General features: G+C 37.0%; 1 protein-coding gene across 9 annotated transcripts; it reads left to right on the top strand.

Moving 5' to 3' along the window:
• Positions 1-60,140: 60,140 nt before the first annotated feature.
• Positions 60,141-133,731, top strand: SiaT (beta-galactoside-a-2,6-sialyltransferase). 9 transcript variants are annotated; one of them, XM_073956796.1, is made up of 7 exons: positions 60,141-60,217; positions 109,251-109,832; positions 123,725-124,246; positions 124,753-124,850; positions 125,402-125,681; positions 132,989-133,086; positions 133,297-133,731. In XM_073956796.1, exons 2-7 carry the CDS (start codon positions 109,439-109,441, stop codon positions 133,459-133,461), a joined length of 1,557 nt encoding a protein of 518 aa, XP_073812897.1. In that variant the 5' UTR covers positions 60,141-60,217; positions 109,251-109,438; the 3' UTR covers positions 133,462-133,731. The 9 variants fall into 9 exon arrangements, with proteins under 9 accessions (XP_073812897.1, XP_073812891.1, XP_073812892.1 ...); XM_073956790.1 differs by having other exon boundaries at positions 109,201-109,832; XM_073956791.1 differs by having other exon boundaries at positions 60,141-60,465; positions 109,201-109,832.
• The last annotated feature ends 10,448 nt before the right edge of the window (positions 133,732-144,179 follow it).

Genomic DNA, 144,179 nt, shown 5'->3' with positions numbered 1-144,179 from the left:
TTGAACTTGCCGCCAAAAATGTGGATTAGGATTAAAGAAATGTACCGATATAGTCCACAGTGGATCTTACTTTGGGAGTCACATCGTTTTGATAGATATCGCGCCCACTAGTCATTTCAGTGGTCATCGTATAAATTTTGGACCAGTATTCAAGGAACAATGGTCCACGCAAAACATAATATCGCATTTCCAAAGGATCTTCGAACAGACCATAAACTGCACTTAGACACAAATGTTGAACTTTTGTGGGGGTACCCTAAGGAGAGGACCGATATGTTCCATTTTAGAAGTTAAACTAAATTTGGACAAAATATTAGGAGATTCGACTGAACTGAACTGAAACTAAGTTTGGAAAAAAATATGACGAAGGCCAAATTTTGGACTAAATCGGTTGATCAGTTCCAGATTTATCGTGCTCTCCAGCCATTACATATGGTGCCATAGGGGTTTTTTACACCTTTCGGTGTTTTCTCAAGAAGTATGGAATTGCCAATAAAAAACTTTTGCCGTCGTAATTGAGACACCGAATGTAAGTTGCTTCAACAAAAACCTGAAGGAGTGGACCGATATGGCTTATCATCGAACTTAAACTAAGTTTGCACAAAATATTACGAAGGCCACATTTTGGACGAAACGGCAGATCCGTTCGAGAGTTTTTTGTGCACCTTTCAGGCTATTTTCTCAGGAAGTATGGACATGCACCTCTTGAAACTTGTACCGTCGTATGGGGGGCAGTGAATATAAGCTGCTACAACAAAAATCAAAGCGATTCTAGAGCCGGTCCTAAACCGAAGTTTTCCGAAATTTTGTGTGGGAGGTACCGGAAGAAGTGGACCGATTGAGTCCATATTGGAACCTCATTTAAGCCTAGTAGAAATTTCACGATGTGCGAAGAACGGACCAAATCGGTTACTCCTTTCAAGGGTTATTGTGAGCACAAATTTTCCGAACATTTAGGAACTTTTAAGGGGGAGGTACCCGAAGGCGTGGACCGATATAACCCATCTTCGAACTTAAACTAACTTTGGACAAAATATTACGAAAGCCACATTTTGGACCGAATCGGTTGATCCGTTTGAGAGTTATCGTGCGCACCAGCCAGACAGACGGACGGACATGGCTAAATCGACTCCAAATTGTCTGAAACACATTTCGTCCAAACATACTTGGGGTCTGAAACCATTATTTCGATGAGGCACATTTTGCCCGTATGAAAGTGTATATACCTTTTCTAGCCAAAAGGCTGAGGGTATAAAAAAGGGTACCCAACTCTCTCCGAAATTCAACAAAATATGTAGCCTATTTTCACCGGGACTCATTCCTCTACATTCCCGGGTAATTTCAGGAAAATCGGTTCTGTAGTTTTTGTAGAAAAAATTGAAATTATACAAAAATGGGCGCGGTTAAATGTTCTTTCCATGAAAACCTAAATTGGGTTATCACAAACATTTCAAAAGATTTACTTTTTATTGTTCTTTAACAAGTAAAAAAGTATCAAGCCGACTGATATACCCTCAGCCTGTGCAAATTGAAACACTTTTTTCACAAGAAACTTATGTATTTAAGGGGTTTCAAAATTTTGGTCTCGTATGAACCGACAAAAATGTTGATTAGGATTAAAGTTCAAAAATGTTGCTTAAAGGAATGAACCGACATAGACCATGGGGCACCCCCCACAGGGGGTTTTCACACCCTTCGGGCTGTTTTCTCAAGAAGTACGGACTTGCCCCTGAAACAACTTTTACCATCGTAATTGAGGCAGCGAATGTAAGTTGCTTCAACAAAAATCAAAGTGATTCAATAGCAGGTCTTAAAATGAACTTATCCAAAATTTTGTGTGGGAGGTACGGGATGGAGTGGACAAATATAGTCCATATTCGAACCTGATCTATATCTGGTAGATATTATGAGAATGTGTAAAGTATGGACCAAATCGGTCACTCCCATCAAGAGTTATCGTGCCCACAATTTTTCCGAATATTTTTGAACTTTTGTGGGGTAGGTACCTGAAGGAGTGGACCGATATGGCTTATCTACGAACTTAAACTAAGTTTGGAAACAATATTACGAAGGCCAAATTTTGACCGGAACCGGCATTTCCGTTCGAGAATTATCTTGCGCTTCCACCCATAAACATGGTGTCATAGGGTTTGTTTTTCACCTTTCAGGCTATTTTTTTAGGAAGTATGGATTTGCCCCTGAGGAAACTTGTACCTTCATTTAGGGGACAGTGAATACAAGATGGTACAACAAAAACCAAGGCGATTCGAGAGCAGGTCCTAAACTGAACTTTTCCGAAATTTTGTGTGGGAGGTACCCGAAGGAGTGGACCGATTGAGTCCATATTGGAACCTAATCTAAGTTTGGTAGAAATTACACGATGTTCAAAGTATGGACCAAATCGGTTATTCCCTACAAGAGTTATCGAGCGCAGAAGTTTTGCGACAATTTTTGAACATTTGTGGGGGAGGTACCTGAAGGAGTGGACCTATATGGCCCATCTTCGAACTTAAATCGAATCTGGAAAAAATATTTCGATACCCAAAATTTGAACCGAATCGATTGATCCGTTCGAGAGTTATCGTACGCACCAGCCAGACAGACAGACCGACAGACAGACAGACGGACGGACATTGCTAGATCTACTCAAAATTGTCTGAAACGGATATCGTACAAACATACTTGGGGTCTAAAACCATTATTTCGATGAGGCACATTGTTGGTCGTATCAAAGTGTAAATACCCTCTTTAGCCTAAAGGCTGAGGGTATAAAAAAGTTTCTCACAAAATCGAAATATCCTTTTAATGGATCTCTTAAAAAATCTACATCACTACATGCATTTATATTTATATTTTGAGAAAAATGATATGTCACCTACAAAAACGATTTGCTCACTCACATATGATATTTCATTTTCACCTGCTGGCAAAAAAAAATTCAAGTCAGTATTCTTCTGTGCAAATATCACTTACAGAAATACATGCATCCAATTACCGTTTATCACAATTTTCCCATGACAAGTAGAGAATAAAATGAAAATTTATCTTTAAATTGGCCGTTGTAATATCATAAGCACATATCGTACACAATAGTGAATAGTGCTCATCGGCTTGGAAATCTAAGTTTCAATTAATAGTTTTCCTTCATTTTCCAGAATCCAGGAAAACATTGTTTAATACTGCCAATTAAAAAAACTGTACGTGAAAACATCAAATATGGTTGTTGGCATTGATTTGGTGCCAAACTCCATTGCAAAGAGAATTGTTAAAATTGCAAATTAGTCACCTTCATACACTTTTATCGAAACTTGACTTCGCCAACATGTGGCAATATTCTTGGTAGTCAATCACAACATCAACGTTCCTCTTATTATTAATTGTAGATTTGTAAATATTATTGTAAAACTGAAATCATAAATCACGAAATCTGACAATTCTTTTAAACTTCTTGTTAATTTCCCACTTTTGACATCCACTTTTCACCATGTTGTCACAATGCATTTCCATCGATATTTTGTAATTTTAATGAAATCGGTCATGCCGAAGAAATTTGTTAATGTGCCATGGAAACGACGATGCCATCAGTCGCTGCAGAGATTTCAATGAATTCATCGAACAAGAAATCAACAGACCACAAAAACACAAATTTTGAGTTGCAACTTTTACATGTCAGCATGATGTATCCTTTGTGTAGTGGCAAAAGTTATGTAAATGTTAAGAGTGTGTGGGTGTTTATGTGAAAGTTGGTGTTTTATTGCAGTTGAAAAATTTCACTTTTAATAGCAGCAGCTAACGAAATACACATGTCAATACATATGTAATTGTGGTATATTTTTATTACAAAATGGGGAAATCGAAATGTTAAGATGCCTTAGAGGGCCTTAACCCGGAAGATGATACTAAAACATTCTAGAAGGGAAAAGTGTGTAGAGTTCCTTCTATAACGAGTGGTTTTGCCAAAGGCTTACTCAAGGACCCACAAACCTTAAGTTAGATGAGACACGATGGAACTGTGCTTCAGAGTTTTATTTATATAATTTCGTAAACATAAATTTTAGATAGTATGGAGATTAGTTGATGTTGTAGTATATTAGTTGATGTCGAATTGGTCGGTATAAAGTAGGTGGTAATCGGCGGAAACAAGATGGGGTAGGTCATTGACAGTCGGTCGATAACACTCGGCTCGGCAATAGTGAAATCGACAATCTTCTGATCGTCAGCCCTCGCTCGGCAATACTCGGATTGGCAATGGGTCTGTAGTTCCCGTTGTTGGGGTATCGCACGGCTCGGCGTTATTCGGATTGCTGTCGGATCGGTAGTCTTCGGGTGTTGGATTCGGCTCGGTAGTTTTCGGGTGTTGTGTTCGGCTCGGTAGCCTTCGGGTGTTGAGTTCGGCTCGGTAGTCTTCGGGTGTTGAGTTCGGTTCGTTAGTCTTCGGGTGTTGAGTTCGGCTCGGTAGTCTTCGGGTGTTGAGTTCGGTTCGTTAGTCTTCGGGTGTTGAGTTCGGATCGGTAGTCTTCGGGTGTTGAGTTCGGCTCGGTAGTGTTCGGGTGTTGAGTTCGGTTCGTTCCTATTCGGATTGCTGTTCTGTAAAGAAAGGAGTCGGATATAGTTAGACAACGGAGCGAACGAATCGCAGAGAGCGAACGAGTCGCAAGGAGCGAACGGATCGGCAGGAGCGAAGGAATCGGCAGGAGCGAACGAATCGGCAGAAGCGAACGAATCTACAGGAGCGAACGAATCGGCAGGAGCGATCGAAGGAGCGAACGAATCGGCAGTAGTCTTCGGTTGAATCGAATAGGACTGCGGACAATGCCACACGTCTTCTCTTTCACGCCAGTTAACGCCAGCACTCGACAAATTCAGCGACGAAAACTAAACATCTGATCCACCTGGGATTACGGAGTGAATGAGAATTATTTGTAAGGCGAGACAACCAGGAAATACACTGAATTTTAAATAATGTATGAGTGGAGTTGTAATTATGCATGAAGTTGGGATTATGCACGCACTGATAAGGTAGTTTTGTATTGATACTGGATGTAATATCAGAGGGGCGGTTTGCAATGTAGCGGTCACGTTACACTTCTTATCAAACTGTGAAGCCGGATACTATCAAAAAAATTCGGTATTATTTATAGAGATTCTATTGTTGAATCAATGCAAAGATGGGTGACGTAGGAGATGAAAGATACCAAGCAACGGCCCTGACTTGCTTTAACATGAGAAAGCCCAGAATTTATATTGGACCCTCTTTCATCTCAAGTGGACACTGACCTCCCCGAGGTGTTACCTGGGAAGCTGCTTTTAACACTCGTTAAAGGTAGTGAGCTAACATGTGCAGCACCCATAAAAAACTCAAAAATTTGGGTTAGGCATAGGCTAGTAACCCATCCATCTGAAAAGCAAAAAAAAAAAGAAAAACAAAACAAAAAATCGGAAAAAAGTGAAATATTTCAACATTAACTTTATTTGTGCTCATGCTCCAACCGAAGACAAGAAAGAACAGACCAAAGATATATTTTACGAGCGCATGGAAGAAACGTATGTCCGTTGACCCATAACATTAAAATTATAAATAGGCGATTTTAATGCCTAATTTGGAAAAGAGAATATCTTTGGCCCAACAGTCGGGAAATTCAGTCTCCACAGTGAAACATCTGACAATGGAATGAGGACGATAGACTTCGCAGTGGCTATAAACATGGTAGTTATGAACACCAGATTTAAGCATCTCGATATTCATAAGGGCACCTGACTGTTTCCAGATCAGAAAACAACAATCGATTTGATCACTTTGTGATATATGGAAGACTTTCATCAAGCGTGTTGGATGTGCGATCGTTCCGAGGAACCAACATGGACTCGGACCACCATCTTGTTGCAGCAAAGGTGCGTGCCAGATTAAACGTAGCAAATAGGGCACGAACAGACATAACGCGTAAGTTGGACATCGGTAAGTTTCAAACACATTAGATAGCCACAGCATATTCCACTCAACTAGCCCAATTGCTTAATGAAAGCACTCCTCGCCCCGATAACATATCAGCACAATGGCTAAATATTGCCCAATCCATGCAAACTGCCGAACAATCTATACTTGGATACCAGAGACCTCCACTAAGTAACCCATGGTATGACCAGGAGTATCGTGCTGCTACCCCAATAACAATTGCGGTATATAGGGCTACTTTACAATCAGTAGCAACGCGTAGCACACGAGAGATTTATCTGTCGAAAAGGAGAAACGTCTTTGCCGAAAGAAAAACTGAGAAATGAAAAAGCCGAACTGTAAAAAAATCGGGATGTACAGGAGCCAGACTGAAGTCCGAAAATTCTACCAAAGAGTGATACATCAAACATGTGGCTTGGGTACAGGTACATCCTCTTGTAGATACAAGCAAGGTAATTTGGCAACTGATACAGACAGTGTGCTCGGGATATGAAAAGAGAATTTTTCCAATCTGTTGGTATCTAATGCTAACGAAGATTAGGTAAACATTGCAATAAACCGGCTGAATAACACTGTGCCAAATTTTTAAGGTAATCTTGTGCAACAATTTGAGCTGAGGGTTTTTTGAAAGTACAGACCCAAATGACAAATACTCTAGTTGGGTTTTGTTATGTCAGACCTAGCTTCGATTTTATGGCCCAATCTAAACATGGTTAAATATTGACTTTTTAAAGCAATTCTGGGCTATATCTCTGAAGCCTATGTGAATCTTCATCTGACCTCTGAAAAAAATGTAGATAAGGGAAAAAATAAAATAATTGGAGAAATAATTAACTCGAAATATAACATTTATTGTTTAAAATTTTATAAAATATAGAAAATTTCCGTAATTTTTATACATTATGGTCCAAAATCTCCAAAACAGAACATTTCTGAACATTTTCTTTTTGAAAAATATTCACTTGAAATACGTGTTGTAAAAGATATGATGCAAAATACCGCTGAAACAATATGAAGTAAGCATTTTAGAGTTTTAGAATGTTCTGAAGAATTGCTGAGAACTTTATTTGGAAGATTTTTGCAAAAGGTTACTTGGTTCAACTCCCAATAGTTTAGCCGATACTGACCACAATTTCAGCAATTATGTACAATTTTCTATATTTTATCGATTTGATGTCCTAAATGGAGTTTTTCTTATGTGGTCTTTTCAAAAGACAAGTTCTACTAGTTTAGGGCTATAATATCGTAAAAGAAAGCAAGGCCAAATTACTAATCGTTTCTGAGATAAAGGCCCGATAAATGCAAAAAAATGTAGTTTTAGCCCGGTTTAGATGAGGACATAAAATTCGAACTGGATCTGACATGACAAAACCCTACTAGGGGTTTTGTAGTCTCAATATGGTCGATGTCCTACTAGCCTAGCTTTTCAAAACCGTAGGCGACACGCTGATAAGATGTATGCATCAGCTAGTTAGCACCATCTGCCAGGAAGAACACGTACCCGAAGATTGGAACGTGAGCATCCTATGTCCAGCCCACAAGAAAATATATAAGACTGTGTGCTTAAATTACAGGGGCATAAGTCTGCTCCATATTGCATATAAGATAGTATCTGGCATATTGTGTGAGTAATTAAAGCCAATGGGTAATGAAATAATTGAGCGGCTTTAGACAGGGCAAATCCACCATTGACCAGATATTTACCTTGAGACAACCTATCAACCTTTTTTCAAATATAAAACAGCATTTGAAAGACCTATACGTTCAAAGGTATTCCAAGCCATGTCTGATTTTTGGTATCCCCGCAAAGCTCATTCGGCGGTGCCGAGTTAAACGAATTCTTTTACTACTTCAAAATTACAGGAACTAACTTCAACAGTTGGTTCGAGCTCTATGGACGCATTGCGCATCGACACCATCAATTGATTTTTTGCCGTTTACCGCCAGACCCACTTTAGCATATTCTTCTTAGACTTTCTTAAAGTTATCAGTTACTTCGCTTACTGATCGTCCCATGATGTCTATATCAGCAGCATAAGCAAGCAACATGTGGCTATTGATGTAGATTGTGTCATTTCTTTTGACGTTTCCATCCCGTATAACCTTTTCCAGCACGACGTTGAAGAGATTTCCTTGTACTCGTATGAAACAACTTTTGGTAAAATATTCGGGGAGGTTCTTTCATATTCAACTGAGGACCGGTTATCAGTTAAAGTCATTTTACAAAGCCGAATGGGCCGGGAATACCAAATTCAGACATGGTTTGGAATACCTTTGAACGTAGTGGGCTGTCGAAGGCTTCTTTATAATCGCTACTATTGGATGCCAACTGTTTGGGAAATTGCTCTTTCCATATCCCGCAAATTATCAGTATCAGTTACCAAATGACCTTGCTGTTCTCTACAAGAGGATCTCCCTATACCAAAGCCATCAATCTGATGTTTCACTCTTTGGACTTCATTCTGGCTCCTGTACATCCCGATTTTTCACACTCCCGCTTTTACATTTCTCCGGAAAAGGCGTTTCATCTATCTCCTTTTCTGCCGATACCTCTCTCGTGCGCTACGTCGCTACTGATTGTAGAGTAGCCCTATATGCCGCATTTTGCTCTTGGTGGAGGTCTCTGGTATACAGGAATGGATTTTGCGGCAGTATGCATGGAGTAGGAGTATATTTCGCCTTTGTGCTGATACGTTATCGGGGCGAGTGGTGTTTTGATTAAGCAATTCAGCTAGTTGAGTGGAATATGCGGTGGCTATCTGTTGTGATTGCTGCTTACCGATATCCAACTTCCGTGTTGTGTCTGTTCATACTTTATTTGCTACTTTTAATCTGGTACGTACTTTTACTGCAAACAGCAAGGTGGTGGTCCGAGTCTATGTTTTCTCCAACACGCACGATGAATATCTTCCATCTTTCACAAAGTGATCAATTTGATTTCTTGTTCTTTGATCTGGAGACAGCCAGGTGCCCCCTTGAATATCGTGAGCAGGACAACGGTCATATGTTTCTTCTAAACGCTCATAAAATATATCTTTCGTCAGTTCGTCCTTGTCTTCAGTGGGATCATGAGCACAAATAAAGCTGATGTTGAAGATTTTTGCTTTTAATCGAATTGCAGCGAGTCTTTCATTCACTGGTGTGAAGCTGGAGACCAGGTGTTTTAACCTCCGACCAACTACAAATCCGCAACCAAACACATGATCTTTGTCAAGACAGATATAATAGAGTGTGCCACCTTTAGGTGTTGCTGTGACGCCTTTCCGATTTCCTGTATGACAGTTATATCGGCCTTGTACTTTTCAAGAACATCTGCCAGTGTGTAAACTGCACCTCCTCTATAAAGAGTGTGAACATTCCAGGTGCAGATTTGCAGGTCATGGTCCTTAACAAGTTTGCGGTGGTCGTCAACTTTTGAGGGGTTTGTTTTTTCGTTGCTTTATACCCTTAGCATTGCATTTATGCTAACTAGGATACATATATACACTTTCATACGGGCAAAATGTGGTTCATCGAAATATTGGTTTTAGACCCCAAGCATGTTTGGACGAAATCCGTTGCAGACAATTTGGAGTTGATTTAGCCATGTCCGTCCGTCTATCTGGCTGGCCCTGCACGATAACTCTGGAACGGATCAATCGATTTGGTCCAAAACTTGGCTTCCGTAATATTTGCCCAAACTTAGTTTAAGTTCGAAGATGGGTTATATCGATACACTCCTTCCGGTACCACCCACACAAAAGTTCGAAAATGTTCGGTAAATTTGTGCACACGATAACTCCATACTTTGCACATCGTGAAATTTCTACCAGACTTAGATGAGTTTCTAATATGGACTCAATCGGTCCACTCCTTCGGGTACCTCCCACACAAAATTTCGGAAAAAAATCACTTTAGGACCGGCTTTCGAATCGCTTTCATTTTTGTTGTCACAGCTTGTATTCACTACGACGGTAGAGGTTTCATCAGGGGCAAGCCCATACTTCCTGAGAAAATAGCCTGAAAGTTTGCAAAAGACCCCCATGACACGGTGTGTAGTGGTTGGAGCGCAAGATAGCTCTCAAACGGATCTGCCGCTTGCGTCCAAAATTTGGTCTTCGTAATTTTTTATCCAAACTTAGTTTAAGTTCGAAGATAAACCATATCGGTCCACTTTTTCAGGTACCTCCCTCACAAAAGTTCAAAAATGTTCGGAAAAATTGTGCACACGATAACTCTTGAAGGGAGTGACCAATGTAATCCATACTCTGCACATCATAATATATCTTCCAGATATAGATCAGGTAAAAGTTTTTTCAGCGGCAAGTCCATATTTCTTGGGAAAAAAGCCCGAAAGGTGTAAAAAAAATCCCTATGTCACCATATGTGGCGACCACGATAACTCTCGAACTGTTCTACCGATTTGGTCCAACATTTGGTATTCGTCATATTTTATCCAAACTTAGTTTAATGGGGCAATACCGGTCCACAATTTCCGGTAATTCTCCCCAATATTTAAAAAATGTCACTAAAATACTATGACGATATCACTTGAATGGGGCAACCAATTTGGTTCGAACTTTGGATCTCCAAATAGTTTGCCAAAATTTAGTTTAACTCCTAAAATGGCCCCTATCAGCCCTCCCTAAGGGTAATTCCCCCACAAAAGTTCAACATTTGTGTCTTAGTGCTGTTAATTCCTAATCCACATTTTTGTCGGCAAGTTCAAATGTTCAAAAGGGCCACAAAATTCTGAAGAGACCCTAAATACATTCGATCTGTCCGTAGATGAAAGTTTCACTTCACATTGGCTGAGGGTATATCTCTGTCGGCAAAGCCGACTGACACTTTACTTTACTTGTTGTTTATCCAAACTTAGTGTAAGTTCGAAGATAAGCCATACCGGTCCACTCCTTCAGGTACCTCCCCCACAAAAGTGTAAAAATGTTCGGAAAAACTGTGCGCACGACAACCCTTGAAGAGAGTGACCAATTTGGTCCATACTTTACACATCAGGTCAAATACTTGCTCTCGAATCACTTTGATTTTTATTGAAGCGACTTGCATTCGCTGCCTCCATTACGATGGTAAGTGCAACTTCTTGAGAAAACAGCCCCAAAAGATGTAAAAACCCCCTATGGCACCGTATGTAGTGGCTGGAGAGCACGTTAACTCTCGAATTAGTTAGTTAGATTTAGTTTCAGTTCGAAGATGGGCAGCACAGATCGACAACTTTCGGTACTGCATTAAAATTATATGCACGATATCTCTTGAACGGGGCAAACAATTTGGTCCAAACTTTGGATCTTCTAATATTTTGTCCAAATTTAGTTTAACTCTCCTTAGGGTACCTCTCCCACAAGTGCAGTTTAGGGTCTGTTCGAAGATCTTTTAGAAATGTATACCGATGCTGTTCGTTTTGGTCATATTTACAGCGATATTATGTTTTCCGTGGACAAGTCCATGCTTTCTGGCATACTTGTCAAAAAGTAAGGTCACTACCCTTAACGGGTATTAAAGGCAGGTCCCCAGGTGACAACACGTTGAGGTCAGTGGCCACTTGAGATGAAAGAGGAACCAAGATTAATACTGGGCTTTGCCATGTTAAAGCAGGTCAAGACAGTTACTTGATATCTTTTATTCCTTTATATCACCCATTTTACTTGTAGCTAAAAAATAAGGCCCTGTGTTAAAAAGGCCTTAGTCGGTAAATTGCCGAATGGCATACATGAATGCTTTCCTCAAACATTATGTTTGGTTTGTTTTACCGTTCAATCTGTCAATTTCGATAGTTATGCAAACTATTGAAGTGTTAAACTTCGGTTAATAATTGCTGTTAAATAAGATGTGTGTTAACCGCTATTGGATGTCGAATGTGGTATTCTCGGGAAGGCGTACAAGCAATGGTTATTATTAATTAACATTTCTGTGGTACAAGGATGGTGGTCCGCCCTTCTGACTGAAGTATTTTTCTCTGATATGTTGTTCTTTACTACTATTTTCGGTTAATCCATTAGAATACATTTGTGTTGATAAGCTTCGATGATTATGTTACCTCGCATCATTTCTCAACAATTTGTTATGTGTGGCAATATGCATTTCCATTGAAGTTTCCATTGTCTTCACAATGAATGTACTGTTGTTCTCCACTTATTGTATTTATTGCTGTATTGATTCACGTGCACATATTGGAATCTTTTGAACTTTGTACACATGCCAATACATTTTCAAACCCATTTTCATTGGAATGTCTCTCGGAAGTATTCTTTGTTATCGGTAATAACTGTTTTTCAGGAACATATTTCCTTCCTGTGACATTTAAGAATCATTAAGAGTAATTATATTTTCGAATTTAAATAATGTTTTTGTTCTTCTTCTATTTGAGTTTTCTTAATTAAAGAACAACAGGTGGTAGTGTCGATATAATATGTCATTGAAGCAGTTATTTATCGAGTAATCGTACTAATGGAAATATTTGTATACAGAAGTGACTCAAAATATTTGGTAAAAAATTGGAAGCCACATTAGTCGTATTACTCATTCGTTTCGAAAATAATGAGTTATTTACAAGGGAAAACTATTTATTTTACTCATTACAAAGTAATATGTAACGATGACACAGAGTGTGCGTATTGGAGTACAAAGACATGAGTTGTGTGTTAAAAGCGTTAGCGTCGACAAAAAAATTGTTAGTAAAAACACGACAATTTTTTTTTTATTTTCTCTTTCGATTTGAGCTGAATGAAGTTTTGCAAATGATTTATTTATGCGAAAGGTTTCGCTGTTAGTTACGCAGCTCATCAGGCATATCGTATGTGCAAGTGGCTATCAGGTTCTGGTTCCTCTGTATTCGGACTCAAGAATTCTGCAATCTGTACTGGTTGCGTCCATAAAGAATAAGGAGACAGGTTAGTGGGGTTAGCTGAGCAGCTAAACAAATGTAGTGTGTCGTGTGGTTCCAATCAGCAATTCGGGCGCAATACGAAACCACTCGTATTTGCCTTAGCAGTTGGCGTTCTTCTTCTGCGATGGATGTGGGTGGCATTTAGACTCAGTATCACTGTGAATGTATCCAAGCTGGCCTGATATGCTCGGTGGTCTACAGGTTTTATTTTATACCTCTGGACCTCTCTCTCTAGTTCATGAAGATCTCTCCTGACGTGCTTGGGTGGGGGAAGCCTGTCCATTAAATATTGACAAGAATTCTCACGGCGATAACACCCAATCAGGTACTGCATCGACAACATCCTATTACGCTGATGTACCGGTAAAACCTTCGTCTCCTCAAGAAGATGTACTTTCCATTTTCCGAAATCTATGTTGATGTTGGGCAAGTGGAAAATAACTTCTCATCGTGGGAAGGTGTAGTGCCTCCAGGATCTTTGTTACAGGCGACAGGAGTGAAATCGGCCTGTACGATTCACCCACCTGATGGTATCCTCTTCGTGCCAGTTACTGTCACGCCGTTGAAAGAAATAGATGTTCTGTCTTCCGTCTTTCGCGGATCCGAGAGTGATTTAACCTTTACCCACAATTTACTTAATCCTGTACCAATGTTGCATTGCTTCATGTTGTCTAGCCACGTTTTCCGCTTATGTTCGCCTACTAGCCTGTTGACTTCAAGGGTAAGCTCTCTAACTTTTAGATCTTCAGTATTCGTACGACGAAGCTCATCACGATAATTTGATCTGTTTTTTTGGTAATCGACCCGGAAAGTTCTCTCAGCTACCCGAGGATCGGAGGGAATGTGCAGCTCTGAAGCGGTGATTGGTAAAATCTCCGAACCATTGCCAGTCAGCATTCCCATGGTTCAAGAAAGTTTGGCGTTCAGACGTTATGAAGAAGGGTGGTCTTTTTACGGAGACGATGATCGGAAGGTGGTCTGAGCCAAGGAAATGACGGGCAATCCCACGGCGGCCGGTTCTTTGCAACGGATTTACTCGGAGGAATCTTCTACCAGGGGCAGTCATCTCAACAAGTATGTCTTTGCTTTCAATGTTCTTGTTGCTATAATATAACTGCGAAATATGATGCGAGGGCTGAACGATAACTATCTGGCCTAACAATGAAAATGCGAATATTTACCATCAAAAAATAGTTTTATTGTTTTCTTAAGTAGTCTCCAGCATGATTAATACGCTTTTTATGCTCTCAAACCAATTGCTGAATAACTTTTTCTACCCCGATTGAGACACTTCCAAAATATAGTTTTTGAACGCTTTTACAGCAACTTCTGGCCAATGAAGGCATTGGATCCCCAGTCAAAGCTGTACGGCGGATGACCCATCAATTCCACCTTTTGTTCGGTCAAACAGGCGCTGGTTTGAATCGATGTGTGAGAGCCCACATTGTCATGTTGCAGAATGATTTGTCCTCTCTTGTTCGTTTTTCGAATTTCTCAGGACACTTTAGGCAAACAAATTATAGTGTACCAATCAGAATTAACCGTCCTATATTTCCAAGCTGTATAGTCGCCACACGGTCAGTTTTTCTGAACAAACAGGCAATGTTGTGCTTCGAAGTGCTTCTTACATAAACAACTTTTGTTTGATTTGGCTCACTTTTGAAGACTCAAACGGCCGACTACTACTTTGTTTCACCCACCAAAGAATAGATGCTAGATTCGTCGTCTGTGACGGTCTTATAAACGTCGTTTGAAGCACCACGATCGATTTTATGCACAACATCTTTGAACCAATTCACAGGAGCCTTTTTTTTTGAGCGATTGTCCTATTTTGCTGGATCTAACAAGAAAAATCAATTTTTGCGGCCATGTGTTTATGCAATATCAAATGTTATTTGGTGGAAGAAATGCCCAAGTATGCCTCTATCTCACGGTATTTAACATGGCGATCTTGCATTATCCGTTCATGCACGGCATATTTTTTTTCTGGCAAAATGACCGATTTTGGGCGACCCTCACGACCTTTGTTTTTTGGCGAGTGTCGACCACGGTTGAATTCATTATACCAGTTTTTCATGGTCCTATAGGATGGTCCTTTGTCGACATACAAATATTTAATTTGATCGATACACTCTTGCCGTGATTATCCACGTCGAAAATTGTGAAATATTGATAGACGAAAATGTTCACAAGTAAATTCCTTTTTTTTGTGCAAAGTAATTTTTTCTAGTCACTGTAAACAACACATAACATGGTCCAACGACAAACTGTCCTGAGTGAGTCTAGGCTTAAAACTATCAAACTTTCAAAAAAAAAATCAAATGGCGCCTGACAATACGCGGTGTTGCCAAGGCCAGGTGGTTTTCATGCAGCCCTCGTAATTGACAGAACAAGCTTTGATTTTTCAAATTCAGGGTTCTTTGTCTGCATCTTAAAGCTGGGTAGGTTCAGCTGAGGTAAGGGGCTTCACAAGAATGTATCTTGTTCAGAGACATGAAAGAAAGAAACGCACTACATCGGTTGTCCGATGAACTGTTAAGCATGTATCGGAGTCAACAATATGACAATAGCAATACATTGAATTTAAGCGGCACGTAGACTGGTGGCGGCCACTGCAGCGGTCCGATGAACGACGACGACACGTAGGCAGTAGCGTGGCATAGCAGCGGTCTGATGAACGGCAACAAAACGCAGGTCGGCGGCAAAATGATACTGCAGCGACCCGATAGCACAACACATAGGCACTTAGGTTTTTCTTAAAGCTAAAAACAGCTTTTCCATGCTTCCTGACACATAGCTCAGAAAGCCCTAAAAAATCCACGGTGTGGTAATGTACGTTCATGTATCGGTCAGGTGCACGCTCATGTCTCGCATTGAAGCCAAGGGCTCGTTTTACAACCACAGTTGACTCAGACGACAAAACAAGCAGCAAATGCAGTGACAGTAAAGTGTGCACTGATGCATCGTCTTGAAGCCAAGGTCATGTTTTACAAAGCCCATTTGACTAAATCGCCAAGACAACCAGATACGTCAGTGACAGACAGATGCACGCTGATGTCTCGTCTTGAAGTCAAGGCCTCAGACGCCAAGACAGCCCACCACGTCAGATCCAATGACACGACTTACAACCTCACTAGATCCAGACGACAACAAAACCAGGTACAACAGTGGCGGGCAAATGTACACTGATGTTTCGTCGTGAAGCCAAGGTCGCGTTTCCCAACCTTACTTGACTAGACAGCAATTACAGCTAATCGATTTCCACATGTAGCCGAAGGCAAGTTTCACGACCAGAAACTACAACTAATCTGCTTCTACACAAGCCAAGGGCACGCCGCTTAACTAAACAACCGTCCACTCCGAAGTCACCCTAACAGCAACAAACGTAGTATCTTACACCCTATTTTTTGCTCCGCGCCCAGGAATGCATCATTCCTGCAATGCAATGGTCTTCGCAAAAAAGTCAGCGAAATTAAAGGCTTTATGAGTCGGAGGAACATCATCGGTACTGCTATTTAGGATGCAAAGCTCACAGTCACTTGTATCTTGCAACGTTGCGATGGTTGTAACGTTTTGTGGAAGGATCATACAAGAAGCGGAGATTCATCAGGACTTTCCTTCCTTATACACCAATCTACCGAGTAAATACCTATCTCGCTTGAGCGTGACTCTAGTGACACATACATGGAATGTATGAAGGTAGCAGTGTGGGACTGCCGAGTTTGAGTTGCTTAATGTGTACATTCGCCAATAAATAGTTTTTCCCTGCGTTATATGCCTCATATTAGTTCGCTTTTGGGGGCCTCGGGAATTTCAATGCTCGTCACGAGCTTTGGCATACCGCCATAAGCATTAGTCAGAGGGATACAGCGATTACGATCAATTTCATAGCTTTAAATTTTACACGGTGGGCAAAGAGGCTCATACGAGGATAAGAAAAGTTTGCACAGCTCGCAAGACAACGCCAGTGTGGCACCTGCAGTCAGATAAATGACGTTTCCTGACAACCCGCCATTGCCCTGGGCTGAGGTCATCTTGACACTGGCTGGCAACACTTGGTGTTCTGAAAAAGAAAACTTGCTGACCTCTTATAAAGGAATAATATAGTCGGTGGTAAACTATGTGGCGCCATGCAGTGGAGGAATATTCGAACCTGCCAAAATAACGTACTACTAACTGCAACAGGTGATGAAAACAGTAGACCGTCCTCACAAGGAGACGAAGATTTTAAAGGTGCATCAGCACTACAAGATGTTGTAGGTGCAGGATCTGCTTGAGTCTTAACGCCGCCAGCATCCCTATCATAACTTTGCGGACAGGCTTGAGACGTTAGGAGAGATCTTCATTATCTAGAGAGACAGGTACAAGGGAACGAAGGGGAACATCGTGATCAACGAGGATATCAGGCAGGCACAGGCAGTTCAAATGTATAGTATGAACGCTGAACTAGGAGACTAACGCCTATCCCTCGCAGCAGAAGAACACGATCCGAAAAGACAAACACGAGTAGATTTAGCCCAATATAGATACGGACAGTGCAGCCGCATCAATATTAAGCTCAAATTGGTGGTGGGGAAGGGGCAAGTAACCCCCTCAATTTGCTATAATTCGAGAAGAGTTTCACTCGCGTGTCGAATTCGAGCAAATTCGAGCGAGTATTCGGAGCTCTGCCCTCAGGACGCTGTCAGTTCAGATTGTAGATTGTTTTAATCTAAACACGGAAGAATAACTGAAATTATATAGGAACGGACACATTTGCGTTGTTACAACAACAAAAACCACAAAGTTCTATATGAACCCAATATTTGATAATAGGAGTTTTTTCTGGGATGTTGCATCAGATGCCATAAAATTAATCCAAATATAGAATCGGGGGTCACATATCATTCAGCTTAAAATAGTGCCATTGGGAAGTCACTACGTGTCCCTTTTTGGGATGTTCGTGGGAAATAATTTTAGGAGAAAACAGACTTCATCTAGAAAATAATCAAGTTTTACATCCTGTTTTAAAGATTCACGTGGTGCGATTGTATGCACACCCGCCTTGCACCCTGAGTGCCTGGGTTCGGATCGCAGGACTGCCAACAAAGGAGGCAAAATACATCTCAGTGTAATGTTGGCGACATTTCCTGAGTACTTCATCCATGTTAAACCATCTTTACAAGTGACACGCCGTTCGGACTCGGCGATAAAAGTAGGTCCCATATATTTCAACCAACTCGAATCGGGATTCACTCATTGAAAGAAGTCCCTATGTCCCTTCTGGAATGTTTGTGGAACAGTTATTACATTCCGTTGTAAAATAATCTTAACATTATGTAACTACATTTCACAGATTTCGCAATAAATCAACAATTTGATAAAAAAATCCCATAAATTACTAAACGCATTAGATTAGTTTACAGCATCTGACCTCTAGCGTTTTTAGGGTGTTGTTTTTTGTATTTGAACAAATATTTAATTCAAAACCAAATAGCACAAACAAAATATCATTGCTAATACTTGTTTGATATGCAATTCCCATGACAACTTCATACAGCGTCAATGTGAAGGTTGTCCTTCTCTCTAACAAAGACAACAACAAGCAAACCCCAATTCTGGCCGATTTTATTGAAAATTCCAAATGTATGGCATGGTGATATCAGAAAACCAGTCACTGCAAACACTCAGCGAGGAGAATTTGCCCAGTAAAACATCAATTATTGCACAAAGTTCTCAATTGTTCGGCATTCGGCGGATGAGTGTGAGCCAACGATTTGTGCATCAAACTCTCGATTTTAATTGGTCCCATGGATATTGGACCACAATTAAAAACGGCAACTGGTCGACGTGGAACGGATGCCAATGAAGAATTTTTGACTGTCACAAAATATCAAAGAGGTGGCTAGACAAGGTGGAGAGTTGCAGGAAATATTAAATAATATTGAAAGATTCAATGCCAATAGTATATGCATATTAAACAATATATTGAATATTGGTTTGTTCGAAAATATTTTTCATTTAATAGATGTACACAAATATAAAATTAATCGAAATAACAACATGGTCACCTTAATTTATGATGCATATTTTCACCCTCATGGTATGCACAGATACAAATACGTATGTAAGTATGTATTCACCCAGCAAACCAATCGTACCGACATCGTAACAAACACATGTACGCCGCACATTCGTCAATCATGGGTAAGTTGATTGGCCGAGTTTGAGAGAGTTCACCAATCGCCGCTTCGCTCCTGATGTTCGGGTAGCGGAAAGGACGTTCCGAGACATCATCAATGCTGCAGCCGCTTGCCATACACCTGCTGGTCGAATACCCGAAGTGAGACTAAATTTCCCAGCAGAGGCGACGGGATTAGCAAATGAGCGTGATGAGCTTCGTCGAACCAACCCTGACGACCCCAGAGTCAGGGAGCTGACACCGGAAGTTAACAGGCTGGTCGCCGAGCATAAGCGGAACAAGTGGTTAAATCAACTGAAGAGTTGCAACATTGGAACAGGTATATGTGAATTGTGGGTTAAGTCACTCTCGAACCCCGGAAGGAGGGATGACAGGACCTCAGTCACGTTGGGCGACGTTACGTTGACTGACCCGAAGAGGTGTGCAAGTTACTTCAATCGACAGTTTGTCGAGCACCCCGAGAGTGACAGGGCGAAGAGAAGAGTGTTAAATCGCATTAGATCTCTTCCTGCCGAGGATGAACCACCATAGTTTACAATGGATGATGTTGCGAATGCCATTAGGAACGCTAAATCATCCAAAGCGTTGGGCCCTGAGGGAATTTTCATGGTAATGTTAGCGAAATCGAATCGATTTCGGTCAGAATTCGGAACGAAATCGGAAGAAAATCCTTGGGAAATTCGGAAGGCGATTTTTTTCTTCCGAATTTTCGTACAGATTTCTGAACGATTTCGGAATAATGTCGTATGAAAATCGTATGTACCTTCCGAATCTTCGTAAAGATTTCTGAACGATTTTGGAATAATGTCGTAGGAATATCGAATGACAAAAAAATTAGACGCCTTTTGTTAATTTGATTCCGACATTTTGCTCCGAATTGGCATCGAAAGCGGAAGAAAAACAATGGTATGTTCGGTGGGAAATTTACTTTCGATATTCTTTCCGAAATCGGAATGAATTCCCCTACGAAAAATCGTATAGAAATCGGAACGAAATCTGAACGATGTTGCTTGCGAAATTGTTTAAATGTGTCGGACACCCGACATATGGTTTGCTGGGTATGTATGCTTCCAATAAAACCTGTAACATTCAACTACTAAAGTGAAACATATCCATGGCAATTGGAGGAATTATTTAACTCAGGCTCGTGTTGTTGCCTTTGTGAACATTGAAATTTTCTTTCTTTGAGAGTTTTTCAAAAAATGATTACCACTACCAATGCATCACAACACAAATTAGTGTTCAAATGTTACATCATTGATAGGAAATACAATAACTGAGTAAATCTTCATTGGTATTCCATTGCTTTTATGATATACGAGTATGTATGATTTATTTCACCTTATTTGTTTAATGCAGGTAAGTATATGCAATAACTTTTATGTGGCAGTTAAACACGTGCAATGGTATAACTGTTTATATCAACAAAACAGATATATCATATACATAACAGATATAATATGATATAAATGTGGGAATGAGTGTAACAGTTATGATATTGTTTGGGTTGTGTATACTCACAATAACATAACTGTTAGAAACAGTTCTGTGTTGTATATGAACGAGTGAGAACTTTATTTGTTTTTTCGTTCTCAAGTATCTGTTGTACAACAGATATTTTTCAAATACTACAGATACCAACAGATACTATAGGTGTAACAGCCTTGTGTGAATAACTTCTAAGGAAAATTTCATAAAAAATAACATTTTTGAACATTTTTATTATTTAGGGGATAAATAAATATTAAAGACATGAACTATTATAACTGAACGCATCAATTCGAATGTTTTTCTGGGTTCAGTGAGTGGAATGTACGAGGGCTACTAGAAAAGTGTCCGACCTAATAATGAAAACGCGAATATTTATCAAAAATAGTTTTATTATATTTATTGCAAATAGTTTTGTTATATTGAAGCGTTTTTTGTGGTTATTTCAAAACTAGGTTTAAGCACCTTCAAACCAATTTATTTCCCGCAGGCAAGTGTTAGCTTGTTACATTTTTAACACGTTCGCGGACGCAAAAAAACTCAGAGAGGTGCAAAAAATGACACCCAATTTTTTCGGAATTAGTTTTTGTTTTTTCAAAATAGTCTGGCTTAATCCCATTGTTGTTGTTTTAATATTTTAAAACAACTATTTTATTAGTGGAAAAGATTTGGCATTGTTCGCCAAGGGGTAAGGCAGGGAATACTATAGTTTCGATCCACGCCACTGGATCTCATCAGTTCCCTTGTTTCTTGTTTGCGGATATTCTCCACCGAAGTTATTTTTCAATAACTTCTTCAACAAGAAACTTTTTATACCCAAACATCAATCGTCAGCTCGAAGTATAAAGGTAAGCAAAGGTGGGATATATCTAAGTCCTTAAAACAAAAAGATGTTAAAGTAAAGTGTAATATTGACGCTGATGATTTTAAAATATACTTCAGGAATCTTTTGAGTAATGCTGATGTTACCCATGATATAAGTTGGTGTATGCCATTTTTTCTTGACCCATTTTTGGATTCGCCATTCGAATACCGTGAATTGTATAGTGTCGTACGTAAGCTGAAATCAAATAAATCCCCAGGTCAGGATGGCATTCCATATGAATTCTATAGACATGCCCCTAGAAATTTTTTACTAAATCTGCTACGTGTTTTCAATAGCATATTTCTAAAAGAAGACATACCGTCCTCTTTTACGGAATCTATTTTAATCCCACTGCATAAAAAAGGCGATGTTGACGTTCCTAGTAACTATAGAGGATTATCTTTAATTGATTCAATTTGTAAAATATTCAATATGGTACTTTTAAACAGAATCTCTGACTGGCTTACAACAAATAACATCTTAAATGAATTCCAAGCTGGGTTCAGGAAAGACTATTCTACTGTTGACAATATTTTCAACTTGGTCAGTATAGTCAGTTTAAACCAAGTCAACAATAAAGTCACATATGCATTTTTCGTTGACTTTTCTTCAGCCTTCGATTTGATTCCAAGGAATAGTTTATTTTATAAACTCACCGCTTTAGGGCTGTCTACAAAGATGGTATCGATTATAAAACTACTATACAAGAATACCAAAACCAGAGTATGGGATGGCAATACATACTCTGATTACTTTTCAGTGCAGTCTGGTGTAAAACAGGGCTGTATCCTCAGTCCGATTCTTTTTTCTCTATATGTAAATGATCTTCCAAATGTTCTCCCCGGTGGTGTGAATGTTGCAAATTGTTGTATCAAAATATTGTTATATGCCGACGATATAGTCCTTTTAGCTGACTCTCCCAAAGAATTACAAAAGATGATTAATGCTTTAGAACAGTATTGCTTTCAATGGAGTTTAAAGGTTAATCTTGCCAAATCAAAAATAATGGTTTTTAGAAAAGGCACGAGAGTTCCAGCGAATTTAAATTTCTACTACAATAGTCAAGTTATTGAAATTGTAAACAATTATAAATATCTTGGAGTAGATGTCGCTTATAACCTCTCCTTTAAAAAACATCTTAGAAACAAATTATCAGCATCTAAAATTGCCATTAACTCGTCTTGGTCCAATTACATAAAAAATCCTAAAATTTCACATTTAAATAAACTTAAAATATTCGAATCCTGCTCCAAATCAATTATGTGCTACGCTGATCAGATATGGGGATATGAAAGATACGATGATGTTGAAAAGTTGTTTAGATTTTTCATTAAAAGAATGTTATACCTGCCCAACAACACCCCTAATTACATGTTACATCTGGAAACCGGTCTACATTCGCTATTCTCATCTACACTTAAAAGTCATCTTATATACATCAATAAAATACTTAAACTAAGTTCTCATCGTCTTCCTAAAATATTGGCTCTTGAAATCTTGGAAAAAAATATTTCTTGGGCTAAGGTATGGTCAGAACTATGTCAAGATTTAAATCTCCATCCAACCAATAACGGGCTACCTTTGTGTATTTACTGGAAAGAAATTATTGTAGCTTTAAATAGAAAAGAAAATCTTGATTTTACATCTGCAGCTAAAAATTCTCAATTCCATGATTTATACTCTCAACTTAATTATGACGTGATACCAAAACTCTTATCTAATTTTTCGGGTCGTGCTTCCAGTCTAATAATTAAGGCTAGAGGTGGATTACTCGATTTAAATTCTAAAGCATTTAGAAATAGTTATGGTGATATTTGTTCTATCTGCAACACAAATGAAAAAGAAAACACATTTCATTTCATCGGCTGTTGCCCTATCTTCAATGAGTTTAGAAAAATATACTTTAATAAAATTACTCTCAACATAAATGAAACATTAAATGTACTAAATGGCACGAATCTTTCCTCTCTCTATTTATATCTTGAACGCTGTATTAATTACAGAAAACTAATAATAAATAACTTTAATGAATAATGAATTGTATAAACGGTTATATCTTATAAATTGGCAAACAGCATTCCTGCTACGCCAAATATAGATGGTAGTCTACTATGTATATATATAGTTAATTCGTAATATGGTAATCCTATCAATCTATTAATAAATAATAATAATAATAAAGGTAAGCAAAGAAAAAAGTTCAATGAGAAGTTTTTCCTTGGCAACCTCATACAACTCCGACGAAAGTGTCTGCGAAAACAATTTAAACCTCTTCCACTTGTATGTGTCGTCGAATTTCGACGAATGCACACACCAAAATTTGGTTGGTCTGCTTTACAGCAAAAACAACACACGTCGTGCCAGTGCACGATGGGGCCAATAGCAGGTTTTCGAGGCAAAAAGTCAATTTTTGAAGTGAACAATTTGAAAAAAATAATAACGGATTTCGATTGCCAACACTCTGAATCACTAAAAATAAAAAAATAAATCTGGTAACATCACATAGCGACATACTGATCTGGCAATGGTGACATATTTTCTTATGCATCATTTTCCGACATTCATTATAAATAAATAGTGAAAGCATTTTAGGCGCAAAAAGAACATTTCAACATTTTTATTTTTTTTAAACATGGAAAGCTCTTCAATGGGTATGTAAAATAAGATAGTGTTAACAAATAATAAAAATGTTATATGTGGTAAATGTATTTTTGAGTTAAGATGTGATGTCTTTTTTTGGAGTATTTTGCTTTGTTATCCATGTGTTCTCTGGAGTATAACTTTTGAGATCTAGGTAGATCTAGGATATTATATATATGTGGTGAAAGGTATTAATGTGTACTATCATTTTGTGAAAAAATTAGCTGCGCCCAGCTGCGCCTTTTCATAAAAATCTGATTTCAGATGTCGTAATAGTTAAAAATATGGACATTTTTATGTTTTGGTTGGAGAATAATCGGAAACCCATTTATGTTATCAATTGGATTTCGGAAAAATTTAATAGATGTATATAATAATAATATATAATTTCCAAGATATCGCAGACAAACTTTGGCTTTTGTGGCGGAATCTTAGCCGATTTTTACTAAATTTGGAACCTTGTTTTATTATCTTATAACAAACCACAGACAAAACCATGAAATTTGAACATATGTATATAGGGGAGCTATTTCTATATTTGAACCGATTTCAATATAACTTGAAAAACTTATTTGTAGTCCGAATTCTGTAACATTTTCCAAATTTTGTTGTAATTTGATGGAATTTGCATGCTTGGTCAATCGGAAATCGAAATGAAATCGGGCGAACATATATATGGGAGCTATATCCAATTCTGAACCGATTTCAATATGATTTGCCAAAAATGTTTCTATACCAAAATCCGTCACACATTTCAAATTTCATCAAGATTGGACATACATAGCGGGATTGGTGACCAAATACCTAAAATCGGGCGAAAATATATATGGGAGTAATATCAAAATCTGAACCGATTTCAATATAACTTGGCAAACTTATTTGTAGTCCTAATTCCGTGGTATTTCCCAAATCGCATAAAAATTGGGCAGAATTTGCGTTTTTGGTCCATCAATTGCTTGAAATCGGACGAACATATATACGGGAGCTATATGTATATATGAACCGATATGAACCAAATTTGGCATATTAGTTTCTAAGCCCATTATAAACATTTGTACAAAATTTGGAAGGTCTAGCCTGCGCCAGTGATTTGTTGCCTCGAAAACCTGTCATTGGCCCCATCGTGCAGTGTCTTCAATTTGAAGCATTGTGGCGTTTTTTTTATTGTCGTCGAATTTCGACGAATGCACACACCAAAATTTGGTTGGTCTTCTTTACAGCAAAAACAACACACGTCGTGCCAGTGTCTTCAATTTGAAGCATTGTGGCGTTTTTTTATTGGGATAGCGTTTGCAATTTTGTTTTTTCAAAATAGTCTGGGTTAATTCAAATTGAAGACACTGGCACGACGTGTGTTGTTTTTGGTGTAAAGCAGACCAACCAAATTTTGGTGTGTGCATTCGTCGAAATTCGACGACAATAAAAAAAACGCCACAATGCTTCAAATGGAATTAGTTTTTTTGTATTTATTAATTAACTATTGATATTATTATAATTTTTTATTTATTGTACTATGGATATTTATGAAATTAGTCGTATTATGTACATTAATCACAAAAACATTCGATTGTATACAAGTAAATGATTTAAAATAGACTTTGGAAGTGAATGCTATAGCATTCACGTCCGCGAACGGATTAAATTGGTGTGGTACTGATTAAAAAGAGAGGGAGATAGAGAGAGTAACATATTTGCTTTCCTATGGTTAGTTTAAACTAATACTTACATATTATATGTTCCTACAACATCCCGGAAGGGAGAAGGCATAGTTCTTCCATATCAATGAGTGCACAGCGATTCATATTGGCACAATGATATGGGACCTACTTTTATCGCAGAGTCCGAACGGAGTATCTTACGACACAACTTGTAAATAAGTTTTCATGGAAGGGAAAAGGGATACTTCTTCCATATCAAGTCCGAGCCCGAAGGGAGTATCTTACGACACAACTTGTAAATAAGTTTTCATGGCTGAAATACTCAGGCCACTACCGCCGAAAATGTTGTTCTTCTGGTCGGGGATTGGCCTTAAGAGAATAATACCTTCAAAAGCCCTTAAAACGACGCGTCACTTTGTAAGGTAGGGGTTGTTCCAAGCTGAATAGACCTACAATACATTTACCGAAGTATTATCCACCTACTTACTTCGGACATTAAAGTCATTTCCACAGAAGTACAGTCATGGGGCTTTATCGGTGTAGAAGCAGGCTGATAAAGAACATATACAATTTATATTATCTTAAATTATTATTTCGAGGTGTTACAAACAGAATGACAAACATAATATAGCCTCCATAACAAATTAAACGATTTTGTTATTCACAGTTTTTGAGATATATAAAAAAAAAGACCCAAAAATATGACCTATGACCATGAATAAGTTTCTTTGCACGCATGGGATCAACAGAGATTTTTAAGACCTCATTTGTAATGACAAATCCTACATTTCCACCAAATTCAGCTCTGTGAGAATTTTTCTATTTCAATTCCTATTTTGTTTGGGCTACATACAATAAATACTTATTGTATCACACCAATATCCATTTATATCAGTTTGTACAAACCAGATATAAACAAATATGTTCCTTTTTTTCTGTCTATACCAACTCATATCATACCTGTTTGAAAAAGTATCAGTATCAACTTGTAACTGAAACTACATTCTACATATCCATACTCACTCAATGTTGAAAAATGTCGGAACTGATATATTCAGTTGTATCCATGCAGGTGTTTAGTGGCAGTCTATGTGATATATAGAGACATAGGAGAAAAATTTTTTGTGTCAATGGTTCTAATTTTATTTCTCATTCATTTAAAGATGTTGGCGAGTAGACCTTGTAGTCATCTGGGGATATATACCAGCTTTTGGTTAGGTAATTGAAATAAAAAAAATTCAATGAAGTCGTGTTAACCCAATAACGCCGAAATTTTTTTTGCGAGAAAACTTAACATTTTGTGTGAAATTGATATTTTTGAGACTTTTTAAGCACTTTTTAACAAATAACTTTTTTTCCTTCAATCGGTCCTTCTTTTAAAAGTGCCGAAAACTTTGAAGCGTAATACAGGTGTATTCTTACATGTCAATCCCTTGGTTGTTGGTTGAGAAAATACTCTTATTACATTCCTAACAGAACCTAACTTTATATGAATACTAGCTGACTCGGGTCCGCGTTGCGAAAATTCCTTTATACCTTCCGCTATAAGATGGAGGATATAATTAACTTTGTGCATCCTTTTGTAATACATCGGAATATTCGCCAGAGACCCTATAAGCATAAAAATAAGTCGATATCACGATGTCCGTCTGTTGAAATCGCAATATTTAACATGGAGCTTTATAACTTGGCGCAGAAGTGTATATTGCTCGTAGGATTTTTGTTATTTAAAATGGGTTATATCGGTCCACATTTTTATATAGGCTTCATAAAAATGTACTCTAGCCGCATTATCCTACCAAAATAGGTCCAGGTTTTTAGAATCTTCTTTATACAACGGTACCGGTACTCGCAAGGTTTTTAGCTAACGGCTATAATTTGGTATTTAGTCTCCATTGGAAACATAAAACATTTCTGCAGAGAATTATTGGTATATGCAGGTGCAAGTTCAGATGTAGCTACCATAGCTACCTCCCGATGATTGTAAACATTAGTAATTAGTTTTCGTTGTGGGTGTTCCCGCATAGAATATTCGGAAAAGGTTCAGGTTTCTTATTAAGGCTTCATAGAACGGTATCTCCAGATTTTCGGTATTGTAGTCTTCCTTGGTGGTACCAAATATTTTGGGAGATAATTGTCGGTATAGGTACACGTTTTGATATATCCCCCATAAACCATACCTCCCGATTTTTTGGGGAATTTGATTGTTTTAATATAATTTATGGTGAAATGTATAAAAGTTCGGCCCGGTCGAACTTAACGCCGTTTTACTTCTTGTTAACAAAGGGCTAATTGTGAAACATTGGGCAGACCGCGATATTCTACATCCGAGAAGACCATTCAGGATCAAGACAGTTATTACGATAGTATCGCAGGCAATTTTTAAACAATACGGTCAAAAATATTTCTGATTTCGCGTTTTCTTAAAATTGTTTGTGGGGAAGGTATACATACAAGCCCCTCCACCTAGACCTATAAAAAATAGATTACGACCTATTCTCAGACCTAAAAACTCCACATACAAAATTTCAACAAATTCGGAGGAGTTTAATGTCAAACACCGTGACAGGAGAATTTTATACATATATATAGAAGAAGATAACATTTATAGCTCTGTTGCTTTACGTGAAAGTACTTGAAAAGCGTTCCTTTACTTCAGACACTATACAATTCAAATGGGAGCAGTTTTCAAGTTTTACTACTTTAGCCGGTTTTACCATTTTCAAAAGTAAAGGAACATACCATATGATTAAAATTTTATCGCATATCTACGTTTTTCATCAAAAGTCGAAAATTACAAAAAAGTCGATTTTTTGCTTGCGTTTTAGGCCCACAAGAAATTGCGAAAATATCTGAGTTTTACATAAATTTTTGCAACCATTTTTTGTGGCGTTTAAACGGCCTGTGGATTTATGTGGGTTAAGGGTTACCACGTCGGGATACTCAGTATTGTTTATAAAACTAATCCTTACTACGCACAATAATAAGAAAAAAATTACATTCATGATATTATCGTAGGTTTTACATCTTTTGAGATATAGAAGTTGAAATTGGGACAATTCAAATTCAATTCAATTCTGTATCGCCCCCTTAAAAACAAAGTCATGACTGCAAATTCCCAACTTAAACTTATATATCTAAAAAATATTACAACCTAGGAAAGTTACATAAGCCAGTCTTGTAGATAATTTCCACAGCTTTAAGATTTTCTCAGGTCCCACATCGATAAGACTTGCCCCATTCAATCAAAATCGCAAAACTCTAACAAAAAAACCTAAAAATGTAACCTGAGCTTCTTTATCTCAAAAATGGTATAACCTGGGAACAATTCATAAAGGTCATTCCTCTAGAGAATTTTCACAGCTACAACATTTTCTTTAGCACCATTTGTGGTTTCCAAGCAAAATCGTGAAAACCTGTTTTTGGATTTTTCTCATCTATGAACATTGCTGTTTCAGAATTCACAAAAACTTTCCCTGTGTAAGCGGTTTTCTTTAAAAGTTAGTTAAGGCGCACCCTTCATGACATTGTTTTATAAGGGGGCGATACAGTCAGTGCATTGTCCCAATTTGAACTTCTATATTTCAATAATGGTAAAACCTACGAAAATACCATAAAGGTCGATCTTGTAGGGAATTTTGATAGCTACAACAGTTTTGCTATTATCAATCTAATAGGACTTGCGGTTTCCAAGAAAAATCGTGAAAACATAAAGAACCCCTAAAAATGCGCCTTATCTAACTTTAAATAAAAACCGATTAAACCTCGAAAGTTTTTGAGGATTCTGAAACAGCAATGTTCATAGGTGAGAAAAATCTCTCTCTTCTCTCATCTATGAACATTGCTGTTTCAGAATTCACAAAAACTTTCCCTGTGTAAGCGGTTTTCTTTAAAAGTTAGTTAAGGCGCACCCTTCATGACATTGTTTTATAAGGGGGCGATACAGTCAGTGCATTGTCCCAATTTGAACTTCTATATTTCAATAATGGTAAAACCTACGAAAATACCATAAAGGTCGATCTTGTAGGGAATTTTGATAGCTACAACAGTTTTGCTATTATCAATCTAATAGGACTTGCGGTTTCCAAGAAAAATCGTGAAAACATAAAGAACCCCTAAAAATGCGCCTTATCTAACTTTAAATAAAAACCGATTAAACCTCGAAAGTTTTTGAGGATTCTGAAACAGCAATGTTCATAGGTGAGAAAAATCGAAAAACAAGAAAAAACCCTGGAGGGATTTTTAAATAAATCGCGGTCAAAATTCACATTTTTATGTTTATTTTAGGTTTTTGCGATTTTGCTTAGAAACCTCAAGTCCTATCTAAATGGGGCTAAAGAAAATGTTGTAGCTGTAAAAATTCTCTAGAGGATTGACCGTTATGATTTGTTCGTAGGTTTTACCATTTTGAGATATAGAAGTTCAGGTCACATTTTTTAGGTTTTTTTTTAAGTATTCACGATTTTCCTTGAAAACGGCAAGTCTTATCGAAATAGGAAATCTTATAACTGTGAAAATTCTCTACAAGATAGGCTTTCGTAATTTTTTCCTAGGCGTATGCAGAGTATCCCAGTGCCCATGTAAAAGTATCCAGGTATTACAAAAATCCCGGCAGCCCAAAGGGTGGACACCCAACGGTTACGAGAACTGCTCTAGGTCTCACGTTGTCGGCTCCGAGGATAGACGATAGGCAGCCGTATTGAGTAGCGCACCCGTAATTTTAACTCCCGGACACAGCCCCGAGCATCTTGTTTAATATCCAATAAAAACAAAAGCTACTCCCAACACCCACAACAACCTTTTCTTACTCTCCGTCACTAGAATCAATAAATTTCTGGGACGTGCCCTGGCCACCGCGAGCTGCCTCAGCAAACGGAGTCACAGGTGTCGTTACAACTTCTATATATAAAAATGGTAAAACCTACGAAAATATCAAAAAGGACAATCTTGTAGAAAATTTTCACTGCTACAACATTTTCTTTAGTTTCATTTTGATAGGGATTCCCAACAAAATCGTGAAAACCTAAAAAAACCCTAAAAATGTGAATTTTGACCGCGATTTATTTAAAAAAACGCTCCGGCGATTTTTCTGGTTTCTTAATTTTTCTCATCTATGAACATTGTAGTTTCATAATCCATAAAAACTTCCCAGGTGTAAGTTCCTTTCATTTAAAGTTGGTTCAAGAGCATCGTGCAATACATTTAAAAATTTTTAAATATGTATTGAAAAAATTATAAGCGTATTGGTGAAAGTGGTTTATAAATTAGCTATTGTCTGCTCAAAATTTTTTGTGTGTAAACGCCAGGTAAGGCTGATGATATAAAAAATAACAATTCCTGAAGCCTTTACCTAATTAACTGCGTGTTGCGTGTGCGTTCAAAAATACAAATACAATGTATTTGTTTTTGTTTTCAATTTGAAATACATGTATTTTGTTTTTGTATTTTTGAACGCACACGCAACACGCAGTTAATTAGGTAAAGGCTTGAAAGTACAAAAATAATAAAAGTTTGTGTGTGTGTCCCTTAACGCAAAGGCTTATAAAACATTTCATATTTGATGAAGAAAAAAGTTGTAAAACTTGCAAATTCTTACAGTTGCTGTCAAGGCCTACACAAGGTCGGCCAAAAAGCACACCAGATTATTATGTTTGTTGCCAAAAACATTATTGTGATTTAAAATGCAAAGAAATTCAAATCACAATAATGAAGAATATATCATGTTTGTTGTCAAAAGTTGTTAACAGAACGCTGAATGGCCGACTATCTGTAGTTCTTGGTTGCTGGTTTTATGGCGAAAGCTTTCTAAACGTTCAATGTTAACTTAAAAATACTAACATGAAGGTTTTTGCTTAGCTATTATAACAACCCACAGAGCTTTTGAAGCTTTTAGTAGCTCAGTGCATATAATATAAAGATAATGATTTTCTATTGTATCTATTGTAGATGGCGTTATTTTGTGCTGAGATATTTAAATGATTTATTTAAATAAATATTTGTATTTGAAATAAATACAATACATTCAAATTTTAGCCCTTGCCAGATTACTTCTTTTACTGAAGAGAAACATGGAGTTGGAGCTTTCGAATAATTCACATTGGTTTTTTTCTATGTGGCCTTAAGGTAAATACGACCACCACACTTTTAGGTAGGAATTATAATTCGAAACACAAATAATTCAAATGACTGTCCATTCGCCTGATTTAAGGGAATTTATACGGCTGTTTCGCTTGATATAACTGGAATAACTTATCGGTTGGAGACATGTGGAATCCTTTTTATCGTAAACAAACAAACGAGATCCATAACAATATAAAATCACATTTAATAATATGACACTGTGCAACATTTTTAGGGTAATTTTGTGCAAACAACTTCTAGTGGGGTTTTTATGACAGTAGACAAAAACCCTCTTTGGGTCTTGATTTGTTAGATCGGGTTCGGATTTTATGGCCCTATCTAAACTTGGTTAAATATTGACTTTTTAGAGCAAATCGGGGCTATATCTTTGAAACCCTTACGAATCTTTCTATGAAATCCGCAGCAAACGTGCAGATAAGAACAAGAAGAAAGTATTTGGAAAAAATTCCGTAATTTGTATAAATTTAGCAACGTATCTCCAAAACGGTTAAATGTTTCTAAATGTTATCTTTGGAAAAATATTCGCTGGAAATGTAATAATGTCTCCATCACATTGTTTTTAGCATATTTTTCAACGAAAATGCTGTATTTAAATATGATTTTCATGACTTTCTTATTTATTCAAAGTAATTTATGAAATAACTATAATTTAAATAAAATTGCGTGGAGTGCTTGACAGTATCAAAGGGTTACTATCACTGTTCTATCACACGGCTTACTTTGGTTGAGTCCTCGACTAATATGTGTAGAGATGGCGTGTAGCGCAGTTATTGTGCTGCTTGCGGATCGCATGTTATTGATAGGCAACTAGACAGTTTATTCTGATGCCGGGGTCTTTTTTACGGGCGACTAACGCGAAATTGGCCTGCACGATTCACCTTTGCTGGCATCCTTGCTAGGCTTCAGTAGCTGGTATATTTTCCAGACTTCGGGAACAATGTGTGTGTGGCTAGCGACAGGTTGAGAACTTTATTGAGATACTTGACATTCGGCCGTCAGCTGTTGCAGTTTAAGAACCACCGCTACTCGCAACATAGTTTAATTCCTCCGCAACTGATTGATTGATTTATCTTACAAAAGGTTTTTCAGTTCCCATCACCAGTACAGATTTCGACATGGACTTTAACTGCAAATTACTATTTCGTGAATTTTATTTTACGAACAGTTTGGAAATGTAGGGATCTACAAATCGACTTGTAGAGCAGGGCTCTCTAGAGCAGACAAAGAAACTTTTATAATTGCTTAAAGATTGGGACTTCCTAGCGTAATAAATCTTAAATAAGCAAAAGAAAAATTATATACATGCGTATAAATAAAAACACAAAATTCATCTCTATTGGATCGATGGAATGGGTTCAAATGCTGATGAAAAGATCGGATCTTTCACGACTTCTTTTGAATGGGTTCAAATGCTGATGAAAAGATCGGATCTTTCACTACTTCATTTGAACCAATGCAAAAGATCCAGTGAAACATTGGCATCTCATGGAACCACTTCCATAAAATTTTGCTGGGATGCTACGCACACGAACATTAAGGGTTGCTTAAGAACTTAAATGTGCAGTGCACATGTGCAACACGAACTGTTATTTTTTAATTTAAGAAAACTCGCGTGACGACTGTGAGCGTTGAACACACAACCCTAGGATTTATAGTCGGATACACATTCACTGTGCCACCGTACTCATTACTTAGTGAGGAGCAAAGTAAGTAGGTTTGCCTTGTAATTTTTTTAAGAAGTATCCCATTACTTTTCAGATTACTTGTAATGGGAAAAGAAGCTTGTTTACATTACTTTGTAATGGGTTACGTAATGATTAATGGATCCAAATTTTTGCTGGGAAATGGCTAGAAGACAAAGGCTGATTTTGATAGCTTCTATTTATACAAACATTTTTATGAAGTATTTATTGAAGTCATTTTTTTTTATCAAGTCACCCTGTATTTAGATGCTATTCCACAACATGGATTTATGTCCGCAATTTTTGGTGGAGAAGTTTTTAACCCTAAATGCCAAATGACATCCAAAATACCTTAAATCGGGCGGTACGGTTTTATGCCGGCTATTCGAAGAAGTGCAACTTTTCCACAACTTTTGCCGGAGACCCACAATGCCTAATTTAGGCCGAAAATGTAGATAGTAACTTCCAAATACATGCTATTTGGCTCTAACGGTATATTTGGGACTATATCACAACGGGTGTCGTAATGGATAAAATATACCATGCAACGGACTTGACCGGCTTTAACACGGCACAGGATTTATCTTGGTCCCTCTGTCATCTCAAGTGGACACAGTCATCACCGTGGTGTCAGCTGGGGAGCTGCATTTAACACCCTTTAAAGGTAGTGAGCTAACTTGTTCCGCTCGTTCACCCATAACGTTAAATACTTGGGTTGGGCGTTGGGCTAGTAATCCATCTCTCCAAAAAACAACATGCTATGGAACCACAAAGGGAAAAAACAAACTTCTCTAAAGTTAACGACCACCACAAACGTTTTAATCTGCAAGTGTAATATTTAAACTCTTAATAGAAAAGGTGCAGTTTACGCACTGGTAGATGTACTTGAAAAGTACAAGGTCGACATAACAGCCATACAGTTAATACGATGGATTGGGAAAGGCGTCATTGCAACACCTAAAGGTGACACACTCTATTATAGGTGACATGGCACAAAGTATGAGTTTGGTTGGGGATTTGTAGTTTGTCGGAGGTTAAAACATTTGGTCTCCAGCTTCACCCCAGCGTGTGGGACGTACGATTTTTCGAGGAGCAAACATAGATTCTGACCACCACCTTGTTGCAGCAAAGGTATGTTACAGATAAAATGCAGCAAATAAAGTACGAACAGACACAACACCGAAGTTGGACATTGGTAAGCTGCAATCACAACAGATAGCCGCCACAGCATATTCCACTCACTTGGCTCAATTGCTTAATGAAAGCGCACCTAGTCCCACTCCATGTAAACAGCCACATAATACATACTTGGATACCAGAGACCTCCTCCAAGGACTACATGGTATGATCAGGAGTGTCGTGTTGCTACCGTCAGTAGCAACTCGTAGCGCGCGATAGAGGTATAGAGAAAAAAGAAAAGAGGAAAAGCAGGAGTGTTAAAAATTCGAGATGTACAGGAGCCAAAATGAAGTCCGAAAATTGTGCCAAAGAGTGCACTATTAAACTGATGGCTTTGGTACATTCAGATCCTCCTGTAGAGACCAGCAAATTAATTTGGTAACTAATAAAGATAGTGTGCTCGGGATATGGAAAGGGCATTTTTTTCAAACTATTGGTACTAGCGAAGACGATGATGATACCACAGATTCAATCCCAGAAGGTGATATTGAATGTATACCACCCGCCCAAGGTGAGATAAAGACATCACTAAATCGGCTGAAGAATAATAAGGAGCCGATGACTTACTAACCGAGCTGTTGAAGAGCGGAGGCGACATGCTGATATGGTGTATGCATCAGTTAGTTAACACAATCTGGCAGGAAGAGCGCGTACCGGGCGATTGGAATCTGAGAATTCTGTGTCCCGTCCACAAGAAAGGATATAAGACTGTATGCTCTCACAAAAGGGGAATCAGCGTCAAGCGTCAAGGATATTGTGCGAACGACTAAAGCCAATAGTGAAATAATTGGGCCATACCAATGCGACTTTAGACCTGACAAATCCACAATGTACCGGATATTTACCTTGAGACAATTCCTGGAAAAGACCCGAGGGATGCAGATCGGCACCTACCACCTTTTTGTCAATTATAAAGCAGCCTTCGACACTTCCCTACGCACAAAAGTATTCCAAGCCATGCCTGCAGTTGCTATACAGATTCCAAAACGTGGACATATGTCCACAATTTTTTAAATGTCAAATTAAAGCCATTTCATTCTGAAAATGTAAACGTCAAAATACCTGAAATCGGTTTGTACTGTTATATGGGGTTATATTGTACCAAACCATGGACCTATGTCCACAATTTTTGGTAGATAAGTTTTTTTAGCCACTAGAAACCCTAAATACCGAATTATAGCCAATTCTGTCTGAAAAAAATTGGCTAAAAACATCAAAATAGCTGAAATAGGGTGGTACTGTTATATCGTGGATATTCTATAACGTGGACCTATGTCCAAAATTTTTAAAGGAGACGTTTTTGGACCACTTTGAGCATTAAATGTCTTAAATGTTGGAACTACAATAATTTTCTCGATTAGTTACAAACGAAATGACAAATTGACAATCTTATGGTGGAGGCTCTAAAAATATGTACTTTTCATTATTTTCATGAAATTTTCGGACATGTCTTGATCTCTACAACATTTAATTAAAACGGCTCTTCTTTAACATTCCACACATGATATGTACATAACTTGTGACTGTGTTAGTGCTCGCTACAGCATTAATTAAAGATTGTATCTGACTCATATTATCTCAATTATGTCTGTGACATTGTCATGTGACATGTGTGTAAGTGTGTGCTATGTTACTGTGACTAGTCACAAGTCAGGGCAAAAAACCCAGAAACATTTAATGCTCTTACTAAGTTATAAAAATTACCGGCATATTAACCCAAAAATATTTAACAAGTCTGACAGTTACAATAGCCGGGCAAAACAGAAAAAAAAACAACCACAACTGTTTGAAAGGCTAAAGTAAAATGAAAAACTAAAGAGGCAGTTACAAGGCAAAGATAAATTTTGTCGCTTGTTAAATTAAGAAGACATTCTTTTACATTTCCCCCCTCAAAAGCTGATAAGGAGTACGGGAAATTGCAACAAGCTGACAGTAAACACAGAGTGGTTATATGTGTGTGGTTGAGGTGAGGAGGTTTTTGATATGTACGTAAAAGGAATGTGAGAATATATATATACGACTGTTAATATACTCTATGTGATGCAAAAAAAGTTTTGGATAAGCATCCGAAGACCAAGGTGAAACCATGGGTCAACAACCTGATAATTAGATCATTTGTAATCTTTCTTGGCCTATTTTTTGTTCCATTTTATTAATCATTCGCCCGTTATTCCAAATTCGTCTTTAAGTCAGGCATGACCAAAAAGAGAACGGAGAAAATGTGAATGTATTCAAAATATTGGAAACTTATAACAGTGTGTTAGTAAGTTTGTATTCACGCAAGCTATAAAAAATAACAAATCAAAACATTTGTTCTCTTTTGTACGCTCTTTCTGAGCATTCGGGTCGTGTTCGTGTAAATTGCCGAAAATCATCGGCACCGCCGTGCCAAATGTGACCATGCTTGCTTTAAGTATTGGTTTAGTGAGCAAATTAACAAATTTGAAAATTTAAAAAAAACATAAAGTCCACAATGAAATAAGATGACCTATTCTTTTAACTAAGAGATCACTCTTAAATTGAGCATATTGTGATGAGTATGAATTTATTGTTAAAATTCAACCAATAATCACTGCTGAAGTCTTCTATTGACTACTCACAATCTATTATGTAGGTCTTGAGTAATTTTTCTCTTTGTTAACCGTAAGTCTTCCACTAGTCCCAAACAACTTCCCAAAGAAAATGCAACCAACAACTACCATTTTATTCCTAACTCTACTAACGCAAATAAAATACTCCTTTAGAACATCTTGTAAATACATATGTATATCTTTATTTATGCTTTCTGTAGGTAAGATCGTCAAAGTATAAATATGTACATGTGTATGTAGAAAGAAATAAGTATGCATAAAATGAGCACACATTATAATTAAGTAGAAGAAAGTAGACATAAATGCAGAAATCAAGAAGACCAGTAACAAAATAAACCTAATTTTGCAAGTAAATATGTAAAGACACACACACATGCACATCATCCCATTTAATAGTACTACTACAACAGCAACTACTACAACTACTGCTATGGTTGTTGACACAAATACGACTGGGTATGTTAAAGTGTAGCACGTAGCCCCGCAAACATATCTTCATAATATTAAATTGATACACAAACATGCATACATACTACGTATGTTTGTACGACTTTATGTCTAGGTGGATAAAAGGTAAGTCAATATTGGTCCATATAAACAAATATGTAAGGTATGTGCGTATATTAGAAGGGGTAACAGGAAATTTTGCACAGGATTGAACGTAGCCAATAACAATCATAGCCTCATAAGTTGTTATCCGGGGTCAAAGGTCAAATTTTATGGGTTTTTTAGGTTTTCCGTTTTATTCCGTTTTATTTTGAAAACGGTTGATCCAATCAAAAAGTGACTAAAGTAAATATTGTAGACAGGAAAATTATCTACAAGTTTGACTTTTATAATTTTTGGTTTGGTGTTTGGTAGAGTTATTCAATGTTAGAGTCATTTTATGCGAAAATAGCCCATTTAACCCACGTGTATAATCGAAAGCCTAACGGGAACGACCCCAACGAAAACTCTCCGATTTTTTTCAAGTTTTGTTCGAAGGTAGAGTTTGTTGCGCTGATTGCGGAAATGTATAATTTTCAACGGTTGCGGATCCGGTTCGCCGGTTATTCGACCCGAAAGGCCAAATTTAAAAACCGGGTTAGACCCGGTTCTACTGAACCGATTACTGCAAAGTGGATATCGTTTGAAAGCTTACGGAAGTATCTAAAACATAGTGTCGTTACTTTAACCGGTTCGCCTCATAATGTACTTACGCGGCTAATTCTTTATTTGACCTTTAGATCGCGATATCTCGAAAATGGTAAGTCTTTTTTAAGAATTATAAAGACCATTCTTGTAGATAATTATTAAATCTACAACTTTTACTTTAGCCGGCTTTTGCTAAGTCTTACCGTTTTTGAGAAAAATTAAAAAAACTGAATAATGGCTCCAAAAATGACCTTTGACCCCGAATAACTTGTTTTGCACACATGGGATCGATGGGGGCTTTTAGGACATTGCTTCTAATGGCTAACCCTAGCTCTCCACCAAAATTCAGCTTTGTGGGAATTTTTGCTATTTCCCCCTTATACGCATGTCTATTTTGACCGGACTAACCCATACCAACGCACATTGCGTTGTTTGCATTAGTATTGCATACACAAAAAACAAAAAAAAGAGACGCACAACCTTCTTCATTGCCTGCTCAGCTGAGACTAAATTGTTTTGTTCTCTCCACATGTAGTATACGTGAATGGTACAAAGCACTGTCACTGTGGTAACACTACTAACCGCCAGATGTCGTTGTCCTTCATTCAAGCGTTGATGCTGACGATATTCGCTAAGTAGATCGTTCGACAGTTACTATTTAAACAATTCATTATTTAAAAAATTATATTAAATGAAATCAACATAAACAAACAAATTCATATTTATAAGTATTTAAGGATGTATAAATAAAATGCAATACTAAATAAAAATAATAATATTATAATGAACCCCAAAAACAAGGGATGCGACTTTTGGGCATTACAAAACCGAAGATCGGTGGATGATTTTTGTGGTCACTGGGAACCTCAAATACCAAATTACAGATAGTTCGGCCAACAAACGTATCTAAACTGATACAAAATATCGAAAATTTGGAGGTACCATTATATGGTGGCTATACCAAAACATGGACCTATGTTGACAATTTTTGGTGAAGAAGTTTTGTGACCACTGGGAACCTCACATGTCAAATTACAATTGTTTCGACTAAAAATTGTAGCTAAAATCCTCAAAACACCGAAAATCCGGAGGTACCGTTTATGGGGGTTATACCAAAATATGGACCTATGCTTAAGAATTTTTGGTGGAGAAATTTCGTGACCACTGGGAATATCAAATCTTATATTACAGGTAATTTGATCAACAAATGTAGCTAAAATCCTGAAAGCAACGAAAATCGGGAGGTACCGTTATATGGGGCTATACCAAAACATGGACCTGTGTTGAAAATGTTTGGAGTAGAAATTTTGCGATCGCAGGAAACTCCAAATGTCAAATTACAACTAGTTCCATCAACAACTGTAGCTAAACTCCTCAATTTTTGGTGGAGCCCTGTTGCAACCACTGAGAATCTCAAATATTAAATTACAGGTAGTTTCATCAAAAATGTGACTAAAATCCTGAAAATACCCAAAATCGGAAGGTACCGTTATATGGGGACTATACAAAGACGTGGGCTAATATAGTACATATTCCAACTTGAACTGCCTATGGAAAAAATACACTCAGGTGCAAAAATATAGCGTTGTAGCTCAACTATTGCGGATGGCAAATCGAGTTGAGTCGGCTGCATAGTCTGTATCATAACTGCGCTAAATCCACTTGTGTTTGCCTTGGCAGCTGACATGTTATTTAAGCCCGGCTGATAGGCTTGTATCTTTGGACCTCTCTCTCTATCCCCTGATAAGAATATCTCTCCTAACGTGCCTGGATTGGGGAAGCCTATCGCCTAAATCGTAGCAGAGATGATCATGGCGGCAACATCCAAGCCGATAATACATCGACAGCATCTCATTGTGCTGATGTACCGATAAAATCATCATATTCTCATGGAGATTGTCAACTGGTGTCACCAGGAGGCACTCCCTTGCAGTCCTCAGGACAGAACTCCGACAATTTCGAATATTCTTCAACTGCGTAGCGCTTACATTTGCATACCACACTGGCGCCGCATATCTTACAACAGACCAGTATATTTCTATGTATGACGTCAAAAATCTTTCTTTGTCAGCACTCCAACTTCTGAAAGCCAGTGATTTGAAAATCTTATTCCTACTTCTTATTTTGTCGCAAATAGATGTGGCTTGCTCGGACGACCTAATATCATGGGGTAGTTAGTGGTCGGAATCAGGAAACCATCGACCAATATGTTCATGGGGAGTCTCTTTTCAGCCGTCCAGGTGAATATATCGACGAATATTTTCATATTCATCAGATAGAAGAACTGTACTAAATCAGTTATGTAGATATTTAATCTATCACATTTAGAACCCGACGCCAAGATCGTACAGTCATCCGCATATATTACGATGATAGGACCCGCGCCATATTCCGCATATCTTACGTTCTCTATACCGTCTGAAGAGTGTGGAATTTAAGAAAGGTAGAAGATAAACAGTTCCGGAGATATCACTCCACCTTTGGGAACTCCTTGTTTACCTCAACGGATGTTTGACTTCATATTTCTGAATTCCACAAACGACTGGCGCCAACACATATATTTGATTGTCCAACGTTTCTTACACGGCTGGAGGAATATCTTCTCTATATCAGCTTGGCATGATTGACGGTAGGTCCAAAGTAACAATCACTGTTCGGTCGCACATCCTGTTCTGGTTCAGTCCTTGAGTGATATGTGTGGATATGGCATGTAATGCTGTTGTGATAATATGCACTCTCCGGAATGTATGCTAATGTTGGGCAACTGGAAAACAGCTTCTCATCATGGGGAGAATTAGTACCTCTAGAATTTTTGCTACTACCTGTACGATTCGCCACTGCTGGCATCTTTGTCTGGCTCCAGAAGCGGGATCATCTGTCAACATTCCAGGCATCTCGTACAATATGGATAACTAACTATAGATTGAGGACATGTGTTAAATACTCAACGCCGGGTTAATCCAATTGCTTAAGTATTGACTTTGAGATTGCGTGTTGGCCCACCGTTTTGGTGATTTTGCGTTTTGAAAGACATCTGCAAAATCGATCATTGTAAACTGTGGTATTACCTACTCGGCTGAGAAGCGTAGCACGCTCGCCTTCGCCTTATCTCGGGGAGCTCTATAAACTGCCTCTTCGGATCTATCACTAATGCACCACTCTATCATCCTTTTTTCCGGATTTGAGAGTAATTTAACCGTTGCCCACTATTCACTTAATCCTGTACTACTGTTACATTGCTTGGGGTTGCTATCACGAAGCTCATTTGCTAGTTCCTTCTTCTCTTCCGGGAAGCGGCTGCAGCTGTGATGATGTGCCAAAAACTTCTCTCAGGACCTGAGGGAATGAACAGCTCTCTTAAGCGGCGATTGGTAAATTCTATGAAATCCTTGCCAATCATATTTTCCATGGTTCAGAGGTTCAATGGTTATGAAGTAGGGGGGTCTGTTAATGGAAACGATGATAATTATGTGGCCCAAGGCACACGTCATTTAGCCAACTGTGTGCCACAATGGCGATATCTGGCGATCTGTGGCAATCCCATCATTTCCTCGTAGGGGCGTGCAAAATATGGAGCTATCAATTTGTTCGGCCAGCTCTGTACCCTTCTGGTCATTGCCAAAGGCGGAATGCCAAAGCTCATGATTATCATTGAAGTCCACTAGCACCAGACGGTTACTGCCTTGAAAAAGCGAACTAATATCGAGTCAAAATCAATCAAGATAGATCTATACTAGACAGAATGAAGAATAAGGGCAGGTAAGTCCTCTTCCTTCGCTTCTTGTTCGATTTTCCGCAAAACGCTGTAACCAGCGTTGCCAGCTAAAGGTGACGTTGATCTTTGTTTTCTGGTTGGCGGCAACCATGGTTGTTCTTTCGACTCATAAATCTACAATTTCTCTGACTTTGTTACGAAGACCATTGCAATTGAATTGCAGGAACGTTGCTTTTCGAGGCACTGAACAACAACACGTGGCGTTAGAAACTGTTTTCTTTGTTGGGGAGACTATGGGAATGTCTCATATTCCGACGTCAAAGTTAGAAACATGCTGGGATATAATCTGGCGCAGTTAGCAGCAGCATAACTCCAATAGCAGTATTTCTGAAGCCGGCTAAAACCAGAGCAGCCTCGAAAGTGCACATCTCGCCGATGTTGACATATGGCAAATGTTACAGATCAATGGTCCTCTCATAGTGGAAAAATATGCTGACAGAAACAAATAATTGTTGAGGTGTCGTAACCTGCTCGAAGATTGCTCCAAGTCAATTCGGTACATAGTACCGGCAGCCATGGACTTTCTGGCTATTACTGAGTATCAATCTTGCTTGGTCAGCAATATTCAGCAAAAAAACCTTATAGAAGCTGTCGCCAAATCATTGAAAACAAAGGCGATCGGATGAGTAAATATCGATTATCACGATATGTATCCGAGGCATGTGAACTTACGCAGAGAAATAAGTCCGTACTAGGTGTGTAATTCGTGTGTTTGAGAGAAAAATTATGCAAAATATCTAATTATTCGAATGAGCGTGAGTCTAGGCATAATTAAGCGTATCTGTTGGTGTTCTTGGAAGTATATTCTAAACTTATGTTGTCATCTGAGCATTTTAATCAGAATGACTGTTGTCACTGCTAAACAACTGCCGCTAAATATCAGCTAATAAATTAATGATTAACGGAATGTTCAATATAGTCTCGACCCCATTTAATGTATCGCCACATAAATGTGTGGCTTAAACTTGTACTACATATTTTCTGTTGTATTTTTTTCTCTCTCTTCCACAAGTTGATGTTGAGTTGAGTTCGTTCATGAACGTGAAGTTCACATTCATGAGAACTTTAAGTTGTTTCGTGCTTCACCAAATAATAATAGAATCTGAAACTGAAATGTAATACAAGAAAATATGTAATGAAGGCAAATGGCAGAACAAATGGCAAGTGAGAGGAAAAAAGAGTAATTACAAAGAAAAAATAAAACGAACATAAATTGTTTAATATATGTTTACGGCGAGGTTCAATGATTGGGTATAAGCATATCATATGCTGAACTATCAAAAATTCACTAGGATAGTGAATCTTTATGAATCTCTATTTTTTCATTTCAAGTCAATTTCAAAAACTTTGTTATTTCAACCCAAGTCAACCTTAGTTATCCTGCAAAGTGTGAATTTGGTAATTCATATTCAGTAAAAGGTTTTTATAACGTTTTTAACATAATTGGTTGTAATTAGGTACACGTTTAAACATTTCAGGAGTTTTAACTACATTTTCCATTTTTAAGTAAATTCATTTTGGAGGAAATCACTTTAAAAACCACCCAGATATTCTTCAAGGCGAGTGAAAGTTGGAAAGAAAAAATCTATTTTAATACATTTCAATGAACGGAATGTACTCACATTGGAGCCTGTTTGTCGATCTCAGCTCCAAACAAGGAAAAAAGTATCAGTCGGCTTTGCCGACAGAGATATACCCTCGGCCTGTGTATATTGACACAATTTTTCCCAAAAAACGCATGTATTTAGGGGTTTTTAAAAATGTTGGGCGTTTGAACCGACAAAAATGTTGATTAGGATTAAAGATCAAAAGTTCTGCGGAGGAGATACTAAAAAGAATAGATTTCCAGACACTACATATCGCACCTGTTCAACAAAAGGGTAGTAACTCAAAATTATCTACTTTTCAGTATAGACAATAAACGATTTATGTTTATGTTAAATGTATAATACACAAAAAAAACTATGCCATCCTTAAGATGTCTTTTTTACTACACTACAGCACTGGATTTCTTTTTATTTCATTAAGTATTTTAACCATTTCTCGAGTTACTACCATTTTGTTGAAACAAATGTTTTTTTAGTAGAGAAATTATTTCGACTTGTGCCCCTTTAACTGAAAAAATAGGCGGCGATTGATAACATAAAGAGGGAACAATTCGAAATACTACTCTTTTGCTGAAAAAATCGCGACGTAAATGCCTGAAACATGTGGGCGCAACTTGAAATAAGTCTCTTTTGTCGATACAGAGTAGTAATTCTGAAGAGATGACAATTGACTTATCGGTATTTTTGATGAAAGAGTAGACAAAACAATGGGAGTTTTTTACAGTAGGTGGCGTTGATTATTATGTATCGTTTTTTGATAAAAAGTGAAAATTTCAAAATTTTGAGTTACTACCCTTTTGTTGAACAGGTGCGATATGGTACCATAGGGGGTTTTTACACCCTTCGGGCTGTTTGCTCAAGAAGTATGGACTTGCCCCTGAAAAAACTTTTACCATCGCAATTGAGGCAGCGAATGCAAGTTGCTTCAACGAAAGTCAAAGTGATTCCATATCAGGTCTTAAAGTGAACTTATCCGAAATTTTGTGTGGGAGGTACCGGATGGAGTGAACAAATATAGTCCATATTTGAACTTGGTCTATATCTGGTAGATATATTAGGATGTGTAAGGCATGGACCAATTCTGCCACTCCCTTCAAGAGTTACCGTACGAACAATTTACCGAACATTTTTGAACTTTTGTGGGGAAGGCACCTGAAGGAAAGCGCCGATATGGCTTATCTTTGAACTAAAGCTATGATTGGACAAAATATTACTAAGGACAAATTTTGGACCGAATCGGCAGACCCGTTCGAGAGTTATCTTGCGCTCCAACCACCTCATACGGTGACATAGAGTTTTTTGCAACTTTCAGGCAATTTTCTCAGGAAGTATGGACTTGCCCCTGATGAAATTTATACCGTCGTATGGGGGACAGTGAATACAATTGCTAAAGCAAAAATCAAAGCGATTCGAGAGATGGCCCTAAACTGAACTTTTCCGAAATTTTTGAGTCCATATTGAAACCTTATCTAAGTCTGGTACACATTTTAAGATGGGCAAAGTATGGACCAAATCGGTTACTCCCTTCAAGAGTTATTGTGCGCACAAATTTTCCGAACATTTTCGAACTTTTGTGGGGGAGGTACCGGAAGGAGTGGACCGATATAGCCCATCTTCGAACTTAAACTAAGTTTGGGCAAAATATTACGAAAGCCAAAATTTGAACCGTATCGGTTCATCCGTTCGAGAGTTATCGTGCGCTCCAGCCAGACAGACAGACGGATTATTGCTCAATCGACTCCAAATTGTCTGAAACACATTTCGCCCAAACATACTTTGGGTTCAAAACCATTTTTCGATGAGGCACATTTTGCCCGTATGAAAGAGTACATACCCTCGTTAGCATAAATGCTGAGGGTATAAAAAAGCAGATGTCACAACGTTGCGGAGAAGATACCTGAAGGATTGAATCGACGGGTATCTAAGTGTGGGAGCTATAGTGGCAACGAGCCGGTTGATTTTTGTAGAGCTTTTTATGACGGAAAATATTTTTCGGGAGCAAGTCCATTCTTTCTGAAATAACGACACAAAAGAAAGTCCCCTTCCGAAACTAACTAAAATGAAAACAACACATAATTGTTGTCTACCCGAAGTACTTTTTTTAAATCGGTTCAGAGAAATTGCCAATCACAAACCATTGCCCATTCTCTCAGATCTTCGGGTATCTGAAGGAATATTTCGGGACATCATCACAGCTACAGCCGTTCGCTACATACCTGGTTGCCGAATTCCCGAAATTAGAACTAATTTCCCAGTAGGCGACGGACGGTACTAGCAAATGAACTTGAGAAGCTTCGTCGTACGAATACTGAAGAACCAAGAGTTAGGGAACTTGCTCTTGGAGAACACCTGAGACAATGCTACATTGGTACAGGATTAATGGAATTGTAGGCAATGGTTAAATCACTGACGAATCCAGTAAGGAAGGATGATAGAGGTGTTGGTGTTCCTTTAATCAGCAGTTATAGAACACTCCGAGGGAGATAGTGCGAATAGGAATGTGCTACGCCGTATAAGAGCATTCCCTGCCGAGTATGTACCACCGTAATTTACGATAAGGGGTGTTTCAGATGTCATTCGAAACGCGAAATCATACAAAGCGTTGGGCCACCGCGGAATCTCTATGGTAATGCTTAAGCAACTGGATGAACCCGGGGTTGAGAATTTGCCAGCAGATGCGAATCGTACAAGCTTATCTTCCTCTTGTTGCTAGTAACAAATATTCTGGAGGCACTACTCCTCTTCATGATGAAAATCAGTTTCACAGTTGCCCAACATAAGGATTCCGGAAAAAGCACAACAGCATTACAATCCATATCCACACCTATTAGTCGATGACTGAACTGCATAGAACAGGCCATGCGACCGAACAGTTATGATGACTCTTGACCTATCAAACGCCTTTGTCAACCATATCAAGCTGTACGAGGATATAGAGAAAACTTCCTCCAGCCGTGTTTGAAACGTTAGATAATCAACTATATATGTGTGTGTAGGAATCCAGATATAAGTTGTCTATAACCCGTAGAGTGAAACAAGGTTTTCCGCAACAGTTTAACCTTTTCTTTTCCTGAAATTCAAGAGGGCGGTCTTTGGCGTAAATTGTGCGGATGAATGTACGATATTGGCGCTTAGTCCTATCATCGGCGACACATGTGACAGGTCAAATATCTACAAAGCTGACTTAGTACAATTCTTCCATATGAAGAATATGAAAATATCCGCCGCTATATCCATCTGAACGGTTGAAATGAGGCTAACCCGGAAAATGTTCGTTGATGGTGTCCTAATTCCGACCACCAACTACTCAAAGAATTTGGATGTAACATTCGTCCAATCCACATCTATTTGTGACAAGTTTAGAATTAGGAACAAAGTCTTAAAAGGTGTAAAGAAACCTTGTTGACCTCTTACAAAGTAATGGGCCTATCTGTGGTAAGATATGTGGTGCCAGTGTGGTATGCAAATGTAAGTATTACGCAGTGGAAGAATTTTCAAACCTGTCAGAATGCCTCCCTGAGACAGCGTGTCTCGTCTTGACACCAGTGTACCATCTGCATAAAGAGACAATGATTTTACCGGTTCATCAAAAGATGTTGGGCGTTATCAACGTGAGAAACCCTGCCACAATATAGTGGAGAAGCTTCCAACGTCCAGGCACCTCAGGAGAAATCTTCATAATCTAGAGAGATAGGTCTATAGATACAAACAGGGAGCCTCTACATTAACGAGCCTATCGGGAAGGCTTGGATAGCACTTACACTGATATAGTTGCCGAGCCACCACAAAGATACAGAGTGAATGCAGTACTCGAAGATCACCCACAAGCAAGAGTGCTTTTATCTCAATTAACATGCAGCCGCCACACTTCGTGTTGGGCCTAAATTGATAGCACGATACCAAACACATATCTTGCATGTGGATTGGGACCGCACTATACGCTGCATTTGATTGACTACCCAGGTAAACCCACACACTTGTCTCCTAATTATATATGGATGTAGGAGAGGACCCAGAACCAGAAAACTGAAAGATGTACGAACGAACATATATTTACAGTGACCAACTAGAATGACTGGTGGGCACGATAACTCTCGAAAGAAGTGACTGGCATTGGTCCTACCTTTGGATATTATAATATTTCTCTCACACAAAAATCATGATTTGTCCACCTCCGACACAAATTTAAATAAAAACTAATTTAAAAAAATTAAGTTTCAGTGTTTTATTTAGAAATGCACTTAAAACTAAAAAATAATTTGTCGCTTAGACTCAATATATATATATTCTTTCTCATGATAGAATCTCTCAAATAAAACGCTTGCATTTAAATTATGAATGGTGGCAAAATTAAACGGCAAGCGTTTTATTTGAGAGATTCTATCATGAGAAAGAATATATATATATTGAGTCTAAGCGACAAATTATTTTTTAGTTTTAAGTGCATTTCTAAATAAAACACTGAAACTTAATTTTTTTAAATTAGTTTTTATTTTTAACTTTTTAGTAAATACATTTTTTGACCACTGAGATCCCCAAATGCCGAATTACAGTCCATTTGAGCAGAAAATGTAAATTAAAATGCTTGAAATTGGGTGGTACAGTTATATGGATGCTATATTAAACCTTGACCTACATCCACAATTTTTAGTGGGGAAGTTCCTGGACTATTGAGAACTCCAAATTCCAAGTTACAGCAAATTCGGGCTAAAAATGAAGACAAAATCCTCAAAATACCAGAAGTCGGGTGGTACCGTTATATGGAGGCTATAGGAAAAAATGGACCCATATTGGTTTTGGTTTCATATTCATGTGTTGTCATCTAAATCTGAAAAATGTGCAAAGTGTTAGTTCGAATGGTCAACTGCAACCGTGCTAAAAATCAGTTACCAGATTTTAAAAGGGGTCAAGTTAGACACCGTAAAAACACTGTAAGAATGGACCAATATTAGATTTGATTTCATATTCATGTATTGTCATCCAAATCTGAAAAGTGTGCAAAGTTTAAGTACGATTGGTCACCTGCAACTGCGTGAAAGACGAGTTACCAGATTTGAAAAGCAAAATACCAGAAATCGGGTGGTACCGTTATATGGGGGCTATAGGAAACAATGGACCCATATTTGTTTTGGTTTCATATTCATGTATTGTCATCTAAATCTGAAAAGTGTGCAAAGTTTTAGTTCGATTGGTCAAGTGCAACCGTGTTAAAAATCAGTTACCAGATTTGAAAAGGGGGTCAAGTTAGACACCATAAAAACACTGTAAGAATGGACCAATATTAGTTTTGATTTCATATTCATGTATTGTCATCCAAATCTAAAAAGTGTGCAAATTTTAAGTTAGATTGGTCAACTGCAACTATGTGAAAAATGAGTTACCAGATTTGAAAAGCAAATTAGATAAAACACTGTAAAACAGTGTAAAAATGTACCAATATTGGTTTCGATTTCATATTCGTGTATTGTCATCCAAATCTGAGAAGTGTGCAAAGTTTTAGTTCGATTGGTCAACTGCAACCGTGTTAAAAATGAGTTACCAGATTTGAACTAAACACACACCAAGGCAAGTTAAATAAAACACTGTAAAAAGGGTGTTTAATGTCAAGTTTCGGATAGCTTTGAAATTTTACATATGGATTCGCCTACGAAACAAATGATGTCAGTGTAATCAGCCTCACAAGAACTACCCTTGGTAAAAATTTTAATGAGAAAGAACTGCCTTTAAACTGCACTTAAGCGAAAGTTAGTGACATTTGTGTGGGAGTTACCCGAAATATCGATATAGATCATGGTGTAACTTGATCTAAACTTGAATGAAATATTACGGTTGGGCATTCAGACGTTCGAACGAACACAGCTAGATCGATTCCAAATACAATGAAGTGGTTTTAGGTACGTTTGTATATCCTCCACCATACAACACATCATTTGCGACCATATAAAGGACTGATCAGGATAAAATTTTAAGACGATCTAGCCATGTCTGTTTGTCCGTCCGCCTGTCCATCTGTTGTAATCACTTTAGCCTCTGCAATAACTGAGATAGAACGCTAAAATTTTGCACCCGAGTGTCTTTTTCCATAAGCAGGTCAGGTGCGAAGATAGGTTATATAGTTCCACGTTTTGGTATAGCCCCCATATAACGGTACCTCCCGATTTAAAGAATTTTGTGGCTTTTATCTACATTTTATGACCGAATCAGCTGAAAATTTACATTTAAGGTTATCAAAAAACTTCTCCTCTAAAAATTGTCAAGATAGGTCCACGTTTTGGTATAGACCCCATATAACGGTACCTCCCGATTTAAGGTATTTTGAGGACTTTAGACACATTTTCTGACCGAATTAGCTGAAATTTGACATTTGAGGTTCTCAGTGGTGGCGAAATCTCTCCACTAATAACCGTCCACATAGGTCCATGGTTTGGAATAGCACCCATATGTATAACGGTACCCCCGATTTTCGGTATTTTGATGATTTTAGCTACAATTTTTAGTAAAACTAGTTAAAATTTTACATTTGATGCTCTCTGTGATCCCGAAATTTGGAATAGTCCAATATAACGCCACCCTCGACGTTCTGTATTTTGAGGATTTTAGCTACAATTTTTAGGCAAACTATCTGAAATTTGACACTTGCGGTCCCGAAACATCTCCACCAAAAATCGTCAACATAGACCTATTTTTTGGTATATCCCCATATAGAACGATAACTCGCAATTTTTGGTATTTTGATTTTAGCTACATTCTTGACCGAACTAGCTGTAATTTGACATTTGATTCTCAGCGGTCCCAAAACGTCTCCAACAATAATCGTCAATATATGTAGGTACATATAACGGTACCACCCGATTTTCGGTTTTTTTGAGAATTTAGTTACAATTTTTAACCGAACTAGCTGTAATTTAATTCTTGAGGTTTCCAGTGGTCACGAAACTTCTCCATCCATAATTTTCGGTATCTTGAAGATTTTAGCTACAATTTTGACCGAACTAGCTGCATTTTAACACTTGAGGTCTTCGGCGTTCACGAAACTTATCCACCAAAAACATAGGTCAATTTTTTGGTGTAGCCCCCAATAACAATTTTCGGTATTTTGAGTATTTTCGCTACAACTTAACTGAACTTTCTGTAATTTCACATTTGAAGTTCTCAGAGGTCCGGAAACTCTTTCACCAAAACTTGTTTACATAGGTACATGTTTTGGTATATCCCCCCTATAAAAGTATCAACAGATTGAGGAAATTTTTGGATACATTTTTTGTCCTACTTTAAGCTTCCGTCTATCCGTGGTCGAATAATTTCTATACCTAACAGGAAGATAATTATTCCATTTTAATTCATAATATTTTATTGTGGAGGGTATAAAACTGAGAGCGTAAAAATTAATCTTATAACCCTCGACCGCTACAGAACCACGCGCAAAAGTAAGCATAGCAGAAAGCCAAACCACTCAACTTGTTGCAGCTTCAGTCCAAGTCTTTCTAGAGGAAGGTCAGCCAAGACAAGGCCGCCATAAAGCTTGACCTAACCAAAGATGCTACAATGAGGAGAGAATCGGAGAAAATCGTTGGCTGCTGTTCGATAATCATCTCTTAGGCACAGTTTTTGGAGCAATTAACACACAACACCACGATCGTAGCATTTCACGAGGGCCTCAAGAGGATCTACTGTGAAAGTAAGGCGTCGTTAAACTTTCTTGTCAACATATTAGGGATCTATGGTAACCCTGTGGAAAACATGCGATCCGTTCAAGTAAATTAAATCCCCTGAAGATAGCTTTATATCACAGAGGGAATCCTGGTCAAGTCATCAAAGTGCACTTTTAATAGATATTATTCAGATTCCACTCCATTTCAAGACATAATATAACTTAGGCAACAATCAATCGACGTCACTTCAAAGTAGCTTCTGGTCCTACAAAGTCGGAAATCAACATCATCTTTGTTCAAGAAAACCGTTTATATATTTATATACAGGCGTTTTGTAGCGTACCTTTTTATAAACAATTTTGCCCACACCGTAGTTATACTTTGATATACTCCAAACTGTATATAAAATACCAATAAAACTTTTATACGACATTTAATATTATTTGAGAATAATATAAAATTGTTTCTCTCAAAATGTCTCCCACTAAAACTAAAACATAAGTTTTCAACGACAACTCGAAACATTTAAATAGAACTTTTCAACTAATTTACTTAGCGTGGACAGAAAAAATAATTTCATTCTTCCTACCATTAAATACCAACACGCACCCGCACATTTTGTGGTGCGTTTTAGTAAATCCCACGAAACTATTAAATCACCCAACTTTTACTTTCCCTTTTTATGGGACAGCTTTACGGGTCTAGGTAGTTGCTTGACGTAGTGGTGTTGGATGCATGTAGTAGGTCGGCTATTTGTGTGGGTGTGTTAAGAATAAAACTTGTAATTATTATTTAGTTAAGTGGAGTGAGTTGAGATTTTTCTTTTAACTAAATTAAGTCAAGCTGTTTATAAATACAAAAATACAGCCAACATTTATTCATAATAAGAATGGGATTATTTTTGATGATGCAGAAAATTTCTTTGGTTTGGGAAAATTTGTAATTAATTTGTTGTAGAAGCTAGTGGCTTTAGTTCTGTTGCGGATACTTTAAGAAAGTCGTAAAAAAAACAAAGTAATTAAAATATTGTAATATTTTAATGTGAATTTTTAAGTATAAAATGCATACATTCCAAACTGCTGAGATAAGGAACTACAACTAGCTAATTTGGTAGGAAATTGTACGAGGTGAACAGTTTGAAAAAGAAATGGTTTATTCGTTCAAGAGTTATAGTTCGCACCAACAAGCCAAACGTATAGACGGACAGGCCTAAATCGACCCCACAATAACAAGCAAAGGTCCTGCCATGTTTTAACATGTATTTTATCTCAAGTGGACACTGACCTCCACGGGAGCATGGTCCATCAGACCATAAACTGGATTTTTAAGGAATATTTTTTCATGGTCCATTAGACCAATAAACGTGGATTTTTCACAGAATATTTTTTCATGGTCCATTAGACCAATAAACGCGGATTTTTTAACGAATATTTTTTATAGTCCATTATACAAATAAACGCGGATGGTCCATCATAAACGTGGATTTTTTAAAGAATATTTTTTATGGTCCATCATAAACGTGGATTTTTTAAAGAATATTTTTTCATGATCCATCATAAACGTCGATTTTTTAAAGAATATTTTTTCATGGTCCATCATAAACGTGGATTTTTTAAAGAATATTTTTTCATGATCCATCATAAACGTGGATTTTTTAAAGAATATTTTTTCATGGTCCATCATAAACGTGGATTTTTTAAAGAATATTTTTCATTGACCATCATAAACGTGGATTTTTTAAAGAATACTTTTCATTGACCATCATAAACGTGGATTTTTTAAAGAATATTTTTCATTGACCATCATAAACGTGGATTTTTTAAAGAATATTTTTCATTGACCATCATAAACGTGGATTTTTTAAAGAATATTTTTCATTGACCATCATAAACGTGGATTTTTTAAAGAATATTTTTCATTGACCATCATAAACGTGGATTTTTTAAAGAATATTTTTCATTGACCATCATAAACGTGGATTTTTTAAAGAATATTTTTCATTGACCATCATAAACGTGGATTTTTTAAAGAATATTTTTCATTGACCATCATAAACGTGGATTTTTTAAAGAATATTTTTCATTGACCATCATAAACGTGGATTTTTTAAAGAATATTTTTCATTGACCATCATAAACGTGGATTTTTTAAAGAATATTTTTCATTGACCATCATAAACGTGGATTTTTTAAAGAATATTTTTCATTGACCATCATAAACGTGGATTTTTTAAAGAATATTTTTCATTGACCATCATAAACGTGGATTTTTTAAAGAATATTTTTCATTGACCATCATAAACGTGGATTTTTTAAAGAATATTTTTCATTGACCATCATAAACGTGGATTTTTTTAAAGAATATTTTTCATTGACCATCATAAACGTGGATTTTTTAAAGAATATTTTTCATTGACCATCATAAACGTGGATTTTTTAAAGAATATTTTTCATTGACCATCATAAACGTGGATTTTTTAAAGAATATTTTTCATTGACCATCATAAACGTGGATTTTTTAAAGAATATTTTTCATTGACCATCATAAACGTGGATTTTTTAAAGAATATTTTTCATTGACCATCATAAACGTGGATTTTTTAAAGAATATTTTTCATTGACCATCATAAACGTGGATTTTTTAAAGAATATTTTTCATTGACCATCATAAACGTGGATTTTTTAAAGAATATTTTTCATTGACCATCATAAACGTGGATTTTTTAAAGAATATTTTTCATTGACCATCATAAACGTGGATTTTTTAAAGAATATTTTTCATTGACCATCATAAACGTGGATGTTTTAAAGAATATTTTTCATTGACCATCATAAACGTGGATTTTTTAAAGAATATTTTTCATTGACCATCATAAACGTGGATTTTTTAAAGAATATTTTTCATTGACCATCATAAACGTGGATTTTTTAAAGAATATTTTTCATTGACCATCATAAACGTGGATTTTTTAAAGAATATTTTTCATTGACCATCATAAACGTGGATTTTTTAAAGAATATTTTTCATTGACCATCATAAACGTGGATTTTTTAAAGAATATTTTTTCATGCTTCATTTGCAAAATATAACATGCCCAATATATGCGTCATCTATCCCCATCTACATAGTTGGTAGCCCTTGCTCCATTTAATGCATTAATATAAACGTTTTGTGTCCAATTTCATTAGCTCAGATGTAAAGAAGTTTAGAAAAATTCACCTTGTCACAGCAGCTCTGCACGTAATTACATAAAAAGTATAAGAAGACGCTAACCAAACTTGAGGATGATATAAGAATGTTCATACGTAACTCATAATTTGTAAATAATGAACATGTAAAATGTCTTAACTTGTGTAAAGAAGCTTAAAAAACCAGCACCAGTAGAAACACAAAAACCATGAGGAAATTTTTGCCGCATGTTGGTTGCATGATGTTACTTTTTAAGTTTTGCAGCAAACCATCATAGAAGCCCTAATGGCGTTTATGCTACCGCATAAACCAATTGTAGGCCAAAGGAAAAAGAGCTGTAAAAATGATGTTACTTCTTGTTATTCTCCACAAATTGCTTACAACAGTATAAGAATGCAAACATCATGGTTTTGAACTTCTTTACATTCTGTTATGGGTTATTATAATTGTCTTTTGTTGGTGATTTTTCCGTTTAACATTTGGAAAGCGGAAATGTTAAAATAACAGCAGGATGTGGTGCAACTGGTTTTCAACTTCTTTGTTTAATGGTAGTTTGGTACTTAGCAACTCAGCAAAACAACGCGGGAACGCTGTTGACTATGTAATACCCTACACCACTACTCCTGTACATAAGTTATTCACCGATCATCATTTCATTTGGGAAGATAATAAAATTATTTGCCACCCTGGCTTTTATACCGAATGACTTAAGGCTAACTGATTACATTAAGGAATTTACATCGCACAGTGGTTTAGAAATTGATTTTCTTGGCCAAAGCCAAAAATTTTAAGGAAACCAAAAAAATAGGTCAAAATATTGGAAGATGTGGGCGTAGCGTGCTCCTAAATACGAAAAATTGTCCCCCTTTTGGAAAATATATAATGTTTGCACATTTCTGGAGAGAGAAATATCTATTTCTCAGAATTCTTTTTTTAAGAATGTAGGATTGTTATAGTTAAGAATCGTTTTAAAAAGTTTATTATTATTTATTTTGCCCAGGGTACTACATTTTTGTGAAATTCCAATTTTAGTGGACTAGAACTTTTAGGGAACAACATGGAACAACGTTTTATTTTAGCAAAACGATTCTTGAGGGTGTCTTTGTTGAGGCCACATATTTTAGTACCTGTACGTTTAACACTTTCTTAAATTTATTAAAATTACATGGGTAAAAATGTGTTTTGTTTTTTACCGTTTTCCCATATGAATTACAAATGACCATTTAGTGAAATAAATAATTTTTTTTATGAAAGAAAAATTTTATGTTTTATTTTTATATTTTTATTTATTGGTGTTTGATATCACTGTGCAGCAGCATTTTTGGGAGGTGGAAAATTTTTTTGGAAATGAAAGCCCTTGATGAGTATACTAAGAAGCCAAAAGGAAATTTTCGCCATAGGCCAAGTTTCTGAAATATCGCACGATGAAGTTTTTTTATTTTTTTCCCTACAGTACTTGGGAAAATAGCTCCATATCTCTGTTTGGCGTTGTTGTAGCTTCGTTTTGGGGTGACATTCTTCAGTCAAATCGATTGGCGAATCTTTTTGTAGAACATTTCATTCTTCTAACTCAATGCCTTTCATGTCTTTTTCGTCCTTTATTTCTTGAACCGTAGTGAAAGTACCACAAGATGAGATTTTTCAGCATCCAAATATTCTACAAAAATTTTGCTCAGAAGATTTTAGGTACGGTTCTCTTCGACAACTAATCGATTTTGTCCCGTTTTCATTGTCATTTTTGACATTTATTCATACTTGGTTCAGAATTAAACTATGTTTTGTTTTTCTGTATATTCGTTATTGGTTATGTATAGGTATGTAGACATAACAATTGGTTATTGCTTATGTAGACATCTGGGGTGCTTCTGAAAAATTTACCACAAATAGCTCTTGTAATGATGAACACGTTAATAACTAATTTTCTTTTGAACCGGATATTCCGACATTAAAATCGATTTTAAGTAACCATCCACTTTAAAATGTAGTTAAAATTGATTTAATTTCGGGAAAGGCAAAGAATACTAGTTTCGTCCAACGCCACTTGGACTCATCAGTTCTCTTAGTTCTTTGTATTGAAACTACATCCCACTTTAAATAAAACTTGTTGTTTTAAAATTTAAAAACAACAAAACCCGAGATTTAGCTGAATTATTTGACAACAATAAAATAATACACATCTCAACAAAACTGCCAAAAGTGAATCTAAAAATAGACACACAACACAGCACGGTGACGATAGTTTGTTGTTGTTTACAACAAACCATCAAAATTTGTTATGCGTTTCTTTGCAATGCAAAGACCATAACAGTGGGAAGTAGTTATTTGGTTTACATATGCGGCTACGAGATTTTTTAAATGTTTCTGATGAATTCGCGTTAAAACGAATACATCGGTTACGTTTATTCTTGAGCTCTGGTCGTCATAAAATTGGGGAAGAGTTCTTTGTTTCAATACAAAGAACTAAGAGAACTGATGAGTCCAAGTGGCGTTGGACGAAACTAGTATTCTTTGCCTTTCCCGAAATTAAATCAATTTTAAAATATATATATATATATATAAAAATATCAATATCCATTCAAAACTTACAGAGAACCCAGGACTCTGTAAGAGAGAGACAACCGAAGTCTCTGTGGTAATGCATTGATGTAGCTGCCACATTGGATAGCCTTTCCCATATTTTTAAACACAATGTCGGATCTAAGAGTACCTTGAAGGATAGTCCCCTGTAATAGCAAGCTTCCCTTCAGTATTAGAAACCAAATTAGTTAAATGTCAGCTATTACGACGTGAATGAGAATTACATCAATGTTTCGGCGATAATGAAAGGCTAAAAAGCGGTAGCCTAATCGGTGTGGCTGTTTTAATGTTACACGCAGAATTATGTTTGGATTCAATCAAATATATGTTTGCAACTTTTTGTAATATATCTCAGTTTTCTTTATTTAAGTACCAACATATTTCTTATGTTAGAACATATTTTTTAATATGTTGAGAGAGTATTTTTGTCATTTTTGCCTCGCTTTATATTCTAAAGAGCGGTGTGTATGGTGCAAGAGAAGACGCTGAAACGACAACGAGAGAGTGAAAAAGTTTGTTTCGTGTGTGTGTTTCGTTCTTTGTAGTTGTTGATGCGATTTAATTCTTTCACAAATATGCATTTTTTCTGTAACTGTAAAAGAAAAACATGTATGAATTAATTTTGTTCTGTTTGCGAAAATGGCAGAGATAATTTTCTTCTTGCGTTTCTTCAATGTGGTATCCGATGGAATTGCAATTTTCGAATTTCGAAAAAAAAGCTGAGTTGTGCTGAATTGTGCTAGGTTTGTGCCCATTTGCGCCGAAAATTTTTTTCGAAATTCGAAAAAATGGCTGAGATATTCGACAAAACATTTTTTTCGAAAAAATGTTGCCAGAATTGCAATTTTCGAATTTAAGTTGTGCTGAATTGTGCTCAGCTTGTGCTCATTTGTGCCGCAAAAATTTGTTCGATATCTCGTACAATTTTCGAAAAAAAAACGATATTTTCGAATACATGAGAGAATTGCAATTTTCGAATTTCGAAAAGGTTGTGCTGAATTATGCTCAGTTTGTGCTCATTTGCGCCGCAAAAAAATTTTTCGAAAAAACAAAAGTTGTGCTGAATTCTACTAAATTTGTGCCAACTTGTGCTGTTTAAATTTTTTCAATATCTTTTGTTATGAAAAATCACTGTAATATCTGTAATAATGCAAATATCGAAATGATCTTTTTTGTGCTGAGTTGGACTCGCTGATCACAATTTTTCGTTCATACATTGGAAATTTCCAACTTTACTCGTTACTCGCTCAAAATGAAAAAATTCTATTACTTCCGTTTAAAAAGGAATTTTTTAATTCTGTAAATTGCGCTGAATTGTGCTGAATTGTGCTCACCTAGCACACATTTTTCGCCTTACATTGAAAATTTCCATCACTACTCGTTACTCGTTAAAAAAGCAAATAATGTTTTTCGTCCATACATTAGAAATTTCCAACTTTACTCGTTACTCGCTGAAAATGAGAAAACCTTATCATAAAGATGGAAATTTCCAATGTATGGACGAAAAATTGTGCTCGGTTTTTTTCGAAATTCGAAAATTGCAATTCTGTCATGTATTCGAAAATATCGGTTTTTTCGAAAATGGTACGAGATATCGAAAAAAATTTTTAAATCACAATAATGTTTTTGGCAATAAACATAACAATCAGGTAGGCTTAGTGCTAACGAGGGTATATACAATTTCATACGGGCAAAATGTGCCTCATCGAAATAATGGTTTTAGACCCCAAGTATGTTTGGACGAAATGTGTTTCAGACAGTCGATTTAGCCACGTCTGTTCGTCTGACTGGCTGGTGCGCAGGATAACTCTCGAACGAAGCAACCGATCGGGTCCAAAATATGCCAACTCCTTTCGATTCTTCCACCGCAAAAGTTCAAAACTTTTCGCTAAAATGGTGCGCACGATAACTCTCGAAGGCAGTAAATCGATTTGGTCCATACTTTAGACATCGTAATATTTCTACGAGACGTAGATCAGGTTCGAATATGGACTATATATGTCAACTCCTTCGGATACCTCCCACACCAAATTTCGGAAAAGTGCAGGTTGGGACCTCCTCTCTAATCGTTTTGATTTTTCTTTCAATAAGTTTCTCTCAAGTCCATACTTCTTGAAAACTGTTAAAAACCCCTACGGCCAGTATGTGTAGTGGCTGGTGCGCACGACAACTTTCGAACTGAGTGCTGCGTTGGTCCACACTTGACATATCATAATATTTCTTAGAATATTGGATGGTGCTTATAGGGCCACTCCTGCCGATACCTCCCCCACAAAAGTTCGAAAATATTCGCTAAAATATTATGCGCAATATCTCATAAACGGTGCAACCGATTTGGTCCAAAGTTTGGATAAAGAATTATTTTGTCCAAACTTTGTTTATGTTCAAAAGTGCGCCCTGTGGATCCACTCCTTAGGGTACCACCCGCACAAATGATCAACATTTTTGCTTAAGTGCGGTTATGGGTCTTTGCGAGAATCCTTTGACATTTTTACCGAAGGTACTCTTAGTAGCCCTGTTTACAGAGATATGATGTATTTCGCGGGCAAGCCCATGCTTCCTGATATAATGGTCCTATCGAGAGGAATGACTCCCAAAATAAGACATAATTCCACTTTTTAGATTTTTTACTAATCCATATATTTTTCGACAAATTCATACGCCTAAAATTCTGAAGACCCTTCTAAATGCATACGTTTTTCGGGGAAAAGGTGTTTCAATTCACACAGGCTATGGATATACATCTGTCGGCAAAACCGACTTGTTACTTCTTAAAATTATACATATTGGGTTAAACCTTCTACATTAGGCTACTGTAAATGGAAGGATTTAAATATTATGTAATGTTAACAGGAAATGATTTTCAATGTATTTGTGTTCTATGTTAGGTTAACAGAACAACACTTTAGCGCTAAGGATTCCATAACATGCTCAGGACATTACTCGCAGACACGTTTCGACTGGCGAAAGGGAAAGTTGTTGGTTACGCATCCAAGAAAAAATAGAAAAGAAGAAAACGACGGTAAACCAAAAAAAAAAAAAACGCTAACAATGTGACTCGTATGAATGTGATGAGAGTAAAACAAAACGGAAAACCGCATAGAAAGGCAAACACTATTAACGGAAACACGAATCATTTGGAATCCACGTTGTGTTGGTTATTTAATTGAGGCTTGGTCAAGTGCTTGATTGCGCCAAAATAACACACACACATACAAACAAAATTAGTTACTTTTGATAAAAATAATAAAAAAACGAAAACAAAAAACGGTAATATGAAACGGTAACGACTCAACACGCGATGCTAATTATAAAATCAAATTTTATTTCAACACTCAAACAAATGTTTTGAAAGACGAAGAAATATAGAAATGGCGTGTAGTGGAGTGGAGATTTTGCAAATGTGCCTGTGTGCTTAAAATAATTATATTTTATATAGATGTTTATAATAGCAAATAAACATACATACATATGTATGTACGTGTTTAGTACAAATCCACACAAGTACAAGTGATGTTGTGGTTGTTAAAAAGTGTATATGTTTGCCACCTGCCAACTGCATAGAAAAAAGTGAAACGAAAATCCTTAGAAACAAAAAATTAATGAAGCCTTTTTTCTTTTGTTTTTGTTTTTTCTGTGTGTTTTCACGGACTCATCTAAAGTGTTCTTAAAGCTTCATTCAAAACCTACATTTGAAATGTTTTAGCTGTGAAAGTGGAAAGTTTGTGCCCGAGAGGCAAACTAAAAAATGCACAACTCAATTGATGGATGTCCTCTTTGTGCATGAATGGAATTCTATGAAGTATTCTCAGCTTTCAGTTTTCATGAACGTAATTTATTTGTTGTTTGAATAGTTGAAAAGTAAATGGACTGTAAAATAGTGATTTTATTTTGAGAAAACACATTGAGAAAATTACAATTATAAGAAATAGTTTAAGTATTGTTACATATGTATAATACAAAATGCTCTACATTATTCAAAGTTATCAATATAAACAAATATATATGAGGGGATTTCTGAGTGAAATTTGACAATTTTTCAAAGAGTAGTTTTTGATTTCCTTTATTATTTTCCTATGGCGATTCTGCTCCTCAGCAAAATATTTCAGTATGTTTTCAAATTTTTTTTACTAAGGGTTCCAGAGATATCACGTATTGAAAAAGCCGAATTCTGTAAAAACTATAGGCAAAGAAATACACATAATTTTTTATACCCTCAGCCTTTATTTAGGCTAGAAATGGTATATACACTTTGATACGACCAAAAATGTGCCTCATCGAAATAACGGGTTTAGACCCCAAGTATGTTTGGACGAAATCCGTTTCAGCCAATATGGAGTCGATTTAGCCATGTCCGTCCGGCTATCTGTCTGTCGGTCTGTCTGTCTGGATGGTGCGCACGATAACACTCGATCGGATCAACCGATTCGTACCAAATATTGGGTATCCTAATATTTTGTGTAAACTTAGTTTAAGTTCGAAGATGGTCCACTCCTTCGGGTACCTCCCCCACAAAAGTTCAAAATTTTTCTGTAAAATGGTGTGAACGGTAACTCTTGAAGGAGCAATTGTTTTGCTCCACACTTTGCACATCGTATTACTCCTTCGCGATATAGATCGTGTTTAAATGTGGACTATATCGGCCCACTCCTTCAGGTACCTCCCACACAAAATTCCAGTAAAGTGAAGTTTAAGAGCAACTCTCGAATCGTTTTGAAATTCGTTTCAGCAGGTTGTCCTTGCGGCTCCCTTTACAACGGTACAATTTATTTTGGGCGCAAGTCCATAATTCTTGAGATAATGGCCTAAAAGCTCTAAGAAACCTTGACGGCACCAACTAAACTGGCAAATCTGAAATATTACTCTCGCAGGGAGATTCTGATTGGTCCAAACTTTGCACATCGTATTATTTCATCTAGTCATGTATCAGGTCGGAATATGACCTATATCGGTCCCGTCCTTCGGGTACCTCCCACACAAAATTTGGGAAAATTGCATTTTTTGTTGGATTTTTTTTTTTTTTTGCAAAACGTTTGGGTTGGACAATATCGGTTTCTCCCTTGGTGATAAGATAACCCTCCAAGGGAGAAACCGATATTGTGCAAACGTTGAACATCGTATTATTTCCTACAGCCTCGAATTGACTATTGACTACATAGGAGCACTACTTCGGGTACGTCCCACACAAAGTTTGGAAAGAGAGCAGCTAAGGACTCGTCTCGTCGTTTTAATATTTTTGAAAACATGTTCTGTATGCTATTGATTCTTTTCTTTGGATCCAAGGCTGAAGGTATATCTCAGTCAGCACAGTTGACTGATACTTTCTTACTTGTTTAATATTGATCCAATTAGAAAAAATATTTTTTATATACCCTTTCATACGGGCAAAATGTGCCTCATCGAAATAATGGTTTTAGACCCCAAGTATATTTGAACGAAATGTGTTTCAGACAATTTGGAGTCGATTTAGCAATGTCCGTCCGTCTGTCTGTCTGTCTGTCTGACTGGTGCGCACGATAACTCTCGAAGGGACGAACCGATTTGGTCCAAAATTTGGCTTTCGCAATATTTTGTCCAAACTTAGTCTAAGTTCGAAGATGGGTTATATCGGTCCACTACTTCCGGTACCTCCCCCACAAAAGTTTGAAAATGTTCGGAAAATTTGTGCGCATGATAACTCTTGAAGCGAGTAACCGATTTGGTCCATACTTTGCATATCGTGACATTTTTACCAGACTTAGATGAGGTTCCAATATGGACTCACTCGGTAAACTCCTTCGGGTACCTCCCACACAAAATTTGGGATAAGTTCGTTTTGGGACCTTCTCGCCTTCGCTCGTATTCACTGCCCCCCATACGACGGTACAAATTTCATCAGGGGCCCATCGTGAAATGTGTACCAGACTAAGATAAGGTTTCAATATGGACTCAATCGGTACAATCTTTCGGGTACCTCCAACACAAAATTTCGGAAAAGTTCAGTTTAGGGCCATCTCTCGAATCGCTTTAATTTTTGTTTTAGCAACTTGTATTCACTGCCTTCCATACGACGTTATAAGTTTCATCAGGGGCAAGTCCATACTTCCTGAGAAAATACCCTGAAAGTTGCAAAAATAACCCTATGACACCGTGTGAGGTGGTTGGAGCGCAAGATAACTCTCGAACGGATCTGCCGATTCGGTCCAAAATTTGGCCTTATTAATATTTTATCCGAACATAGTTTAAGTTTGAAGATAAGCCACATCGGTCCACTCCTTCAGGTACCTCCCCCACAAAAGTTCAAAAATGTTAGGGAAAATTGTTCGTACGGTAACTCTTGAAGGGAGTGGCCGAATTGGTCTATACTTTACACATCCTAATATATCTACCAGATATAGATCAGGTTCAAATATCGACTATATTTGTCCACTCCATCTGGTACCTCCCACACAAAATTTCGGATAAGTTCACTTTAAGACCTACAATCGAATCACTTTGATTTTTGTTGAAGCAACTTGCATTCGCTGATGTCGAAGGGGTTTTCTTTAACCATGAAAGGACGATCGTAGAATCGGTCCAACAGTAAACTTTTAGAAAAGATATATCAGTTTCAGCTACAATCGATTTATACAGTTCTGAAGCTAAAACTGCACCACATAATCCTAATCGAGACAGTGAAATTGATTTGATTGGTCCTACTTTTGTTTGGTATAGCTATCTTTGATGGCAAGGGGCTTGACACTAAAATAGAACATATCTAGCTGAGCATTCCATCTGATACCCAGCGGCTTAGAGCTACTAGCTTCCACGAAGTTAAGAAGCTTAGAGTCTATTAAATGTTCAACAGGAAGGGGGTCTAGGATGGAGCGATCGTTAGATGTCCATTTTCTCAACTCAAATTTGGCGGAACCTAATGCATTAATAAGTTGGTTCCTAGACCTATGCGCAGTCTCCAAATCATGATATCCCGTTAGGACATCGTCAACGTACATGCACTTACGTAAAAAGTGTGCCGCCAGCGGAAAATCGGATTCAGTATCTTGAATGCATTCGCAAGTCAATACTTCTTGAGCAAACAACACAAAGAGTGTAAAAACCCCCTATGGCACCATATGTTGTGACTGGAGATCCACTTCCATAACGGTCAAAGTCGATCCATTCCTTTTAGTATCTCCTCCGCAAAACTTTTGATCTTTAATCCTAATCAACATTTTTGTCGGTTCAAACGCCCGAAATTTTTAAAACCCCCTAAATACATACGTATTTTGGGAAAAAATTGTTTCAATATATACAGGCTGAGGGTATATCTCTGGTGGCAAAGCCGACTGATACTATTTTACTTGTTAAAGGACAATTAAATGAATTTTCAAAGACCATTTTAAACTGGATTTTTAGGCATAATGTTTAAAATAAGTATTGAGACAAACTGGGTGGATCATTAAGAAAAATATTTTAAGGACTATTAAATTCAATTCTGGGTATAACTTTTAAAGTTCCATAAGGTCAAACTGACTGGCTTTTAAGGTCAATTTTTGGAGGACAGGGAGGATTTTTCAGGATAATTTTTAAAAGGCTATTGAATCAAACAGTGTGTATTTTTAAGGACAATTTTAAAAGACGATCAAGTGCATTCTTATGGATAATTTGAAAGGGGTACTAAGTGGATCATTAGGGATAATTTTTAAAGGAGGCTGGATTTTTAAGGTCAATTTTAAAGGACAGTTAAGTGCATTTTTAACTATAATTTTTATATGGATTTTTAATGACAATATTTAAGGAACTATTAAATGCATTTTAAAGATTACTATTAAAGGACTTTCCGGTCAAACCTCGTGGATTTTTAAGAAAATCTTTAAGGAACTATTAAGTGCAGTTTAAGCACAAATTCTAAATGAGTATTAGGTTAAATATAATAGATTTTTAAGGATAATTTTAAGGGCTATTAACTTCATTTAAAGGTTAGCTTTTAGGGATTATTGGTTCAAACTGCGTGGATTTTTAAGGATAAGTTTTAAAAAGGTACAATGTGGATTTTTGAAGGACAGTCTCTAAAAAACTATTAATTTATGTTTAAGGATAACTTTTAAAGCGCTATCGGATCAAAACGCGTAGATTTTTAAGGACAAGTTTAAAATGACTATTAAGAGGATTTTTAATGACTATTAGTACACTTTTAAGTATAAAATTAAAAGGATTATTGGTTCAAACTGCGTGGTTTACTGCGTTGGGTACTTAGTGGAATTTTAAGGATAATTTTCAAAGGACAATTACGTCAAACATCGTGGATTTTTAAGGATCACGTTTAAAGAATTTCTAAGTGGATTTTTAAGGATCATGTTTAAACGAGTTCTAAGTGGTTTTTAAGGATAAGTTTTAAAGGATAATTTTTAAGAACATTTTAAAAATCTTTAAGGGATTATTAAATTCAGATTAAAGGATAAATTTTACAGCTGTGTGGAATTCTAAATACAATTTTTGAAGGACATTTGTAAAATCGTGGACGGTTGGCCAGGACTGTATACATTTGCGGTGAAATTAGCGGTGGCAACTCCCACGATTGTATCGGCAAATGATAAATAAAAAGGCAATTGTTTTTTGATTCAAATTGAGCGGTGGAGCAAAAGGCTTTATTCCTCGATGTTATAACAATGACTTTCAAAATCCAAGTGAAGTAAATGAAAATGGCTGTGCATCAGACATTTTTTGTGTAAAAGGGAAAAATTTAACAAATAGTATTGAACGACAATAAATGGTAGTTAAAAATATGCAATGAAAGCTCAAATGAGTTTAATGTTGCCAAATGTTGGCGGTTATTTTTTACGTAGATATAAATTCAAGTGGATTACACTGCTCAACACGACTTTTGTTTCAACCGAAGTTGCGGTTGTTTCTAGATGAAATCGGCGAGATATTTTCAAATCCGGTCCCGGTTTTTGTCCATCAGCTCTTGTTTTTGAGATATAGCTCAAAATCGGGTTTTACGAGTTTAACCCAGACTTTCGTTATTTTCGGATACAAACAAATATTTTTTGTGGGTTTTTTGACATTAATCTATTAAGGAGATGTTGTACGCTCGATACAAATCATTTTTGTAATAGTTATGTTGAGTATATATCAAAAAATATAGAAAATATACGACGGACCTTGTAGAAATTGCATATTTTGAGTACTTTAAGCTGTAATTACGTCATCGGGGGAAGTCATAGGATCTTCATATGGCAATGCGGATATGCTTAGGGTGTCTACTATATAGTCCAGTATTCAAATATATAATATAAAGTTCATAGCGCCCATGATTCGGCCATAACCTAAAAATCGCCATGAAGACTTCTAAAGGGAAATCATTTACCAGTGATATCATTACCACATAAGCCATTTACTTTTCAATGGCAGTCTTCATGATGGTTTTTAGGTTATGGCGGAATCATGGGCGCTATGAACTTTATATTATATATTTGAATACTGGACTATATAGTAGACACCCTAAGCATATCCGCATTGCCATATGAAGATCCTATGACTTCCCCCGATGAAGTAATTACAGCTTAAAGTACTCAAAATATGCAATTTCTACAAGGTCCGTCGTATATTTTCTATATTTTTTGATATATACTCACCATAACTTTTTCAAAAATGATTTGTATCGACCGTACAACATCTCCTTAATAGATTAATGTCGAAAAACCCACAAAAAATATTTGTTTGTATCCGAAAATAACGAAAGTCTGGGTTAAACTCGTAAAAACCGATTTTGAGCTATATCTCAAAAACAAGAGCTGATGGACAAAAACCGGGAACGGATTTGAAAATAACTCGCCGATTTCATCTAGAAACAACTGCAACTTCGTCTGAAACATTCAACTTTTTCAATTTTGTTGAGCAGTGTTATGTATTAATTTATATTTATAAAATTCATAGTTTTTAAAGTCTTATGTCTACGTTTTAACAAACAACGTTTTAACAAAAAATTTTAAAGGGTACTAAGTGGATTTTAAAGATAATTTTTAGAGGGGTACTAAGCGGATTAATAGGGACAATTTTTTAAGGACTATTAGGTGCATTTTTAAGGATATTTTAAAGGATTATTATTATTATTTTAAGGATAATTTGAAAGTATTATTGGAGCAAAATGCGGGAATTTTTATAGAAAAATTGGCGGATTTGTAACTGTTTAACTAACTATTAAGTCAAACAGCGTGGATTTTCAAGTTGATCATCAAACTGGGTGGATTTAAAAGACAATTCTTAATAGACTATTGGGTCAAACTGCTTGGATTTTATGAACAATTTTTAAAGGAACCTTCTGAGTTGGTCCTCCTAACATTTCCGTGCTCATAATATTTTATCCTTCCGGTACTTCCTCTGCAAAAGTTCAACATTTTTCGCTCAAGTGATGCGCAAGGTAATTCATGAAGAGAGTAACCAATTTTGCCGAATGATGCTTGTATAACTTGTTTATCACTGAAAGTTGGAACTTTAAGAATTTCTAATGTGAAATATTTAGATCTGCCGACAAAAAACCTAATATATATTTTGAAACAATTAATTCATAAAATGTTCCAAAAGGAAAGGTGCAGTGGTAGTTGCGTATAGTAACGACCATAGTGACATGATAACTTAGTTGGCCTATTACGGTACATTTGTCCTATAAGCCGAACAGGGTTTTTCGATCTCGTCTTCCACTTGTTTGCTCCATCGAAGCCTTGGCCTGCCAGCCCTGCGGGTACCGCAATGTTACCCATATTTATACGTATCTTTAGCGGGTTCATAATCAGTCATTCCGTAAACCTTTCGAAGAATTTTTCTCTCAAACACAATAAACACTGCCCTATCTGCTTGGGCAAGTACATACAGTAGCACGGGTAGTATCAGTGTTTTGTAAAGTGTTACTGTTCTTTGACGAGTTGTGGCTTTACTCTTAAACTGCTTACTTAGCCCAAAATAGCGTCTGTTGGCCAACACTATTCTCCTTCGTAATCCGCAACTATTGTTGTTTGTTGTGTTTATGGCGGTACCGAGGTAGACGAAGTCTTTACTACATCAAAATTATAGGAAACAACTTCCACTGTTGGTCCCAGCTCAATGGAAGCATTGCGCGTTGACACCATCAAATTTGTTTTCGCCGTTTATTGCCAGACCCAATTTTGCTGATTCTCCTTCGACCTTCTTAAAGGTATCAGCTAATTATTTTACTGATCGTCCCATGATGTCAATGTCATCAGCATAAGCAAGTAACATGTGACTATTGGTGTAGATTGTGCCACTTCTTTTGACGTTTGCCTCTCGTATAACCTTTTCCAGCAGGATGTTAAAGAGATCACACGAAAGGCTGTCTCCTTGTCTGAAACCTCTTTTGGTACCAAACTCTTCGGAGAGGTTCTTTTCTATTTTAACTGAGGACCTCGTGTCAGTTAAAGTCATTTTGCAAAGCCGGATGAGCTTTGCGGGGATACCAAATTCAGACATGGCTTGGAATACCTTTGAACGCAGCGGGATGTCGAAGGCTGCTTTATAATCGACAAAAAGGTGGTAGGTGTCGATCTGCATCTCTTGGGTCTTCTCCAGGATTTGCCGCAGGGTAAATATCTGGTCAATGGTGGACTTGCCAGGTCTAAAGCCGCATTGGTATGGTCCAATTATCTCGTTGACCATAGGCTTTAGTCGTTCGCACAATATCCCTGACACGATCTTGTAGGCAATAGGGAGTAGACTTACGCCCCTATAGTTAGAGCATACAGTCTTATCTCCCTTCTTGTGGACGGGGCACAGGATACTCAGGTTCCAATCGTCGGGAACTCGTTCTTCCTGCCAGATGGTGCTAACTAGCTGATGAATACACCTTATCAGCGTGTCGCCTCCGGTTTTGAACAGCTCGGCTGGTAAGCCATCGGCTCCTGCTGCCTTATTATTCTTCAGCCGATTTATTGCTGTCTTTACCTGTCTTCTGGGATTGGGACTGTGGTATCTTCGTCGTCTTCGCTGCTATTGGATACCAACAGTTTTGAAAAATGTTCTGAGTACACTATCTGTATCAGTTACCAAATTACCTTGCTGGTCTCTACAGGAGGATGTGTCTGTACCAAATCCATCAGTTTGATGCTTGACTCTTTGGTAGAATTTTCGGACTTCATTCTGGCTCCTGTACATCTCGATTTTTTCACACTCCCGCTTTTCCATCTCTCTCTTTTTTCTGCGGAAAAGACGTTTCTCCTCTCTCCTTTTCTCCCTGCATCTCTCTCGTGCGCTACGCGTTGCTACGGATTGCCGCATTTTTCTCTTCGGTGGAAGCACGACACTCCTGATCATACCATGGATTCCTTGGTGGAGGCCTCTGGTATCAAAGTATGGATTTTGCGGCTATTTGCATGGAGTGGGCAATGCTTTGCCATTACGCTGGTATGTTATCGTGATGAGGAGTGCTTTGATTAAGCAATTGGGCTAGTTGAGTGGAATATGCTGTGGCTATCTGTTGTGTTGCAGCTTACCGATGTCTAAGTTTCGTGTTGTGTCTGTTCGTACTTTGTTTGCTACGTTTAAGCGGGTGCGTACCTTTGCTGCAACAAGGTAGTGGTCCGAATCAATGTTTGCGCCTCGGAACGATCGTACATCCAACACGCTCGATGAATGTCTTCCATCAATCACAATATGATAAATTTGATTTCTTGTTTTCTGATCTGGAGACAGCCAGGTGCCCTTATGAATATCGAGATGATTAAATCTGGTACTGCTAACTACCATGTTTTTTGCAGCTGCAAAGTCTATCAGCCTCATACCATTGTCAGATGTTTCATTGTGGAGGCTGAATTTCCCGACTGTTGGGCCAAAGATATTCTCCTTTCCAATTTTGGCATTAAAATCGCCTAGAATGATTTTAATGTCATGGGCAGGGCAACTGTCATATGTTTCTTCTAAGCGCTCGTAAAATATATCTTTGGTCTGTTCGTCCTTTTCTTCAGTGGGAGCATGAGCGCAAACAAAGCTGATGTTGAAGAATTTAGCTTTTATTCGAATTGCAGCAAGTCTTTCATTCACTGGAGTGAAGCTGGATACCAGATGTTTTAGTCTCCGACTAACTACAAATCCGCAACCAAACTCATGCTTTACGTCATGGCAGCTATAATACAGTGCGTCACCTTTAGGTGTTGTTGTGACGCTTTTCCCAATCCATCGTATTTCCTGTATGGCAGTAATATCGGCCTTGTACTTTTCAAGTACGTCTGCCAATGCGAAGACTGCACTTTCTCTATAAAGAGTGCGAACATTCCAGGTGCAGATTCGCAGATCATGGTCCTTAAAACGTTTGCGGGGTTCGTCAACTTTAGAGGGGGTTGTTTTTCTTTTCTTTCGTTTTTTCATAGTTACTAACCCGACGCCCAAACCCAAGTTTTTAACGTTCTTATGGGAGAACGCGCGGCACATGTTAGCTCACTACCTTTAACGGGTGTTAAAGGCAGTTCCCCAGGTGACACCACGGGGAGGTCAGTGTCCACTTGAGATGAAAGATGGACCAAGTTAAATCCTGGGCTTTGCCATGTTAAAACCGGTCAGGACCGTTGCTTGGTATCTTCCATCCCCTACATCACCAATTTTTAAAAGGGTACTAATTGGATTTCTATGAATAAATTAAAGGAAACATTTTAAAGGACAATTAAATGAATTTTCAAAGACTATTTTAAACGGGATTTTTAGGCATAATGTTTAATGGACTATTATTTCAACATCGTGGATTTTTAAGGATAATTTTAAAATTAATATTGAGACAAACTGGGTGGATCATTAACAACAACATTTTAAGGACTATTAAATTCAATTTTGGTTATAACTTTTAAAGTTCTATAAGGTCAAACTGAGTGGGGTTTAAGGGCAACTTTTGAAGGACAAGGAGGATTTCTCAGGATAATTTTTAAAAGGTATTGAATCAAACCGTGAGGACTTTTAAGTCCAATTTTAAAGGACTATTAAGTGTATTCTTATAGATAATTTAAAGTTGTTACTACCATTAGGGATAATTTTTAAAAGAGTATTAGGTGTTTTTTTTTTAAGGATAAATTTTAAAGACTCTTGGGTCAAAAGGCTGAATTTTGAGGGACAATTTTATAGGACTGTTAAGTGCATTTTTAAGTATAATTTTAATACGGATTTTTAATGACAATATTTAAGGAACTATTAAGTGAATTTTAAGGATAACCGTTAAAGGACTATCAGGTAAATCTTTGTGGATTTTTAAGGAAAATATTTAAAGAAATTTTAAGCGCAGTTTAAGGACAAATTTTAACATAATATTAGATCAACATCATGGATTTTTAAGGATTGTTTTTAAGGGCTTTTAAGTACTTTTTAAGGATAACTTTTAAAGAATCATTGGTTTAAACTGTGTGGACTTTTAAGGATAATTTTAAGGGGGTACCATGTGAATTTTTATGGGTAGTCTTTAAGGAACTATTAAGCGAAGTTTAAGGTTAACTTTAAAGACTATCGGTTCAAATTGTATGAGTTTTAATGTAATTTTTAACGGACAATTAAGTGGACTAAAGGGATACTAAGTGGATTTTTAAGGATAAGTTCCAAATTACTACATGGTTAAACATCTTTGATTTTTAAGAATAATTTATAAAGGAGTATTGACTGGGTATAACTGCCTGGATCTTTAAGGGACTATTCAGTACATTTTCAAAGATAACTTTTAAAGGACTATCCGATCAAATGGTGTGTATTTTTTCAAGGATTATTAAGTTAAGGATTATTTTTGAAGGGGTACTAAGTGAACAAGTTTTAAAGGTGCATTTTTATGGGTATTTTTAAAAGGGTACCAAGTGGATTTTATGATTAATTTTTAAAGGACGTTTAGGTCAAACTGCGTGGATTTTTAAGGTCAAGTTTTTAAGGACTATGAAATGAATTATCGGAGATCATTCGTTTACGGTACTAAGTGAATTCTTTAGGCATAATTTTTAATGGACTATTATTTCAACATCGTGGATTTTTAAGGATAATTCTTAAAAGAACTATTGGGTCAAACTGCGTGGATCTTTAAAGACAATCTATAAAGGACTATTAAATGCATTTAAGGATAAATTTAAAGGTCTATCGGGTTAAACTGAGTGGGTTTCAAGGGCAATTTTTGAAGGAATATTAAGTGCATTGGTAAGGATAAGTTTAAAGGGGTACAGTGGATCAATTGGTATAATTTTTAAAGGAGTCCTAATTAGTTTTTAAAGTAGTCTTTGGGTCAAAAGGCAGAATTTTAAGGACAACTGAAAAGGACTATTTTGTGAATTTTTAAGGATAAGTTTAAAGTGTATTTTTAAGGACAATCTTGAGGGACACTTAAGTGAATTTTAAGTATAACTGTTAAGGACTATCGGGTCAAATAATGTAGATTTTTAAGGGAAGTACAGTTTAAGGACAAATTTTAAATGTATATTAACTCAAATATCATGGATTTTTAATTTTTAAGGGCTGTTTAGTACATTTTCAAGGATAACTTTTAAAGGACTATTGGTTAAAACTGCGTGGATTTTTAAGGATATTTTTTGAAGGTCTATTACATCAATCGTCGTAGATTTTTAAAGATTTTGTTTTAAGAATTTTTATAAATTAGTTTACAGAATTTTTGGTCCAAACTCTGTGGATTTTTAAGGGTAATTTTTAAAGGGGTACTAAGTAAATAAGGATTATTTTTGAAAACTATTAGGTCAAAGTGGATTTTAAGGAAACATTTTAAAGCATCATTCTTATGAACCTTTTTAAAGGTCTTCAAGGGATTATTAAATTCGTTTTTAAGGATAACTTTTAAAGTAAACGTTCAAACTGCGTGGAATTCTAAGAATAATTTTAAGGATTTTTAAGTACATTTTAAGGAAAATTTTTAAAGGGGTATAAAGTGGATTTTTGAGGGCAATTTTTTAAGAAATAATTGGTCAAACATTGTGGATTTTTAAGGATAAGATTTAAAGGATTATTGATTTAAACAAAACAATTTTAAGGGACTATTTGTTAAGGATAATTTCAGAAGGGCTATTAAGTTGATTTTTAAGGATAATTTTAAAGGATTATTGGATCAAACTGCGTGGAATTTTATGGACGACTTTTCAAAGGACTATTAAGTGGATTTTAAGGATTATTGAGCAAATTTCATGAAATTTTAAGGATAATTTTAAAGTATTATTAGATCAAAATACGTGATTTTTTTTTTGGAAAATCGGCGTATTTTTAGCTTTTTAATTAACTATTAAGTTGAACATAGTGGAATTTCTACAACAATTTTTAAAGAACTGTAAAGTGAATTTTTAAAAAAAAACAAACACTTTGAAAGGACTATCTGATCAAACTGGGTGAATATTTAATGATATATTTTAAAGGGATCCACATCATTGAACAAATGTTATTCTGTATGCACAGTTTTCTGGCACAGCGATAGTTTTTGACGACCTTCACGGCCTTCGTGTTTGATCGAGCGACGGCCATGATTGAATTCATTAAACCAGCCCTTAACGTTAACGTTAACCCGTGCCAGCCGAGGGATCTTTGTTTCCATGCATGAATGCATGAATGCATTGAATATTTTTTGTTATTTCGGTGCACAAGATTACTCTTGAAAGGTGTTACCAATTTGGTCCAAATTTTCACATCGCAATATTTCTTTAAAAAATATATCAGAATGGAATAAGATTTATAGATCCACTCCCTCAGGTACCACCCACACAAAATTTCGACGGTACAGTTTTCGGGGACAAGTTCATACTTCCTGAGGTAATGGAACATTTCGAATAAGTGCGGTTTAAGGTCTGTCTAAAGACCATTTTGAAATTTTTACCGAAGGTATTCCTGCTGGCCCTGTTTTCAGCGATATTATGTTTTTCTAAGGCAACTCCATGCTTCCTGACATATTGGTCCTTTAGCTTTAGATAATAGCGATAAATAAGAAGCTCAAATCAAAATCCAAAATGAACTATGTTGACCTATTCCTTCAGGTACGTACTCTGCAAAGCAAAAGATAACCATTTATTCGGAACGCTCACAATTTTTAACATTTATACTCAAAAAGTTACGATATTTTTGTCGACAAGTTCTTACGTCTCCGAATTATGAAAATCTCTAATTACATAATTTTGGGTAAAAGGTGAAATATTTAGATCTGCCGGCCAAAAATCGTATTTTTAATTGGAAACAATAAATCCATAAAATGTCCTTAAAGGAATTGTACAGTGGTATTGGCGTAGAGTATCGTCCATAATGACATGATAATGGCCTGGATCTAACTTACATATTTGGCAGATTGGCCCGTAGATCTTTCGAAGAATTTTTCTCTGAGACACACAAAACACTGCCTTATCAGCTTGCGGTAGTACCCAGGCTTCGGAAACATACATTAGCACGGGTAGTATCAGTGTTTTGTAAAGTGCTACTTTTCTTTGACAAGATGTAGCTTTGTTTTTAAACTGCTTACTTAAGCCAAAATATCATTGCATTAGCCACAATTCTTCTTCTTATTTCACAACTGATGTTGTTTGTTGTGTTGATGGCGGCGCCGAGATAGACGAAGCCTTTAACTATCTGAAAATTATAGAAACCAAATTCCACAGTTGGTCTGAGTTCTATGGACGCTTTGCGCGTCGACACCATCAACTTGGTCTTATATCCGTTTGCCAATCCACCTTAGAAGATTCTCCTTCGACCTTCATAAAGGTTTCAGTTACTTCTTTTACTGATCGGCTCATGATGCCTATATCGTCAGCATAAGCTAGTAACATGTGGCTATTGGTGTAAATTGTGCATGTCGTATAACATTCTCCAGCAGAATGTTGAATAAGTTACACCAAATGCTGTCTCCTTGCCTGGAACCTCTTTTGGTACTAAAACTCTTCGCAGAGGTTCTTTATTATTTTAACTGAGGACCGAGTATCAGTTAAAATCATTTTACAAAGTCAAATGAGCTTGCGGGGATACCAAATTCAGACATGGCTTGGTATACCTTTGAAGGAATGGGGCTGTCGAATGGTGCTATCTAGCTGATGCATACAACATCAGTTACCAAATTACCCTACTGTTCTCCACAGGAGGATGCACCTGAACCAAAGCCATCAGTGTGATGTTTCCCTCTTTGGTAGTTCGGACTGCATTTTGGGTCTTGTAAATCCCTATTTTTCCATACTCCCATTTTCCATTCCTCTCTTTTTTTCTAGGAAAAAGACGTTTCTTCTCTCTCCTTTTCTCATGAGATCTCTCTCGTGCACTACGTGTTGCTACTGATTGTAAAGTAGCCCTATATGCCGCATTTTTTCTCATCGGTAGCAGCACGACACTCCTGGTCATACCATAGGTTCCTTGGTGGAGGTTTCTGATATCCATGCATGAATTTTCCGGCTGTTTGCATGGAGTGAGCAATGTCTTGCCATTGTGCTGATATGTTATCGGGTCGAGGAGTGCTCTCACTAGGCAATTTGAGCGGAACATGCTGTGGCTATCTGATGTGTTTGCAGCCTACCGATGCCCAACTTCCGCTTTGTATCTGTTCGTGTTTTATATGCAACATTTAGACGTACCTTTGCTGCAACAAGGTAATGGTCCGAGTCTATGTTTGCTCCTCGGAACGATCGTACATCCCACACACTCGATAAATGTATTCCATCACAACGTGATCAATTTAATTTTTTGTTTTCTGATCTGGAGACTGCCAGATGTCCTTGTGAATGTCGAGTTGCTTAAATCTGTCGCTGCTAACTACCATGATGTTGCTGCTGTGAAGTCTATCAGCCTCATCCCGTTGTCAGATGTATCACTGTGTAGACTGAATTACACGACTGTCGGGCTATAGACATTCTCCTTTCCAATTTTGGCATTAAAATCGCCTAGAATAACTTTAACATCATGGCAGGACAAAGATCATATGTTTCTTCTAAGCGCTGGAAAAATATATGTGTGCTTTCTTCGTCCCTGTCTTCCGTGGAAGCATGAGCGCAAAGAAAGCCGATATTTAGGAATTTTGCTTTTATTCGAATTGTTGCAAGTCTTTAATTCACTGCAGTTAAGCTGGAGATCATATGTTTTAACCTCCTACCTCCGACTACAAATCCGCTACCAAACTCATGCTTTGTATCATGGCAGCTATAATACAGTGCGTCACCTTTAGGTATTGTTGTGACGCCTTTCCCGTTCCATCGTATTTCCTGTATGGCAGAAATGTCTACCTTATACTTTTCAACTAATAATTGTTCCACAAACATCCCATAAGGGACAAGGGAGACTTCTCTCATATCAATGAGTGCACCCCGATTCATATTAGCTCAATGATATGGGACCTACAGTTTATCGCCGAGTCCGAACGGCGTGTCTAAGACACCACTTTTGTAGAGAAGTTTTACATGGCTGAAATACTCAGGAAATATCGCCAAAGTTACTGAGGGGTATTTTGCCACCGTTGAAAAGTGTTTTGATGTTGCCTGGGCGGAGAATCGAACCCACGACCTTATGTGTGCAAGGCAGGTGTGCATACCATTGCACCACGGTGGCACCCAACTTTCAAGTACATCTGCCAAAGCGTAGACTGCACTTTCTCTATAAAAAGTGCCAACATTCCAGATGCCGATTTGCTGATCATGGCCCCTAAAACGTTTGCGTGGTCGTCAACTTTGTAGGGGTTTTTTCCCTTTGTTTTTTCATAGTATGTTGCTTTTTGGAGGGATGAGTTACTAGGCCAACGCCCTACCCAAATTTTTAACGTTCTTATGGGTGAACGCGCAGCACATCTTAGCTCAGTACCTTTAACGGGTGTTAAAGGCAGCTTGGGAGAGGTCTGTGTCCACTTGAGATAAAAGAGGGACCAAGATAAATCCTGGGCTTTGCCAAGTTACAGCCGGACAGGACCGTTGCTTGGTATGTTCCATAGCCTGCGTCACCCAACATCACTTTATTTATTTCTCTTTAAATGAATTTTTCATCGTCTAAGTCCTACTATTGTATTTTCTACTAGAGGAGTTTGAACGTCCATCGTGAGTTTGACTATAAGAATATGGAAACTCAGCTTAATACATTAATCATTAAAAAAATTGTCTTTCTGATAACACGAACTCATTAAATTAAAAGCTTATTAAAAACATGACTTCAGAATTATTAAAAAACATGCAAATAAACAAAATGCAAATGCAAAACCATAAATTTCAACTAATCATGATTAATCACCTGTGTATAATTAATTAAATAAAACAACAAAAAACTCTTTCTTTTATTCCGATACAAAGTAAAAGAAACACAAATTACTTTAAAGGAGTAATGGAAAAAACTCAATTTTTTAAACATTTCAAACTTTTATATTTATATAGTTTTAAATTTATATATAGAAGACACGCACACACACCTACATACTTCCTCACATTCTCACATAAATTCAGTTGGCAGCAAAAAAGAACCTTTAAGGCAAATAAATGTTTGCATTAAAATAATGTCAAAATATCGTCAGCATCAGGGGCAGGTGGACTGAATGAAAGACAACAATGCCAACAACAACGACAACTGCTCAAAAGCAAAAAACAAAAGTTTTTCCAATAAATAATTAATGTTAACTCAAATGAAAAACTGGCATCGAGGGTAACAAACAAGGGGTAGAGTTCTTTAAGCTTGGAGCTAGCAGAAGGTTCTTGACAATGTCAAAGTAAAGATGGCATCATCATACCTGGCTATAGATTACATTTGCTGCAACAAGAACAACAACCACGCTGAACAATAGGTCCAACCTAAAAACAAAACAAACAACAAAAAGGATTTTCGGAGAAGTCCTAACGATTTAGTTGTTTGCTTTGTTTTGTTCATTTTGTTTTTGTTGGCTATTTACCTCTGTTACAAATATAACAAAAGATTTTTGTCGGGTGTTTATGTGTCAGTTGGTCGTTTACTTCCCGCGTTTAGCCTTCCCCTTAAGCAAGCAGTTCTCTGTTTAACGTGAGAAGAGGTTAATGTAAATTACAAAAAAAAGGGAAAACAAACAAATTTAAAAGTGAAATAGAAACCGAAACACAACACAAATACCAACAAAGCAAAGCTAAACAAATGTAAAAGTGTAAAATAACAACGACGACAACAACAATGTAACACTTGTCAATTTAATTAGCCCAACAAAGCTAAGAACCTGACGTTGACAAAAGTACCCAAAAAAGAACAACAAACAAACGTAAATACAAAGCAAAAATGGAAAAGTGCCATAATCAGAGAAGAGTACATTTGTAGATGTGAAACTGAGCGTGTGTTTGTCATTAGGTAGAATCATGCAGTGGTGTAATGGTGCGTATGGATTATGAGAATTTTAAAGGTATTACGTATACGCAGGGGTTTAAGCAGGTACATTAAAGACATTTTTGTTTATTTGGTTGGATTTAAAGGATAAATCAAACACCACAATAGGATCAAACATTTTGGACTCTAGCATATAATATTATTATTAATATATTACAAATAAAAGACCGGAGGATTTTCATTTGCATAAACATTTTATCGAAATTAGGATATTTCTACATCTTCTGAATTTAACTTATTTAAGTTATATACATTTTTGTCTAAGTATCTATGAGGTGATTTTAAGATGGATTTAAGCGTCAAAATATTGAAACCTAGGGGGAATACCCGTAGGAATTAAACTGACAAAGTCAACGTCTACAACAGTCGTTTAGGATTGGTTCTGTATTATCCTTACCTCCAGCACCCAGCCACCTCCAGCAAAAGCTTGGGAATCCTCAGATACGTTTTCTGTATTCCCTTAGTCATCTTTGCAGGAGAATGTAAGAATTTCTGTCTTCATTCTGGCTCCTGTATATCTTAAATTTCTCACTCTCACGTTTTTATACCCTCCACCATAGATATGAGGGTATATTAAGTTTGTTTTCCCATTTGCGACCCTATAAAGTATATACATACATTCTTGATCAGGATAAATTTCTGTGTCGTTATAGCCATGTCCGTTGGTCGGTCTGTTGTAATCACAAGCACATCCACAATAACTGGGTTAAAACACTCTATTTTTTGCACCTAAGTCGAGGTAAAGACGCGCAATATTGGCTCCTGATTTGGTATGGCACTCCTATATAATGGCACCTCCCAATTTTGGCTACAATTTTTAACCAAGCTTAGCTTTAATTTGACATTTAAGATTCCTAGTGATAACATTACTTCTCTATCAAAAAAAGGTCTATATAGGTCCAATTTTTGGTATAGGCTCCATATAATGGTACCTACAGATTTTCGGTATTTTGAGACATTTTGCTTAATTTGTTGACCGATCTGTTTTTAATTTGACACTTGAGATTGCCGGTGATTAGAAAACATTTTCAAACAAATTGCCAACATAGGCCTCTATTTTGGTATATTCATCATATAACGGTATCTGCCGATTTTCGATATTTTAAGGGTTTTAGCTAAATTTGTTGACTGAACTAGCGGTTATTTGACATTTTAGGTTCTTTACAGTCACGAAACTTTTGTACGAAAATTTTTCAAAATGGTCCATGTATTGGTACAGCCACTACATAGCGGTACCTCCCGATTGTCAGTATTTTGCAATATGTGGCTACATTTTTGACAAAACGACCTGCTATGTGGCATTTGAGGCTCCTAGTGATCACAAAATGTCTCAATCACTCAATCATTTTTGACTGAACTATCGGTTATTTTACATTTGAGGTTCTCTGCAGTCACAAAAATTCTGAACCAAAAATTATCAACATTTGTCATTGTTTTGATATAGTCCCCATATAAGTCTACCTCCCGATTTTCGGTATTTTGAGGATTTTAGCTACATTTTTGACCGAACTACCTGTTTCTTCGTATTTGGGATTCCCAGCGGTTACAAAGCTTCTCCATCAAAAATTATCAACAGATGTCCATGTTTTGGTATAGCCTCCACATAATGGCACACCCGATTTTGAGGATTTTATCCAAAAATTTTAATTGAACTATCTGTAATTTGTTTTTGAAAGTACTACCTGTGACTTGACATTTGAGATTCCAAGTGGTCACAAAACGTCTTCACTACAATTTTGTAAAATAGGTCCATGTGTTGGTATAGGCCCCATATAACGTAAACAACCTCCACCCCCCATTTTCTGTATTTTGACGATTTTAGCTAAATTGGTTACCAAACTATCTGTTATTTGGCATTTGAGGCTGCCAGTGGTCACATAACCTCTCCGTCAAAAATTGTCACCACAGGTGCATTTTTGGAATATCCCATTCCGATTTTCGATATTTTGAGGGGCTTAGCTACATTCTCCACTGAACTACTGGCTATTTAACATTTGAGGTTCCCTGCACTCACAAAACTTCTTTCTCAAAAATGTTTAACATTAAAGATATTTTTAGATACATTTTCTGACCTAATTTAGGCGGATTTGTACTTAGACTGAGGTTAAAACATCTGCTCTTCAATTTCATCCCGGTGGATGAAAGAAATACTTGATACAATTCGAATAAAAGTGATACCCTTCAATTTCAGTCTTATCCGCGCCCATGCCTACACCGAAGACAAGGACGAAAAGAGAGCAAACTAAATATATATTTTAGGAGCTTTTAAAAACCACATGACCGATGTCCTGCCCATTACTTAACAAATATTCTAGGCGATTAGAAAGGTGAATGAATATCTTTTTTTTTTTTGAAATTTTGCCTTTTTAGGGCGAAGATCATTTTTTTTAATTAATAATTTTTTTTTAATTAATTAATAATTAATTTTCTCGTTTAGAGTTAAGCTTGATGATCTGAAATTCTTTGCAAGTGAAAAAGGAAAGCCAAGGACTCGAACCCACATAGTCACCAAATTACGTTACCTGGTTTCATTGGTGGTAAAACAAATCTTCGGACGTATCGACTATGTAATGGCTTCTCTGTCCTATAACTTATCGTTTTTCAAATGCAATGTGTTTTTGTACATTAACGCGGATACTTGGCCACAGAAATGTATTTTCTTCATTACAAACGCTTTTTGCGCTGACTTTGAAGTTATGAGTTTTGGCTTTGAACGCTAACACGCCATGACAACATTTTTTGATATGTTTTTCAAGGACGTGGGTTCAAATCCCAGCCGGGCTCAGCCTGTTTTTTATTTTTTTGAAATTTTGCCTTTTTAGGGCGAAGATCATTTTTTTAATGATTTTTGTTAATTTTCTCGTTTAGAGTTAAGCTTGATGATCTAAAATTATTTGCAAGTGAAAAAGGAATATCTTTTACCCAATAGTCGGGAAATTCAGTACTCACAACGGAATGAGCCCGACAGACTTTGAGCGGCCAAAACATTGTAGTTATCTGTACCAGTATATCAACATTCAGCAGGTAAAAAACAAGAAATCAAATTGATCACGTTGTGATAGCTGGAAGACATTCATGCAGATCAGTATTTTCTGCAGCAAAGGTGGTAAGACCAGTTTAGTACCAAAAGAGGTTTCAGACAAGGAGACACCATTTCGTGTGATCTGTTCAACATCGAAAAAAGTTACATCTAGAGGTACTGTTATATGCGGTATATACCAAAATATGAACCTAAATTAGCCATTTTTTGCGTGGAGGTTTTCTACCTATTGAGAATCCAAAATACCGAGTTCACAACGAGCGGTATAATTTGAGGACCCGTAATACCTCTTCTATGGATATTATATTAAAACTTGCATCAATACCTACAAATTTGTATGTATATTTTAGACCCCATATCGATTACTAAATGCCAAATTTCAGTAATTTCGGTTAGACAATGTGACTTGAACCCTTAAAATATCGAAAATCGGGAGTTACATACTACGGTGGCTACATTAAAACGTGGATCAGCACATATCATTCTCAGCGGCAATGTTGTATAACCCCAACGAAAACTATATAACTAATTTCAACAAAACTTAGGCATATACAAATACACAATACTAGGTACCAAATTTCAGCCATTTTGGTAAGATAATGTAAATTGGGAGACACAGTGTTGCAGTGGAATGTACGTCCGCCCTGAACTCAGAAGGATTTCGGCAAATCCCCTCAGCGTAATATTGGCTTGCATATCCTGAGTACTTCAGTCAAGAAAAACTTCTCTACAAGTTGTGTCAAAAGACACGCCGCACAGTGCGAAACATGGACACTTTAGTGGAACTTTACTCATAACTTTTAATGTGAAGAACGTAGGTTACTAAAATTTTCCAAAAATGTTTCTTATAGTTCAGGGTCGTATGTGGATAAATATGGGCCACATAGACCTGCGGTTTCCTATAGCCCCCACATATCGGTGGTGACCGTTTTTACGTATAAGGTTCATTTTTTAACGGATTTTACTTCAATTTGGTATATTGGGCTTTCAGTGGATGGAGAGCATATGTACAAAATATTGTCAATATATGTTCGCGTATTGGTATAGCCCCCATTGAGCGGTACCGGCAAATATAATATATTTTAAAGATTCCAAGCACATTTACCAATATATTTGTTTGCATTTTGGTATTTTATGTTCTCCTTAAGTTGAAAACCGTTTTGCGAGTGCAATATTTATATTCGACGATGATGGTGAAGTCTATCATAGTTATACCCTCAGCCTTTAGGCTAAAGAGGGTATTTACACTTTGATACGACCAAAAATGTGCCTCATCGAAATAATGGTTTTAGACCCCAAGTATGTTTGTACGATATCCGTTTCAGACAATTTTGAGTAGATCTAGCAATGTCCGTCCGTCTGTCTGTCTGTCTGTCTGTCCGTCTGTCTGGCTGGCTGGTGCGCACGATAACTCTCGAACGGATCAATCGATTCGGTTCAAATTTTGGGAATCGATATATTTTGTCCAGATTCGATTTAAGTTCGAAGATGGCCCATATAGGTCCACTCCTTCAGGTACCTCCCCCACAAATGTTCAAAAATTGTCGCAAAACTTGTGCGCACGATAACTCTTGTAGGGAATAACCGATTTGGTCCATACTTTGCACATCGTGTAATTTCTACCGAACTTAGATGAGGTTCCAATATGGACTCAATCGGTCCACTCCTTCGGGTACCTCCCTCACAAAATTTCGGAAAAGTTCAGTTTAGGACCTGGTCTCGAATCGCTTTGATTTTTGTTTACGCAAGTTGTATTTGCTGTCCTCTATACGACGCTGTAAGTTTCATTAGGGGCAAGTCCATACTTCCTGAGAAAATGGGCCTGAAAGTTACAAAAAACCCTATGACACCGGGTTAGTGGTTGGAGTGCAAGATAACTCTCGAACGGATCTGCCGATTCGGTCCAAAATTTGGCTTTCGTAATATTTTGTCCAAACTTAGTTTAAGTTCGAAGATGGGCTATATCGATCCACTAATTCCTGTACCTCCCCCACAAAAGTTCGAAAATGTTCGGAAAATTTGAGCGCACGATAACTCTTGAAGGAAGTAACCGATTTGATCCATACTTTGCACATCTTGAAATTTCTACTAAACTTAGATGAAATTCCAAAATGGACTCAATCGGTCCACTCCTTCGGGTACCTCCCACACAAAATTTCAGATAAGTTCAGATTAGGACCTGCTCTCGAATCGCTTTGATTTTTGTTGCAACAACTTGTATAAGTTGCCCACCATACGGCGGTACAATTTTAATCAGGGGCAAGTCCATTCTTCTTGAGAAAATAGCCTGAAAGATGCAAAAAGCCCCTATAACACCGTGTGTAGTGGATGGAGCGCAAGATAACTCTCGAACGGATGTGCCGATTCGGTCCAAATTTTGGCCTCCGTAATATTGTGTCCAAACATAGTTTAAGTTCGAAAAAGTTCAAAAATTTTCGGAAAAATTGTGCGCACGATAACTCTTAAGGGGAGTGACCGATGTAATCCATACTTTGCACATCCTAATATATCTACCAGATATAGATCACGTTCAAATATGGACTATATTTGTCTACTACTTCTGGTACCTCTCACACACAATTTCGGATAAGTTCACTTTCATTTTTGTTGAAGCGATTTGCATTCGCTTCCTCCATTACGACGGTAAAAGTTTTTTCAGGGGCATGTCCATATTTCTTAGGAAAACAGCCCGAAAGGTTACAAAAATCCCTATAACTCTCGAACTGTTCAACCGATTTGGTCCAACATTTGGTCTTCGTCATATTATATCCAAACTTAGTTTCATGGGGCAATACCGGTCCACAACTTCTAGGACGATATCACTTGAATGGGGCAATCAATTTGGTCTACAATTTGGATCTCCTAATATTTTGTCAAAATTTAAGTTAACTTCTAAAATGGCCCATATCGGTCCTCCCTAAAGGTACCTCCCCCACAAAGGTTCAACATTTGTGCCTTAGTGCAGTTAACTACTAATTTTTGTCGGCAAGTACAAATGTCGCAAAAGGGCCACAAAATTCTGAAGAGACCTTAAATACATACATGAAAGTTTCACTTCACATTGGCTGAGGGTATATATCTGTCGGTAAAGCCGACTGACTCTTTTTTACTTGTTTTAAGTTAAGTTGAAACTCAATTTACTTATTTTCCCTGAGGAAGCAATTCAGTGAATTGCGAAATATTGGAAAGAAAATAAAAACAACAACAAAACAGAGCTCAAGCTCAAAAAAAACTTGTCTTTTTTGCGAAATATTAGCAACGTATTTTCTCGTGTTGCTAAAGCCCCAATATGAGGGGGGCAACCCATTAGGGATATTTTATTAATTGCCAACCGAGTTTGGTTTACTTTAAAATTTGTCTTCATTAAATAGAAAATATTCTAAAAAACAATTCAGAGCATAGATCCACATACGTTAGTAAATGAAAAAAAAAATTCTTTTTGAGATTTTTTATTTACCCTACACCACTATGTGGCAAGGGTATTATAAGTTTGTTTTGGTAAAAAATCATGTAACACCGCGAAATACTCGGAGACCCCCAATGTGGTATACCAGTCTTCATATCTCGGCGAGATAAAGCGATTTTGAGATGTGTGTCCGTCCGTCCGTGTGTCCGTCTTTCCATTATAAATTGTAATCAAACTCGCAATTATGGACCGATCGTCACGAAATTTGGTATGGAGGTCGGTTTCACATCAGAATAGATCGCTATTTTAATTGGTGATGATCGTGAAATATTTAGCGGGTGAAATGGACCAAAAACATAATTTTTATCCAAATTTGTAGCTGCTCTGTAGGTCGCAATAATAGTCCGATCGCCTCGAAATTTTAAACAAGGTAAGAGAATATGACAAAGAAGAAGCTTGCATTTTGAGATGGCGATCAGATAATACTTAGATGGTTAAATGGACCACAACTTTTGTGTGAAAATTGTGAAAAATATACAGCTTAATATACAGCGTTTATCTTTATTCCTGGAAGAGACATCCCGCCCACGTAAATAGCATTTGAAAGGCCATTTCTTGACCTTTCCATTGATTTACGTGCTCAGATAACAGAGTTACAACCTAATATACCCTGTTTTTTATTTGTAGAGTTATCATAAACACGCTAGAGTTCGCAATTATAGCTCAATAATCACGAAATTTTGCACGAGGTAAGACTTTAGGTCGAAGTAGATTCTTACAATTTTGGATGATGCTCTGATAATATTTAGCGGGTAAAATGGACCATTACTTTTGTATGAAAAATACAAAAAAATGGTATATATGTTATTTCCTGGAGGACATATACCGGCAAAATAGACTACATATTTAAATAGATTTACTGATCTTCCCCCTGATGCAAATTGCAATAACGTGTCTGCTAGATAACGGGCCTACTGCCTAATATAAATGGGGTTTGTTTAGAGAACGACATTTGCCCATTCCCAGTTGTTGCATTATTGCAAATTACATGATGTCCTAACGTTTTAATTGTTCAATTGGTTTTTTATACATACATTGCAGCATGGATCGCTTTGCCACCTTCTTTGAAAACGATTCCCCAGCCAGGCAAAATCAAATTTTCAACGGTGGCAAAATATCCTTCAGTAAGGTTTGCGACGTTTTCTGAGTACTTCAGCCATGTACAACTTCTCTACAAGTGGTGTCTTAGGACATGCCGTTCGGATAAGCTGTGGGTCCCATATCATTGAGCAAATATGAATCGGGGTACTCATTGATATGAGAGAATTCTCCCTTGTCCCTTCAAGGATGTTTGTGAAACAATTATTATATTATTATTTAAGCTTGGTGTGATACGGTACCAGAATCCACAAAGTTACTTCTTACAGCAAGTTTATTTGTTCCATAAAGAAATTTTGATATGTGGAAAGCTAATTCCCAGGAGTAAAGGTGTAGGGTGTCACATGATCGGCCCCGTCCGACTATAGCATTTTCTTACTTGTTTAAACTTGTACCTATTATAAGCACTAAATTTGGTTTTGATGTTCCATAAAGGATATAGTTGGAATGTTGGGGGTATATAAGAAGTATTTGAAATGCATACAAATTCTAAAGTTAGATATGGAGGTCGCTAAGAACTGAATTATTGAGTTGGTGTTGGAAATATGAAAAGAACAAAATAGTAATAAATTTGGTGTTGGAATTATACAATTAATGTGCGAAGGGTACGAAAGTGCAATGGGTATGGTAAGGGGCTAAAGAATATAAATGGAATTCTGATTTATTATTTACTAACTGAATCCGGTGCGCTTTGCTACACCGAATAAGGTAAAATATATTTTGATAAATTTGCTTATAGACCAATTTTCGTCTCACATTCCAACTTTCATTTAAATCGGGTATATAGAGCGTTTTGGTGGATCAAATACATGAAATCGGACAAAAATATATGGGAGCTATATCCAAATCTGAACCGATTTCAATATAATTTGGAAAATTTATTTCTAGGACTAATTCCGTCATACATTCCAAATTTGGAGACATTATCTGTTACAATCTATCTATATCATAAAAAAAAATAAATCTTTTGGAAGTGCATCGGATTCTGATGTTGTATCTCCGGATCAACGCGGAATTTCAGAAATTTGTATAGTCTATGTTACTTTCAGGCCATGTAGTGATTTGTATACTATATATTGAAGCACTGGTACTGAGTGAATCGATAAATGAATTTTGTTATGAGGATCACTGATGAGATTGAATCGGAATGTTTATGGAAATCCGCCTTTAAAATCTATAAAATGTTTCTGCATGTACGAGTAATACCATGGATTTTAAAAATTGTACTGAATAGTGTATTATTGCTTTCAAGTTAACGCTAAGGCGGTTTCTGAATAATGCAGTGAAATCAAAGAGTCAAAGAAATGCTGAACAAAATTGTTTTTTATATATTCTCAACGTTTTAGAAAGTACATTTAACAAACGTAGATCTATGCGACTATTGTTTTACAAGAATGCTTTTATCCCCTGTTAAAATTAAAATGCTTAAAAAATTAACTGTCAAAGCGGGCGCATACAGTAACATTTTTTTAATATAGGTTTTCTCCATTTTGATATCACAAATTCCTAAATTACAGCAACTTCTTCAAAAATACCCTATAGATGTGCAGTGGTGCGATAAGGTCCTTTTTGGAAATTCGAGCAGTACTAAAATAAATTAAATATCAATTAAAATAGGTATTAGTACATCAAAAATTTTAGTGTCCACCATTTTCATATTAGATATTATTTATTTGTACATTATTCCTTTCCGCATACGAAGTAGCGGGCATTTTGCTAGTCTCATTATAATTTTAGTCTCATTTAATACCCCTGAAGTTTTTATTTAAAACTTATGTTTTTGTAATTTTGAAAAATGTCGGGTTACAATTAAAGTTTTGTATTTCTTTTTTTGTAAATTAGGCGAATACTGCGTAACATTTTAAAAATATTATGACGCCACTTCGTGATGACTTTTTAGCACATTGAAATAATTATTTATTTTTTTCTTAAAAGCACAAGTAAAAACGCTATAATTTTTGTCCGTAAGAAACAAAAATTTGCTCACAAGCAGATTTGTACTGTGGAATTTTTTCTTAACCTATGCACCAAAAATCGTTGATATAGCGCGAAAACAAAAACTTAAATTTTTTGGAAATGGATTATGAAAAAATTGGCAACATTTTCATTTTTCCCTCGTTAGTCTAAAAGCTAAGGGTATAAAAAGTAGACCGAACATCTGCTACAGTGGGATCTGACAATAAACGGCGATAAGAACCAGTTAATGCGTCCATAAATGTTTTCTTCGTGTTCTTGTTGGAATTGGTTTGAGCCCATTATACGAACTGGATCTGACAAAACAAAACCCAAATAGGGTTTTTGAAGTTTGCGTCTCTATTTTAATAAAATGTTCAGTAGTCGTTTTTTGCACACGACAAACTTAAAAATGTTGCACAGTAATCAAGGGATATTTCTTTAACAACTCATGTACCAGATTTTCCATGACAGGGTAGTGCAAAGGTAAGCACGTCCCCCTTGTAATTTGAGATTACATTTCCTGAGTATTTCAACCATGAAATACTTCTATAAATGTAGTGTCGTAAGACACGTTTGGACTTGTCGATAAAAAGTAGGTCCCATATCAATGAACATGAATCGGCGGGCACTCATTGATATTAGAGAAGTCTCTCTGGTTCCGGCGTGGATGTTGTAGGAACATACCATTCCAAATGTTCTGTATCGGACCATCTAAGTAAGGAATCACTCATTTGATGAGAGAATTTCCCCTTGTCTCTTATCATGGTAGAATAAGAATAAAATACAATAATATTCTACCATGGTCTCTTATGATCCATTAAAAATTATCCCCATTTGTAATATAGTCTTAAAAAAAATAGCCTTCCATGCCAATAACGACAAATATTTTTAAATATCTTTTACAAACTTGACATACATAAAATTCATTTGGAAGTATGTAGGTTTCTGAACAACAAACATATTCATCATTTAACTAATTTACCCTTGTGAGAGATAAACAAAAATGTTCAATTTAACCCTTTTTATTTATTTTTTATTTTTTGTTTATTTTTGTTCCTAAGTGATCAATGGAAATTAAATTTATTAACAAACTCAATCATGAATTAAAATGATATTAGGTCCCTTGAGCTGGATAACCTAATTTTCTTACGACTACAAAGAAAAGGGCAAGGATGCTTCTATACTCAACGTATTCACATACATAAATTCACATGAATTTAAATAACTCCCTTTAAGAGTTATGACAATAAGGTAGGGATTGTAAAACAATGATATGTTAAACATGTTAAACAAACACATTTACATTTCAACACACACACGCACATGCGTTACATGGAAAAATAACTTATGGATATTTGGGAAATTTCATTACAACTTCATGTCAATCCCTAATGTCATCATCAGCATCAACATTATTTTGTAATATACATACATATGTAGGTATGTTAACTTGGTTAAATGTCATTTGACATTCTATGAATTGAATGAATATGACACATGGGAAGCAGTAGAGGAATGTTATCCTTTAACCATAAACTTCTGTGTGTGTTGTTTTATTTTCAATATATTTGTGTATTTGTTTGTTTATTATGTTAAACATATACAACATTATAAATGTATGGTTACTGCATTAGTAACATTTGTACGTGTGTCAATGTGATATTTACATTAGGGTTATGACTTCTTACTATTTTTCTCAAAAACTATTTCATGTAGCTAGAATATAGGAACTTTTCCATATTAATGACTAAAGTAACGTTTATTCAATTAAATTAAATTAAAAAAGTCACTCACAAACCACTTTCAAAAGAATTTTTTATACCCGCAGCCTTCCGGCTAGAAAGGGTATATAGTATATTTTCATTCCATTTTCAAACCGATAAGTTCGCAAGATTTACAAAAATAGCGTTTTAAAAACATAGGGTAAAGTGGAGATACCCCGGCCCCTCCGAAATACAACAAAATGTACATCAAAACACATTATAATTAAGATTTTATCTAATCTTAGGGAATATGTGGTTGTAAAAAGAGTCATAGCCCTAATGTACACACATATCCATATGTTTGTTTTGCGAATTCATTTTGGAATTCTTTTTCTTTGGCATAATACATCAACATCATCGTCAATATGCCTTTAGGTTTACACATGGATAATTTAAAAGCAATAAGATATGTAGATTTTATTATCGAATCCACACTGAGAAATGTGTTTTTTGGCTTCCAAAGGTTTGAAATATTTATTGATCCTCAGGGACAACAGTAGGACATTTTTTTCCTGGAAAAACTCCATACACTTCAAATTGAACAACACCAATATATGAACATTTCTTAACATTTTTCCAAAAATATTTTCAATCCAAATTTAAAATTTGAATTGCAACTAATTCTATGTCAGTCTTTATACCCTACACCACTATGTGGGGAGGGTATTATAAGTTGGTTTTGCCCAAAAAGTTTGTAACGCATCGAAATAATGGTCGTAGACCCATACTTATATATATCAAAATGAATGTCTCGACGAGCTGAGTCGATCTGGCTATGTGTGTCCGTCAGTCCGTCCGTCAGTCCGTCCGTCCGTCTGTCCGTCTGTCCATCTAAACCTTGTAATCACGCTACAGGTCGCAATTTTGATCGGATCGTCACGAACTTTTCGGTGTTGATGAGGGTCCCGGAGGGGAAGAAGCTTATTGATTTTGGTGATGGTCGGATAATATTCAGGGGTCGGAATGGGCAAAAAACTTATGTGGATAAAAAGACAACGTTTTTCCAAAGCGAATATCTCAGCTTCTATATGGGGTATACCAAAAGCAAGACCTAACAATAAAAGTAAAAAATATCACCTTTCTAATGATGTAAAGTAAGTTCTCGTAGGTGATTAAACAACGAAGATATTGCAATAGTCGCAAATAAAACCCAAATTTTCATTCTTGCGATTTTAATTATAATGACAAATATCACAGTTTTGGTTGAGGACTTTCCAAAAGCAAAGCCTGACTATGAAACGGAGATATCGCAATAGTCGGTAATACATCCCATTTTTCCATTGTTTGGAAATCACGCTACAGGTCGCAATTTTGATCGGATCGTCACGAAATTTTGGGTGTTGATGAGGGTCCCGGGGGGGAAGAAGCCTAATGATTTTGGTGATGGTCGGATAATAATTAGGGGTCGGAATGAGCAACAAATTTATTTGGAGAAAAAGTCTACATTTTATTCCAAAGCAAATATCTCAGCGTCTATAAGGGGTATATAAAAAGCAAAACTTGGCAATGAAAGTAGAAAATATTACCTTTGAAACGATGTAACGTAGGTTGTCGTAGGTGGTCACACAACGAAGATATCGCAATAGTCGCTAATACAACCCAACTTTTCATTTTTGCGATTTTAATAATAATGACGGATGTCACACCTTTGGTGGGGACCTTCTAAAAGCAAAGCCTGACTAAGAAAGTAGAAAATCCCATCTTTAAAATTACGCAAATTAGGTTGGCGTAGGTGGTCAAATAATAGAGATATCACAATAGTCGATAATGCATCCCTTTTTTCCACTTTTTCTGCAATCACACTACAAGTCGGAATTTTGATCGGATCATCACGAAATTTGCTCACCGAGATAGAAGCCTATTGATTGGTGATGTCGGGAGTAGTCAAATATAAAACTAAATATGAATTATTTTGGTTCGTTCGCCTCCGTAAAAGAAATGTTTTCGAGTGAAAAGATTATGCACAGGGGTAGTGGTGTAGGGTATCACATAGTCGGCCCCGTACCGACTATATAGCCTTTTCTCACTTGTTTTATTGTGAATTTTGAAGGATCACCAGATTTCTAATCATTGATTCTTAAGGATATTTTTGAAGTAGAGCAACCAGTAAAATTGTCGAGTTGTTAAAAATATTTGTGGGAAGATCATCAGACCTATAACCGTGGATTTTAATATAATAATAAGAAGGGACTTCGCTTTTACATGGCTGTAATACTCAGGAAATGTCGCCAACAACACTGAGGGATTCTCTCTTTTTCTCCAGATATTGTTGTTGCTACTGATTGGAGATAAGTAGATAAATGCCGCATTCTTCTCTTCGGTAGCGACACGATACTCATGGCCCTACCGTGGTTTCCTTGGTGTAGGCCAAGTTTGATTTTTGAGGCTATTTGCATGGAGTTGGCAATACTTTGCCACTGTGGGCATTTCGTGAAAATTTTTAGTAAATACGAATTTATCTTCATAAGGGAGGGAACGCCTATATTTTCAAAGGACGATAATGTATTGTGAGAAAAATAAGCTATGAAATATTGAACGGATCAGTATTATTCTTAAAAACCAACACACACTCAAGAGAATCCATCGATTTTGTCATGATCTATTGTTTGTATCATCTTTTTTCCTATTTGTATAAAGAAAGAGTGTTTGATCTCCATAGGATATCCTAGACAAACATTACATACACATACTAGCAAAGTGCCCGCTACCTTTGTATGTGGAAAGGAAATAAAATACATTAAAACAATATTTAATAGGGAAATGCTGAACAAAAACTCTGAATTCCAGCTTTATCCGTTTATTCCCAGCTCTAACTGTTCCTAATACCAAATTTCAAAATTCCAGCAGAATAACTGTACTTTTGTAACTTTATAGTACGTATTTCGAAAACAACGTCCATAGTATCTCAAACATATACGCCAAGAGTGACCCTAATACAAAAACTTGGAATTCTAACTCTATACGTACACGCAATATTAAATTCAGGACCGATTAAGATTTAAAATCTGTGGTACATATTACCAAAACCACATCCGTATCTCAATATTAAATTTAGTACTATTTAGAACTTTTCGTGCATATATGCACTTATATCCGAAATATTTTTCTTATAACAATATTGACCCTAATACCAAAATTCCATATTTTAGCAAATACCAAAGAGTACCACATTTAGTACTATTCGTACACATAAGTACGAACTTCGGAAACTAACACCATATCTCAATCATTAATCCAATTAGCAATCTTAATTCCATATTTCAGGATTTCAATTCTATCCGTTCACCCAAATCCTAATTGTACCTAATTTATTAACAATTAGTACTTTTTGCACACTAAAGTATGAATTCTTCAATCCTACACTCCAACTGTACTCTTAATTAAAAATCCATAAAATAAAATTTAATTTTTCTAAAATTCCTCAATCGTAAACTCCAACAATTAATTAACTCAAAATTTCAACATTCCTCTATTTCATTACCCAAATCCAAATTGTACCAAATTTAGCACCGCTTAGTACTTTTTGTACACATAAGTTCGAATTTCCAATATTACCTCCTCCAATAGCAATCTTAATTTTCAGGATTTCAGCTCTATACGTTCAAATAAATTCACATTGTACAAAATGTAGTACCATTTAGTACTCTTCGCATCTTTAAGTAAGAATTTCCAAAACTGCCTAAATTGAATGACAGGGGACATACTTTTCGTTGTTACGACACTACTTGTAGAGAAGTTTTTCATGGCTGAAATACTCGGGAAATGTAATCCACTATTTCACTTAGGGCACTGAGGTTATTTGCCACCACCGCACAGTGGTTCAGAAATCGATTTTCCCGGCCAAAAACCCAATTATTGTCGTCACCGATTGTAAATTTCCATATGGGATTCGATATTAAACATATTGAATCAAAATTTCAAAATATTGGAAAGTGAGGGAGGGCGTGGTGTGCTCCAAAAGACGACAATTTTTCCCAATTTTGGAAAATACGTCATCTTTGCAAATTTCTGGAGAAGAAATATCTATTTCTCGGAAACTATAACAGATATTGTGTTCATTGTTTTTTTTTTAGGTAGGTAGGGTTGTTGTCCTTTAATAAAAGCTATAATATTACGTTTCCCATACAAAGTATAGCTTTATAACACAAATGGAAATTGTTATATCCTCCATCATAATATGGAGGGTATAATTAAATTTGTCATTACGTTTGTAACACATCAAGATACAGCTTGCAATGTTAAAGATAGAGCTTTATAATTTGCTATTGAAGTTTCTATTACTCCTAGGATGTTTAGTATTGAAAATAGGCTATATCGTTAAACGTTTTAATATAGCCCCCATAGAACCTTGCCTTCAGATTTTCGGTATTTTGAAGGTTTTAGCATCATTATCACACCGTAATGACTGAAGGTTGTGGTCTCAATATCCTACCGAAATGCCTGAAACTCGGCATTTAGTTTTCATTGGGCGTATACAACTTTCCACCTGAAATATGTCGGTATATGTTCATGTCCTCGTATAGCCGCCATAGAACGGTACAACCCGATTTTCGGTATTTTGAAGGTTTCAGCCTTATTATCACACCGAAATGGCAGATATGTTGTATTTAGTCTTCGTTGGAAGTAAAAAACTTTCCACCTGAAATTTATCGGTGTAGGTCCACGCCTTCGTGGAACGGTACTCTTCTTCGCTGGGAGTTTAAAACTTTCTTCCTGCCCTAAAGGTACAAAACATTATTACAGGCTCAGAAAAATCAGAAAGTGTAGGTACCCGTTTTTGTATAGCCCCCATATAAGTGTAGCCCTGTTTGAGATTTTTGAAGATTTTTCTATCGATTTGGTTGTTAATTAGAATTTTGCCTTCCCAGAAGATAGAAAACTTACTCCAAAAAAAAACTATCCATATACATATGTATATCCAGGTTTAAGTCTAGCCGGTAATGCCAAATTGTATATATTTCGAGGGTTATTATACCCTCAGCATTTATGCTATCGTGGGTATATACACTTTCATACGGGCAAAATGTGCCTCATCGAAATAATGGTTTTAGACCCCAAGTATGTTTGGACGAAATGTGTTTCAGACAATTTGGAGTCGATTGAGCAACGTCCGTCCGTCTGTCTGTCTGTCTGCCTGGTGCGCACGATAACTCTCGAATGGATGAACCGATTTGGTCCAAAATTTAGCTATCGCAATATTTTGTCCAAGCTTATTTTAAGTTCGAAGATGGGTTATATCGGTCCACTCCTTCGGTTTCTCCCCCACAAAAGTTACGATAACTCTTGAAGGAAGTAACCTATTTGGTCCATACTTTGCACATCGTGAAATTTCTTCCAGACTTAGATGAGGTTCCAATATGGACTCAATCGGTCCATTCCTTCGGGTACCTCCCACACAAAATTTCGGAAAAGTTCAGTTTAGGACCTGTTCACGAATCGCTTTGATTTTTGTTGTAGCAACTTGCATTCACTGCCCCCCATATAACGGTATAAGCTTCTTTAGGGGCAAGTCCACAATTCCTGAGAAAATAGCCTAAAAAGGTACAAAAAAGCCCTATGACACCTTGTGTAGTGGTTGGAGCGCAAGATAACTCTCGAACGGATCTGTCGATGCGGTCCAAAATTTGGTCTTCGTAACATTTTATCAAAACAGTTTAAATTTGAAGATGGGCTATATCGGTCCACTCCTTCTGGTACCTCCCCCACAAAACTTCAAAAATATTCGGAAAAATTTTGCGCACGATAACTCTTGAAGGGAGTGACCGATGTAATCTATACTTTGCACATCCTAATATATCTACCTGATATAGATCAGGTTCGAATATGTCTACTCCTTCTGGTACCTCTCACACAAAATTTCGGATAAGTTCACTTTAAGACCTGCTCTCGAATCACTTTGATTTTTGTTGAAGCGATTTGAATTCGCTAACTCCATTACGCCGGTTAAAGTTTTTTCAGCGGCAAGTCCATATTTCTTGGGAAAACAGCCCGAAAGGTGTAAAAAACCCCTATGTCACCATATGTGGCTGTCGGAGAGCACGATAACTCTCGAACTGTTCAACCGATTTGGTCCAACATTTGCTCTTCGTCATATTATATCCAAACTTAGTTTAATGGGCAATATCGGTCCATAACTTTCGGTACTTCTCCCCAATATTAAAAAAATGTCACTAAAATAGTAGAACGATATCACTTGAATGGGGCAACCAATTCGGTCCAAACTTTGGATCTCTTAATATTTTATCAAAATTTAGTTTAACTTCTAAAATGGCCCATTTCGGTCTTCCCTAAGAGTACCTGCCCTACAAAAGTTCAACATTTGTGCCTTAGTGCAGTTAATTCTTAATCCACATTTTTGTCGGCAAGTTCAAATGTCCTGATGTCCTGTTCTGAAGAGACCTTAAATACATTCGATCTGTCCGGAGGTGAAAGTTTCGCAGCCAATGTGCTGAGGGTATATATCTGTCGGTAAAGCCGACTGACACTTTTTTACTTGTTTTTATTATTAAAAAATGTTCATGAAAGATCCAAATCCTATAAAAGTTTATCTACTATAAACATATTAACGGTTTTAATATCATATTATGCTGTGTTAAATGCGCGACTTGGTGGAAAAACAAACTGTGGAGACCAACAAATTCGTCAACACGATCTGTGAAATATGTAAAACAATTGTTATTAATATATGAAAAAATACATGTCTTCACATGCAAAAAAATTTTATACACATAAAAGTGTTAAGAAACTTAACTATGGCCATATACAAATATAAAACATATGACTTTCCACGGAATAGTGTTGAAGTTTGACGAAGAAAATCTTTACTTTCATTAACTTCATAAAAATAAAGAAATATGTATGCAATCGATCACTATGAATGACATTTAAACACTATCATGCATCAACACGCATAACAAAAATAAACCAAATTTGTTCTCCGATACAGAAATTTAAACCCGAGCACTCAATTTTTCGTTCGTACTGCATCAACGTCGGCACATCAACAATTACACATTTACAATGTGCGAGCGAAGCATGTACAATTCTTTTCTCTCTGCTTATTTACACTTAATTTTGCCAAAGCAGCACAAGGGAAAATAGAAAAATTCCCTTAAGAGAGAGAGAGGACAGGAAAAAGTTCGTCAGACTAGTCGGACAGACCTCGGACCGAAGTCGGTCAGACGCGTCGGAAAAAATTTCCGACTTTGAGCAGACGCGTCGGACGTCCGACTCTGTGTTTGCTGGGTATTTATTACAAACATTCATAGCAACAATACATAACTAGAGTTTGCACTTTTACCCATAATAACTTTTATCCTAGCCTTACTACTATACCTAATTCCGCTATTGTTCTTTTATAAAGTATCTTGAGAACGATCTGGCTGAAACTCTAGTTAAATACATATATTTTGCATCGATCTAGAACATTAGGGCTATTAACTCAAAAATGACTATGTATTGCTAAATGCTTCGGTGTTACGCACTACCTACTCTCTTATCCTAGTATCACAGATAAATTAGGATCTAGGTTCTACTTTTTGACTTGAGCGCCATTTTTGTTATTCACCGAAGTGGCTAAAATATACATACATACACATGTTCCCACAACATCCCAGAAGGAACAAGGGAGACTTTTCTCATATCAATGTGTGCACGCAGCACGAGCTTTATAATTTGGTAAAGAAGTTTCTATTACTTCTAGGTTGTTTAGTATTGAAAATGGGCTATATCGGTCCAATTTTTTGAATTTGTCCCAATAGAACGGTACCTCCTGAATTTCGGTATTTTGAAGGTTTAAGCATCATTATCAGATGATGGCTAAAATTTCGTTAGCGGTATAAAACTTTCCACCTGAACTTTTTTGGTAAGGGTCTACCCCTTCATACAGCCCCCATAGAACTATACCATCCGATTTTCGATATTTTGAAAGTTTTACCCTTATTATCACACCAAAATGGTTGAAATTTGGCATTTAGTTTTCATTGAAGGTATACAACTTTCCAACTGATCGGTACAACCCGATCTTCGGAATGTTAAGGTTTTAGACTGACGTATGGGGATGGAAGATACCAAGGAACGGTCCTGACCGGCTTTAACATGGCAAAGCCCAGGATTTATCTTGGTGTCTCTTTAATCTCATGTGTACACTGACCTCCCGTGATGTCACCTGGGGAACTGCCTTTAACACCCATTAAAGGTAGTGAGCTAACGTGTGCCGCGCGTTCACCCATAAGAACGTTGATACATGGTAGTTAGCAGTACCAGATTTAAGCATCTCGATATTCATAAGGGTACATGGCTGTCGCCAGATCAAAGAACAAGAAATCAAATTAATAGATGGAAGATATGCATCAAGCGTGTTGGATGTACGATCGTTCCGAGATGCAAACATAGACTCGGACCACTACCTTGTTGTAGCAAAGGTACGTACCAGATTAAACGTAGAAAACAAAGTGCGTTCAGACACAACACGGAAGCTGGACATCGGTAAGTCCGAAAATTCTACAAAGAGTGAAACATCAAACTGATGGCTTTGGAACTGGCACATCCTCCTGTAGAGACCAGGAAGGTAATCTGGTAACTGAGTGTGCTAAGGATATGGAAAGAACCTTTTTCCAAACTGTTGGTATCCAATAGTAGCCAATCCAAGATACCACAGATCCAATCCAAGAGGATGGTATTGAATGTATACCACCCGGCCAAGATGAGGTAAAGACAGCAATAAACCGGCTGAAGAATAATAAGGCAGCAGGAGCTGATGGCCTACCAGCCGAGCTGTTTAAAACCGGAGGCGACACGCTGATAAGGTGTAGGCATCAGCTAGTTAGCTCCATCTGGCAGGAAGAACGCGTACCCGACGATTAGAACCTGAGCATCCTGTGTCCCGTCCATAAGAAAGGAGATAAGACTTTATGCTCCAACTATAGGGGCATAAGTCTTCTCCCTATCGCTTACAAGATAGTGTCAGGGATATTGTGCGAACGACTAAAGCCCATGGTCAACGAAATAATTGGACCATACCAATGCGGCTTTAGACCTGGCAAGTCCACCATTGACCAGATATACATCCTGCGGCAAATCCTGGAGAAGACCCAGGAGATGCAGATCGACACCTACCACCTTTTTGTCGATTATAAAGCAGCCTTCGACAGCCCGCTACGTTTAAAGGTATTCCAAGCAATGTCTGAATTTGGTATCCCCGCAAAGCTCATTCGGCTTTGTAAAATGACTCCAACTGACACAAGATCTTCAGTTGAAATAGGAAAGAACCTCTCCGAAGAGTTTTGTGCCAAAAGAGGTTTCAGGCTAGGAGACAGCCTTTGGTGTGATCTATTCAAAATCCCGCTAGAAAAGGTTATACGAGAGGCCAACGTCAAAAGAAGAGACACAATCTACACCAATAGCCACATGTTACTTGCAAACATATAATTTGTTTGCACCCAAACATATATTTAGTTGCAGGACCCAAACATATGTTATGTTTGGGACTGTTTGCAAACAAATATAAGTTTGCTGCAAAATATGTTTGGGACATATGTTAGAGAGGCCTTTTTTCTGTGTGTATTTACTTTAATACAGTTCGTGGTGGTGGGTATAAAAAGTTCGGCCCGGCCCGAACTTAACGCCTTTTTACTTGTTTTTTTTTTACAATTTTTTATGAGGCGTGAACAATATTCAGAGCAGGCTTAATAAGAAAGTAATAAACAATCAGAAATGCTTTTTCTTTGTTTAGGCATCTCCGTAGTGACTTCAAGTAGTTTAGTTGACTCGGCACTTAAGAGTTGTATACTAGAATCTGAATTTCTATTGAATTCCTTTAGCCAGAGAAATTACCCTTTTCAAATTAACATTATGTATATCCCACGTCAAATTTGTTTTGTAAATGTATGCCCAGTTATTGGCTTTTGAGTGATTGGCTTTCACAAAAATACGCGTGCCTTGCCTCCAATTTAAATTTGTTGTGGACAGCAGCGGGAACGGAATAGAATGATTTTTGTTTTGATAACGAGCCTATTTATACGACAGTTTTCCATAATACCATTAGTATCATGTTCCATTTGACATTTCAATACGAATTGATGACTAAATGGATACAGCATTTCCATATTGTCGCCGTACATAATTAGTTGTCCATATAGATATAAGTTGAATGTATCATTTAGGTAAATTGTATTTTGAAATTTGCCTATAAATTTGTTTACAATTTTTAGCTTGGTGTAAGTGTAACACAAAACGTGTGTTCAATTTGTCTTGGTACTAAATGTCCCATCGTTCCCTAGACATGAGCTGTGGATAAGTTTCTTAATACGCCTGTCATTGATGACACTGATAATTAGTTATAAATCATGTATTATAAAGTTCAACATTTACAAGTGGTTAAAAACAGGATACGTACGTACATACATTTCCAATTAAAAGCCATATATTTTCCACATACATATGTATGTATATACATATGTAAGTACAAATATAAATGGAAAATGTACTTGAATGGTTCGATATTTATTTTTCTTAGTGTTGATGTCAGAAGCCACTAAAAGTCATCTTCATTAATTTAACCGCATTTTAAAACACGTGTCTATTAGTGTTGAGGTCTATAATGAGATAGGTGAACATACATGCATTTGTTGACTACAAGACAGAATAAGGAAATGAATAAATAATTGTAATGTAATGATATATGTATTTATAGACTTTGACATAGGGTGACGTAGGGAATGGAAGATACCAAGCAACGGCCCTGACAGGCCTTAACATGGCAAAGCCCAGGATTTATCGTGGTCCCTCTTTCATCTCAAGTGGACACTGACCTCCCCGTGGTGTCATCTGGGGAACTGCCTATAACACCCGTTAGAGGTAGTGAGCTAACATGTGCCTCGCGTTCACCCATAAGAACGTTAAAAACTTGGGTTTGGGCGTCGGGTTAGTAACCCTACTCTAGAAAAACACTATGAATAAACGAAAAAAAAGAGAAACAAAACCCCTCTAAAGTTGACGAACCCCGCAAACGTTTTAAGGACCATGATCTGCGAATCTGCACCTGGAATGTTCGCACTCTTTATAGAGAAGGTGCAGTCTTCGCATTGGCAGACGGTCTTGAAAAAGTACAAGGCCGATATTACTGCCATACAGGAAATACGATGGATTGGAAAAGGCGTCACAACAACACCTAAAGATGACGCACTGTATTATAGCTGCCAAGACACAAAGCATTAGTTTGGTTGCGGATTCGTAGTTAGTTGGAGACTAAAACATCTGGTCTCCAGCTTCACCCCAGTGAATAAAAGACTGGCTACAATTCGATTTAAAGCAAAATTCTTCAACATCAGCTTTATTTGCGCTCATGCTCCCACTGAAGACAAGGACGAACAGACCAAAGATATTTTTTAGGAGCGCTTAGAAGAAACTTATGACCGTTGCCCTCCCCACGACATTAAAATTATACTAGGCGATTTTAATGTCAAAATTGGAAAGGAGAATATCTTTGGCCCAACAGTGGGGAAATTCAGTCTCCACAGTGAAACATCTGAAAATAGTATGAGACTGATAGACTTTGCAGCTGCAAGAAACATGGTAGTTAGCAGTACCTGATTTAAGCATCTCGATATTCATAAGAGCACCTGGCTATCGCCAGATCAAAGAACAAGAAATCAAATTGATCACGTTCTAATAGATGGAAGACATGCATCAAGCGTGTTGGATGTACGATCGTTCCGAGGCGCAAACATAGACTCGGACCACTACCTTGTTGCAGCAAAGGTACGTACCAGATTAAACGTAGCAAACAAAGTGCGAACAGACCCAGACGGATGTTGGACATCGGTAAGCTGCAATCACAACAGATAGCCACAGCATATTCCACTCAACTGGCCCAACTGCTTAATCAAAGCACTCCTCGTCCCGATAACATATCAGGACAATGGCAAAACATTGCAGTACTTGGATACCAGAGACCTTTACCAAGGAATCCATGGTATGACCAGGAGTGTCGTGCTGCTACCGAAGAGAAAAATGTGACGTATAAGTCTACTTTACAATCAGTAGCAACGCGTAGCGCACGAGAGAGGTATCGGGAGGAAAGCAGAGAGGTAAAACGTCTTTTCCGCAGGAAAAAGAGAGAGATGGAAAAGCGGGAGTGTGAACAAATCGAGATGTACAGGGGACAGAATGAAGTCCGGCACATCCTCCTGTAGAGGCCAGCAAGGTAATCTGGTAACTGATACAGATAGTGTGCTAAGGATATGGAAAGAGCATTTTTCCAAACTGTTGGTATCCAATTGTAGCGAAGTCGACGAAGATACCACAGATCCAATCCCAGAAGATGGTATTGAATGTATACCACTCGGCCAAGATGAGGTAGAGACAGCAATAAACCGGCTGAACAATAATAAGGCAGCATGAGCTGATGGCCTACCAGCCGAGCTGTTTAAAAACGGAGGCGACACGCTGATAAGGTGTATGCATCAACTAGTTAGGTCCAGCTGGCAGGAAGAATGCGTACCCGACGGTTGGGACCTGAGCATCCTGTGTCCCGTCCATAAGAAAGGAGATAAGACTATATGCTCCACCTAAAGGGGCATAAGTCTACTCCCTATAGCATACAAGATAGTGTCAGGGATATTGTGCGAACGACTAAAGCCCATGGTCAACGAAATAATTGGACCATACCAATGCGGCTTTAGGCCTGGCAAGTCCACTATTGACCAGATATTTACCCTGCTGCAAATCCTGGAAAAGACCCAAGAGATGCAGATCGACACCTACCACCGTTTTGTCGATTATAAAGCAGCCTTCGACAGCGCGCTACGTTCAAAGGTATTTCAAACAATGTCTGAATTTGGTATCCCCCGCAAAGCTCAGTCGGCTTTGTAAAATGACTCTAACTGACACAAGATCTTCAGTGCAAATAGGAAAGAACCTCTCCAAAGAGTTTTGTACCAAAAGAGGTTTCAGGCAAGGAGACAGACTTTCGTGTGACCTTTTCAACATCCTGCTAGTAAAGGTTATACGGGAGGCAAACGTCAAAAGAACTGGCACAATCTACACCAATAGCCACATGTTACTTGCTTATTCTGATGATATAGACATCATAGGACGATCAGTAAAAGAAGTAACCGATACCTTTATGAAGGTCGAAGGAGAATCTGCTAAGTGGGTCTGGCGGTAAACGGCGAGAAGGCCAAGCTGATGGTGTCGACGCGCAATGCGTCCATTGAGATCGGACCAACTGTTGAAGTTGGTTCCTATAATTTTGAGGTAGTAAAAGACTTCGTATACCTCGGCACTGCCGTAAATACAACAAACGACATCAGTTGTGAAATAAAAAGAAGAATTGTATTGGCCAACAGATGCTACTTTGGCTTAAGTAAGCACTTCAAAAACAAAGCCATAACTCGTCGAACCAAAATAACGCTTTACAAAACACTGATACTACCCGTGCTGATGTATGGTTCCGAAGCCTGGGTACTTGCGCATGCAAATAAGGCAGTGCTTGGCGTGTTTGAGAGAAAAATTCTTCGAAAGATCTACGGACCAATCTGCGTTCACGGTGAATATCGACGTCGTATGAACCACGAGCTGTATCTGCTATACAAAGACATCAATATAGTTAAACGTATCGAGATGCAGCGGTTGCGTTGGCTAGGCGTATAAATCACTATGCAACACTGAAAATGCAAACAACTTCTAGTATGCATTTTTTGATAGTACATATTTAGACTACAAAAACCCTAGTAGGGCTTTGTCCTGTCAGATCCAGTTCGTATTTTATGGCCGCATCTAAACCGGGCTAAAACTACACTTTTTTGCATTTATCGGGCCTTTATCTCTGAAACGATTAGGAATTTGGCCTTGCTGTCTTAGGCAATATTGTAGCCCTAAACTATTAGAATTTATCTTTTGAACAGACCACATAAGAAAAACTCCATCTAGGGCATCAAAATCTATAAAATATAGAAAATTTTACGTAATTGCTGAAATTCTGGTCCGTATCGGCTAAACTATTGGGAGTTGAACCAAGCAACCTTTTGCAAAAATCTTCCAAATAATGTTCTCAACAATTGTTTAGAACATACTGAAACTCTAAAATGCCTATTTCATGTTGTTTCAGCGGTATTTTGCATTATATATTTTACAACACGTATTTCAAACACAGTTCACACCAACAGTTTATTCTCGCATTTCGGATTTCACTACATTATTGGCATTTTTATTAAATGGTCGTTTAAAAATGTACTGAGAATAGAGGCATAGAGGCATTTTACTACAATGACATGTTCTGAAGAGTTGTGTATTACATTCCAGGGAATATTTTTGCAAAAGAAAATATTCAGAAAAAATTAACGGTTTTGGAGATACGGCGTGGAATGGGTTTCTTGTCGTTTGGGTCTGTGCTTTCAAAAAATCCTCAGTTCGAATTGTTTGCACAAGATCACCTTAAAAATGTTGCACAGTGAATTCGAGCCACATGGCGGTGCAGAATTAGCAGGCCAAAGAATAGATGGCGCAAAAAAGTATACATACAAAAATTCAAAAAAAGTATACATATATTATTGTGTACCTATACGGGAACACAAACAATGTACGGGAACACAAACAATGTAAGATCGTATAACTCGTGCATGGATTCAGAATTATGATAAAAATACACAACGCATTAAAAAAATATATAAACTATTCACAATAGAAAGAAGCCTTTCAAAAGGTTGTTGTCTTTGCTTTGACCATGATGTATTGTGTGACTAATGGCATTGCCATATCAAAGATGTTCTTTATGTTCGTTATGATCATCAACAATTTTTTAAAAAATTGTACGTTTATATTTTCTCTTTTATCTGGTTTGTATAATTTTCATTAGAACCCACTGTGTGTGAAGGAACACATCAAAGTGTTGTTTATGAAGCAACATTTTGCAATAATTACAAATTTATAGCAAATTCTCACAAATAATCATCGCATTTTGTTATTCAGGAATAATTTATTTTATTTTTGGAATCACAAATGAAATATGTTTGCATAATCGCAAAATAATGAGATACAACAATTCACTCAATGATATCTCCCAAAATAATTAGAAAGTAGAACTTTTTTTCTGTTTCCTGCATAAAATTATTGAGAATCAACATATTTGTGCGTATGTGATTATATATGTATGTATGCACTTTCATACATATGTATATTTCTACGAGTATGTATATATTGTTCCCTGAGGGGTAACAAAAATAATGATTAGTTATTCATACGAATTTATTTTGTTACTTTTATTTTCAATTCACATCACTTTGTAATGTGGCAACATTTTCAACTAAATCTGTGAATAAATACGGTGGACGAGTAATAAATCATTTAGTAATATAACTTTGCAGATATAACATTTTTATTGGAAAATAGTATTTCACTGTCATATGGTGAAAGCCATATTAGTGACAATTTAATTTCTGATTAGAGATATCGCTGGCCATTTGTTACATTGGAATCCAGGACTTTCCACTCTTCATCAACAGTCGAAAGGCTTGTCATATGCATTCTCAGAATGTTATTCTCTCATACTGGAAACATAACCCTGATACTTTTAACTATGCTTCCATCTATCACAAAGTGATTTATTGTTTTCTGCTTTGGAGATAGCCAGTTGATTAATTAGGATTTTAGTTGCATTTTAGACATATGCTGTCTGTGGCAATATCACTGCCAACAATGTGATGAATCTATTAGTTGCAACATTGAACCCTCAAGCGAGTCAATTAATGGGCCGTTTTGGTCCCTTTTTCCAAAAACGTTTTAAATCCCCTTTAAAATCTAATCTTACTTACTTAGCTGGCCCATTACAGAACATTTGTTCCATAGACCGAACTAAGAAAAGATCTCCATTTCTCTCTATTTGTTGCTTCGTACTCTGGAATACCGCGCCTTTTCATCTCATCATCCACTTGTTTGCGCCATCTATTCCTTGGCCTGCCAATTCCGCGTGCACCGCCAAGCGGTCCGAATTTATACGCCTTTTTAGCGGGTTCATCATCGCTCATTCTTATGATATGGCCTAGCCAACGCAATCGCTGCATCTCGATACGTTTAACTATATTGATGTCGTTGTATATCAGATACAGCTCGTGGTTCATGCGACGTCGATATTCACCGTCAACGCAGATTGGTCCGTAGATCTTCCGAGAATTTTTCTCTCAAACACACCAAGCACTGCCATGTCTGCTAGCGCAAGTACCCAAGCTTCGGAGCCATACATCAGTACGGGAAGTATCCGTGTTTTGTAGAGCGTTATTTTTGTTTGACGAGATGTGGCTTTGTTTTTCAACTGCTTACTTAAACCAAAGTAGCATCTGTTGGCCAATACAATTCTTCTTTTTATTTCACAACTGATGTCGTTTGTTGTGTTTACGGAGGTAGACGAAGTCTTTTACTACCTCAATATTATAGGAACCAACTTCCACAGTCGGTCCGAGCTCAATGGACGCATTGCGCGTCGACACCATCAACTTGGTCTTCTCACCGTTTACCGCCAGACCCACTTTAGCAGATTCTCCTTCGACCTTTATAAAGGTATCAGTTACTTCTTTTACTGATCGTCCCATGATGTCTATATCATCAGCATAAGCAAGTAACATGTGACTATTGGTGTAGATTGTGCCACTTCTTTTGACGTTTGACTCTCGTATAACCTTTTCCAGCAAGATGTTGAAGAGATCACACGAAAGGCTGTCTCCTTGTCTGAAACCTCATTTGGTACCAAACTCTTCGGAGAGGTTCTTTCCTATTTTAACTGAGGACCTCGTGTCAGTTAAAGTCATTTTACAAAGCCGGATGAGCGATAGGGAGTAGGGAGTAGACTTATGCCCCTATAGTTAGATCATACTATACTATGTGGACGGGACACAGGATAAGCAGGTTCCACTCGTCGGGTACTCATTCTTCCTGCCAGATGGTGCTAACTAGCTGATGCATGCACCTTATCAGCGTGTCACCTCCGTTTTTGAACAGCTCGGCTGGTAAGCCATCGGCTCCTGGTGCCTTATTATTCTTCAGCCGATTTATTGCTGTCTTTACCTCATCTTGGCTGGGCGGTATACATTCAATACCATCTTCTGGGATTGGGACTGTGGTATCTTCGTCGTCTTCGCTGCTATTGGATACCAACAGATTTGAAAAATGTTCTTTCCATATCCTGAGTACACTATCTGTATCAGTTACCAAATTACCTTGCTGGTCTCTACAGGAGGATGTGCCTGTACCAAAGCCATCAGTTTGATGCTTGACTCTTTGGTAGAATTTTCGGACTTCATTCTGGCTCCTATACATCTCGATTTTTTCACACTCCCGCTTTTCCATCTCTCTCTTTTTCTGCGGAAAAGACGTTTCTCCTCTCTCCTTTTCTCCCTGTATCTCTCTCGTGCGCTACGCGTTGCTACGGATTGTAAAGTAGCCCTATATGCCGCATTTTTCTCTTCGGTGGCAGCACGACACTCCTGAGATCATACCATGGATTCCTTGGTGGAGATCTCTGGTATCCAAATATGGATTTTGTTGCTGTTTGCATGGAGTGGGCAATGCTTTGCCATTGCGCTGATATGTTATCGGGATGAGGAGGGCTTTGATTAAGCAATTGGGCCAGTTGAGTGGAATATGTTGTGACTATCTGTTGTGATTGCAGCTTACCGATGTCTAACATTCGTGTTGTGTCTGTTCGTACTTTGTTTGCTATGTTTAAGCGGGTGCGTACCTTTGCTGCAACAAGGTAGTGGTCTGAATCAATGTTTGCGCCTCGGAACGATCGTACATCCAACACGCTCGACGAATGTCTTCCATCTGTCACAACATGATCAATTTGATTTCTTGTTTTCTGATCTGGAGACAGCCAGGTGCCCTTATGAATATCGAGATGATTAAATCTGGTACTGCTAACTACCATGTTTTTTGCAGCTGCATGTCTATCAGCCTCATACTATTGTCAGATGTTTCACTGTGGAGACTGAAATTCCCGACTGTTGGGCCAAAGATATTCTCCTTTCCAATTTTGCCATTAAAATCGCCTAGAATAATTTTAATGTCATGGGCAGGGCAACGGTCATATGTTTCTTCTAAGCGCTCGTAAAATATATATTTGGTCTGTTCGTCCTTTTCTTCAGTGGGAGTATGAGCGCAAATAAAGCTGATGTTGAAGAATTTAGCTTTTATTCGAATTGCAGCAAGTCTTTCATTCACTGGAGTGAAGCTGGATACCAGATGTTTTAGTCTCCGACTAACTACAAATCCGCAACCAAACTCATGCTTTACGTCATGGCAGCTATAATACAGTGCGTCAACTTTAGGTGGTGTTGTGACACCTTTCCCAATCCATCGTATTTCCTGCATGGCAGTAATATCGGCCTTGTATTTTTCAAGTACGTCTGCCAATGCGAAGACTGCACCTTCTCTATAAAGAGTGCGAACATTCCAGGTGCAGATCATGGTCCTTAAAACGTTTGCGGGGTTCGTCAACTTTAGAGGGGTTTGTTTTTCTTTTCTTTCGTTTTTTCATAGTAGACTGTTTTTCTAGGGCAGGGTTACTAACCCCACGCCTAAACCTAAGTTTTTAACGTTCTTATGGGTGAACGCGCGGCACATGTTAGCTCACTACCTTTAACGGGTGTTAAAGGCAGTTCCCCAGGTGACACCACGGGGAGGTCAATGTCCACTTAAGATGAAAGATGATAAATCCTGGGCTTTGCCATGTTAAAACCGGTCAGGACCGTTCCTTGGTACCGTCCATCCCCTACGTCACCCTTAAAATCTGATCGAATCCGAATATTCTACAAAAATGTTCGACATAAAATTTCACTATAGGCTTTAAAATACATCAGAACTCTACCTATCAGAACTCTTACCTGACAGCCTGGAATCTGTAAAAATCAAAACACGTTTTATAGTTAATGTTGTACTTTATCTAAGTTTATGCGAAGTTTGCTGTCTTTTTCTCATCCGGTTTAAAGCCAATTCTCGAATCATTCTGTTTTTTAAAAGGTGAAACTTGACATATTTGCCCCGAAATGTTCCAATATTTAGGCCCAGTCCTGCATAAACATCTTGGACTCAAGTTTATAATAGTCTTTGTGGTCTTTGCTACAAGGCTATAGTTTTATTCTCGATACCTATACCGATAATGACTTGAATTTTCCAAAAAAAAAAAAAACGTGGCCATGGTATTCTTGCAAAAATAAGAACAAATTAGTTTCCCAAGTAATGCTGTAGACTAGAAAAAAACGAAACCCTTCAATTCCATATAAATGCATAATTTTTTTTTTAATTTTCCACTTTCACAACTATTAATGAGATTTAAATACACTTCCGTAATAAAATATGTCTCAAATAAATACAAATGTACTTAACTGCATTTCTAAACCATTACCAACCGGTTTCCCTTTCAGCACATAATTGGAAACGTTCAGTACAAATAAACTAACTAACAAACATACAGCCAGCAAGCACAAAACGAAATCCGAAAAAAAAACGAGAAAACTTTAATTAAATGTGACCTTTTATAGAAATAATTAACAAACAACCAACCAAAAAAAAAAAAAAAAACAAAAAAACACCAAAAAGCAAAATACAACAATAAATCCAAAGATCCTAAAGCTGCCATTATAGTGCTTATAAACGCTTAAAATGCTAAGACCGTCTATGAAAACGCTTAAATACTTAACATTGCTAATTGCCGTACTTCAAATTCAAATTCTGCCAAATTGCGCCAAAACAATCAACGAAATCAAGCGACAACTTAACAGACGTGACATCAAAGCCAATAGTCACAGCAACAGTCATTTTACAAACAGCAACTACAACAACAATAACCATCATCATAGCAACAACATACATCAACCATTTCACCACCTTAGTCAGCTGCAACAGCAACAGCGAAATGTTAAACATTGGAGCAGTGTTAACGCAACCAAAGCTCAGCCAAGTTCACAACCCCAACACCATCGAATTTCAACAACGTTAACAGCAACAAATCATGAACATAACAGAGGTGTGTTGAAATTCAAACAACATGGAAGAGGTAAGTAGGCTATGTAAATGAGCTCACAGTAAAATATGTAGGTAATGTTATTGGCAATCAACAAGTTTTTTAACTTAACTGTTGAAATGTTGGATATGAATAACACTGTGAACACAAATTTTGGGGATGAGATAATTCCTTTTGGAGATGAAAGCCCTTAGTGAGTATATTAAGAATCCCAAAGGACAGATCCGCCGTGAGTCGAACTTCCGCGTTATGGCGTGATGAAGATTTTGCTAGATACGCTGTAAGGCATCAGGAATTAGCGTTATATCTTTGTTCACTGTTGTTTTAGCTTATTTTTGAGATGACATGTCTACAGTCAAATCGAATGAGGATTATTTTCGTAGAGCACTTCGACCTTCTAACTCGCTTCCTTCAATGTCCTGTTCGCCTTTTTTTTAAGAGCCGCTATAAAAGTACCACATAATGACGTTTTTCAGCTTCGAAATGTTCTGCAAAAATGTCGCTCAGAAAATTTTAGGTATGGCTCTCATTGACAACTAATCGATGTTGTTGCGTTTTCGTGGTCGTTTTGTGCATTTACCCTGTTTTGCACGTGTATCGGCGTTTTGAAAGTTTACGTCGGGAAGTAACCTAAATAGGCGTGGCAAGTTCCGCCCATTTCTACAGGTTTTGAAATATTCGACATCAGATTCCTTGGAATCCTTGCATTTTAGGTATAAAGTGTCTTTGGCAATATTACTGACAACAATGCGGGGTATCTTTTTATGAAACAAATTATCCCTCATGCGAGTCACTAAACGGATCTTTTTGTTCAATTTTTTTTTCAAAAAACGTTTAAAAACTACTTTAAAATGTGATTGTATCAGATCAAAATATTCTACAAAATTAGTAATCATAAAATGTTATTATAGGTCCCCGAATACACCAAAACTCTAAATCGTACCTAAACGCCAGGAATCTGCCAAAAGTAAAATCACGTTTTAGGGTTAATGTTGTACTTTATCTGAGTTTATTAACTTTTGTCCCACAAAACTTCATTCTAGATAGAAGACGTCAAAGACAAAAATAATCTCCATCAAATTTCAATGTAAGTCGCCTAATAAATAAAATATGTATTTGCAATATATATCAAGAAAATATATACATCAAGTTTGCCAACAAAATACCCAAATATTTTTTGAATAAATTTGTTTTGTTTGTTTTTTCGAGGTGATGTATGAAAGTAACATGAAATTTAGTTTCAGAAGAAAGGTGTTAAAAGAAGAAATATTCTACACAAAATTTAACTGTAAGTCCCAGAACAAACTAGATATCTAAATAAAATACTTTGTTAAGAAAATTACGTTACTAAATTAGATATTATAGGTAGAAATTATTTGCTAAACTTTTAGACTCTTAATTAAAATTTATTCCATACTGAGTCAAAATCTCCTAAATACTTCACTTTTTGGGGATTATGTCAAAAGAAGAAATGTTCCAAATCAAATTTCATTATGAGTCTCTGAACAAAAGAAATTTGTAGCTATAATATTTAACATCTCTCGGTTTTTATAAAAAAATTAGGACCATATTCTACCGTTTTTATTCACATTTTCGTTATTTGCGGTCACAAAATATATTTTATTGGTGTGACCAAAAAGACCCGTTTAGTGACTCGCATGAGGGTTAGTCAGTTGTCAGTAATATTGCCAAAGACACTTTATACCTAAAAAGCAAATAATTCCAAGAAATCTGATTTCGAATATTTCAAAACCTGTAGAAATGGGCGGAACTTGCCACGCCTATATATGTTACTTCCCGACGCAAACTTTCAAAACACCGATACACGTATCTTCCTTTTTTCGGCCCACTTTCATAATCTGTACGGTGTTTCTTGTAATTTAAAAAAAAGTTCAATTTTGTTGTACTGTGTAATCAGCCAATTTGTTGGGATCAAATTAAAATCAAATAACTAAAAATTACTCTAACGAAATATGAGAAAGAATTTAAATAAGCTTTTACAATATGTACAATAGGGGTATAACCTTAAAATACGACCCCAGTACCATGTGCGGAATATTGTCCTGATAACGAAAAGGCGTGTTCCAGTTCGATTCGATGAAAAAAGTTTCCTCACCGACTGCGATTACTAAAGACTCTGTGGTATTTTTTCTATTTAAAAGTTTAAATTTTGCTTTGTCGGACCTCAATTATCCTTGATAGTCGGGACCGGAGGCATTGCGGATAATCGATTTTCCCGGATAATGGAGGCAATGCTTTTATGCAGTTTCTGAACATATCTTTAAGTAAAAATTACATAATATTGTACAATAATATAAAAATCTGCAATTTTTATTAAATTTGTTCCGGTAATCCACCAAATTTTAAAAGGATACATAATATCATCACCATTAGATTCACCTGAATTGACTTTGCCCCATACCATAAATACACAAATTGTGAGAATTTCCAGTTTTCGTTTGTTTACCTTTTGTTTGCTTAATCAGATTAATTGGAAAGTGTGTTTTTACTCCCGGGCAATGAAGTTTAAAACGACATTTCTTTTCCATCACGGATAATGGAGGTTCCCGGATAATCGATTCAGGGATAATCGAGGTTCAACTGTATATATAGAAAACAAATACGATTCTCACTGGCAAAGTCAGTCTGTAACTTTCTCGAAATCGTTGCAAATGATCACATATTCTATTTGCCCATAGGTACAATAAATACAAACATAAAATTCGCGAGTTTCAAAAGAAAAACAACAAGTAAAAACGCATTAAGTTCGGCCGGGCCGAACTTTTCATACCCTCCACCATAAAATATTCATTCCTGTCCCCAACTTTAAGTGAGTACGTTAAAATGTCAGATAATGTACATAAAATGCTTCATTCGGGAGGCCCTTTTTATGGTGCCTATATCTAACTGTTGATAATTTTTGGTGGGCTCGAAATTGGGAGGTACTGTTATATAGGGGTTATAATAAAACATGGGCCTATGTTGACAGTTTTTGATGGGAGCCTTTAATGTCAAATAACTCCTAATTCGGTTAAAAAATTTAGCTAGAATCCTCAAAATATCGAAAATCGGTACATAACGTGGGAACTTCAAATGTCATTAACAGCTAGTTCGGAGGTATCTGGGCTATACGAAAATATGAACTTAAATGAACAATTTTTGTTGACTTTTAAATTTCAAATTACAGAAAGTTCGTCCAAAAAAAAAAGCTAAGGTACGGAAAATCGGGAGGTTTGTTTTGGGGCTATACAAAAACATGGTACGTTCGGTTAAACATTTTAAGTAAAATCCTCAAAGTACCGAAATCGGGAAGTATCGTTATATTGGGGCTATGTTGAAAATTGTTGATGCAGATGTGTGGTGACCACTACAACCTTCAAAAGTCAAATTACAGTTAGGTCTGTTAAAAATTGTAGCTAAAATTGCCAAATTACTGAAAATTGGGAGGTACCGTTACATGGGAGCTATATCCGAACATGGACCTATGTTGACAATTTTTGATGGAGAGGTGTTGTGACCACTAAGAACTTCAAATGTCAAAATACTGCTAGTTCGGTTTAATATTGTAGCTAAAATCATCAAATTACTGAAAATCGGGAGGTACCGTTATATGGGGGCTTTCTTGACAATTTTTGGTGGAGAGGTGTGGTGACCACTAAGAATTGCAAATGTCAAATGGGGGCTATTCCAAAACATGGACCTATGTCCACTAGTTATATAAGTTTATTGACATTTAAAAACCCTAAATGTCAATTGATAGCTAAATCGGTCTGAAAATGTAGATAAAAACGTCAAAATGCCGTAAATCGGGGGTACCGTTATATGGGGGCTATACCAAAACGTGAACCTAGGTCCACAACTTTTGTTTTATAAGTTTAGTTACACTTAAGAACCCTAAATGTCAAATTATAGCTATATCGGTCTGAAAATGAAGCTAAAAACGTCAAAATACCGTAAATCGGGGGGTACCGTTATATGGGGGCTATACCAAAACGTCGACCTATGTCCACAAGTTTTGTCACATAAGTTTAATGACATTTAAGAACTTCAAATGTCAAATTATAGCTTCATCGGTCTGAAAATGTAGCTAAAAACTTCAAAATACCGCAAATCGGGGGGTACCGTTATATGGGGGCTATACCAAAACGTGAACCTATGTCCACAACTTTTGTTATATAAGTTTATTGATACTTAAAAACCCTAAATGTCAAATTATAGCTAAATCGGTCTGAAAATGTAGCTAAAACCGTTAAAATACCGTAAATCGGGGGGTACCGTTATATGGGGGCTATACCAAAACGTGGACCTATGTCCACAACTTCTAATATATAAGTTTATTAACACTTAAGAACCCTAAATGTCAAATTATAGCTACATCGGTCTGATAACGTAGCTAAAAACGTCAAAATACTAGAGTTGTGTCGTTCAAAGGAACGATTCCGTGAAAAGAGCGAACGGATGCGTATCCAGCTCATTCTTTTATATCGTTCATTTAGATCCCCGATGGACGAGTCATTGCTGCTTACAAAATTAGCAGCATTGGTTTTGCTCTAAACAAACGCTGCGTTAACGGAAGCAGCACAAATTTCCACACAAAACAAACAATGATTCAGAGAGCTACTCTCGCTCAGTAACTCACCTCATTCAGTAGCAGATCTCGGTCATATCTTTCTTTTGCATCATTCGTTCATCTGGTTCTTTCATATCAAAACCACCACCACTACGTTCAGAAACAAAACCACCCCCATTAGCACACAAACAAGCAAGTAACACAACAGTTGTGTCATTCGTGAACGAACATTTTCAAAAGAACGATTCGGTGAAAAGAACGACGGAGTCATATGCAGCAGAGAACGAATGACTTCAAAAGAAAATAATACAGTCAAATGTATTGTTGAACGAAAAAGAGCCAACGAACGAAGTAAATGACCCGGATCTTTTTGGTGAACGGAATGAAAAAGATCGATCCGCTCAATGAACGAGATTGCCCAACACTACAAAATACCGCAAATCGGGGGTTACCGTTATATGGGGGCTATACCAAAACGTGGACCTATGTCCACAACTTTTGTTATATATGTTTATTGACACTTCAGAACCCTAAATGTCAAATTATAGCCAAATCGGTCTGAAAATGTAGCTAAAAACGTCAAAATACCGCAAATCGGGGGGTACCGTTATATGGGGGCTATACCAAAACGTGGACCTATGTCCACAACTTCTAATATATAAGTGTATTAACACTTAAGAACCCTAAATGTAAAATTATAGCTACATCGGTCTGATAATGTAGCTAAAAAAGTTAAAATACCGCAAATCGGGGGGTACCGTTATATGGTACCCTCCATACTATGGTGGAGGGTATAAAAAAATGCAACATTGTTTAAGGTGCATTAAATGATCTTTAATATCGCGGTCCAGAATGGTTTGATATTGATTTTAAATTAGATTAAAATTATTAATAAGTTATAACGAAAAGCGTGTAGGTCATTATAAAATTAAATAATGCATTACTGAACTTCATAAAATATTTTGAACTAAAATGGAACAATTAGTTTCCTGTTTCCTCTGAGAACTTCAAATGTCAAAATGCTAGTTCGGTTAAAAATTGTAACTAAAATTCTCAAAATACCGAAAATTGCGAGGTACCGTTCTATAGGAGCTATACCAAAAAATGGACCTATGTGGACGATTTTTGGTGGAAAAGTTTCGGGACCACTGAGAACCTCAAATGTCATATTTCAGCTAATTCGATAAAAATGTAGCTAAAGTCCTCAAAATATCGAAAATCGGGGGTACCGTTATATGGGGGCTATACCCAAAAGTGGACCTATCTAGGAAATTTTATATGGAGAAGTTGTTTGACCATTGGGAACCTTAAATGTTAAATTTCAGCTAATTCGATCAGAAAATGTCGCTAAAAGCCTCAAAATACCTTAAATCGGGATGTACAGTTATATGTGGCCTATACCAAAACGTGGACCTCTCCACCATTTTTGGTGCAGAAGTTTTTTGACCTCTATAAACTCGCCAAATTGGACCCAATGTGGGCGAAAAATGTAGCTAAAAACCTCAGGAGATGCCGTTATATGGGGGATACATCAAACCGTGGAGCTATCTTGGCAATTTTTAGTGGAGAAATTTCTTGGCCATTGGGAACTTAAAATGTCAAATTACCTCTAGCTCGGTCAAAAAATGTAGCTAAAATCCTCAAATACTATAAATCGGGACGTACCGATATATGGGGCCTATACCTAACGTGGACGTAGTTCCTCAATTTTTAGTGCAGAAGTTTTTTGACCTCTATATATAATAATTGTTCCACAAACATGACCTCTATAAACTCGCCAAATTGGACCCAATGTGGGCAAAAAATATAGCTAAAAACCTCAAAATACTTTAAGTCGGGAGGTGCCGTTATATGCGGGATACATCAAACCGTGGACCTATCTTAAAAATTTTTTTGGAGAAATTTCTTGGCCATTCGGAACTTAAAATGTCAAGTTACCGCTAGGTCGGTCAGAAAATGCAACTAAGAACCTCAAAATACTTTAAATCGGGACGTATCGATAGATTGGGCCTATACTAAAACGTGGACGTATATCCTCAAAATACTGAAAATCGGGAGATACCGTTATATGGGAGCTATATCAAAACATGTAGTTATGTTGACGATTTTAAGTGAAGAAGTTTCGTGATCACTGAGAGCTTCAAATGTCAAATTACAGCTAGTTCGGTTACAAATTGTAGTAAAAACCCTCAAAATATCGAAAATCGGGAGGTACCGTTATATGGGGGCTATTCCAAAACATGGACCTATGCCCATAAATGGGAATATAAGTTTTTTTTTTTGATACTAGGAACCCTAAATATCATATTATAGCTAATTCGGTCTAAAATGTGACTATAAACGTCAACATACTTGAAATCGGACGGTATCGTTATGTGATGCCTATACCAAAACGTGGACCGATATAGCCCATCATCGAACCTGACCTGCCTGCAAACAAAAGACGCAGCTTGTCAACATTTCAGCGTCCTATCTCCATTTTTGTGAATGGAAGTGATTACACCAGACGGGCATGGGGAAAAATGTGCCTCATCCAAATAATGGTTTTATACCCCAAGTATGTTTGGACGAAATGCGTTTCAGAAAATTTGGAGTCGATTTAGCCAGTCCGTCCGTCTGTCTAGCTGGTGCGCACGATAACTCTCGAACGGATCAACCGATTCAGTCCAGAATTTGGCTTTTATAATATTTTGTCTAAACTTAGTTTAAGTTCGAGATGGGTTATATCGGTCCACTCCTTCCGGTACCTCCCCCACAAAAGTTCGAAAATGTTCGGAAAATTTCCGCGCACGATAACTCTTGAAGGGAGTAACCGATTTGGTCCATACTTTGCACATCGTGATATTTCTACCAAACTTAGATGAGGTTCTAATATGGACTCAATTGGTCTACTCCTTCGTGTACATCTTACACAAAATTTCGGAAGAGTTCAGTTTAGGACCTGCTCCCGAATCGCTATGATTTTTGTTGTAACAACCTGTATTCACTGCCCCCCATACGACGGTACAAGTTTCATCAGGGGCAAGTCCATACTTCCTGACAAAATAGCCTGAAAGTTGCAAAAACCCCTTATGACACCATGTATAGTGGTTGGAGCGCAATATAACTCTCCAACGGATCTGTCGACTCGGTCGAAAAATTGGCCTTCGTAATATTTTCTCCAAGCTTAGTTTCATTTTGAAGATAAGCCATATTGGTCCTTCAGGAAGCTCATCCATAAAAGTTTAAAAATGTTCGAAAAAATTGTGAGCACGATAACTCTTGAAGGATGTGACCGATCTTTACCCATCCTAATGTATCTACCAGATATAGATCAGGTTCGAATATGGACAATATTTGTCCACTCTATTGGGTATCTCCCACACACAATTTCGGATAAGTTCACTTTAAGACCTGCTCTCGAATCACTTTGATTTTTGTTGAAGCACATAAGCTGTGGGCATACCTCTGTCGGCAAAGCCGACTGATACCTTTTTACTTGTTTAAAAAGTATGTCCATCTAAACCTTGTAATTACGCTAAAGGTCGGAATTTTGATCGGATCGTCGCCAAATTTTGGGTGTTGATGGGGGCCTCGAAAGGGGAAGAAGTCAAGTAGATGTCAACAGTAGTCAAATATAAAATATAAAATTTTGTATCTCCTTAAAAGAAACGTTTACAAGTGAAAAGCTTATTTACAGGGGTAGTGGTGTAGGGTACCACATAGTCGGCCTCGTCCTGACTATAGCCTTTGCTCCCTTGTTTTTGTTTTCTTATTCTTGAAGATTCAATCGCCAAATGTTGGGTGTTGATGGGGATCTCAAAGGGGAAGAAGCGAAGTAGATGTCGACAGTAGTCAAATATAAAATTAAATAGGCGAAAACTTCAGTATCTTCTTAAAAGAAACGTTTACGAGTGAAAAGCTTATGTACAGGGGTAGTGGTGTAGGGTATCACATAGTCGGCCCCGTCCCGATTATAGCCTTTGCTCACATGTTTTTGTTTGTTTTATTTATTTTTATTTATTTATGCTCATATAAAAACCTAGCCCATAGGGTCATGATCGGTTTGAAAAACCACTATACATTTACTACTCTTTGTTATTGTTGAAGATTCAATCATATGATTGCTTTAAGTCTGGAGTATTCCTCCATTGGCTTAACTTCATTATTACTCTCAAACACTATCAGTGTGTTTTGTAAACATTCCTCTCTATAATAGAGAAAGTTAAGCCAATGGGGTAATACTTCAGACTTAAAGCAATCAGATATCAAATTATACCAAAATAAAGACAAATAATAACAACCCAGCAAAATAAATTGGAAGTAGTGCAATGTGGACTAGTTCTGTCACGGCATGTTTTGATGCAGTTCAAACGGAGTCGTGAAAAAGGCACTCCAGTCCTCACATTTTAACTGCATTTGGATGCAATCCAAAGAATCACATCCACTTGTCACTTTTTAACAACATCCGGATGCAGTTCAGCGGAGTCGTGAAAAAGGCACTCCAATTCCTCACAATTTAACAGCATCCGGTTGCAGCCCAAAAGGAGTCGTGAAAAAGGCACTCCGTTCGCTACATTTTATTAGCAGTTGTTAGAGATCCCTACATGTACATAAATCAGTTTGTACATCTCTACAAGCAGCGGTATACATTTTACAAAAAGTGATAAGCGTGTTAGCATTTCCAAACATTTGTTAATAGAAACTAAATAATGTTTAATTTGTGAACATTTTTCCGGTAACTCACGAGAAGAAAATTTCCGAATGGAGTGCTGTTGGAGTACATGTGGAAAACTTAACTGGTGATCGGAAGACAACCCATTTAGCAGATGAAACAAAAACAGTTCAGCTTGGATAAAATGGAGAGCGGAGGAAACACGCATGTTTGCGATTGAATTCAATGGAGAATTTTCATAATTTGTGTTAATGTAATCAAGTTCTTAATATTTTTGTTTTACACAAATAATAAATGCATTTTTTTGTTCTGGGATATTTTGTAATGGCTTGCACAATTTCCGCAGAATGCCTGTATCAAAACACGTGCTTTGGACTGCCTCCTATTCTACCCCAAAGGGTTAGTTAAAATGCTATGCCAAAGGGTCAGTTAAAATGCAGTGCCAGAGGGTCAGTTTAAATGCAGTGCCAAAGGGTCAGTTAAAATGCAATGCCAAAGGGTCAGTTAAAATGCGGTGCCAAAGGGTCAGTTAAAATGCAGTGCAATGGAGTGCCTCTTTCAGTAGTCACGCTCTTGTAAAAATCATGAGTAAAAATGCATAATTTGATGCACTTCCAGATCACTTGTACATATCATTTAACTGCCTCTTTTTGCTGGGAACATTTTGAGAAGCTGCATCATAATGATGTCTTTGTCAACAACTTTTGAGGTAGATGTTTCCTACGTATAGAAAACATGCTAATTCGGTTGGAAAACAAGTAAAAAAGTATCAGTCGTGTTGGCCAACAGAGATATATCCTCAGCCTTGGACATAAAGCAGACAAGACTTGCCCATGAAAAAATATGTACCGTCGTAATGCGGAAAGCGAATACTCGTATAAGTTGTTACAACAAAAATTGAAGGTATTCGAAGGCCAAATTTTGAATCACTTTCTCAGTCGATATATTCATGTCCGTCCGTCCGTTCGCAACGTACAGCTGAAAATTGGGGAATATCACTTTTTGAGGAAGAACGCTATTGCTTTTGGTGAAAATCGGTTTAGATTTGGCTATAGCTCTCATATATATTTTTGGTCCATTTCACGTATTTGCTGCACTAAACGCTATATATGTCTGATTTCGATGAAATTTGGAATGTGTGGCTGAATTCGGTCTAGAAAAAAATATGTCGAATATTATCGAAATCACAACAGACAGCCACAGCATATTCCACTCAACTGGGCCAATTGCTTAAAAATATCAGCACAGGTTCGCTACGCCACGAGAGAGGTATCTGGAGAAAAGGAGACAAGAGAAACCTATTTCCCACTGGAAAAATAGAGAAATGGAAAATCCGGTATGTGAAAAAATCGAGATGATCAGGAGCCAGAATGAAGTCCGAAAATTCTAACAAATATTGAAACGTCAAACAGGCTCGTCCTAATGCAGAGACGAGCACGGCAATATGGTTACAGATATAATATTGTAAGCGCGATTGAAATAAATTCAAACCTGTCAGAATGCCGCCCTGAGAACTTCAATGGGGTGCCTCCTCATGTCTTTTACATGAGGAGACAAAGATTATTTCAGTACAGCTGCACGTGCAACGCATGCTTTTGATGAAGTACGGGTAGTATCAGTGTCTGGTAGAGTGTAAGTTTTGTTTGATGAGAGGTGGCTTTGCTTTTAAACTGTTTACTTAGACCAAAGTAGCATCTGTTGGCCAACATTATTCGTCTTTTAATTTCTGTGGCTGTTACGGATCGAGTTGATCGACCTATTATATCAATATCGTCTGCGTAGGCCAGTAACATTACATCCTTATTGTATATAGTACTATTTTTATCTCTATCGGTATATACCTTCGCTTCTCGTATGACCTTTTCCAATAGAATCTTAAATAGGTCACACGATAGACTGTCACTTTGCCTGAAACCTCGTTTTGTTTCAAAAGGTTCCGAGAGGTTCTTTCCTATTTTAACATCTGATCTTGTATTAGCCAATGTCATCCTGCATAATCTTATAAGTTTCGCAAGGATACCAAACTCAGACATGGCTTGGAACACCTTTGATCGAATTGGGCTGTCGAAGGCGGCCTTATAGTCGACGAACAGATGGTATGTGTCGATTTACCAGGTCTAAAACTGCATTGGTATGACCCGATCATGTTATTGACCATGGGTTTTTAACGTTCACACAGCACAATCGACAGCACTTTGTATGCGATTGGGAGCAGACTTATGCCTCTGTAGTTTGTACACACCGTCTTGTCTCCTTTCTTGTGTACGGGACATAGGAGGCTGAGGTTCCAATCGTTGGGTATGCTCTCTTCCTGCCAAATTTTGGTAATTAAATGATGCGTACACCTTATCAGCATTTCGCCACCGGTCTTGAACAGTTCGGCGGGAAGCCTATCAGCTCCTGCTGCTTTATTGTTTTTCAGCCGATTAATTGCTGTCATGATCTCGCTTTGGCTAGGTGGATGACATTAAACGTCGTCGTTTGCGATTGGTTCTGGTGTATCTTCATCGCCGCCGCTATTCGTTACTAAGAGCTTCATGAAATGCTCCTTCCAGATCCTCAGTACGCTATATGTATCAGTGACCAGATTCCCTTTATGATCTTTGCAGGAGAATGTGCCTATACCATACCCTTGATCTCACTAGGTGGATGACATTAAACGTCGTTGTTTGCGATTGGTTCTGGTGTATCTTCATCACCGCCGCTATTCGTTACTAAGAGCTTCATGAAATGCTCCTTCCAGATCCTCAGTACGCTATCTGTATCAGTGACCAGATTCCCTTTATGATCTTTGGTGTTTAACACTCTGGTAAAATTTTCGGACTTCATTCTGACTCCTGGACATCTCGAGTTTCTCACGCTCACGTTTTTCTTGCTCTTTCATTTTTCTTCTCCTCTCTCCTCTTCTCTCGATATTTTTCTTTCGCGCTTCGTGTTGTTCTGAATGCTCTGTATGCCGCTATCTTTTATTCAGTAGCCTTGCGGCACTCCTGATCGTACCATAGATTTTTAGGTGGTGGTTTTTGTTACCCAATCACATATTTTGCGGCAGTTTGAAGTGAGTGGGCTATTCTTTGCCACTACGCTGGCACATTATCGGGACAAGGAGTGCTGTCTTTCAGCATGTGAGTCAGTTGAGCGAAATAGGCTTGTGCTATATGTTCCCAGCAAAAAACCTCATTACAAACCTCCTTTCCCACCCATTATTTTAACAAGGGCATGTCACGCGAAATGTCTGGTTATTTTGTAACCACTGAAATAAGTAGTCAGAATCTACTCAGTATCTACTTATTTCAGTGGTTACCATCTACTTTGTTCAGTGGTTACAAAATAACCAGATATTTTGCGCGACATGCCCTTGTTAAAATAATAGGTGGGAAAGGAGGTTTGTAATGAGGATTTTTGCTGGGTTGTGTTTGCAGCTTCTCGACATCCAGCTTCCGTCCTGTGTTAGATCGCACTTTTGCCGCACCATTAAGACGAGTGAGTACCTTTGCTGCTACACGGAAATGGTCCGAATCGATGTTCCCTCCTCGAATCGATCGGACATCTAACACACTGGACAAGTGTCTTCCGTCTATCACAACATGATCATTCTGGTTTCTTGTTATCCCATTTGGGGATATCCACGTGGCGTTGTGTAACCATGTTTTTTGCCGCTGCAAAATCGAGCACCTCATTCCGTTGTCGGATGTTACCTCATGAAGGCTGAACTTTCCGATCGTGGTACCAAAGATATTTTCTCTCCCAATTTTAGGATTAAAATCTCCTAGAACAATCTTAATGTCATGGCCAGGGCAGCGGTCATATGCTCTCTCTAGGCGCTCGTAGAATATATCCTTGGTCTGTTCATCATTCCCTTCGATCGGGGCATGGGCGCAGATGAGACTGATGTTAAAAAACGTTGCTTTTATACGGATTGTGGGAATTCAACCGGAGTGAAGCTGGAGACGAGATTTTTAAGTCTCCTATTTATCATAAATTCAACACCTAGCTCATGTTTCATTTCATGGCAGCTATAATACAGTGCGTAATCGTTTGTTATTTTTACGTCTGCCCGGTTCCATCGCACTTCCTGTAAGGAAGCTTTGTGCTTAACAAGTACATCCGCCAGTGTGCAAACTGCACCTGCTCTGTAGAGAGTCCTGACATTCCAGGTGCAGTTTCGCAGATCAAGTTCCTTAAAACGTTTGCGGTGTTCGTCAACTTTTTCTTTGTATTTTCATAGTAGGCGGTGTTTTGACGGGGTGAGTTACTAGTCCAACGCCCAACCCAAGTTTTTAACGTTCATATGGGTGAATGCGCGGCACATGTTAGCTCACTACCTTTGACGGATGTTAAAGGCAGCTCCCCAGGTGACACCACGGGTAGGTCAGTTTCCACTTGAGATGAAAGAGGGACCAAGATAAATCCTGGGCTTTGCCATATTAAAGCCGGTCAGGACCGTTGCTTGGTATCATTCATCCCTTAAGTTACCCAGCTACACCAATACTGTCATAGGCTGAGGATGTTTAACTTTCCGCAAACCTCATTGCATCAGGTGCCAATATTACGCTCGAATATAGTTAAGATTCATATTTGCATATTTTAATTACAGATTAAGTTCAGTCACCTATTATAAACATTCTCTAACTTTTTTCCATACTTTCGAACTCCTTTAATCCACAAATTTAATCAAATTGTTTTTCCCTTCTCCAACAGGTTCCCGCAAGCGACGCAGTGTTTTTCACGTACGCTGGAATCCCAATGAACGTTTTATTGTGGAGTCGAATGAAAATCCAGCCATTAACTCTTCCAAGCTGGCACCACATCCCCGTCTAAAAGTGTCAAAGACCACAAAACTCAATTTGAATGCCAAACATTATCAATGCCATGATAAACTGTCACCGGTGTGTGCAAATAAGACGCAAGCTTTCAAGGAGCGGGTTTTGAAAATATTTGAAAAATCTTTAATGGAATCGGTGAATGAATCGAATTTCTATAATGTAGATTTCAAGCCGGTGTTTGGTGATAGTTTCGAAGAACAATATTATCCCTCCACTTGTCTTGTGATGGAAGCCGGGGTGCGAGTTCTTAAACGTAAAGATCCGCCATTTAATAAGCTGCAATTTGGCAAACTCTTTCCCAAACAGAAGTTGTTTCGCCAAAAGAAAAACATCAAAACATGTGCGATTGTGTCGAGTGCAGGATCAATGGCCGGTTCGAAATTGGGAAGGTTTATTGGTGAGTAGTCTAAAAACATTGAAGTTTAGATTTTCAAGACCCCAAAAAGAAAATTAACACCAGTGATAACTTTTGCATAGAAAGGCTTCACCACTGATAATTTCTGTAGGAAATAATGAAGAACATAAAACTATTAAAATATTCGCAAAATAAAATATTTTTATCTCTTGGTCCGTTTATTTTATTTTACAGATTTTTGTTTTAGTGGAAAGGAGAATCCACTGTGTTTCAATTTCCCTTGACTACCCTAACTTCCTATCATAAATATTCTGTTTTGAGACATTGCTGTAATTTTTTAAAGCAAAACATGGCAATTTAAAATATTCACGTCTGATTTTAGACATTTTATTTCGCATAAAATATCCTATTTTTTATTTTGTTATTGTTGTTGTTTTTGTTGCTGGTTCTGAGAAAGATGCCTAGATGCGATATGAAATATAAAAAAATATATATAAGAGGAATAAATACTTTAATAATGGAAATTTTACTCTAATTTCATTATTTAGATAGTCATGACATCGTAATGAGATTTAATCACGCTCCGACGCGGGGTTTCGAAGTCGATGTGGGCAGTAAAACGACAATACGTGTGGTGAATTCGCAAGTAAGTAACACGTTGAGAAGAAGAAGAATCAACCGCAAGGGGAATTATTTTTTCACGGTAATGGTGCGGTGGATGGTTGATGATGACTGCTGAGTGGATTGAATGCGTAGCTCGAGCTAAACGGTACAAAATATGAAGGTAGAAAAACAATAACAACAAAACATAACGTAACGTAACGAAACATCATCATCATCGGCTGTTTACGCAAAATAAATATCTTTATGATTTTTGATGGTTTTTATTTTATTTGTTTTTTGTTGTTGTTGTTATTATTATTTTTTCCTTCTTGATATCTGCTTTTAAAACTGAACGCTCGATTTATTGTCTTTGTATTCAATGCGTATCGTCACTCTCGTGATGAATATTATTTTCATGTTTTGCATTGCCCCCATAAACAACAACATTGCGGTAAATAAACAACCGCATTGCCCAGCCCAGCCTATCCATTCTACCCATTGACAGACCAACCAATCCACCCACCCACCACCCACCTGCCATTGCCAGTAATACGAAATACTCCAACAAAAGATTTATTTTTCACTTCCTTTTAGGTTGTCACAAAGCCTGAATTCGATTTTGCCCATGCTCCCATATTTCAAAATGTCACCATTGCAGCCTGGGATCCCGGCAAATATAATGGCACCCTGGAAGATTGGCTGACCACATCGGATTATGATTTATTCACCAATTATGAAATTTATAGGCGTCGTTACCCGAAGTCACGTGCCTTTCTCATTGATCCGCATTCAATATGGCGTCTGTGGCAAAGTTTGCAAATGTTTGCCGGCAATAGACCATTGCGAAAAAATCCACCCAGTTCAGGATTTATAGGTAAGTAAATTATTAATAAATTAATTATTTTTCAGTTCACTTGCAGTATAAATACTCAAATATTTTTGAAGAATCGAGAATCGACTTTAGAGGATCTTTTTGTTTTTTTTACCGAATGTAGTCCTTGTGGATGACTTAGGGGTGGGAAATACCAAGCCACGGTGGTGGCTGCATTTAACATGGCAAAATCCAGGACTTAACTTGGTGCCTCTTTAATCTGAAGTGGACACTGACCTTCCCGTGGTGTCACCAGGAGTGTTGACTGTAAAACCCGTTGAAGGTAGTGAGCTAACATGTATGTATTTGTGAGCACTGGGAAACTTATGTGTCAAATGGCTAAGTGAATGTGCCTGGTCTAAAGCAGCATTAGTATACATATGTTCCGATTCATATTGGCTCAATGATGTGGAGCCTACTTTTTATAGCCGGGTCCGAACGGCGTGTCTTTTTGATTTTTCGAGTGTTATAGGCAGTTTCCAAGGTGACACCACGGGGGCAGCTGCCCCCCCCCCCCCCCTAGAACCTTCAAAAAGTTTTGAAAAATTATACTGTTATACAAAAGTTGAAAAAATTGCAGATTTGTTGATGTACAAATCACACATATTCCAATATTTGTGTGTATATGTGGATTTGGTTTTCATTTCTCATTTGGCTCTCATTTATGGAACATAGTTGTACAAATGTACATTCAAATTAGTAGTATTTCGCATAGGATACGTAACGGCAGTCGCACGATAGTTTGCGAAATACATGAACGCATTTTTAGACGGAAGCGAGTGACTGTTTTCCTTTCGTGCAGGTTTCCGTGCGACATACATGAACAGGCGGTAAATTAATTTGAAAAGAATCCAAAAATATAGGTTTCAAAACTGTACCCCTATCATCTAGGAGAAGGGGGTGTTTTCAAGGGAAGAATTTTTTTATTTGCTGACAGATGAATACATACTAAAACTTGTTTAAAATTTCTTTACTGTTCAAAAAATCGAACACTAAGTACGAAATGGGTTAAACAGGTAAACAGAGACATACATATATTAACATTATCTAGGTATGCTATATGTATATGTTAAGAAATTACTATGCTAGAACCACAAGAGAATGTCGGAGCAATCGATTTGGTCCAAAATTTGCACACCGTATTATTTCATCAAGTCATGTATCAAGTCGGATATAGTCCATATCAATCCCATTCTTCGGGTACCTCCCATTCAAAATTTTTGTTTTTATTTACATTTCTCTATAAATTGGGTGCAATTTAAGGGTTCATAGTGATCAAAATACTTCTCCGCCAATAGACATGGGTCCACGTTTTGGTATAGCCCCTAAACAACAATACCGCCTAATTTCAAGTATTTTACAAAATTTTATCTGACCAGATAAGGTTTGATAGTAGATAATTGGTTTATGAAGTGGTTAAACAAATTCGCCTAAAATTGTGGGCAGTGGTACTTTCGTAACGGAAAGAAACTATCTATTCCATATTAGTTCAGAATACTTCATGGTGGACGTTTTTTACTTGTTTTTGATTAGGTAGGTACCTAAATAAAGGTTTTAAAATTGTGTATGTAAAAACTATACAAAAAAAGAAGTTGCCTGCCCCCCTAGATTTGATCCTGGCTACGCCCTTGGCGCACGATAACTCTCGAAGGCAATAACCGAGTTGGTCTATACTTTGCACATTATAATATCTCTACGGGACAAATATGGTCTACTCGTTCGCGTACCTCCTACACAAAGATTTTGGAAAAGTGAATTTTAAGACCTCTTCCCGAATCCTTTTGATATTTGTTTTAACAATTTGTATACGCAGTCATATCAAAATGGGACTAAAGAAAATGTTGAAGCTGTGAAAATTCTCTACAAGATTGGATGATTTATTTTTTCTTAGACTGTACCATTTTCAAGATATATAACTTTAATTTGGGCAATTGCAGTAATGACATTGTTTTATAAGGAGGCGATACAGCCAGTGCATTGTCTCAATTTGAACTTCTATATCTTAAAAACGGTAAAACCTACGAAAATATAGTGCAGGTCAATCTTATGGATAATATTCACAGCTACAACATTTTCTTTAGGCCCAATTACATAGCACTCGCGGTTTCCTAGCTAAATCGTAACAACCTAAAGAACCCCTAAAAATATGAACATAAATCGCGATTTATTTGAAAATCCCTCAGGCGATTTTTTTTTTTTTGTTTCTTGATATTTCTCATCTATGAGCGTTGTAGTTTCAGAATCTGCAAAAACCTCCCAGGCGTAAGCGCCTTCCATTTAAAATTAGTTAAGGCGCACCGTGAGAATCATTTAGAATCAGGTTACAGGTGAGTCGCTTTAGCTGGTCAGCTAAACAAATGAGGTCCCAATCCACATGCCGGCATGAGTTAGATATCGTGGCATCAGTTTGGGCCCAATACGAATTGAGGCGGCTGCATCGTCCGGATCATAACTGGGCTAAAACCACTCGTGTTTGCCTTGGCAGCTAGCGTTCTTCTGCTGCGATGGATGGAGGGTGGTCTCCAAGTATGGAGTTCACATTATATCCCTGTACTGCCTGCGCAACCATGTCAGTGTGAATGCTATCCAAGCCTGCCTGATAGGCTCGTTGATCTAGAAGTTCTCTTTTATGCCTTTGGACCTCTCTCTCTTCTGACGAGCCTGGTCGTGGAAGCCTTTCCATTAAATCGGGGATGCTCACTGCGATAACACCCAAACTGATACTGTATCGACAATATCTTGTTGTGCTGACGCACGGGTAAAACCTTCGTCTCTTCATGAGGAGGCAACCTGTTGCAGTCCTCATGGCGGCATTCTGGGAGGTTTGAATCTTCTTCCACTGTGTAGCGCTAACATTTAACATTCCTGGTCAAAACTCTGTTACTTTTGAACAGATAGAGATATTTTTATAATTTTTGTTTTTTGTTCGACATGATCAGCTAGTAGCTGCAGAATTCAAGGTCAAAGTTAAAAATTTTAGTTTTTTTTCATATATTGCATCAAAATATGAGTGTTTTTGAGTTTTTCATATGTTCTAACTATTTAAAAAGGCTAGACACCAATAAAGATTAATATACAATAAATTATTATTATTATTATTATTTTTTTTTTTTTTTTTTTTTTTTTTGAAAAACTCCTTGGGTTTTCATAAAACTCATTTAACTCTTATAAAAACTCATATATTAAAAAAATTTCCATTTGTTTTAAAAGAGCTATAATTTATATGGGAAACGGTATAAAAAAACAACCATGTAATTTCAAAAAATTTAAAAAAGTGTTAAACGGATGGAACGGGACGGATACAAAAGTATATATCGGATGAAAGAGGACACTCCCGGGCATCATTCTGTGAAAACGGAACTTTGTTCCAAGCTGTTCCCTAAAAGTTCTAGCTCACTTCGTGTAAACGCTACGACAATTTATTGAACCGGTTCTTAAAGAAAACAATTCTGCCTACCTAACAAAAACAATGAACATAATATCTGTAATAGTTTACGAGAATTAGCTATTTCTTTTTCCAGAAATTTGCAAAAATTACATATTTTTCAAAATTGCAAAAAAAAATATCGTCTTTAGGAGCACGCCACGCCCCCACCTTCCAACATTTTTACCAAACTTTTTGGTTTCCTTAGTTTCAATATGTTTACTATCGAGTCCCATTTAGAAATTAACAATCGGGGACGACAACAAATTGGGGTTTCGGCCAGGAAAAACGATTTCTGAACCACTGTGCGACGTAGACAGAGGGGATGTCATAAGTATGTATATTCTTGAACAAGGTCGAGTGTCGTTTTCAATGGCAGGCAAATTTCGAATATAATCTATATCGGTAAACGTTTTCTCCCACATACTGTATTTCCCGATTTTAGGTATTTTGAAGATATTAGCTACAATTTTCGACCATACTACCTGTAATTCGTCATTTGAAATTCCTAGTGCCTACAGAGTTTCTCCCCCAAAAATATTCAATGTGGGTACATGTTTTAGCCCCTAAATAACCACCCGGTTTAGGTATATTGAGGATTTGAGCTACATTCTTTGACCGAACTACCGGTAATTTTGCATTTCAGGTTCACAGTGGTTATAAAACATCTTTACCAAATATTGTAAACATTGTTCCATGTTTGGTATAGTCCCAATTAGGGTGGTTTTAAAAAACATTAACATTTTATTTTTGCATGCGAAGGCATTTTTTATTTAATTAATTAATTCTCTTTCGATTTGAGCTTTCATGACCTAAGAGATACATTGAAAAATTAGGAGTCTACCGAAGTCCCACGCATCCAACCATTACGCTACGTTTCACGGGTGGTTAAGGCGATCTTCAGGCGTATTAGGATGTTGTTTTTTTTTTGTTTTCATAGTAATTTGTGAGGGGCCAAAGGTGATTTTTCTCGAAATAGCGCAAAAGGCCACATTTACTGTGCAATCGATGAGAACCTTTTACCAGTTCATTGCTGTGGCTAGAAAACGAATAATATAAAAATGTATGAAAATCGGGTAAGATTTTGATACTGCTCGAATAGTGTATTTGGCCTTTTAGCCTTTTATTAAAATCTAGACGACTTCACAATTTGTTGTAGGATTACTTTTTTAGCCACAGGAATGAACTTTTTAAATTTTCTTGAGGAGGCTTCTATCATATCAATTAATGCGCTACGATTTATATAGGCTTAGTTATATTGGACCTTTTTTTTCATGGCTGACTTACTCAGGAAAGGTGGGGATTTGACACCGCCAAAAATGTTGACGTTATGGTCTGGGATTAAACCGCTGACCTTCTGCACCACGGTGGATCGCAATTACTAACCGTTGACGCAGATTAGCCGATTGATCTTTAAAAAACACACCAAGTACTGCCTTATCTGACGTATTGACGTATCGTTTATTTTTGTCTATAAACTGGATTTCCAGGATTTTCCGCAAGGTAAATAACTGGTCAATGATGGATTTGCCAGGTCTAAAGCCGCATTGGTATGACCGAATTATTTCATTGACCATAGGCTTTGACACTACCTTGTATGCAATAGGAAACAAACTTATACCCTATAGTTTGAGCACACAGTATGTTCTCCTTTCTTGTGGACGGAACATAAAATGATCACGTTTCAATCATTGGGTAGGCGTTCCACTTGCCAGATGGTGTTGTTTAGCTGATCAATACCAACTTCTGGGATTGGATCTGTGGTATCTCCATTGTCCTCTTTAATATTGAACATCATGAATTTTGCTATTATTTCATAACCTCCGCACACTATATGTATCTGTTACCTTGCTGGCCGCTACAAGAGGATGTGCCTATACCAAAGACATCAGTTTGATTTTTAACTCTATGGCAGAATTTTCGGATTTCATTCTGGCTGTTGTACATCTCGATTTATTTACTTAACAATTTTCCATTTATCTCTTGTTCCTGCGCAAAAAAAACATTTCTCCTCTCTCATTTTCTGCCGATACATCTTTCGTCAGTTACGTGTTATTACTGATTTTAGAGCAGCCTTATACATATATCACATTCGTCTCTTCGGTAGCAGCACGAGTTCCTTGGCGGAGATCTATGGTATCCAAGTGCGGATTTTGTGGCTGTTTGCATGGTGTGGGTTATATTTTGCCACTGTCCTTATATGTTATCTGTCGCTATCAGTTGTGATTGCAGCTAACCAATGACAAAATTCAGCGTCGTACTTTATTTGCTGCGCCTATTCGGGTACGCACCGTTGCTGCAGCAAAGATGTGATCCGAGTAGATGTTCGCTGCTCGGAACGATCGTAGCTTATCCGTTGACAGCCAGGTGTTCTCATGAATATCGTGAAGCCATCTACCATATTTTCTGCAGCTGCGGAGTCTATCAGCCTCATTCCATTGTCAGATGGTTCACTGGGTAGGCTGAATTTCCCGACTCTTGGTCCAAAGAATTCTCCTTTCCATTTTTGACCATTTTGACGGTCATATGTTTTTCTAAGCGCTCGTAAAATATATCTTTGGTCTATTCATGTGAAGCTGGAGACCAGATTTTGACATCCAACCACTTACAAATCCGCAACCAATCCCATGCTTTTAGGTGTTGTGACGCCTTTCCCAATCCATCGTATATTCTGTATGGCAGTAGTGTCGGCGTTATACATCTGCTAGTGCGTAAACTGCACCTTCTCTATAAAAAGTCCGAACATTCCTAAGGCAGATTCGCAGATCATGGCCCATTTACGGGATCGTCAAATTTAGAGGGTTTGTTTTTTCTTTGTTTTATCATTGTATGTTGCTTTTTGGAGGGTTCTTTAATTCTTATTGGTGAAAGCGTGGCACTGGTTAGCTCACTACTTTTAACGCGTGTTAAAGGCTGCTCCCCAAGGGACAACACTGGGAGGTCAATGTCCACTTGAAATTAAATAGATACCAATATGGGTCCTGGACATTGCCATGTTACAGCCGGTCAAGGTCTTTGTTTGGTATCTTTTATCCCCTACGTCACCCGTCGGAGACCCTTGATCATCATAAGATTCTAAGTCGATATAACGGCGTCCTTCGATCTGTTGACATCAAGATATAAGGGCTATAAATATTTCCGCCGAAATTTGTTGTTGCAGCTTCACGTCTTGATATAGCCCATTTGGGGGTATAAAACATTCCCGTAGAGAATGGTCGGTACAGGTCCACGTTTTGATATAGCTCCAATAGAAGGGTATCTCTCGATTTTCGGTTTTTTGAAGGTTTTAACCCAATTAGTCCAGCGAAATGGCTAACATTTATTATTTATTCCGTTGGAGGTACAAAACATTATTGCGGAGAATTATCGGTTTCTTGTATAATGGAACGAACTTAATGAAATCTCTTTTTAAATAACTCATGCTATACTCTCCGTATGTACCTGTTAAAAGTTGGATATGTTCATAGTACATTTAGGCCATGTTCAGATTATAGCTTTTTGCAGGGTTAACCTTCTTTATGAGGGTTTATTTAAAAACAAAATCAGTGGAATTGACATTTGAAACCCAGTAGGTTCGGTTAATCCGGTTATATATAAACGTACTATTAGTTTCACCACTCCTGTTTTATGTACAATCATAGGCTGAAAGTATTTAGCAGTAGCAAAGCCGGCTGATATAGTTTTTGCTCAAACCCTTTTCAATTACGAGTATATATGTATTGTTATTTCTTAAATCTACACATTTTCTCACTAAACCCCTCCCTAACACCCTTATCTTAATGCTCAATTTTTGTAATTGTTTCAGCGAAAATTTATGATCCAGCCTACTAAAACTTAAAAAAGCCAATTTTAACACAGTTCTTCTTCTCGTTTTTTTCTTTAACAGGTTTGGCTCTCCTACTACCTCATTGTCCAGTGGTTGATTTTATCGAATATATGCCATCGACACGTCTAAATGGTCGATGCCATTACTACAGCAAGGAGGTGGGTTCAATTAACATTTACAAAAACACATTATCCAACAAAAGCAAAACATAATACAAAATATATTGTTACTGTTGTTGCTGTTGCATGACCTCAGTTAATATAAACACGACAACAAAAAACCAAACATTTTGAGTTTTCATTGAAAATCGTTTTCGTTTTCCTCGTTTTATTCACTCCTTCCATTTCTTCTTCTTCTCAATTTCGCAGATCAATTCGGCCTGTACATTTGGCTCCTGGCATCCCCTGGCTGCTGAGAAATTAATGGCCTTGGATATGAATGTGGCCGATGATATGTCCGTCTTTCAGTTTGGAATCCTACGAATGCGACGTCCAGATAAATTGTTATGTGGCTTTAATTTTCTTGGTTATTGAGGCAACAGTAGCAGCGGCGGATAAAAAGGAAAATGATGGTGGTGGAAAATTCAACAGTATTGTGGAAAAAGCAACAATTACAACAACAGCATGCCATAACATTTAAACAAGAATCATTGAATTGGTGGAAACAAAAAATATTTACTTTTTATTCTGGTGGATGGGGACATGGTTCGCTGAAATATGAAAATAAAAAACAAATCAAATTAGCAACAATTGGATGGAGAAAAGAAGAAAAGAAAAATAAACATTAAAAGCAGGAAATCACAAGAGATGAAAGTGTTTTACTTTTTTATGCGGGTTAAATTGATGACAGTTGGCATTAAGGTAGTTAAATAAATGAGTGGTTTCCATTAGCCTTAAGAGTTGGCGGTAAGAGTGGATTACACAGGGCAACACAAAATGAGGTGTGAAAAAGTTTTACATCGAGAGGTAGACTAAATAGAGGACCAATATATTCCCTCTATTGTACTATAATGCAAATAATCGCCCTAAGATTCTGTGTTACCCTTGCAAATATAGCGACTTTAGACATATTACTGGTAACACTTCGGAGAAATTTTTTATGGAAATTTTTATCACACTAGTGTCTCAGTGTATCGGTTTTTTTGGTCTTTGAAAACTTCTTTAAAAGTGGGTTTTTTTTCTAAAGTGGGTGGATTTTCTAAAGAATATTTTTTCCCAAAAACATCACAGCAATAAACGTGGATTTCCAAAAGAATATTTTTTCCCAAAAATATCACAGCAATAAACGTGGATTTTCTTAAGAATATTTTTTCTCATAAACGAAATAAACGTGGATTTTCTAAAGAATATTTTTTCTCAAAAGCATCACAGCAATAATCGTGGATTTTCTAAAGAATATTTTTTCCCAAAAATATCACAGCAATAAACTTGGATTTTCTGAAGAATATTATTTTCCAAAAATATCGCAGCAATAAACGTGGATTTTCTAAAGAATATTTTTTTCCAAAAATATCACAGCAATAAACGTAGATTTACTAGAGAATATTTTTTTCAAAAATATCACAGCAATAAACGTGGATTTTCTAAAGAATATTTTTTTCCAAAAATATCACAGCAATAAACGTGGATTTTCTAAAGAATATTTTTTACCAAAAATATCACAGCAATAAACGTGGATTTTCTAAAGAAAAAATTTTTCCCAAAACTATCAGAGCAATAAACGTGGATTTTCTAAAGAATATCTTTTGTCCAAAAATATCACAACAACAAACGTGGATTGTCTAAAGAATATTATTTCCAAAAATATCACAGCAATAAACGTGGATTTTCTAAAGAATATTTTACCAAAAAATATCACAGCAATTAAACGAGGATTTTCTAAAGAATATTTTTTCCCAAAAACGCAATAAACGTGGATTTTCTAAAGAATATTTTTTTCCCAAAAACACAATAAACGTGGATTTCTTAAAGAATATTTTTTCCCAAAAATATAACATGAATAAAGGTGGATTTTCTAAAGAATATTTTTTGCCAAAAATATCACAGCAATAAACGTAGATTTTCAAAAGAATATTTTTTCCCAAAAATATCACAGCAATAAACGTGGATTTTCTAAAGAATATTTTTTTTTTTTCCAAAAATATCACAGCAATAAAAGTGGATTTTCTAAGGAATATTTTTGTCGTTGACCATTTTTTCGATGCATGCAGTAGGCCATGGTCTACTGATGATCTTTGCGTATTCTTCCGGACTCATTAGTAAACCCCATAGCAACTATTCGATTACCTCCCAACAACCCTATTCCCCATAGCGCCTTTTGACTACCTTGGCATAAGTAGATGGGATCTTCATCGGTGTTATGTTCATCAGAAGATCTTATCCTCTTCGCCGCTTCCGAGAAAGTGGAGGGAGTATTATTGATTCTTCTTAACTTCAGCATTGAGCCCCTGACCACTGCACTCTTTTCGTTGTAAGTTTAGCAAAACTCTCGCTTAGAGAATATGTGGACATCCTATTTATTGGGGTTTTCCACAACAGAGGTGTTTTTTCATTCCAAGCCTATAGGAGTGGTCAAGTTAAATTTCTCCCTACGGTTCCCTGCCTCCTCCTCCCTTTTTCCTTTAGGTTGCGTGCTTGTAGCCGTACCTTCGACCTTACGAGAAATTTTCTCACGATCGCTTGATGACGACGAGGTGTGGCTAACAGGTAGATCACTGGACCCAGCAGGTTCGAAGATGTGCTATTCGAACCACTTTTTGGTATAGCCCCAATATAACGGAATCTCCCGATTTTCGGTATTTTGGGGAATTTAGGTACATTTTTTGACCGAACTACTTGTAATTTCACGTTTGGGGTTCCTAGTGGTCACAAAATATCTCCACCAAACACCGTCAACATAGGTCCATGTTTTGGTATGAAACCGTTCATCCCGATTTGAGGTTCCCAGTGACCGCAAAACATCTCCACCAAAAACCATCAACATAGGTCCATGTTTTGGTATAGCCCCCATATAACGGTACCTCCCGATTTTCGGTATTTTGAAGATTTTACCTACAATTTTTGACCGAACTACCTGTAAATTGACAGATGAGGTTCCTAGTAATCACAAAACATCTCCACCTAAAACTGTCAACATAGGTCCATGTTTTGGTATAGCCCCCGTATAAAGTTACCTCCCGGTTTTCGGTATTTGAAGATTTTAGCTACAATTTTCGACCGAACTATTTCTAAGTCGACATTTGAGGTTCCCAGTGCTCACACAACATCTCCATCAAAAACTGTCAACATAGGTCCATGTTTTGGTATTGCCCCCATATAACGGTACCTCCCGTTTTTTGGATTTTTGTTACAATTTTTTCCCAAGTATCTGCAATTCGACATTTGAGTTTCCCAGTGGTCACAAAACTTCTCCACCAAAACATAGGTCCACACTTTGATATAGCCCCATATAAGGTTCCCGACCGATTGAATACATTTTTATGCTTTTTGTAGCTTATTTAGTTATCAGTGGTCACAAAACATTTCCGCCTAAAATTGTGGACAGGAAAGAAAATAATTATTCCGTCTTAGCTCAGAATATTTTATGGTGGAGGGTATAAAAAGTTCGGCCCGGCCGAACTTAACGCTTTTTTAATTGTTTTTATTTTCTTTCCATATCCCCGTAGTAAGTTTTTTGTCTGCGGGAAACTCAATGTTTGCAGAAGTAGGTGATCGCACCACTCTACCCCAGACTGGTCATGTTGCAATGAATTCCCCTAATTAGGGCAGAGTAAAAAGAGCATCCACCTTCCCCTATCCACCGTTGGGGACGCGCCCCGTAGAAACTGGCAATCACCATCGGGCTCTAGTAGTATAGGAGCCATCTAAATAAAATAAGTAATTAACAGTATAGTTGGGTAATCTAGTTCCTTGTACTAGTTCCAAAACGTATGAGTAACATCATGAAATATAACGTGTGATAGTAAGTATACGCAGTTTGTCACAGAAAAAATGTGGGCCATTGGAACTGCGAAGTGAACTAGATAGTTCCATATAGTTCCTTTGGCACAACTCTAATTAACAGGCACATTTTGGCCGTATGAAAGTGTATATCGTAGTGTGTAGGCGCAACTACTGAGGATATAATAAGGGAACGCTTTTCCAGTAAAAAGTGGTAAAACTTCAAGATTCTGCCACGTAAAGGAACAGACCACAAGTTTAAGATGATATCTCTAAAATTGGTATCCAAATTTAGACGGGTAAAGAGAAAGAGAGAGTAAAGTAATGGAACAAACGTTTTGAGTACAATATAAAACACGTAAGCAAGCAAATATTCACTAATATTTTCCGAAGTGACGTCGAATCAAAAACATTTTCACTAGTGATAACACAACATTTTGATATTACCCCATTCTAAATAGATATTTAAATAGAACAAATTTCTACAGAGCTGAATTTTGGTGGAGAGGTCGGTTGGTTTTGTCAAGAAGTCGAAAGTCGTAGTTATTCGGAGTCGAAAGTCAAGGTTTAAGGGGCTTTTAAATAAGGAAGCCTTATCAACAAAAGCAAAGATTTTAAAATTCTTTACAAGAATGATTTTCCCCAAAATCTACAATTCGAGATACACTCCGTTTCATGTCAATAGCACATTTCAAATTACTTTTTGTTACTTAATTTTAGTCGATATCCGTGGAATAACCTCGGGAATGTTTATATGTCTTGGTTTGTAATCTTGTGAAGTATCTTTCAACAAAAAGTTTGGATTCGATAACGTACCGTTATAATTTTCTTTCAAAAGCCCAAAATTTTTACGGTTTAAAGTGTTTCATCGGAATAGCACATTCTTTAATAACTTGAGTAAAAATGCAAATTTTGAATGCTTCTGTTACGGTTCTTTGAAATTGGAACAAATAAAAGCTATTTGAAGTTTAAAACGCTAAAATTGGTCGTACTATGACTTAATACCGGGGGAATAAGACCTTATGAAAGCTGTGGAATTTAATTGTCTATAATACGTTAAAAATTTAGCATAAGTTGGCAGTTTCTTGTCAGATTTATAAAGATTTAATGAAAAACGAATTATAGAAGACAAATGGTGCAAAATAAACTTCAACTTAAACTGAAATTTGGATACAGTTCTTCGAGAAACTTCAAATTCCTATAAGATAAGTTGATCATTAAAATATCAGGTGATGTTTATTGTTTTGGGTCTGTGCCAACATACTATAAAGAAAAAACCAGATTCTTCCTGTACACAGAAAGAATATAGGTTGGATTTTTTGAGGCAGCATGTATTCATTTCCCGAAGCAACGAATCATTATTTACAGGTATCCGATGTCAAAATCTATTACTTCTTGCATCTTCGGAAAGAGATGAACTAAATAGACCATCAATATTGCCAAGTTGATCGCCTCATGGAATTGAACGGTACAAAATATTACTGTACTAAATTTACGGATATTTTCAATTTATGTCTGTTCCATAAATTCGAACTATTTTCTTTCTGTGTAAAGGAAGGCTGTGGTTTTTTCATTATAGTATATTGGCTCAGACCTAAAGCAATAAAAGTCGCCCAATATTTTAATGGTTAAATTATCTTAAGGCCAACATTGAACCCTATTATGCAATAGGGTTCATAGGAATTTGAAGTTTCAGGAAGAAATGTACCCAAATTTCAGTAGAAGCTCAAGTTTATTTTGCACCATTTGTCTTCTATCAGTTATTTTTCATTAAATCTTTATAAATCTGACAAGAAACTGCCAACTTATGCCAAATTTTTAACGTATTATAGACAATTAAAGTCCACAGCTTTCATAAGGTCTTATTTCCCCGGTATTAAGTCATATTTTCAATTTGAAAGAATCGTGACAGAATCTTTCAAAATTTGCATTTTTACTCAGTTATTAAAGAACGTGCTATTCCGATGAAATACTTTAAACCGTAGATATTTTAGGCTTTTTGAAAGAAATTTACAAAAAATTATAACGGTACGTTATCGAAGCCAAACTTTTTGTTGAAATATACTTAATAAGATTACAAACCAAAGTATATAAACATTCCCGAGGTTATTCCACGTATATCGACTAAAATTAAGTAACAAAAAGCAATTTTAAATGTGCTATTGACATGAAACGGAGTGTATCACTCACTGATTTCTTAAAATTTTTGTGCAGTAGTGCGATTCTCTAACTCATTTTTTAGTTACCGACAAATGTCGGTAAAATTAAAACGCAAAAATATGAATGAAAAATTCAAACAAAAGTTGACAACACTGTTGCTATCGGTAGAACCTTACGACTACTTTCTTTTGGTCGCTAACTTGGTCCCTAATTTTACCGATATTTGTCGGTAACACTGTAAAACAAAATTGAACTTTTTTCAAAATTACAAGAAACCCCACACAGATTATGAAAGAGGACCGAAAAAAAGAAGACACGTGTATCGGCGTTTTGAAAGTTTACGTCGGAAAGTAACCTAAATAGGCGTGGCAAGTTCCGCCCATTTCTACAGGTTTTGAAATATTCGACATCAGATTCATTGGAATCCTTGCATTTTAGGTATAAAGTGTCTTTGGCAATATTACAGACAACAATGCGGGGTATCTTTTTATGAAAAAAATTAACCTTCATGCGAGTCACTAACCAGGTCTTTTTGGTCCCTTTTTTCAAAAACGTTTAAAAACTCATTTAAAATGTTGTCATATCAGATCAAAATATTCTACAAAATTATTTGTCATTAAATTTTACCACAAATAACTACCAAACGCCAGGAATTTGCCAGAAGTAAAATCACGTTTTAGGGTTAATGTTGTATTTTATCTGAGTTTATTATGTTTTGTGCCACAAATCTTCATTCTAGATAGAAGACGTCAAAGACAAAAATATTCTCAATCAAATTTCAATATAAGTCGCCGAATAAAAATATTATGTATTTACAATATATATCAAGAAAATATAAACATCAAGTTTGCCAACAAAACACTCAAATATTTTTGGAATAAATTTGTTTTGTTCTTTTTTCGAGTTGATGCATGAAAGTAACATGAAATTAAGTTCTAGACGAAAGGTGTTAAAAGAAGAAATATTCGACACAAAATTTTACTGTAAGTCCCACAACAAACTAGATATCTGAGTTAAATACTTTGTTAAGAAAATGACGTTACAAAATTAGATATTATAGGTAGAAAGTATTTTTTAAACTTTTAGACTCTTAATCAAAATTTATTCCATACTGAGTCAAAATCTCCGAAAATTCTTCACATTTTGGGGATTGTGTCAAAAGAAGAAATGTTCAAAATCAAATTTCATTATGAGTCTCTGAACAAAAGAAATTTGTAGCTATAATATTTAACATCTCCAGAAGCTTTCGCTTTTTATATGTATGATTTAGGACCATATTCTACCGTTTTTATTCACATTTTCCTTATTTGCGGTCACAAAATATATTTTATTGATGTTTTATCTTAATAAATTCTTTCGGAAGATTATGTGTGATGGATCCAAACTGTTTTTGGAATATCTATGGTGAATATATATAGGAAAAATACTGATAACCCAGATCGGACTTTGTAAAATTACGTATTTTAGTACTATAAACTTAAATAACGCCATCAGGATATTGTATGTGAAAATGCGGGAATAATCTACGGCTAATGTCCAGTGAATATATATCTGACATACGAGTCCTAGCATCCATGATTCTGGCATTCTGGCAAAAGAAATTTGTAGCTATAATATTTAACATATAGCTACAAATTTCTTTTGTTCAGGGACTCATAATGAAATTTGATTTTGGACATTTCTTCTTTTGACACAATCCCCAAAAAGTGAAGTATTTTCGGGGATTTTGACTCAGTATGGAATAAATTTTAATTAAGAGTCTAAAAGTTTAAAAAATAATTTCTACCTATAATATCTAATTTTGTAACGTCATTTTCTTAACAAAGTATTTTACTTAGATGTCTGGTTTCTTCTGGGACTTATAGTGAAATTTTGTGTAGAATATTTTTTCTTTTAACACCTTTCGTCTAAAACTAAATTTGATGTTACTTTCATGCATCAACTCGAAAAAAGAACAAAACAAATTTATTCCAAAAATATTTGAGTGTTTTGTTGGCAAACTTGATGTTTATATTTTCTTGATATATATTGTAAATACATAATATTTTTATTCGGCGACTTATATTGAAATTTGATTGAGAATATTTTTGTCTTTGACGTCTTCTATCTAGAATGAAGATTTGTGGCACAAAACATAATAAACTCAGATAAAATACAACATTAACCCTAAAACGTGATTTTACTTCTGGCAAATTCCTGGCGTTTGGTAGTTATTTTGTGGTAAAATTTTATGACAAATAATTTTGTAGAATATTTTGATCTGATATGACAACATTTTAAATGAGTTTTTAAACGTTTTTGAAAAAAGGGACCAAAAAGACCTGGTTAGTGACTCGCATGAAGGTTAATTTTTTTCATAAAAAGATACCCCGCATTGTTGTCTGTAATATTGCCAAAGACACTTTATACCTAAAATGCAAGGATTCCAAGGAATCTGATGTCGAATATTTCAAAACCTGTAGAAATCGGCGGAATTTGCCACGCCTATTTAGGTTACTTTCCGACGTAAACTTTCAAAACGCCGATACACGTGTCTTCTTTTTTTCGGTCCTCTTTCATAATCTGGCCGAATTATCTTGTAATTATTTTTTGTGTTGTACAGTGTAACTCAAAAAATGTGTTAGAGAATCGCGAAGTGCGAAGTAGATGTTTGCACGATGACTACAAAAATTATTTATTGCACCAGAAAGTCCGGATACAAATATCGGTTCATACACGATTTTTCTGAGCCGACTACTACACTACTGCTGAAAGCTTATAGGAATAACTACCAAATGGTGTGGTTGTTTTAACTGATTCGAGTAATAATAGGAACCTTAAATAGCGATATCTCAGGAATGGTAACTCCTAGGATAATTCTAAAATCTATAACTTCTAATTTAGAAACTTTTTGACTTAGGCGATGAAAGTTACCAAAAAAGGGTCCTGACCGGCTTTGACATGACAAAGCCCAAGATAAATCTTAGTCCCTCGTTCGTCTCAAGTGGGCACTGACCTACCCATGGTGTCACCTGGGGAGCTGCCTTTAACACCCGTTAGGGTTAGTGAGCTAACATATATCGCGCTGTCACCCATAAAAACGTTAAAAACTTGTGTTGGGCGTTGGGCTAGTAACCCATACAAATAAAATCAAAGGAAAAACAAACACCTCTAAAGTTGACGGCCCTCTCTAACGTTTTAAGGACCATGATCTGTGAATCTGCACCTGGAATGTTCGCACTCTTTACAGAGAAGGTGCAGGTCGATATTACTGCCTTCATGTATAGCATGGATTGGGAAAGGATTGAGAAAGGCGTCACAGGCGTCACAACAACACCTAATGGTGATGTACTGTATTATAGCTGCGGATTTGTAGTTGGTAGGAGATTAAAACATCTGGTATCCAGCTTTACCCCAGTGAATGAAAGACTTGCTGCAATTCTAATAAAAGCAAAATTCATCAACATCAGCTTTATTCGGGACCATGCTCCCACTGAAGACAAGGACGAACAGACCAAAGATAAATTTTACGACCGCTTATTATTTTAACAAGGCTATGTCGCGCGGTTAGTTGGGGGTTTTGTAATGAGTATTTTTGCTGGGTTGCAGCACCAGTTTTAAACATCTCGACATTCATAAGAGCACCTGGATGTCTTCAGATCAAAAAACAAGAAGTCAAATTGATCACGTTGTGATAGATAGAAGACATTCATTGAGCGTGTTTGATATACATAAGTTCGTTCCGAGTAGCAAACATAGACTCGGACCCCCACCACTTTGTAGCAGCAAAGGCACGTACCAGATAAAAGGTAGCAAATAAAGTACGAACAGTCACAACGCGAAAGTTAGACATCGGTAAGCCGTAATCACAACATATTCCACTCTGCTGGCCCAATTGCTTAATCAAAGCACTTCTCGTCCCGATAACGTATCAATTATCACAAATAATTGGATACCAGAGACCTTCACCAAGGAATCCATTGTATGACAGGAATGCCGTGCTGCTACCGAAGATAAAAATGCGGCATATAGGGCTACTCTACAATCAGTAGCAACGTGTAGCGCTCGAGAGAGGTATTGGGAGAAAAGAGAGAGGTTAAACGACTTTTCCGCAGGGAAAAGAGAGAAATAGAAATCGAGATGTACCGGAGAATGAAGTCCGAAAGTTCTTCCAAAGCGTGAAATATCAAACTGATGGCTTTGGTATAGGCACATCCTCCTGTAGAGACCAGCAAGGTATTTTGGTAGTGTGCTCAGGATATGGAATGAATATTTTTCCACACTGTTGGCATCCAATACTAGGGAAGACCACGAAGATACCACACTTTCCATACCAGAAGAAGGTATCGAATATATGCCGTCTGGTCACGATGAAGTAAAGACAGTAATAAACCGGCTGAAGAATAATAAGGCAGCAGGAGGCGATGTCAAATCAGCCGAGCTGTTCACATTCGGAGGTGACACGCTGATAAGGTGTATACATCTGCTAATCAGCACCATCTTGCAAGAAGAACGCATTTCCGGTGATTGGAACCTAAACATCCTGTGTCCCGTCCACAAGAAGAGAGATAAGGCTTATTGCTTATAAGATAGGGTCAGGGATATTGTGCTTACGACTAAAGCCTATGGTTAAGCCCCCCTACGTTCATAGGTATTCCAAGCCATGTACGAATTTGGCATCCCTGCAAAGCTCATTCGACAATTAAAATATGAAATAACCTCACAGAAGAGTTTAGTACCAAAAGAGGTCCTTGTTTGCAACCTCTTTTGGTACTAAACTCAGACAGCCTTTCGTGTGACTTTTTCAGCACTCTGCTGGAAAAGGTTATACTAGATGCAGATGTTAAAAGAAATGATAAAATGTACATGCTTAACCTCTCGATATAGACATCATGGGCCGATCAGTAAAAGAAGTAACTGATACAATTAAAAAGGTCGAAGGAGTGGTTCTGGCGGTAAACGGAGGAAAGACCAAGATTATGGTGTCGAAGTCCAATGCGTCTATAGAGCTGGGACAAACAGTGGAAGTAGGTTCCTATAATTTTGAGGTAGTAAAAGTCTACCTCAGCGCCGTCCTAAACCCAACAAAAAATGTCAGTTGCGAAATAATAAGAAGAATTGTATTGAACAACAATTGCTACTTTGGCTTAAGTAAGCAGTTAAAAAAAACATAT

This window comes from Musca autumnalis, unplaced genomic scaffold, assembly GCF_047663935.1.
Source record: "Musca autumnalis isolate F117 unplaced genomic scaffold, ASM4766393v1 scaffold_5, whole genome shotgun sequence".
Classification (NCBI taxonomy): domain Eukaryota; kingdom Metazoa; phylum Arthropoda; class Insecta; order Diptera; family Muscidae; genus Musca; species Musca autumnalis.
The sequence above is the reverse complement of the archived record's forward strand: the minus strand, read 5'-3'. Positions and strand labels throughout refer to the sequence as shown.

Coding starts and splice junctions, on each gene's coding strand:
- SiaT (XM_073956796.1), top strand. CDS start 109,439: ATGCTAAGACCGTCTATGAAAACGCTTAAATACTTAACATTGCTAATT. Junction 124,851..125,401: donor TACGTGTGGTGAATTCGCAA/GTAAGTAACACG, acceptor ACTTCCTTTTAG/GTTGTCACAAAGCCTGAATT. Junction 133,087..133,296: donor GCCATTACTACAGCAAGGAG/GTGGGTTCAATT, acceptor TCAATTTCGCAG/ATCAATTCGGCCTGTACATT.